This window comes from Lygodium microphyllum, chromosome 8 (genome assembly GCF_053477565.2).
Source record: "Lygodium microphyllum isolate KBCC chromosome 8, Lygodium_microphyllum_v1.1.10, whole genome shotgun sequence".
NCBI classification, from domain to species: Eukaryota; Viridiplantae; Streptophyta; class Polypodiopsida; order Schizaeales; family Lygodiaceae; genus Lygodium; species Lygodium microphyllum.
The window spans coordinates 159,533,222-159,677,400 of record NC_141142.1 but is presented as its reverse complement, the minus strand read 5'-3'; the positions used below and the strand labels follow the sequence as shown (position 1 = coordinate 159,677,400).

General features: G+C 42.0%; 1 pseudogene; it reads right to left on the bottom strand.

Annotated features, from left to right (window-relative positions):
- Window positions 1-96,634: 96,634 nt before the first annotated feature.
- Window positions 96,635-98,682, bottom strand: LOC148033064 (serine carboxypeptidase-like 42 pseudogene; annotated as a pseudogene).
- Between the last annotated feature and the right edge of the window lie 45,497 nt (window positions 98,683-144,179).

Here is a 144,179-nt window from a genome sequence, read left to right as displayed (position 1 = left end):
TTATAGGAAAAGGGTGCTTGATGAATATTACTAGGAAACACCATTAATTGTGATTGGGGGTGAGGACTCTAGTGGTCACCACTACATTGTAATCATGATGATTGGTTTCTTTTTTAGGTGCCTTTCCTACGTTGCTTTCATTGTTAATTTTGATGGCACTAAGGTCAATGGGAAGTGGAAAGAGGTAGAGAGAAAATGTGCAACTGACTTTAAGAGACATGTCTAACTTTAGGCAAGTTTGAACTCCCTAGGTATGTCTTGAATTGACAAGCCTTCAGTAAATATGGGGAAATTGAGAGAGGGCTCGGAGTTTAGGGATAAAGCTAGTTGGCCAAGGCCATCAAGCATACCCAACTTGAGGACCCCTATATGTGATGCCTTGGTCATGGGTGCTGATTTATTTTTTTTTCTTTTTCTTTTGGAATAATTATATAAGTGACATGCAACATGACTCTAACACTTACAAAAGTGAATGAAAACATTACAGATTAGGAGACTGATTGTGGTGGTGATTCTAGCTCTACATGTTGTTTATGTATTGAAGTGCATCTATTGAGTGTGACATAGGATGATTGAAGCACAAGCCTTGATGCTAGGGCAAACACTACTATTGAACAACCATAATGATTGATGAATGTTGGAGTTGTGGAGGAGTAGTTCAAGCATCCCCCAAAGGAAGTAGAGAACTTTGAGATAGAGGTAAAATTACATTTTGATTAACAAAGTTAGGGCCTCAATGTTGATGGTTCCTTGTTCCTTGTATGCCCTTAAGGCTCTTATGTGCCCTTGTATCTTCAATATTGTTGTGTGTCGAGCCTTTCTTATGATTTGTTGTTTGTTGTGATCTTCTTAAGCTCGAGCTTTTATTGTGTTTCACTTGTTTTTATCATTCATTCACTTTATAGATTTTGAGAGCACGTGCAAATGATCCTTACATTAAAAAATTAAAATTGAAAATTAGATTTTTAAAAATGACTCACTAATACCATAATAGCTTGTTAATGGCTTATTTTATGGATTGCTCCCCCTATATAAAAATCGTTGCAATGCCTTCGAGTGTTGCATGATAGGGTTCTTATTGTGTGCATGGGCTCTATATAGAATTTTTATTTATATACAATACTTTGCAAGCTAATTGGTTAGTATAATTGATGGGTTATAGTACACCGTCACTTAGCTATGGAAAATCCCATTTGTAAAATTCAAGTGATATTCTTATTGTGTACATGGGATTCTATATAGAATATTTATTTATATACAAGAGTTTATAGGTAATTAGTTATTTATGTAAAACTAACATGTTATAGTACACTATCACTTAGCTATGGAAAAAACCATTTCAAAAAGTCAAGATTATATTGGAATTTAATGTAAGCATCAAGCAATTGTGGACATTTTCGAAGAATATTATAAAAGCAATAGTGTCAAAACTACTACATTTCCATGGCCTAATCAACTTGCAACATGCAATTCTTCCTCCCGTGAGGAGTTTATTTAATAGAGGGTAAAACTTGGACTAGTTCAAGTAGTTCAATATTACATAGATTTGTTGAGCTTCCAGAGGGAAGTGGAAGCTACATACATTAGATCATTCTTAGAATCCCATATGGCCCATCTTTCCTTAGCAAGTGGCATTAGTTGAGATTCACATTTTTGCTACGAAAGCTCGCAAGGTAAACCATTCTTTGTCAAGCTCGCTTTGTCCTAGCACTTTTAGTTCTAGCACTCATAACTGTATTGAAATATCAGAGTGAGAGCATGAGAGTGTGCACAAGAGGGAGAGAGAGAGCTCAAGTACAAGAAGAAGATCTTGCTTAATGAGTTGTTCACAAGTACAATTAGTACACTCTCCTCTCGCTCTCTTTGAGAGTGACCTTTAGGCTATTTAAATAGCCTCTAGATGGCTAGGGTTAGGGCTTTTTCCCCTACCCTCTAGTTCATTCACATCGAGCTACCCTTATCCACCCTTGCATACATCGGGTTCACATCTCTCAACACCCCCCCAATGCCAGAGTGGCATTGGACTACAAGACATGTTAATGCCCTCAAACAAAGTAAGATGCCTTTATAAATTAGGCTACAAGAGTGCTCATAGGTAGAGGATTTATAGATTTAAAAAATTCGATCATCAGGTAGGTTGGAGACAAAGTTGGCATCCAATGCTTTTGGTACTTTAGGGATGGTAGGACATTTACTAGTAATATGCCTTGTCTTCTTGCATTTGTTGCACTTCATTTTGTCATGATATTTTTTCCAATGGTTGCTGACAAGATGCCCCTTTTTGTTTGTAGAAGGAGCATTGAGTGGATACAGTATGAACCAAGACTTGGTCACGCGCTGTTGAAGTGAATGCTTGACTAGTGCTACCTTTTTTCTTATTTCTTTTCTCCTCATCTAAACAAGATTGGATGGTTCTTTCCACAGTTGGATTAGGGATATTTGTAAGAGTAGTTACAAGTGTTGGAAATACCTTCTTTACAAACTTTAAGAGAATTGCAATGGCATCTTCATCATGAATTGGAGCTTGAACTAAGGATAGCTATGCCATGAGCCCCTTCATGTGAGAAATGAACTTACCCAGGTCTTCTCCTTGTTTATACTCCAAGCTAAAAAATTCTATATGAAGGAAAATTTTAGAGTTCTTTCCTTTAGCGCCATAAAGCTTTTCAAGCTCATCCCATTTCTCCTTGGCAGTGGAGAGTTGGTCAATGTGATGGATTAGTGATTCTTCTAGATGAAGCATTATCATGGCTTAGGCTCTTTCATCATCTTCTACAAAAAGTGGGTTTGATGGATCAATAGCCTTGGTCCCTTTGATGAAGGGCCAGTGAGATTGAGCGCACAAATTGGGTCTCATGCATAGTGATCATGCTGAAAAAGAATGGAAAAATCAAAGTGTGCATCAATTAGAAGAAGGTAAATGCTGCCACGAAGAGAGACAATTATCCATTGCCATACATTGAGCACATGCTCAAAAGAGTGGCCGGTAAAGAAGCCTACAGTTTCTTGGATGGCTTCTCAGGATACAATTAGGTGCAAGTGGATCTTGATGATAGGCATAAGATTGCATTCGCAACGGAGTGGGGCATCTTTGCTTACATAGTCATGCCCTTTGGGTTGACTTATGCACTAGCTACTTTCCAAAGGCTCATGTGTACCATCTTCAAAGACATGCTTAGGAAGGAGTTAGAGGTTTTCGTAGATGATTTGTGTGTTCACTCTGCATGGCAATAACACTTAGATAAGCTTAGAGCAGTTTTTGAACGATATCAGTCATATAGTCTCTCACTGAACCCCTTGAAGTGCCAGTTCTGGATAAAGTATGGATGCATCCTAGGGCATGTGGTTTCAAAGAATGGCATTGCCATAGACTTCTCAAAAGTTAGGGTTATTATCGATCTTCCACCCCCATCTGATTACAAAGGAGTTTGATGCTTCCTAGGCCACACGGGATACTATTGACACTTTGGTGTTGAACTATGCATTGATTGCTAGGCCTCTATACAAATTGCTGATTATATTCAAGTGGATGGAGGAATGCCAATGTGCATATGAGGAATTGAAAAAGGCTCTAACCACATTGCACCAATTCTACAAGCCCTAGATTGGACGATCACCTTCCATGTCCACATTGACGCTTTAAAATTTGCTGTGGGAGCTGTGTTGTGTGAGCCTAGTGAACACAATCTAGACTATCTAGTGAGCTTTGCTAGTAGACAACTCATAGATACAGAAATGAATTACTCAACAATGGAAAGAGAGGGCTTAGCCATGGTATTTACTGTAAAGAAAATTTGATATTATCTTCTGGCCATGCCTTTTACCTTCTTTGTTGACTATCCAACATTGCTTTATCTTGTTAATAAACCTTGCGCTACAGAATGCATTACTCGATGGTTACTTTTGCTTTTAGAATTTGACTTCTCCGTGGTGGTATGCAAGGGTAAGCAACACTATATGGCTGATCATATGTCCTGCATACCCATAGGAGGGGCCACTGGACAGGGCATCCTGGAAGAATTGCCAAATGCGCATATGTTTCACATGTCTAGTGCGAGAGATTTATTTAGAGTTGATTTGACACCATATTGGGTAGATGACATAGCCCAAGTGCTCGAGCATGGCACAAACTCCTTGATCGACTCATCAAGAAGGTCTGACTTGGGTGACTCATCCTTAAAATCCAACCATACTAGTTGATAGTAGGCCAACTTTATAGATTGGGGCAAGACAGGTTGCTATGAAGATGCGTGCATGAACATGAAATGCATGATGTATTGGCAGAGAGGCACACGGTGGGATTGCAGGAGGACACTTCAGCGGAGACACGACAGCTAGCAAGGAGCTATAGTCTCAAGTGTGGTGATCTATCCTCTTCCGCGATGCAATACGATTTGTAAAACACTACGATGAGTGCCAACAAACCAAGTCCCGATCCATAAGGATCAAATGGAGCTAGCCCCTATAATTGCAAGACAACATTTCAAGAAATGGGGAATTGACTTCATTGGGCCAATTAGTCCTACGACACAATATTCACAAGACAAATACATCATCATTGCCATGGATTATCTCATGAAGTGGACTGAAGCATGAGCAACTTGCAAGAATGATGCTAGGACCACTGCCAAGTTCTTATGGGAGCAGGTGATCTCATGCCCATCAAACTAGTGAGTGACCAAGGCACGCACTTCATTAATGAAGTGATCGCTCACCTCATGTGTGCCTTCCTAATCATCCATCAAAAGCCTTCACCTTACTATCCTTAGGTGAATGGCCATGCCGAGTCTACAAATAAAATCCTAGTGAACATCTTGACCCAAGTAGTCTCTACTTCACGCAGTGACTGGGATAATAAGTCGATGGCAACCTTGTGGGCCTACCTCATAGCCTATAAAATGGCTGTAGGATAGAGTCCCTTTAAGTTGACCTATGGGACTAAAGCAATTCTACCCGTAGAGTTCTTCATTCCTAGCCAGAGTCGCTCTTCAAGAAAGATGAGATGGGAAGAAGGCATGTACATAGTTCTTCATTCCTAGCTAGAGTAACTCTTCAAGAAAGATGAGATGGGAAGAAGGCACGGGCAGAGTGCTTAATTGAGCTCGAACGCCTATCAAAAACTCAACTCCTAGCCACCCATGCACTGTGCTCTTGTACTCAGCCAAAGGAGATAAACAAAAGATGAAGTTTAGAGGGCTAGGGCCTTTCGAAGTCCGCACCATTAGTAGAATCAGTAACATGGAACTCGAAGCCCTAGAGGGAGAAGGCATAGACTTCTTCAATGGCAGTTGCATCAAGAAGTACTAACCCCCCCCCCCCCCCCCCCCAACACACACACACCCACCCACCCATTACATGAATCTCCGATGTTACAGTCTCCTATCAACATACGAGTGGCCATGATTATGGAGATTGAAGATGAGGATGATGAAACAATAGAACCAACTTACCTAGCATAACTATCACTGCCAAGCACACGACCACCCTCAATGCACTGATCGATGAGGGAGCTGACTTTAATGTCATAACTCATGAGCATTGGACCCAAATTGGCAAACTGCAGTTATAGCCCATTAATGCCAAACTTAGCCCATTTGGGGGCCATTCATATGCACTCTTAGGAAAGTGCAAAGTAGCAATCTCTATCGAGTCTATGAGTATACCAATGATCTTAATGTGTTGCCAAACACTAGAGATGTAGGTACAATAGTATTGTTAGGATGCAAGTTTAAGAGGCAAACTCATTGCAATGTCGACTACGAGTCTCGGTGTATTCACCTTGCCATAGGTAACGTGCATATAGTCACTGCTTTCAACAAGGGCTGTGTGACTCCTTCAAAGTCTACAAAGCCACCGGTAGAGAAATCCATTGTCAAGTCCAAGGAGGGTGGTCATAGCCCATCACAACCTGCCAAACCTCAAGATGGTAAATCACGGGAGTCAAAGCTGAGGCCTACAGACCAAAGCTTCAATGGATCCCTAAATGTTAAGGCCCGCCAAGCAGGCTCCCACAACCCCGCAAGACTAAGAACTCACACTCGAAACCTAGAAGGCCAAGACGACGCTACCAACCTCACAAAATGGTCGAGTCACGACGATGGGTCTCCAAAATCTTATTGCAATCTCAAGGCTATTACAAGGGTAATGCGTGGATATGGGTACCTAAGGCCAAGATGCCTAGGGACACTACTTGAAAATTACCCTCAGACTTGACCACCCAAAGCATCAAGGCAAACGAGGCACACATACCACACGAGACTCAGGCTACGAAACCCATAGCACCTCAAAAGCCTAGGCCACCAGAGCCTAATCTGAAGTTATCAACAAAAAACTGTAGCCCGCTGCTCACAAGCTGCCTCAACCTAATCCCACTTGCACCCTTAAGGCCTTAGACGATGCAACTAGTAGTGCGACACCCGTGGCTCGAACCAAGCCTACTAAACAAGAGGCCCAAGCCACAATCTCAAGAGCAACCCAAGCTACAAGAATCACCTGCTGAACTATCTAGTTCGGTCAGCCTTAAATGCTCTTATGAGCGGAGATCCATTCTAACCTTGGCCATAGGCTTGGTGGAGAATACAAGGGATGACTTGGTTGCTTGCCTTAGACCCATGGATGGTACCTTTATGGTACTTGCTACTAAAAGCTATGACAGGCTAGATTTAGGTCTTTTGGATGAGCTTATAGTGACAGAAGTGCATACACTCCCCTGTTCTTGGAAAGAATCAAAATTTGTATTCATTAAGGCTTCCAAAGCAGAGAAGGAGCATGAAACCAATGCCTCATCACATCCTATCACGAGAGCATTTTCCTTGCCATGGATAGAGAAGTAGAGGAGTTAAAAACAACTTGCTAGCACCGACTTCTCTTTCTTGAGGGAATGGTATGCTTTTTGACTTCAATGGGAGCTAGAGGGCTACCAAATCATGACTAATGCTGAGCAATGATGTGCCATCAAACCTTCGGAGTATGACCTCACTATGTAGCTCCAACCTCCTATAGTGTGTTGACCACCATTCGTAGCCGACCCCTAAAAGAGCACCTCCTAACCCAGCAATATCTAGATCGAGTTCTCATTGAGAAGAAGTTACAAATCTCCAGTCGAGTAAACTCCGGTGACGTTCTCACAAATGTTCTCACCTACATCACTCAAGTCAGCATCTATCCTTTTGACATGGACCACTATGCTTAATTAGAATATAATTCGAATTTCTATACTTGGCTCATGTGGAAGTAAATCCCCAAACACATGCATTGAAGGCCCTTGACCTCTCGACCTCTGAATCTTAGGAAGGATTCTTCTCATTCCAAAGGGGGAGGGGGAAAGGTGAAGTAAAAGTAAGGTGAAATCAACAGGTGGAATGAAGAGCTGAAGTCAAACATATAAGGGGGAATGAAACACGCAAGGAAAAATTAAAGTCCCAATCAATGCCCGAAATAGATGAAAATCAACTTGTGATTAAGGAAGAGTGTCGTAAAATTTTGGGAAATGAATAGAATAGCTCGAAGGAAAATTCTCATTTTATGCTTAAGCATGTCTTCTTTCCATAAAAGCATGATCAACTCCTGTTTATCTTTTGGCAAGAAAGTGTCTTAAAAATGCTAATGGTGAACCATGGTTTTATGATAGGAGCTGAAGATGACAGTACAATAGGATTGCGCCCACCGTCTTCCATTCACGGATGAGGAAAGAGCAAAGTATGGCCTCTTCCTCGAAAATCACGCTTACAACTAGCTGAAGTTCCGAAGCATCCATAACATTGCAGAGGTGGTGGCTAAGAAGGAGGTTGCAAAAAGGGTAATGGAGCAATGCAACCTAGACAAGTACATCGAGAAGTTCGAATAGGATCCGGACCATGCCAAGTTTGTGGACTTCTTGAGGACCTACAACCCTAGATAGGGAATGTGGAATGGTTGACTGTGAGGAGGGGAGAAGGATCGAAGCAGATTCAAATTCAGCGCTTAGTAAGACCTTGGTGGAGAAGGTGCTATGGGTCTAGAACCCACGGTGGAAAGGAGATAGAAGTAGGATGTATATGCCATGCTAAACATGAGGAAGGAGCAAGTCTTGAGACAAAGGACAACATAAGCATTTGGGACATCCCTGACCCTGAAATTAGAATGCAGGCAAAAGTCATCCATTCCCTCTTCTCCAACCAATGATTCAACTCCCTCATGCATAGAATTTGTTTGCCCATGTTGGAGAGCTTAGCAGATCATGCACTAGATGAAATAGGCTGGAATGGCTACTCTACAGAAAACCATTGATCAATCCACTAAGGCAGTAGCCATGGGAAGCAGCTGATTGCTTGGGAATCCCTGGCATCAAAGGGAGTTGAGAGGAAGAAACCATTCATTGGGTATGGGGGAATCTTGACCACCCTCATCCAGAAAGCAGTAAAGGAGGCACAAAATGCAGAGGAAGGAGCCGATCAAACACTGGAAGGTCACCTCCCCATCGAGAACGAGAACAGTCAAGTGAGAGAACACTTAGTGATGAGGAGGGAGCACCAAAAGGCCAGTCCAACAAAAGAAAAACAAAAATGCCCAATAAAAATAGAAGAATCGAAAAGCACAGAGGAGGAAAGGCGAAGAAAGGTGGAAGAAGAAGACTTGGCACAAGTTGTGCACATGTCCATTGAGCAGCAATGTAGGTATGAGGAGTTGGCACAACGATGAGCCTGCCAAGGTAGAACATGGCCGAGGACCAGGCCAAGTACCAAACAACTTGCCTCCACCCATTCCAAAGGGAAAAGGCAAGGCCACACTCCACTTGATCCCACACACCATCTTGCCGGCCACCCCAACCACGATTGACGCCAGCAACCTCATGGCATGGGTGTAGTTCTTGGTCGATAAAGCACATGCCCCAATGCCCAACTCTAGTGTAGGGACTCCAATGATAGGAATAAAAAGACCGAAAGTGGTGGATGCCAAATCCCGATAGGGTCCCAAGCAACAAAGGGTTGAGGCCACCACCACCATGGGGCTGTAGAGCCCACTGATCAGGACGAGCATATTAGGAGCTTTATGCTCAATTGGAAACGGCCAAGGAGGAGAAGAGAGCCGTAGTGGAAAAGCTAGAAGCTGAAAGAGAAATGTCGGCTACCTTCCAACTAGAAAAAACACGCTAAGTGGCCATGCAAAAAAAAGAGATCAAGGAGCTAAAAGAAAAACTAAGGGCCAAGGAAGATGAGGAGGAACAATGGCAAAAAAAACTAGAAGAAGAGAACCAGGAGCTAGTTGGAATGCAAAGGGAGTACAAGCTTTTGGTTGTACAATAGGCGCAGAGCTCGAAACGTAGATTAGAAAGGTCCAAGAGGGCATGGAAGAGCTTGTGGCACTAGAGACAGAGAGAGCACATGAACAAGAGGAATGAGAAAGAGAGAGGGAAGAATCGGAGTATAGGGTGCAAAGGGAAAGAGAGGAACAAGGGGGACTAGAAAGAGAAATCGAGTGACTAACAAAGGAGAAAGAAGAAATTGCACAGAAATGGAAGGGACAGGAGTTGATGATAGTAGCCCTGTCACAAAGGCAAAGTGAGGGCTTGGAAGAGATGAAAAAAAGGGCAAAAAAATGGGAGGCCAAAAGTGAGAAGAAAGTGAAGGACCTAGCAAGTCATTTGGCCCTTGTGGAAGGAAGCAGAATACTAGCAGAAAGCAGGGCATGCCATTCTAGAGGCCCAGCAACATGCCTTCCTTAGCACAATCTTGGACATCACACTTTCTGAAGAGAAGGAGGTAGTCGATGCACTTAAAAGAAAATTGGAAATAGCTCGCAAGATGATAAAACAAGGATCGTGCTCCCAAATCCAGGGCACAAGCCTCAATCTATCTGACTTAGCAAGATCAGTGAGAAAATATGTTGAGAGCGGGCTTGACGTTGGAGGAGGTTGACACATTGGGACTCCAAGAAGAACAACAATAGGAAGCAGTAGTAGGACAGGGCACAACAAGATGAGGAGTGGGTTCCACCACCTCCCTCACCACGGCCAAAACCCTCTCAAGAGCAAGATGCCACGATAGAAAGGAAAGCAGAGGCTAAAAAGAAAACTGTTAGAATGCTTGACCAAGCACGCAAAAGGGCAAAAGCGCAAGCGCCTGTAGTCCCAGAGCCCCCATCCCACCAAAGAAAGACTACTCACCCATGAACTAGAACACGGAGCTATCAGTATGGGAGCAATGGGAGAATTGCTGCCAGCCCTTTGATTTCACCTTCCGATACCCACCGGTAGACTAGAGAAAAGTGCTATCCATTGAAGTGGTAATGGAAGCAATCGCCATGGGAAAAAGGATTGGTGATCAATGGCTTGCCAAAAGAGAGAAGAATCCAATGACTTGGGGGATGGAATCTCTAGATTATTAGGAAAACAAGGTTGAGGAGGTACCCCACATGGTGAAAGGCTATGAATCCCAACCTAAATGGAGGAGAAGAGTCTGGAATGGCAAAATGGATGCATGGATATCGTTGTGTGGCTCCCTTCCCTTTAAGTGAAATGATCCAACCTATCTACCATATCCTCAAAGTGTAGGAGTAGATTTTGACCCTAACATCCATGGTCGATACGAGTTCCCGAAGATCTACAACATCAACTCCACAAAGCTTAAGGAAGCACTCACTTTCTCAGAACAAGATCTATGGGACTCCATGGCTCACTTCTTGATGGAATTCTCCTCTTGCCCCTGGACCCTGCCTTTGTAACAACATGTTACAATATTAGATTACTTAGGACACTCCTCTGAAAACCCCCCACACCAGCAGAGTACCATCTTCCGCTGTTCTTTTTTGACATTAATACAGGAATAGATAGTTGCACCATGACTCGGCTGATGCTGCGTGCTGCTTTGCTCCTGTCATTTGCATGGCCCTCCTTGAGGACATGAACGACAACCATTTTATTATTTGTAGCCATTCATTTTTGTTCACCACTCCTCTGCATGTTTAGATAGGCCAAAAATGGTACATGCTAAGTAGAAACTTTCTCAGTAAATCATTGAAGCCCCCTACCTCCCCATCTCACAGTCAAGAGCCAGAGGAATAGATGCTCTATTTTGTACTATTGTCATGACCGTGTAATCCAAAAAAAAAAAGGGCACCTCACGAGCAAGTAGTTAGGTCACCCCGCTTCCCTAGCCACAAGCATTGCACTTAGGGGTTCCCAAGCTAGGCGCATTTGGTGACTTTAATCAGCTGGATCTGTCCCTTACCCCCTAGCCCCTTCTAATTCCCCACATGCTCACTTAGGGCACATCAAGGGTAGGACACACCTAGGGAGGTTACACTCTAGACTTGTCTCGTAAGCTGCACCCACCGCACCTCCCTTCTACACAAACTAGGTCCTCAAGTGTGGGACAACGCCCCAGGCTTGCCTGTGGTTTCAACCTAACTCCTAGTTTCACTAGTACGAGCACAATGCACCACATGATAAGGTAGAAACACCCCTAGGTAGTGCACCTTCTTTTCTTTTCAAGCACAAACAAAGGCTGCAACCCATCAACTTTTGGAGGCCCCATCATCCATGCAGGACATTCTTGGCCCCCACTATCTCAACTAGTTAATCAACTTTCCCCTAAAACCAATCCCCATGAGACCTATGATCATTGACTTGCATGACTGTCCTTTTTAATCACAGAATCTTCATCAACTCAAAACTGCTAGTGTCATGGAACTTGCAAATGCCTAGGAGGGGGGTAATGTTACATGATATATCACCATGCAACACATATGATGCAGAGAAAAACCAAGGAAGCCCCTATCAAAAAGTGAATGAAGAAGCTCATTCTGCTCAGGTAGGAATAATGGAAGAGAAAAGCTCAGAAGGAACGATGGAGGGAACTTGATATTCTAATGAGGTGCTCTCAAGGATTAAGGAAAGTAATAGATATTCTGGCAAGGCTCTCTCAAGGATGAGGGAGAACTTCCGAAGGCTCTCGCAAGGAAAGTGTGAGGTGCAATGTAATTCATTTGATGAGGAATGCATGTTTCCTCCTGTGCAGGTGGTGAACTCTAAATGGACATAAGTGAAGGGATAATGCAACTTGAAAAGAATAGGGAAAAGCCATGTTCTGCTTGTGTCATTACGACCTTAGATGGCGAGAGGAGGATTTGTCCAACACGATATTCAATTTCAAAGGATAGATCCACTCAAGGTCAGTGTTAGCCACCCCAACTACATCTTCAATTTCAAGGGCCTGTCCATCCAATACTATCCCTTGTAGGGACTTGTATACAAACTCGAAAAAGCCATCTAGCTATACCCATCCCACCTTCCAACTACTAGCCACCATTAGTGCCATGAGATTGACACTAGGCTAGGAGGGGGGTAATGTTAAACTCAGCATTAAAAGAAAGTAAAGTAATGTTAACCCAACACAAGAAGAAAGTGAAAAAAGTAGAAAAGCACAAGTCGAGATCTAAAAGAGGTGGCACAGGAGAAAATCAAATACAACGAAGAAGCAAGAACTAAAATGGTCGAAAGTGCGAGGGCGACCCCAAAAGGTAAGTCAAAGGAAAAATCACATTCTTAAATGCAAGGCACCCCTAAAACTTTTTGTAAAAGAGCGCTAAGCCCCCTCTTGTGCAAATTGGAAAGGTAGATGGGCGGTAGAAAGGAAGCTAGGAAGATAGGAGGACAGTGGGGCTGATCATGTAAAAAATGGGATAAGGGGATAACCGCCCAAAAAGGATTTAAGGTTTTGTATATGAAGTTGAAAAGTGAATGAAGAGCTCATTCTTTGGTATGTGGCAAAAGTGGACTGATCTTCTTCTCTTCTTCCATTCTCTTTGCTTGCTCATGCATGCTGAGGGAGGGAGTGTGATTGAGTGAGGGAGTAAGTGTGTGAGGGTGAGGGATCTTGGAGGTGAAGCTCTCCATCATCTCCTCTCTTCTTCTTCTCTTCTCTCTTCTCGTGTGTGGCTATGGAGGATGGAGCTTGGAGGTGGAGGCTTGAGGATACTTGAGCTTCCATCACGAATTGTGGAGCTACCGGAGTGCTTGAGGGAGGAGGCAACTCATTTGGCATCATGGTAAGCTCACTACACCTCGGTAGGATTGAAGGCACATCGGATAGGTGAGAGATAGCCATATGTGCCAACTTGAAATGCTTGAAGGAATAAGCGGTCCATGGGTCTTGACGGTTGAGTGTGAGCTCCCTCTACAATTTTATACTTTATTAGTACGTGCCATGGATGAAAGTCTTTTCCATCAAACTTATGGATTTGAGGTCTAACATCGGCATAAGCCATGGCCATGATAGGAAGGTCTTGCCGATTAATCTAGGCAATGATAATGTCTAGTCCTTTACACAAAGGGCAATAAGTGCAAACCAAATGACGGAAATGATCAATGTGTTCATAGATGCCACATAGTCTCACAATTATGTAGATTTAAAACTACAAGGATGAGAAAGGTTGAAAGTTGTACATATGGAGTGCTTCAAAATAAAACTTTGGTGGTCCTTTCTTTTGGACAACCCCTTGTTTAGGTTTGATTGTCTTCTTGGGCTTTAATGAAGAGAACTTTGATTGAACTTCTGGCTCCTCCCAATCTTGTGGTCTTGTAGATGAGTATTTTGTTGAACAAGGTCGATCAAGAACTTCCATACTTGTAGAAGAGTCCAAGGAACTTTGAATTACATTCATATTTCTGCTTTATCATAAAATAATAGTAAATAATCTCACTCACCTCAAGGTTGAGACCACTTGAGATGATAAGTATCCATCTTGACAAGCTTAGTTATGCCCACCAAATGAAGAATAATCATTGAAATGAAGATCACTGATCATTAACTGACTATAGAGGTAGTGACTCATTGATTAAAATCACTGTTAATGATAGCAAAAGGTGAAAAAAGTAAGAAAGTCGAGCTTTCAAGCTTGTGGCTATGGCCTCTAGCAAGATACCCAATTAGGGTTTTGCCATGTGTGAGAAGTAGGGATGGAATTTTGCCAAACCCTCTTAGGTGGAGGTAGCTCACTTGGGGGGCTAACAAAGCCCTATGGTGGCTCAAGGGATTGTGCCCTCTGTTGGTTGTGCTACTGGGCTAAATAGGTCGTTCAGAAATCTATGTCATTTTTGGGAAACACGCAATGCTATCTTTCTTGTTGACCAATGTTAGTGTTTAATGCATTGTGTTGAAGGACCTTGGGCTGGGGATGAAGTCTCCAGAAGAAATCATGAGCTAACATAGCCTCCTTTGCTCACACCAGCTCCTCCAAGGTCAGGGGGTCAAGCTGTGGCTTTGGAGGTCAAGGGATAAGATGAAGAACATGAAGGCTCATGTGCACTTAGTGAGAAATGAAGTTGAGGGAAGCTTGTTGGCTCTCATACCATGTTGAAATATTAGAGTGAGAGCATGAGAGTGTGCATAAGAGGGAGAGAGAGAGATCTCAAGTATGAGAAGAAGATATTGCTTAATGAGTTGTTCACAAGTACAATTGGTACACTCTCCTCCCTTTGAGAGTGACCTTTAGGCTATTTAAATAGCCTCTGGATGGCTAGGGTTAGGGTTTCCCCCTGCCCTCCAGTTCATTCACACCTAGCTACCCTTATCCACCCTTACGTACATTGGGTTCACATGCCTATCTCTCAACAAACCCTCCATGCTTTTTTCACAAATTTCAATATGGAATGAAGAAATCAAGGGACGCTCTTCTACACTGGCTTTAGATAAACATTATTCACAACAATTGTTTGTGACTAACACACACAGATGTGTTCTTGCAAATTCGCTAGAGGTTTTGGACAAGAAGAGTACTTCTTAGTAGCAAGAGAAAGTTTTATGGTTATTAGCATTTGTATCCTATTTTGTTGAGGCATTAGGAGTTGGTTGCTTGGGAGAGTTGAGTGTTTTAGCCATGGGGGGAGGGGGACATAACTATTTGGGTCCCATGTTGGATTTGGAGGTAGTAGCAACAATTTCCACTTAGTGGTCGAGGAAAGTTCTTCATTTGGATATTGGGATCGAGTGGAGGCATTTTGAGGCTCAATTCGCAAGCATGAAAGTGCAAATTAGTGATCTCAGAAAGGTAAAAGAGACTACAATAATGAATTGGGAAAATAGGCAGTGTTTGAAGGAATCATCCAAGGGTACCATGAGCCACCTATAGGATGCTAAAGTGCAACAAGTAGAGTATGAGCTTCTAGAGTGGCTATGTGTGAGGAGCTTAAGAGAGACAAAGCTGAAGCCATAGTAGCAATGCAAGATCTTCAACAACATACATGGAATTCTTAGTTGAGTTTAAAAACCAAGTGTAAGAACTCAAAACTCAAATTAAGGAAAAGGATTCAAACCTTCAAGAAAACAACTTTAAGCTTTGAGAGAAAGGTGTAGCACTCAAGGTCAGACGAAAGATAACCAAACAAAGCATTTGCATGCACACGACTGGTGGGAAACAATATATGCAAGGTTGCAAGAAATGATTATTGCTAGCTTAACAAGGGTTGTTGGCCAAGTAGAAAGTGAAGCATAGAGATTATATAAAATGGCACTGATGAAGCTCTCCAATGATCTAGACAAATCACTACATTGTGAGAACGAGCATAGGGTACACTTAGAAATCTATAAATTTGTCATGGCCAAGCAATAGAAACTTAGGGAAGCAACATTGTTGGGTCGCACTCCACATGTAAATGATCTTGAAGACCTTAAGGCCCAATTAGAATTGATCTCAAATACCTTGAAAAAAATGGAGCAGATCAAAGAGATCAACCTAATGTAGGAGAAACTAAGGAATACTTACTCACCACATGAGGTTGAAGGGATATGAGGAGCATGAATTGAAGGTTGTACATCTTTTGCAACCCAACACATCCCTGTCAATCTCTCCCATCACCTTCAAGCCACACCCATAGTCATGATACCCCCTATTGATATGCCAAATTTGACACAAGGGAATCAAAAGAGCACTCAATGGAAGAAGAGAAAGACCCAGAGTAGAAGGAGGCATACATAGTTATGATACAAACCTTAAGAGTTCAGTTTGTAGAAGGTGACAAAGCATCCTGTCCCTCTTGAGCTCCTATCAGACAAAGATGAAGAGAATCTAGAGGAAACTGTGTAGAGGTACTAAGAGAAGAAAGAATTTAGTACTACAATAGTTTTTTATTTTAAAGTGAATAAAGAAATCACATTCAGGACATTGCTTCCCATACCCATAGTATGACTACTTATGCAAGTAGTTGAAAACATCACAATGAGATGGTTAGACCCCTTGGATATCACAATCTATTGGAATTCCTACCAAAGCAGAAGGAAGTTGAAGCCTGGAGAAGCATGGTGAGGTCTACAAGAGTGGTGATATCCTATCTTGGAGAATAATAAGAGGATGTGGGAATCCTTTTGTTACTTGCGAGAAGAAGCACATGCAGATTTATTGTATTACCTTTACCTATGATGGCATGGCAAGGAGTACCAAGAGAATGAACATGATATATACAAATTTTTGAAGATTCATAGCATAAGAGCTATCGACACTTACAAAACTTATATGTTTCGATCCACAATCCTAGTGCTCTCTTTTGGCCATTTTATAAAAGAGTTCACCAACATTACCTTGAACCCTCCATCACCACCTATAACTATCTTTAGCTCCTTGTCAAGCTATTACAAAACAACTAGTGACACCCTATAAAGACAGGCTCCTATCACTATTATTTGATATAAATGTAGGTATCAATCAAGTGTGGTGATGGTTCAACTTCATCTTCAAGCTATACTACTTCCCACATACTACGTACAATTGATTGGAAATGGTGGATAGTAAGTTCATTGTGTGCAGGCACTCCTTGTATCTAAAGTCATCATTACAACTAGACAAATCAATCAAGGAGTATCTTCTCAGCAAAGGATGCCTTCAATGTAAACTCAAGGCACTTCCTAATAAAATAATGTGTCTACACTCATGTCATCACATGTATTTAGATTATTTATTGTATCTAATAAAAGAAAAAGGCAAATAAAAAAGTGTGTTGCACATTCATGGCACCTAGGATAACCCCTTATTCCACTCCCACACATCATAATCTCAGGGCACATCAATGTTGAGATGTAGAACTCTATGTGAGCTGACATCCAGTATGCGCCTTAGTGATGTGGTAGGATCTTACTCAATGGCATGTTAGGTGACCAACATGAGGATACACCAATGATTCTATAGCTTGACTATAACCAAGTAGTGCACCCTTGCTTATGGCATGTTTATTGTGCCACCTCTTCTTTCCTTAGTAGGCTTACACTTATTAGTGATTGCATGTACATACATTGTGGCACTTTTGTATTAGTCTTTTATCATGTTATAGACTTAGTTCTTTTGTGTGGAAGAAAAAGAAAGAAGAAGAAGAAGGAGATTTTAGCCCTATCTCTCTGTGTGCTCAAGTCTCCATTGCTTTTCTGTGTATGCTCTTGGTCTCTTCATCTCTCTTCCCTCTTGTTTGTTTTCATGGTATCACAATTGTCCCACACGGTTGATGAAGCTGGATTGAAGGTTGAGGTGAAGATGTTGGAGCACAAAAGCAAGCAAGGGGCAAGAAGCTCTTCCATCTTGATTGACTTGCCTTGAGTTATACCCAAAGGAGGCTCTTAAGGTTGGCAAGGATGCAGTCTCCAATTGCAATGAAACTTCGTGAGTGTGATGGATTGGTCTTGTGGCTCAAATGATGTGCTACCTTCTACTCATGGAGCAGTCATGATACTTGGAGTGTTAGGTTGAGTTGGTCTAGGGGAAGTTGTTGGTATTGGTTTTGGACGATAGACGCATTGAGGTTCTATGGATTTGGTGCTTTTGGAGTCAATTGATTTCTCATTCTTAGCTAGCTTACCATTGTGTGGAGATGGACTAGAGGGCCTAGATCGAGGATCACGTTGTCGTATTGCTGCGCATTCGAGGTGTGAAAACCACCCAAAAGTTGTGTGTGGGATTTGATACTTTGTACATATTTAGTTGTTGTGTTTATACTTTTGTTCTACGTGGAAGAGGGTTTGGAGTAAGAAGAATTAATCAATAATGCTCTGGTTGACATGTATGTCAAATGTGGAAGTTTAAACGAAGCGCATAAAATCTTCAAGGGCTTGCTGGAAAGAAATTAAGTGTCATGGAATGCTTTAATGACAGGATATATTCAAAATGGGTTCAGTCTCACTGCCTTGGATCTCTTTAGGGACATGCAACAGGAGGGTTCCAACTAGAGCTACTTTTCTATGCACCTTAAAAGCTTGTGGCACAGAAAGAGATTTAGAAACAGGGCATAACATACATTCTGAGATAACTAGGAGAGGACTTGAGAAAGAGCTATACATGGGGAGTACAATGGTGGACATGTATGGGAAATGCTACTCTCTTACAGAAGCAATCCAAGTGTTTGATGGGCTGCCAGTTCAGAACATAGTCTCATGGACTGCACTTATTACAGGATACATCCAACATGGACACGGCAAGGAAGCACTGAACTGTTTTGAACGGATGTAAGGAGAGGGTCTCTCTCCTGATGTTGTCACCTTTGCTTGTGTTCTGAAAACCTGTGGTAGTATAGGAGCTGCTGACAAGGGGAAAGTTATACATGCTAAGATCATTTGAGAGGGGCTATTGGAAAATGATGTTTTGCTTGATGCTGCACTGCTGGACTGCACCAAGATGTCTACTCATGATAAGTTTGTAACCCTTCAGCTAAAGAAGCTCCACTGAATGTACATACATCACAGCCTGTAAAATGACATCTCCCACATACAAAATCAAATCCTTCTCATCAGGGATCTGCAAATGCCTCGTAAGATACATGAAAGACAACAACTGTACTTCATGCGAAATCAGCTCATCAACAAATCTGTCAAAGATAGACTTTAGCAAATCTACAGACCACAAATTTTGCCACCATCCTTTGGAGGTTCTAAATCCACATTGCTCAAAGAGATATACAAGGCAAAACGCTGCTGATTATACTTGATCCAAAAAGATGGTGGGGGTGACACTAGTCAACATAACTAGTAAAATCATCCTGCACACAATTCATACGTTGTTGAAGGTGTTCTACCTTAGCAAAAAAACCATTATACAACTTTACCTTCTGCTGTAACTGGTCAAGCTCCTCGTTGGAAGAAGCGTCAATTGACCCCCCCTATCCCCCCCCCCCCCCCCCCCCCCCCCTAGAATGGTTTGGCTGAGCAGATGAATAGAACCATCCAGGAGTGTGTATGCAGTATGCTCAACCATGCAGGCCTACCACAGAGCTTTTGGGTTGAGGCAATTAGTATAGCTGGGCATGTCATAAACAGATCACCCTCTAGTGGTTTGAATTTCTAGGTTGCAGAGGAGATATGGACTGGAAAACCTCCCTCTTATGCGCATCTCCATGTCTTTGGATGTGAGGCATTTTGCCATGTGCCTAGGGACAAGAGAAGTAAGCTGGATCCCAAGAGTGTCAAATGCATTTTCCTTGGTTATGGGGATGCAAGCGAGATGGGTTACCATCTTTGGGATCCGCAAGCGCGGAAAGTCATCCGCAGTCATGATGTAGTCTTACATGAAGACAAAATGCATAGGTAGCCTGAGAGAGTTATTGAGATTCGCAGGGTCATATTTCAGGAGGAGTTGGGAGCTCCCGCACAGCCAATTGGACAGCCTATAGCTGCAGCAGATGCTCATGGTCAAGGTGTTGGACAGAGTAGCTGGGCAGGCAGCAGAGCCTGAGACGGTCTACTAGAGACAGACGTCCACCTGATAGATTTCATCCCTCGATGCATTATGTCTTGGTTACAGATGCATGAGAGCCTTTCACCTATGATGAGGCTATGCGCAGGGGTGACAGTCACTCCTGGGAGAGGGCTATGCAGTCTGAGATAAACTCCCTACATAAGAATGACACTTGGGATTTTGTTTCCTTGCCTACGGGCAAGAAGGCTTTGCCATGCAAGTGGGTGTACAAGCTAAAAAGTACCCCTGGACACCCCAAGCCAGCATACAAGGCTAGATTGCTAGTAAAGGGTTTTAAGCAGGAGCATGGTGTGGACTTTGACGAGGTCTTTTCTCTTGTGGTTAAGATGACCACCCTACGCTTAGTCTTGGCTTTGGTTGCTCAGCTTGACTTATTTATACCAAATGGATGTCAAGATGGATTTCTTACATGGGGACTTGCATGATGAGATTTATATGGAGTAGCCTAAGGGCTTTAAGAACCTGGCAGGCAGTACCTAGTGTGCAAATTGAAGAAAAGTCTTTATGGCTTGAAACGATGCCTAGGGAGTGGTATCATAAGTTTGATTCCTTTATGTAGTCACAGGGCTATAGTTAGAGTGCTATGGATCTGTGTCTTTACACGAAGAAAGCCCGTGATAGTTCTTTATTGATTTTGGTACTCTATGTGTATGATATGCTGAAAGTAGGGAAAGCTCATGATGAGCTAGATGCTCTTAAGGCTCAGCTTTAGAAGAGCTTTGAGATGAAAGATCTGGGATAGGCCGCTCACATACTTGGTATGCGCATTAGACTCGACAGGCATCAGGGACTCCTCTACTTGTCACAGAGGAAGTACATTCATAAAGTCCTTGAGCGCTTCCGCATGCAAGACATAAAGCCCATTGGCTGTCCATTGCCTTCTTATGTGAAGGTATCACAGGCTGATTGTCCATAGACAGATGAGCAAAGGGCCGAGATGGCCAAGATTCCCTATGCATCCGTAGTGGGCAGTCTTATGTATTCCATGATAGCCACTCGTCCAGATATTACCTTTGAAGTTGGTGTTGTGATACGCTACATGGCTACACCTGGCAAGAAGCATTGGGATGCCGTGAATGGTATCATGAGGTACCTGAAGGGCACTGCAGATATGTGCATATGCTATGGTAGCCAGGATATAGGAGTCGTGGGGTACACTGACTCTGATTATGCAGGACATGCAGATAGTAGAAAGTCCACTTCCGGCTATGTATTCACCTATGTTGGAGGTGCTGTTTCTTGGATGTCCAGGGTGTAGAAATGCACGACCCTTTCTACTACAGAGGCCGAGTATGTTGCAGCCACCACTGAGGCTTGAAAGGAGGCCATTTGGTTGGGTCGTTTAGTTGCTGACCTTGGTATTGATGCTACCCCTACACTGCATTCGGATTCTATGAGTGCTATTCAATTAGCCAAGAATCCGGTCTTCCATGCGAAGACGAAACACATTAAGGTGAGGTATCATTTCATATGTGGGGTCGTTGAGGACAAGTTTGTTGATCTTGTTAAGATCTCAATTAACTAGAATCCTGCAGATCTGCTCATGAAAAGCCTCTCTACAGAGCGCTTTGCCTTTCTTAGGAGGTTGATGGGCGTGGGATGAGATGACGTCTTTCCTCATCCTGTTGTACATGTGTACATGCTGTACTGCCTTTTTTTTTTTCACTCCTCACTAGGGCAGATTCGCCTTTAAGTGGGAGGTTGTTGGGGGTAAAGGCGCCTCTGCCTAGCCGCCCGTGTATTACTACACTGACAATCACCGCCACTGCACACTACAGGTGGCGAGCGCCCGTCACCGTTACTTTATTCTTTATTCTTTTAGTGACAGTTTGAATAAAGGAAGGCCCAGTCACACATTGTGACTGTTGGAGTTTCCATTTCTAGTCTCTCCCTTTCTTGCTCTTGCTCTCCCGCCATAGCTCTCGAGTCCAACCTTCGATCCATCGCTCCCTTTCAGTTCTTTGGTCCTTGCACCATTGTTTCCACCAAAGATGGGGCATCTCCTGTGAGTTTTAGTTTGGCGATCATGGCTTGATTTGACGGTGCAGTCTCTGCAATAGTAAAATAGTCTTCCATAGATTCTATCCATGTTTTTGCTTTAGTTGGAATGTCCCTTCCTTTACCATAAATGTGCATGCTCTGATACCAACTGTAACGTGTTGCCCAAGCTTTCCTTGGCAGTATGTTCTTAGTAGCCCATCAAGAGATGTCCTAGGAAGCACCATCCGGGATTTTGATAAAACCCTCGGAGTTTTCTAACTAGGCTCACTTGAGTCTATCCTGCAGTGGAAGTTTTGGCTGCTCCCACAAGGATCGACTTGAGTTTTTTCGGTCAAATCAATTACTAGCAGCTATTTAGTATTAGCAAATTCTAAAGTGATGCGAGTCACACTTTCTAGTTTCTAATGGTCCATCAAATGCGATTTTTATTCCTTCTTAGGAAATCTCTCAGTTTACCAAGACCACCCAGCCATAGGTCTGATTTGTCGGGGTCCATCCTCCTGCTTCCCTCGAGAGAGTAGTTTTAGTTACCTAATTACCTACCACTTTAGGTTCAACATATAAAAATAGCTTCTTTGAGTTATCTCATGATATAGATTTGTTACACACCTTTAATTGACGACATAAAAACAACGTTAAGCAATTCCTTCTTAATAGTTTCTTAAAAAAAAACCTTTTACAAATATTTTATTGTTCCAAGGTATTATTCTCTCCAAGTTTCGTTTCCCAACTAGTATTGGAACTTCCAAACACAGTCTGGAAATCGAAGGGTAGTTGGCAGTTCATAAGAGCCTAAGGAGTTTATGACCAAACCCCCTTGGTATCCTCATCTTCTCTTGTCGACTAGAGCTCCTTATGACAAGACCTTTCACATCATGATTGGTCTAAACTCACTAATGCAAAATAAAAAAAGAAAATCCCCTTGGAGTAGGTTTTATTCACACTGGGTCTAGCGCTATCAAGAACAATGCCTCAGTCGGCATTCTGTGTTCATTCGAATACTGCATTAGTCAGCGATCTATACTCAGTCATCCATCTTTTAGCCTCATGATTTTAGGAAAGATCGATACCTAGCTTACAATCATAAACATCTTATGTCCAATGCATTACACATAAACTTTTTTTAACAAGTTTATTTCCAAGACAAATCTTTTCTTTCCAAAAATAATAACATTGAGGCAAAAGAACGTAAGTGGAAAAATGATTTCAAGGCAATTCAGCATAAGTGACAATATAACTTCGAGACAATTTAGCATAAGTGGCAAAACAACTTCGAGACAATTCAAGATAAGTGGCAATATCTTCCAATACTCTTCTTAGACTTCCTTTTCCTTAGGGACTAGTTTGGATTGATTTTAAGCAATAATTTCATACTTGAGGATAACTAACTTGGATTTTTGTGGGTCTTTGCCATCAATAAAAGTAAATCTTGATTAGTTTAATTACGAATAGTATCATTTGGCAATTGCATCTTAAGGTCTCTTATATACCGAGGATTAGCGTTCATGATTGAGAGATTTCATTTTATCAACACAAAAATCAGAAATATTAAATCTTTTAGGGACACAGTACCTTCCTTCTACTCACTTAGGTTCATCTTGTAGTACAGACTCAAGTTATCCCTTGGAATTCGCAGTTAAGAATTCCTTAAAGAAATTATATGTATGAATCGAATGGATAAAGGCCTACTAGCTATTTTTATTTAAGAAAAATAGTACCTAGGGATCCATGATGGGTGCTTGGTTGATGGTATTTGTGGCTTCATTTGTAAATTTCGTACTCCATTTCATTTGTAGTAATTGTGTCTATAGTGTTATTGGCAGCTCTTGTCTCCACGACCTTCATAGCCTTCTTCTTCAGGGCCATGGTCCTTAATCATGAGATTGCAAAAAAAAGGGGAATTCGGAGAAGGAGCTTGGGGATAATTAGATAAAATTTTGATTGACTAGGGAGGGAGAAGCAATCACCAGGAATTTTGAGAAATTGAGGAGTCTTGATTCCACAGGGGGAATAGGATAGAAGGGATGGAGGAATTAAATTCGAGAGCTTGTGGAGTATCCTCCTTGTCTTCTTGACAAGGAATTCCTATGCTCATGCTTTTCTTGTCCTACTCCCTCTTGCTCTATACTCCTGAGAAGGACCTCTCCCCTCTTTCTCAGACTACTCTCAATGGCTCCCCATGCATCTTATTTATAGCTAAATTCGAGAAGAAGAGTTGTAGCTAAGAAGAAGAGCTCTTTATGGAGGGGATCTTGGCAAAATCAACAATTTGAAGCTTCCAAGATGCAATATGATGCTCAGACCACAAATCTGATGGTTCCATTGGCTCCGAAAGGGAGGTAAAATGCGAGGATGCCTGATTAGAATTCTTGTAGATCACTCCTTCTTCTCCCTGTTCGGAGTGATGTTTGCTACATGTAAACTACGATTACGACGCGCACAATTTTGCCAATCCTTCTTTTTGCATAAAATCTTTAAAACTGGCTAAAAAAGCAACTTGCCTTTTTTGCATGACACCCTGTTCTAGAAGTTTTCATAGCTTTTTAGAATATTTACAATAAATAATATCTAATATAAAAAATATGCTAGTTTTGTCCAAAAATCTAGTATTTTTGGACTATGCATACTATCGACACTGACATTAATGACTAATATGGCTCATAACTCTCACTCACGCGGTAAATTCCGTGATGATGAGTTGCTATAGTCCTTGGTCAATCCGAAAAAATGTCGGGTTAAGATCCTTGGGTCTTTTTGCTGGAGATCTTCTCTATTTAATGATTTTAGAGTTCTTCAAGTCTATTTTACGAGAACTCAAGAAGATTTTAAATCAAAGTCGGGATATCACCCTGCTGAAGATGTGGGACTGCTCCTTAGTCTCCCAAACCAAGGGCTAACTATAGATGTAGTACCAAATGATGTTTCTAGTTCACTAAGGCTCCGTGATTCTTGCTTTTCTTTCTACACATAACTATCAAGATCATCATCATCATCAATCGCATCACCACTAGATACTTACCAAAATGCTCATATCATAAACTCACTCTCAACTCACATGTGATAGGGTTATAACAATGATACCCTCTTTGCTCTAAAGACTATCTAATAAAAATACATTTTTCAACCTTTGAATCAAGCTTCTTTTGCAACTCATCTAGCATATGAACATATACAATACAACCAATGTTGAGAGTGAAAAAAGACTGAATTTTTGATTGATTTTTGTTGTTTTTGAGGTCTGAGTGGTTGATTTTTGATGGATTTTGAGTGATGTTTGGTTGTTTTTGGAAGTGTTTGAGAGTAATTTGGATGATATTGATTATGTTTTGGAAGCTTATGATGATTCTTAGTGGAAATATGAAGCTCTGTGATGTTCTGATAGTTTCTGTTGAGGTTCCGATTGGTTCTGATACCTTCTGTTTAGCTTCTGTTTTGTTCAGATTGTATTCTCTATATGAAGCCTGGATTGATGATTGATGAAGGTTGAGGTATTTTGAAAGCTTATTGAATAGTTTTTGATAGTTTGGAATGATTTTAGTATGAGTTATGAGAATCTACTGTTCTCTGATGACCTTATATAACCCTCTGTAGACCTTCTGTAGAGCCTCTGTCTCTACTTTGTCTCTACTCTGTTCGTGTCCTCTTCTGTTCTGTAGATCTTCTGTAAGTGTTCTATAGAATGTATGTGTGAATTTGGGAATTTTTTCTAACTTTTGAAAAGGATGAATCTAAGTTAAAAAGAGCTAAAACAAACGAAAAAAGCAACTGGTGAAGACTGAAGAGCAAACTGGAGTGATAGTGGCAATAGTGAGCTATGAAGAGACACTATAGTGGCTTTAGTACCCTTTCATACATCCCATACCTCTTGGGAGGTGCATCCACGACCTAAGAAGGATTATTAAGTGCCATTATTGAGTATTGTAGAGAAGAGATGATGTACTATTGAGAGAGAGAGAGAGAGAGAGAGAGAGAGAGAGAGAGAGAGAGAGAGAGAGAGAGAGAGAGAGAGAGAGAGAGAGAGAGAGAGAGAGAGAGAGAGAGAGAGAGAGAGAGAGAGAGAGCCGATTCTATCAAAACAATGTATCTTACTATGAGAGATTGAGAGAGAAAAATATGAAGACAATGAAGACGAATACTATGTGATTGATTCCATTCAAAATTGGTGTATTCCTTTGTGTTTCTTGTTTGTTATGATGGATTCTGTGAAGATGTTGAAGATTATGGTTGATCCTATCAAATTCGTGGGAGATATCTACTATGATGTTGCATGAAGATTTGTTGTTTTCCTTGTTTTGGTCATCAAAAGAATGAAATAAAAGCTTGTTGATGTTACAATATAGATTTTATTGCAGTAGAAATCCATTTTTCTTGGTGTTCCTCTCGAGGCTCCATGTTTTTGGTGAGTAGTCGGGCAATCTTGCCATCAACAAGCATCAGAAGAGGCTGAAAATGAAGGAAATGGCATTACCAAGAAGAGGAGAATTTAATAATCCTTGCAAAGTTCCTTCTTCCATTGAAGAGTTGGAGATTCTTATTGCCAAAGCCACTTTCTACAAGAATTTCATCCCACAATGATGGAAACAAATTACCATCATGATGCAAGCTCTATGTGGTGGACTATTTCCTATTCCTGTTGAAGTAACAGAGACATGCATCTTGGTGGCAATTTGGGAACAAACTGAAGGGTAGAAATAGAGAGAATGACTATCCATGGAAGATTTGGCATTCATTGAGAAGTTTCCAGACATCATCAAGTGGGAGATCATGAAGAAGCTTCAGGAGTCGTGGTTAGTGGAGATTCACGAAAACAAGAAATAAAAAAGTTGGAATTTGTTTATGGATGCTCAACAGCAAGATACGTGGGATGCTTGGTGTTCTGACTGTTTGTCCAATTAGCAACCCACTGGAAGTTGGTGGATAGAGTGTTCTTTACAACATACACCATTGAAACACTCAGAAGCTTGCATTTTTATAATGATAGCACAACAATGATCCTAAGAAGAATAAGTTTTGATACTTTCAGAACGGAATATCTCCCCCTATGTAGTGGTTTGAAAGCTGAATTCAGAGATGTTGAAAAGAAGGAAGTAGAAGAAACATTGGCCAGAGAGAGATTGAAGCCCCTCTGATTCTATTATGTTGAGTATAGACCAACTGACTTGAGCCAACCCCCTGATGAATGACGCAATCAAGAGACAAGCACTAAAACAAGTCGAGAGATACGTGAGAAGATAGAAGGCAAGAATCAAGGCTGAGAATGAGCTTGCAGTAGAAACTTCCTTTGATGCCTTAAAAACACTCTTTAAAGAAGTCCCCATGGCAACTCAAAGTCCCCTTCCTAGTCAGATTTGCCCTGGAAATATTGATGACAAGCCAACAAATATAGTCCCATTGCCAACTTTTAAGGGAGAGTACAATGAAGACCCCGATCTTCATGTAGGAGAGTTTATGGTAGCATATGTGGCTAACAATGCCAGAACCCCCGAGCATTAGTTAGTAATCTTCCCCTCCACTTTCAAGGGCGTGTCATTTCAATGGTATGAGAGACAAGCAGTAGGAACTTTTGGCATATCGGACGACTTGAAGTTGGCCTTCCTCACTAAATTCAGGCATAAAGGTTTTGAAGAGCGGATGCTAGAGGAGTTCATGAACCTAAGTCAATCCTTTAGAGAAAGAGTAGAAGCTTATGTCTCGCCAATGGAATCCATTCAAAAGAGATGGATCAATCATCATTTGGATGAAGGCATCCAGAAAGGAGTGTTTCTTAGAGGCCTACAACCAAAAGTTCGCAAGTTTGTGGAATTGAGAAGACCATCCAATCTGCAAGCTGCAGTAGAAGGTGCAAGACTATATGATGAAGTTGAAGCAAGGCTGTCAGTGACTCCAGGAAGAGGAGTCTTACCTCCTCTCATGCTAGGAATGGTATACCCACCAAATGTAGTCCCAAGGACAATTCCCTACCCCTATCTCCAGATGTAAATAGTGCTGTAGTACAGTGCACCTAATCCACAATGGTCACTGTAGACGATAGTGTCTCAAATGATGGTTCAATCACAACAACAGTGGCCTCAAATAGTTCCTCTAGTGGTGATTCAACAAGAATGAAACCCTACCAACTAGAATCAACAACCCCAAGTCTCAACAGGAGCTTTGAATCAGAACCAGAATAGAAGACTCTCTGGATCAACTCAACTTGTATATGCAATAATTACAGAAGCTTCCCAAAACCCTACTTTCAAGAGGTGAAAATCTGAAGGACTACTTATCCAACTCAGTCGCAAGTATCAAGAAAGAGCTTATGGATGTGATTACAGAGCAGCTGCAGACGTTGATGGTGGATACTAATAATACATCCACTCATGTGGGAGCTGGGAGAGATGTGATGCATTCTAATACATGGTGCGAAAAGTGCCATCAAGTGGGACATTTAGGCATTGAATGTACCCGAAAACCAACCATTCATGGAGCCTTCTGTTTCTATTGTTTGAGGAAGAACCATACAGAGGATATCTGCTCTTTGAAAGAGATGCATGAACAAAGATAGAAAGATGAAAATGCAAGATTCAACTTGCTAGAATCCAAAATGACAACGCAGGACATTGGACCAAAGCCAAGAGAGTTTGGTCCTAATTTTGGTCCAAGGAGGTTTCCTCTCAAAGTTATAGAGGACGACAATCTAGCGAGGTCAGAGATCAGAGGTGGAATGTTACAGATGTGGAGAAAAGGGTTATATCTCACCAAATTATCCAAACCTTAGAAAATATGTGGATTACAAGCCCTTATGCAGTCGATGCAAAGGAGAAAGCCACACTGCAAAGGATTGTCCAAGTCCAAGGCCAATGCCACTGATAGCCAGTAGAAGGCACAAGAGCCTGCCTCTAATTTGGTAGAGTTGGAAGTTGCCGCTATCACACGCGCTAAGAAGAGGAACCAGTTGTCCAGAAAGAGAACATCTCCCTTGCCAAGACTATGAAGTTCAACCTGCCAATAGAGAGACAGAGCAGTACATGACAGAACAGTGCAGTACAAAGCACTGCAGTGCCACAGAGAGTCACAGAGACAGTCCCAGAAACATGACCAGAGGTCCAGGAGATAGACGATACAGAAGCACCTCCAGAAACAGAGGAAGTGTCAATGCTACCATTGCTAGAAGAAAAATTAAAGATGAAAATGGGTGTAGCCCCATTCCCTAGCAGGCTGGAGAAGTCTGTGGATCCTATCAAAGAGTATGATTTGGTTAAAGACCTAGACACCTTTGAATCAAACCTAACCTTCCAACAGTTGCTGATGCGATCTCCCAGTTGCCGAAAGAGATTCAAAAGCAACTTGACAAGACGTGGCCTAAGGATTGCTCCCCCAACAACAACAAAGTCCAACAGAGCCTCAGAACCTGCGAAGGAAGTGGATGTGGCTAACACCTTCCTAGATCTTGGAACTCCAGAGATTAGTGTATTGATAGAAGGATACTTTATTTCAAATGCATTGATTGATGGAGGCTCATCAGTAAACATAATGACGGTTGTGACAATGAAGGATCTAGGTTTGCAAGGAAATCAACCTATACAGTGGCTTATCAGATTGGCAGACCAAAGCAGAATTAAACTGTTGGGCATCCTCCTATACGTAAAAATAACCCTTGCAAGAAGAGACTATTGGCTGACATATTTGATGGTCAAATCAAATTCCTATGGGACCTCATACCCTCTGTTGTTGGGAAGACCTTGACTTTTTGAAGTAAGAGCCACGATGGACTAGTTCAAAGGAACCCTAACCCTAGGGAAAGGACCCCATAAAGTGGTGTTGAAATTGTATGGATTGCAAAAAAGAAATGGATCCATATCCATTGAAGTCATAACTGACTCCTCCAATGAAGTAACAAATGGTACATCAGGAGACGAAGAGGCCGTTAAATAGATCTTTCCTGAGAAGACAGAGGCACAGTCCCTAACAGTGGGCATTGTAAGCCAACTACTGAAGGAAGCAAAGTCTTTTTCCATGGGAGAATATCTCCTGCCTCAACTTGAATTGAATTTTGAAATCACCTCTGACAACGAGACAAAAGCATCGATGTATTGTTCTCCCTGTTACATGGCAGCTGCAGAGATAGAGCTAGAGACAGAGGCAGAAATAGAAGCAGACATAGAGGCGGAGGATCTGTTCTTCTCTTACAGAGCCTCTACAGAAGCAGAGACAGAGCCTCCATATGAAGAGGATGAAAATGATGAGGAAGAAAATGAAGCAGGTTATGAAAGTGCAGTTGAAGAAGTTCCTCTGATAGCGGACGATCTTGTCAATGTCCCTACAGAGACCTCAGAGGCCAAAGATATCAGGGTGTTGAATGGAATGACCATGGTTCCATTTGGGTTGACTAATGGACCACAAAGTATGCAGAATCTGCATAAGCAATGGATCAAAGGTATAAAAATTAAGTTCACGAGTGGTTCTTGTCGCGCTGACCAGTCATTCTCAAGAAAAGAGGATGATGATGCCCCTTGTCAACAGAAGCCAAAGCCATTAGAGCCACGACTTATAGAAGGTCCGTACTATGTGACATTCCTGGACGCATCCTCTAAAGATGAATCCCTAAGTCCAGAAGAAATCACCACTCACACAAAAACAAACAAAGCTCTGATACCCTTCCAGCAATCTCAAGAAACAAATGAGTCATCTATTCAGAAGGAGGACACTAGTTCTAGTGGAACATCAGACGATGATACTACTCCCTTGAAGGAGTCAGACCTTTATCTAGGAGCAATCCGTGGGACATTTATCCGCAAAGTGGAAGGTGAAAGGCAAGTGACGTTCTTGGATACTGACGGTACCGAATGCCACCTAAAAGTGGGTCTCAATCTTCAAGAAGATGAACTAGTGGTCCTGGGAGATCTACTGAAGGAGAACTTAGACGTGTTTGCTTGGTCGTATAAAGATCTAAAGGGGATTGATCCCATAGTATGCCAACATCACATTGACCTAGAGCCTGATGCCAAACCTGTAAGGCAAAGACAATGGCGTATGAATCCTATTATTCTGCTCTAGTGAAGGCTGCATTATTGAAGCTTCTTGAAGTCGAGTTCATTTATCCCATGCCTAACAGAAAATGGGTTTCGCCCATTGTGCTAGTACCCAAGAAGAACATGAAACTTCAAATATGTGTGGACTTTCATAAGTTGAACTCGAAGATGAAGAAGGATCATTTCCCTATCCCTTTCACAGAACAACTGTTGGACACAGTGGCAAGCCATGAGCTCTATTCCCTCTTGGATGGATTCAGTGGATATAACCAAGTCCAAATTGCAGAAGAGGACCAATCCAAAACAACCTTCACCACAGAATGGGGGACCTATGCCTATAGAGTGATACTATTTGGGCTTTGTAATACTCCTACCACCTTCCAATGAGTAATGATGAATGCCTTTCAGAATCATCTGCATTGAGGCGTATCTTGATGACTTCTGTGTCTATAGCTTAATACGTGAGCATTGGGGACAACTAGAGCAATGCTTTTGAGAGTATGGGATTTCTCTCAACCTCGACAAATGTGTCTTTGGCATCTCATTAGGATTTCTTTTGGGCCATATTGTCTTTGCACACGGGATTGCAATAGACCCGGTGAAGATTGCCGCCTTGATAGCACCAACAAACCTCAAACAATTGAGAGGGTTTCTTGGTCATGTGGGCTACTATAGAAGATTTATTGTACATTTTGCAGCCAACGCATCCCCTCTGCACAAGATCCTAAGGAAAGATGTGGATTTCCTTTGGGATGATGATTGAGAAGAAGCCTTTGATACCCTAAAATAGTGCCTCATCCAAGCACTATCTTGCAGCCTCCTGACAGGAGGAAGGAGTTCCATGTGCACACATATTCATTAGTTGAAGGGCTAGGTTCTGTCCTATGTCAAAAGAGCCCCTCTAAATTAGATCAACCAATCTATTATGCAAGTCGAAAAGTAACTGATCGAGAGCGGAACTACACAGTGACAGAGCTTGAGTGTTTAGCAATGGTGTTTGCACTAGAGAAGTTTCGACACTATCTACTATCAACACAATTCAAGTTCTACGTGGATCATGAAGCCCTGTCCTTCCTGATGAACAAAGCAGATGTCAAAGGAAGACTGATGCGATGGTTGCTCTTGTTTGAGGAGTTTGATTTTGAAGTGGTCACTAAGCCTGGCCGTTCCCATGTCCTAGCCGATCATCTATCATGAATCCCTCAAATTATAGAAGAGGAATAGGATGATCCAGACCTTCCTGATGCTTCCTTATTTCTAGTCGACACAGTTAATCCATGGTATGCAGACATAGCCAACCTCCTGGCAACTCAACAGTATCCTCTTGGCATCTCAAGCCATGAGAAGAAGAAGCTTCTGTTAGAATTAGCCCCCTACACCTTGCTAGGCGGTGCACTGTACAAGAAAGGCAAAGATGAAGTGTTGCGAAGATGTATTGTAGGAGTCAAAATCAGCATAGTATTGAAAGCGTGCCATGACGAACCATGTGGTGGACACTTCCCAGGAGAAGCAACAGCCAGGAAGGATCTATTAGCGGGATACTGGTGGTCGACCATCCACAAGGATGCATATGATTACTGTAAGAGATGGGATGCTTGCCAACGAATGGGAGAACCCACCAAACCAAGTGCCATGCCACTGCAACCTATTCTTCTCCTAAAGCCGTTCGAGAAGTGGGGGATTGATTTTGTGGGTCCCATTGATCCACCTACCAAACGGAAGCAGAATAGATACATCATGGTATGCACGGATTATGTCACAAAGTGGGGTGAAGCTAACGCTCTGAAGCGGAACGATGGTAACAATGTAGCCCTGTTCATGTACGAGAATATTATCACCCGTTTTGGCAGTCCCCTCGAGTTGATAAGTGACAGAGGTACTTATTTTCTTAACAAAATCTTGGAAGAGCTTATAGAGCTGTATAAGATCCGCCATTGCAAGTCCACTCCTTACTACCCTGGAGCCAACGGCCAAGTTGAAGTCACCAACCGCATCCTCTGCTTGATCTTGACAAGAACGGTTGCCGCACGTCATCATGACTGGGACGATCGACTTGCAGAGGCCCTCTAGGCATACAAAACCTCCTATAAGGCAGCTACAGGACAGACCCCTTTCTAGCTAGTGTATGGTACAGAAGCCGTCTTCCCTACTGAACTGGAATTGCACTCTTTGCGAGTGGTAGTTAAAGAACGCTTGGGAGATGATGAGTCATGGCAATGCTGCCTCCTGCACTTGGAATGTTTAGATGAGATTTGGTGGTTGGCTCTGCAGTGTATGGAAACCACTCAAGCCCGATGTAAGGCTTACTATGACAGCTTCATCAAGCACAAGGAGTTCAAAGAAGGTGATCTTGTCATGGCCTATGATTCGCGATTTGGCAAGTTTCCTGGCAAGCTTCAACAACGGTGGATGGGCCCATACAAGGTACTTGCTGTCAATCCTAATGGCTCTGTCCAAGTGCAGACCGTTGATGCCTCTAATGATCCCTTCTTGATTAATGGCTATCGCCTGAAGAAGTACTTCTCTCCTCGGGGATCTTGACAATCACAGTCAGCCCATCCTTTTCCCCATTGGTGTGGCACTGCAATTCTTCTGATGCTACTTCTGATAGTCATTATTTTGCCACTCCTGAAGAGGTGCATGCAACCCTCTATCTCCTCTGGCCCACCTCTTGCCCCTGATCTCTTATCCTCTATTTTTAATCAGCTGCGGTGGAGAGGATGGTCTGACAAATGGTGTTTCTACCATTTTTCTTCTAAAAGAAAGAAAAAAGAAAAAAAGAAAAAGGAAGAAATTCCCTGTCATAGCAGGCCTCATTCCAAGAAAAGGTGGAAACACCCTTGGGTGGGATGCTAACTATGGAAAAGGTGGTAACACCCCACAGTTTAGGATAGTTGATTCATCAGCAGAACCTTTCTGCAAGCAATTTGAAGCCACCTCCTTTGGTGCGCTGTCTCTCTGCAATATCAGTCCATCTGCCCTCCTTAATAGATGACCTTTCATACAGATCATTGAAGTACTAGACGTGTCAGCTACCTCCTTGGGTATGCATCATCTTTAACACTCTAGTGACAACAACAGCCAACATGATCTTCATCACCAACCCCTTGAGTGATGCGAGCTTTCATCCTAACAGGATGGGGACGTGAGTATGGACTGCCCTCTGTATCTATCAAAAGAGTGTGAGACAAAGGGTGGGGTGAGTGACGAGTCTTTCCATTCAAATCAAATGAGAGGCGAGATGTGTGAATGGAGTGTTGTACGCATGGGTTGGGCCTCTCAACGCACAACACATGATCTGTTCATGTGCACTGCACCATAAGGCTTCTTGGCCTTCCTTCTTGCACTGTATGCTGGCATAGGGTGGGATGCACTGTTGCACCATCAAATGTGCACAAGGCATACAACCTCTTCATAAGTGAATGTGAGGATTACATCAATGGGTTTCAAGAATGGGCTGCTCTCTGTATCTTTCAATAGAGTGTGAGACAGAGGGTGGGCTGAGTGTGACTAGTGTTTCTCCTCAATCAATTCTGAGAGGTGAGATTGAGGGACGTTACGACAATTGGAGAGAGGTACGTTTCTATTTCCCTATGCACACACGAGACGGGTTTGTGCCATCAGCATAGGACATGTCACCCTGTTCTGTGCATTGCACTACAAGGCTCCATGGTCTTTTTGCTTGCACCTATGCCAGATGGGTGGAACACACGAATGCACTATCAATTGTGCACACTAGCATACTCCCTCCCAATCACTTTCCTCTTGTTCAATTCTAAACTGGCCGTGAGTTATGGGATTTTATGCTTATTCATTGAGCGATGTGCGTCATGGGGTGAACGACTGTTCTATCATCCTCTTGAGTGCCCGTGAGCTGAGAGTTTTATTCTTTGTCATCGACACTTGAATCTATGGACTTTATTGACAAAGCTACCTCCCTGGGTGGTGTTGCATGGTCTCTGCCATGTTGGACGTGTTCTGTGGTGTGTCTTAACATTAACAATGACGGTTCCCTTTAACTATCTACGAAATGGGCCAAGTGTTCCTAACCCTAATTTTTTGTTTGCAAGTGTATGTTATGTCTTAAGTGTGGGGACGTTAGCGTCCAGTCGGTTGACAAGTCCATGACCGTGTCGATCAATCTACCCTAACCGGTAAGTCTTAGTGTGGGGACACGTCCCTATGCGTCTGATGTGCATACCCCCTACATATGTCATGACCCAATAATGCGTGTCTACCCCGTACTAGTTCTGTTCTGATGGGGTCCCTTCCTCACCCACCCACCCTCCTACCCCTTGTCGTCGAGGCCATTTCCCTTGTGGTTACTTTTATTGTGCAATTTTTTCATTTTCTACATGAATATCCCTTACGTTCACCAAGCTTTTGATCCAACCTTATAGACCAGTTCGTCCCTTTGAATGACACACTTTTCCTTTTTACATCCCCCTGTTCCGGTTTTCCGTTTTTGTGTTATTCTTTTTGAAGCTTTTCCCTCACAATTGGATGTATTTCTATGCGAACGCGTCGTTATCGCTTCAGAACAGTGATCTAACATACCATCCCTGTACTATGCTTTCCTTGGGATATTTTTTTGCTTTTAATCACCTGTCATCTCAACGTACGGTTTGTTCGTAATTAATTTTTGTTTGATTTCGTGCATTTTTTGCGTATATTTTTGACATTTTTCCATGTGAACCTATCCTATTCTCATCAGAATGTAATTCTGATTGGATTGCCTTGTCCGACCGCCTTTTTTGCACCATTCTCTTTTTTCCTCCGCCCTATTTTGACCTCTCAATTTTTTGTTATTAATTTTTATTGGTGTTATCGAGCTCCATTTTATTGTTTTTTCCATGTGAACGCCTCTTAACCCCATCCGAATTGCAATTTGATATGCCAGCCTTGAAGCTTCTGTATTCCTAACATTTTTTCTTTTTTTCGCCCTCCCTTCCGGTGCACGGATCATTTGCTATTAATTTTTGAATTCCGTTTCGGATATAATTTTTGGGTTTTTTCCATACGAATGGGGTTTCTTTTGCTTGGCATTATGTTATGATGTGATAGGCTTGTCAGGCACAAATTTTTGCACATTTTTCATTGTTCCCTCACTTCGTTCCGGCTACTGGATTTTTCGCTATTCATTCCTGTATGCGTTTTGGAGTTTGATTTTCACATTTCTCGTATGCAAACCCCTCCTTATTCCCTTGGGCATGCATTTTATTATGCCAGCCCCATGAATCCCCTTCCCTCGGACATTTTTTCTTTTTACTACCTTTCGTTTTGATGACTAGATCTTTTTCTATTAATTTTTGTATCTCATATTGGGATCGATTTTTGGGTTTTTTCCACAGTCAAAACTGTGTTCTGACATGATAGGCCTATGCGATATTAATTTTCTCGCAATTTTCCTTTTTCCCATGTTTCATTTCGGCGAATGGATTCTTTGATATTAATTGTCGTATGGGTTTTTGCACCTATTTTTTGCATTTTTTCCATGGGAACACCTTGATTTGATCTCGGACACCTCGTTGTACTTTTTCACAGTCTCCCCCTCACCTTCTGGTCCAATTTTCCTTTTTATGACCTTGCATTCTGAAGAATGGTTTGTGTGTTATTAATTTTTCTTTGTTTTGCCATGTTTTCGAGTGCTTTGCACGTGTTTTTGAATTTACGCGCCTTGTGACGCCTCGTTCTCTTTGCGCCCTTTCGTTCGGACGTCTTGGCTGTTTTCAGTCCTGTCACTGCAAATTTTTTTTACCCCCGTGCATATGTGTATATGCATAGGACGGGGGTGCACTCCCCCGTTTTCGGGCTTTTCTTTTATTATCATTTCTTTTTAAAAAAATCAACAAATAAAAAGAAGAAGAAAAAGAAGAAAAAAACAACACCATGCCAAAACTACGATAATTTAAAAAAACCACAAAAACAAATAAAACAATAAAAAAAAACAACCAACACAATTAACAAAACCACAAAACAACCAAAACCCAATTAAAAAAAAAAAACAACATAACACCAAATAATAACAATCAAAATTTTAAAAAAAACCCAATCCACACGAAAACAAAACCAAAAACACACAAACACAAACAAAAACAACGCATCAACGAAAAAAAAAACCAACACCTTTCACAACTATAAAAAAACAAAAACAAAAAAATAATCATCTAACAAATTAACAAAAGAAAACCAACAAAAATACCCACAAATAAAAATAAAAATCAAAACACACCACACCACCACCCCACCTTCACAACATTAACACTAACATTTAATCCATAAAAAAATTTGAAAAAAAAAAAGTTGGCCTTCTTCTTCTTCTTCTTCTTTCTCTGCACCGCGCCCCCTCCTCGTCGCATCGCGCCCTCCTTCTCCCTTCTCGCCTTCTCCTCCCTTCTCGCCTGCACCCCACCCCCTCCTCGTCATGTTGCGCCCTCCTCCTCCCTCCTCGCTTGCGACTGCCCTCCCGCCCCCTCCTCGTCGCGCTTTCTCTGTGACCGCCCTCCCTCTCTTCGTGCCTCCTCCCCTCCTCCTTGCGTCGCCTGCCCATCGCCGCCTTCCCTTCGCACCTCCTCCCCTCCTCATCTCCGCTTCCTCCCCCCCACCGTCTCCACCTTCTCCACCCCCTTCTAAGCCCCCCCTCCTACCCCCCTTCTAAGCCCCCATCATGTACCCCTCCTTAGCCCCCCCCAACTCCCCTTCTCCCCTAGTGGGCTCATAGTCCCCGTTCCCACCCCGCTCTGTTCAAGGGGCCTTACGCGCGCACCACCGGGTCGTCGCTTGTGGGCGCAGAGGCGTTATCGAGTGTTCGTGTGCTACTTCGCGAGCGTTCACGCGCGAGGACATGCGTTCGGCCTTGTCCGTGCGGTGGTGCGTGCTCAGCCGGTTTCATGCAGCTATTCACATGCAGCCTCGAGTACCTATTTTTAATTTCAAAACTCTATTAAAAACCTGAGAAAACACTTAAAAACCTAAAAACTTCTAAAAAAAGCATAAAAATTCAATTAAAAAAATAGCTAAAAATATTAAAAATCCTTCAAAATCCATTGAAAATTGAATAAAATTCATTAAAAAATTAATAAAAATAAAAATAATTTCAAAAAATTCCACCAACTCATCTGAATATTTCTAGAATGTTCCATATGCTGAAAATGCTTTGTCAAATGGTCCAACTATTATTTTAAGATAAAAATGCTAAATTCAATACTTAAGTTAATAGAAAAATCATTTTCAATTTCAAAAATAAATTGAGAATTATCGGATAAATTTGAAAACATTGTTGAAACTTGATGGTCTAGTTTTCACTCGTGGTGGACTGCTGAAATCTCACGATAAAAATTTATAATATATTCATGTGTCTCATTTATCCCATTTTAATCATATTAAAAAAAAAAACATCGGATATCACCTCTAAAATATATAAAAAACCTAACAACACAATCAACAAAACAAATTGTGCACATCAAACAAATATACATCCACTAACCTTGCCTTGACGTGTCACATCATTTTCAGTTCGTGGGTTTTCATTTTTGGACTGCTGACTTGCATCTTTGGATTGAGACTTGCATCTTTGGATTGCTAACTTATATCAATGAATATGCATTTAGAGACCCGAGTCTGGGTATCGAAGTCAAGGATTCGTTAAAAGCATTGTTTCATATTAATAAATTGTAACTAACAATTAAAAAATGAACCATCGTTTTCTTATTAAGGTTTATAACCTAATAAAATTTCAACCATTGTTAATAATTTATTAACCCTTCACTAAAATCATTCTCCTCACTGCACTTTTTTCTCTTTTTAATAAATGCACTTCGTGGTTTTGGCACGTGCAAATTTTCAAGCTATCATTGCTTAACGAAGTTCTGGTTATGTCTTGAGAGGGTTATTGAGGTATTATGGTTTGATTGTATGATACGATTACGGGTGCGGTCTGTAGTTTTCTTTTCTTCCTGATACGCGGTCTCGGGTGCATGTTTGTTGCATCGCATAAAGCTTTCGGTTGCATATGTGTAGGGGTCAAGCCAAATTTTTTCTAAGATGTGGATTGTCTGGGATGGTTAGTCAGTTATTCATGTATGTGTGTGCTTATTCTGGTCGATTTCTTTTTGATAGATATTCTGTTGTTTTGCAGGCATTCACTGTGATTGTCTGTGTATGTGTATATTCCATCTAATTTGCGCCTCAAGCTCCTCCTCTTGTTCAGTATGTCCCATTAATCAATAGGGATTATTCTTCCCTACTGACTTTTGAGCCTATTGCGAAAGTTGGCGTTGCATCTTTTGTGGCTGCTCCACTCCCTCTGATTCTAGATAATCCAGCCCTTTGTGATGAGTTTCTCATGTCATACAGTAAGAAATCGGGCTTGGTTTGTGGTACTTCTATGGTCCTGACATCTAGAGGGTTAGGGAAGGCTTTGTCTCTTCCTTACAAAGGAGAACCCTTTGTCACAGCTAGACAGTTATTCTCAAATGAAGAGATCCTCAAGCTGTTAGAGAAGCAGACTAAAGAGGTCCTCGATGTCAAGAAGGTGATTAACACTTTAGGAGTGTCTTTCTCAATGATAACTGATCCTCTCTGGAAGCTAGTCTGCCAATTTCTCCAGGACAGGTTCATGCCTGCTAAGACACCATCTCACTATTTGTCCAAGGAGCTCTTCACAGCCTCCAGGATGGTTTTAAAAGGGGTTGCCATTGACTAGAGTACTTACCTTCATAGGAAGATGGACCAGCATTTTGTCAAGGTGACTAGAGGGAATGTTACCAATGTAACCTATGGTTCATATTTATATGCTTTCTTGACATATTCAGGCCTTAAGAAGGGTGTTTTACCTTCTCCTTCATCTGATCCAATCCTCCCCCTCCACCTTTAGAAGATTCAGAACCCATTGACATAGAGGATATTGACTCCCCTCCTTTGTTGGTCATTCAATGGAAGCGCTTGAAGCGTGTAGCAGAGACAATTCCACCAGTCATTCCTTTAGTGTCAGTTCTTGCTACCTCTAGAAGTGACCTCCCTATCTACCTCACATGCAACAACTTATTTAGGGCACATCGAGAGGGTTCTTTGGATATATTAGTTCCTTCGCTGAACAGCTTAGTGACAGGGGATGCCATTCATTTCCTTTGTAACAACATCCAGAGTTCTATTGAACTCTTAGTGACAGCTTGTGTTCAATATTTATATCCTTCTTTCTATGAAGAATTGATGCAATCTAAAGACCAGATGCATAAGGCAACCACAGAGTTAGCCTCTATTAAAGACACTCTTTCCGATCTATTTAAGAAGATGGAGCAGCATACACAAATGATTGAGACCCAGAGAGAAGAAATATCTTCTTTGAAAACTTAGTTAGTAGAAGCTCAGTCAGAGGTCACTAGAGTTTCGGACGGAAAGAGAAAATGTCCAAAGAATCTCGAGAGTTTAAAACTCTTCTGGATACGAAACTGTAAGCTTTGTAGACTGCTCACAATATAGTGGAATCCCAAGCTTCCCAGATTAAACAATTAAAGGACCAACTGGCGGAGTCACGGTCCATCCCTCCAAGTCCCAGTGTCTCTATGATTCCTTCTATATCTCAACAGGACTTGGCAGCTCTTTGCAGATAGGCCACATTATGTTCGTTGTTTCAAGCTAAAGTGGAAAGATTGTAGTCCAAGATGGATTTATTATGGTCTACATTTGAGTAATTTCAGGAGTATGTTCCTCGCAACCATTCCTTTTTTGTCCACTATCAGTTTGCAGAAGTTGGCCTTCTATATTAAGCTCTCAACGATGGATCTCCCTCTTCTAGAGGATGGTTGGAGTGGATTCTGGTCTTCTGATTTGTTGACAGAAGTTGTTTGTATGGTCTTTGAAGATTCTGTGACTTTGGATACCATGTTGCTATCTCATATGTATCTACGAGATGATTTGTTAATTCCAGATGATGTAGATCTGGCTTGGTATGTAGGGGATGTGGTCTTGCAAGCTACCTTATATGTCAACCATTTGGAGTTGAGGATAGATGAAATATTCCAGTACTATTATTTTAAAGTGGCTACTTGCCCTGAAACTTTATGGCATTCAATGATTGATTCTATAGTCCTGAACCAATGATAGAATACAGCCTTTACTCATGTGCAGAACACTAACCAACTGAGGGTGGATCTTTTAGCTTTAGGACTTTCGCCCCAAATCGAATGGTGTATCTATTCCCATCTACATCGTCCTCGCCAACAGCCCATCCAATGCCGATAGGACTACTATCAACAGTTGTTGAGATATTTGCAATCACACCTATTGTAGTCTCTTTGTATGAGGTAATTCTGGGCTTAGTGTGTCAGTCTCATTGGTCCACTCATAGCCTAGATTGTGACATCTTGACTTTGATTTAAAATCTTTACGACTTCTCACAAAATGGACATGAAGAACTCTAAAATCATTAAATAGAGAAGATCTCGAGCAAAAAGACCCGAGGATCATAACTCGATATTTTCCTGAATTGACAAGGACTATAACCACTTGCGTCACGGAATTTACTGCGTGAACGAGAGTTATGAGCCATATTAGTCATTAGTGTTAGTGTCCATAGTATGGATGGTCCAAAAATACTAGATTTTTGGACAAAACTAGCATCTTTTTTATATTTTAGATATTATTTATTATAAATAATCTAAAAAGCTATGAAAAATTATAGAACAAGGTGTCATGTAAAAAAATAAAGTAAAAATTTTAGCAAGTTTTGGAGATTTTATGTAAAAACAAGGATTGGCAAAATCGCCCGCATCATGATCGTAGTTTACAAGTAGCAAACAATACTCTGAAAGGCGAGAAGAAGGAGAGATCTAGAAGATTTCTAGTTAGGTGTTCTGGGGTTTTACCTCCCTTTCAGAGTCAACGAAACCATCAGATTTGTGATTTGAGTATCAAATTGCATCTTGGAAGCTTCAGATTATTGCTGATTTTGCCAAGATCCCCTCCATAAAGAGCTCTTCTTCTTAGCCACAACCCTTCTTCTCTAATTTAGCTATAAATAAGAGGCATGAGGAGTAGATGAGAGAGGTTCGAGCAAGAGGGGAGAGGCCCTTATCAGGAGTATAGAGCAAGAGAAAGGAAAAGAGAGGGATGTAGAAGGATACCCCTCCCCGCCCCTCTGCCCTCGAGAGGCTACGAGAGGGAGCTAGAGAGGGAGAGAATTGAAAAGAGAGAGAGAGAGAAAAAGAAGATACCGAGAGGTTACGAGAGAGGGAATTAAAGAGGAGGCTAGAGACGAAACGAATTAACTCAACCTCCCCCTGTCTCGGTTTTCAACTCGGCAAGCTGCTTCCACACTCTCACATCCTGAATTCATTCCACCTTCTCTATCTCTCGAACCCACTTACGAACAATGGCTCGAAAGTAACGAGGCAAAAAGACCATGAAATCCATCGCAACCGGTCAAAGAATGCGTATTGTCAGAGATATGAGAATGCCCTAAGTTGCCAGAATTGCCACTACCAACAACAAAACATCAAGTATGGCAAAACGCAAGCACAAGCAAAGAAGAAATTTCCAATGATATCATGCCAAACTAGGTTTTTCACAATTGAGAAATAGGCTATTATTTTCATATTGCCACAAAATAATAAGGTTTTTCCAAAATTAAGTACATAAAATATTAGCTTTTGCATTTACACTTACATGAGATGTCAGTTTCATCTAGAGAGTATATTAATACATGCACAAAAATTGTTAACTACTACTTATGATTTGTAGATAGATTAATCGAGATTATAATTCATAGAATCATGATGGAAATAGTTATAAGAGGTTATTGCACAAAATGAGTAAAGGACGTTATGCGCACTAGAGATTAGTAAAATAACTCATAATATTTATTGTCAAATGCGACAATGGTTAGGAGTTGATTAATGCTTAAAAAGTGAAAGTTGATTAGGATTTGATTAATGGTTAGGAGTTGATTAATGCTTAAAAAGTGAAAGTTTATTTAAAGAATCTTGTAAATCATCTCGTTAAATTATTGGCGCAATATTTTTCTAAGTACCAAATCTAAGGAAATTCGCTTATGTTGGGTAAGTTAGCCCTAAATGGGAAATTCATGTCTTGCTTAACAACCTTGAAGATTTGTACTCAACACTTATTTATGGGAAGAAGAATCCTCGTTAGAATATAAGGTTACCTTGGGTTAAGGATCGACCTTGGCTACATGAAGGTATGAACTGAACGATGGTGTGATTGCCATTGTTTGAAAGGATTGTTTGTATTTGCTAGAATCTAGATCTCTGATTAAAAACATTGACAAACATGATAAAAGGAAAGATCACACTAGGCTACCCCCAAGCTAGCTATACAAGACCCTACTCCAAGGGGGTCATGATTATCACTTCGAGAGGCTTAGACTAGCTCTGTAGCTAAAAGGTCTGTCCGTAGGGATAGTCTCGAGTAGTAGAAAATGTGGATGCCAAGGGGGGATGTGGCCGTAAATTTCACATTACTCCTAGAATTTGACGAGCCCCTCTATGACCTAGGATGGGATCATGGAACCCTATTACTAGTTACAAGGAAGGAATCTTGGTGGACAAAATACCCTTGTGGAATTCTGTATACCTTTCGCAGGATCTGGAAGATGGAAATTGTAATAAACTTCAAATATGATAAAGTAATTTGTTTTTTATTCAAGGGTTGTTTGAATTGTATGCGTGTCCGTGAAATAAATTACGTGAAGGAACCTGTGATTTAACGAACTAATTAAGAAAGGTGGTTGTATATGTTTCAATAAATGTGATGTGGGTAATTAAAAAACTAAAGATGATATCATCATCAAAGGAAAGCGGGATGGCATGGCCCTCGATGGGTTTGCCTAACGATAGGGCGGTCTCGGTTAGTTGGGAGATTTTCTAAATCGGCGATAGAAATAGGAAGACGATAAATCGACCAACTAATCATTAGGTAGAACCAACTTGCATTGTTTTAGGGAGCCAAAATGGGATTTTCTAAATCGGTGATAGAAATAGAAAGACGATAAATCGACCAACTAATCATTAGGTAGAACCGACTTGCATTGTTTTAGGGAGCCAGAATGGGATTTTGCCTTATGGGCAAGAGGGTTGACGTTTTGCACTCCCCTTCGTCTCCCACTCTCTCTAAACCAAGTGCAATGGCAAGTCCACTTTAGTTCGAGTAATCTTATAGGAGATCCATTTGATTTTAGGAACCTAAAAATTCAAGTCGCTCCTAGTGGGTTCGGCCGAAACTCTTCCATTGAGATGTAGATTGAGTAGGGCCTAAGTGGCAAACCTCGTGATACTCCAAGGGAGCATTGGGCCCCACACTTCTTTGTTTCATTACTTCTTGCATCGAAAGAGCACAAGAGCATTTGACTCCTATATCTATGAAGGTTAAGGAATCAAGTATTTAAATATGGAGCATTGAGTTTCTTGTATTGTACAAAAATGAAAAGGTTTACTTCAACATGGGTTTATGTAGTCAACATCTAACTTTACGATGATTTTTTTTTTGTGATTAAATATATTGTTATTATTCAACTGGTAGAAAATTTATTGGTGGGTGAGTGAGGGAGGTTAAGACAATGACTTTATAGTGGGGTAATACATTAAGCATCTCACTTTTCTTTATTTTCTCATATTTACGTACAAGTTCTCTAGGAATAATTTAGATTTTTAAATGTTTGGACTAAAGACATTGTAAGAACATTTATCAAGGTATCTTGGAGGATACCCTATGAGATGAATGCAAAGAAGATCATGTTTTTGGAAAAGCAAGAAGCAATGTGAATCTTTGAATAAGGGTATAAGATGTACACAGTATAATGTAATTGTCGTTTACCATATGCCTCCTATGGTTTAATTTGAAATATTTAGGACCCCAAAATTTTTATTGAGTATGGAAAATGATATACAATTTCTTGGAAATAAACAATGCTAATAGAGAAAAGTTTGCAACTGGAACATGGAAGGAAGTCAAAGTTTCAAGATGAAGCCATGTTGTCATCAAAGAGTCCATGAATGGAGGTTATCTTCTTATCATACTTGTAATGCTTTGGTAGATTCTAGATAATTGTCCATCATTTTCATTATGTAGTCAAATCATTTTATTTAAAGCCATAGAGCATGTTTAATTGCATTAGTTATTTTCCATTATTCTCTCCTTTATCTCTCTAAATTCCCCATTGATTGTCCATTGAAGCAAATTTTTTGGATTGTTAGCTTTCTCAACTCCTCTATAATGTCTTGTATGATGGAAATGACATAAAAGAGCTCAATAATCAAATTTCTCAATTTTCAAAGCTTTCCAAAATGATACACTATCATATTCTTTGTAATGGATGCAACTGTATATAATGCATTATAAAATAGTACTTATGAAAGTACTATAAGCATATGATTGAACTAGTTAAGTTGAACATTAGGAGAAATATGGACTCTCTTTTTCCCCCCTTAAGGAGTGAATAAAGAAATATAGGCCTAACCAATGAGAGAGCTGGGATTCCAGATTCATGTAACATGAATCTTCTAGCTATATCTTGGCCCAAATCTTCCCTTAGCAATAAAATAAGGGAAAATGTGGGGAATACAATGTTGACACTTCCTGGAAGTTTGTGACTCGAATTTTTATTTTCTTATTTTTTTAATGTTTGACTTTTCATTTCTCCCCTTTTCAATTTCCACCTCTTTCTTAGGCGGATCTCAAATTTATCATATCTCTTTCCCCGCTTCTTCTTTCATGACGAAATCTTATAGCCTCAATGTTGCTTGCCCTATTTGTAACCCTGTGAAATTTCATTTCCTCTATACAAACACAGAGTGAGTTTCACATGTTTTATGAGAGCCGAGCTTGTTCTACCAAAGCCCTAAGATTTTCTTCACAAAACTTTATAAGTATATTGTTCTCTGCCATGGATGTTCTATGGTAAAGTTTTATCTCATTTGGATAAAACTTGTGCAAGTTATTGTCAAGATTGTGGGAGAGAAGGAAGGAGTCTCACTTATAGCTTTCTTGCTTGCATAATGGGGGAATACACACAAAGGTGGAGGCTGAAAACAGTTTTCCTCTTCTTAGTTTGTGTAAGCCAAAAGAACTCTAGTACAAGGAAATAGAAGAACCCTATATATGGGTCTCAAACCAAACTCAACTAACTAAGGTGGCATACTAACTGAGCCACGAACTAGAGTAGACAAGGATAGCTATCATGTAGTTATTATTCATGGACGATGTACCAACCACATCTGCAATTGACAAGTCGGTGACATAAATGCACAACGGTCACCCTGGCATATCACGAGTGGAGCTCGATATCTCAACACTCCCCCTCGAGCTCAATCCCAATTCCTGCACACCAAGTAGGTCTCTGAACTTGCCCAGCTTCTCTGCGCCCAATGCCTTCGTGAATATGTCAGCTACCTGATCCTCTGTGCTGATATAAGCTAGATCAATAAGACCTAGTAAAACCCTCTCCCGCACATAGTGATAATGCACCTCAATGTGCTTTGTTCTAGCATGATATACTGGGTTATTTGCCAAGTGTATACTGCTCATGTTGTCACAATAAATGACAACTGGCCCATCTGTAGACTGATGCATATCATAAAGTAGCTTATGCAACCATGCTACCTCACATGCAGCCATTGCTGCGCCCCTGTACTCAGCCTCTATGCTCGACAAGGCAACTGTAGGCTGTTTCTTGCTGCTCCAAGTGACTGCAGCACTCCCAAAAGAGAACACATATCCACTGGTAGATCGTCTATCAGAAATGCTACCAGCCCAATCAGCATTAGTGTATCCATGCAACTATATCTGAACCCCAGTCTCATAAAATAGTTCATACTGCAATGTGGACTTCACATACTTGAGTATGCGTCTAGCCGCATCCAAATGCGGTTTCCTTGGAGCCTGCATAAATTGACTTACCAATCCAACAGCATAGCTCAAATCTGGCCTGGTAATAGTCATATAAATCAAGCTTCCTACTATACGTCTGTACATAGTAGGGTCTTCCAGAAGCTCACCTGCATCTATGCTCAGCTTTACATTCTGCTCCAAAGGAACTGAAATAGGCTTACAGCCTGTCATCCCATATTTGGACAGCATGTCCAATCCATACTGCCTCTGCAAGAGCTGTACCCCACTTGGCGATCTAATCACCTTAATGCCCAAGAAATAACACAGCTCTCCCAAATCCTTCATCTCAAACTTCTGCTTCAATAGCATTTTCACATGAAGGATATCTTCATCACTGTCACCTGTCATAATCAAATCATCAACATAAATGACAAGTAGTATAATACCTTTCTCTGTTTTTCTCACATAAAGTGAGAAATCTGCCTTGGAAATCTGAAAGCCAATAGTGACAAGATACTATCCTATCTTGTCAGACCATGCTCTAGGTGCTTGCTTCAAGCCATACAAGGCTTTCTTCAACCTGCAAACAAACTCAGGATGAACAGCATGCACATAACCTGGTGGCTGCTCCATATAGACCTCTTCTTGCAAATCACCATGCAAGAAGTCATTCTTTACATCTATCTGATGTAAAGACCATTCCTTTGATGCAGCCATAGCAATGACTGCTCTTACGGTTGCCATCCTTGCAACCGGACTGAATGTTTCTTCATAGTCAATGCCATATGTTTGTGCATATCCCTTGACTACTAATCTTGCCTTGTATCTGTTCACAGAACCATCTGCATTGTGCTTCACCTTATAAACCCACTTACAGCCAATTGCATTTTTACCTTTAGGCAAAGATACCAACTCCCATGTAGCATTTGCTTCCAAGGCATCTATTTCTTCATCCATGACTTTCTTCCATTTTTCTTTTCCCATGGCTTGCTCAAAAGAAGTGGGTTCTGGTTCCTGTATCACTTTGACCATATATGCATAGTGAATGGCTGTAAATCCATCATATTTCAACCTATCCACAGGATACCTAGCTCTGGTAGACCTGCGCAAAGTAGGTTCACTCCCAGTTGCTCTCAAAACATCCTTGGTTTTCCTTACTTCAGGTGTAACAATAGAAGGAATACCCAACTCATCATCAATGCTCTGTTCTGAGCCACTGGATTCACCATCCACATACGAGTGACCTGCATTCACATCAAACATGGGCTGATCTACCTTCTCTTTTCCTTTTCGTGATACATGCATACCACTATCTGCATTGCTTTGAGAAGATTCTCCTGATCTCAATCTGCATGTCCATGGTGAAGAATATGAACCACTGCTAGAGGACGCTCCAGGTCCACTGATATCGTGTGACTGCTGCTGTGAATTCTGTGCAGCATTACCATTTTGTGCATCTACATTATCAATCACATTTACTGGTTTATACCAGCTACTCATCTCATTAAAAACAACATCTCTGCTCACTGTAAACTTATGAGTAGAAGGGTTATAGCATCTATACCCTTTTTGCTGCAGAGAGTAACCAATAAAGATGCACTTCTCAGCTTTTGGATCCAACTTGGATCTCAACTCATCTGGCACATGTACATAGGCAATGCAACAAAAAATTTTCAAATGAGAAATATCTGGTTTTCTACCAGTATACCTCTCCTCTGGAGTCATCCCATGTATTGCTGCAGTGGGAGTCCTGTTCATTATATAGACTGCTGTAGCAACTACTTCAGCCCAATAAAAATCTGGCAGGTCTTTTTCGTTGAGCATGGCACGAGATACCTCTCCAATATGCATGTTTTTCCTTTCTGTAATTCCATTTTGTTGTGGGGTATGACTACATGAATGTTGTTGCTTTATGCCATGCTCCTGCAAGAACCTTGCAAACTCATTTGAGAGGTACTCTCCCCCTCCATCTGACCTTAGGCATTTTATTTGCAGGCATGTTTCTTTTTCAACCATAGCTTTAAGAGTTTTGAAATGCCCAAAAATTTCACTTTTCTTTTTCATAAAATACACCCAAACTTTTCTGCTATAGTCATCAATAAAAGTGACAAAATAATGACAGCCTCCAAGAGATGTAGCTTTAGTAGTCCACACATCAGAGTGGATTAATTCCAATGGCTTCTCACTCTCTTGAACATGTCTAGGAAATGGTTTCCTTGCCTGTTTTCCAAATTGGCAGGCTTCACATACCTTATGCATTTTTGCAACCTTGAATTTAGGCAATCCTGCAACAATATTTTGGGCCTGCATTGATTTAAGTCACTGTACATTAACATGACCAATGTGTTTATGCCAGATATCAACATCTGCAACTACACTGGTCCCATGTGCAAACATTGCTGCACTCAATTCAGACATGTCTGCATCCAACGTAAACATTCTGCCCTTCTTCTTTCCTTTTGCTATCAAGCGACCTTTATTTTTCATATCCTCAACAAAGCATCCATGAGGATTAAATCTGACCTGCAAGCCCTGCTCAACCATTTGACCAACAGAAACTAGATTCTTTGTGATATTCGGGACATGAAATACATCGGACATGTATTTCTTTTTCCCATCCTGCATAGACAAAGGAAATTTTCCAATCTGCACAATAGGATGTGCAGTATCATCACCAATCTCCACAAATCTTGGTTTTTCCATTTTCCTTGCATCCTCCATCCATTCTGCATGACCTGTCATGTGGTTTGATACACCTGAGTCAACATACCACACATCGTTGCTTTCTTCTGCACTTGTCACAGAATTGTTCATGTGCTGCACCATAAACAAATGCTCATTTCCGTCATCACCCTGTCTACTAGAAGATGCATAATTCCCTTGTTGCAATTTCCCATTCATGATGTCATTCTGCTTTTTATAGCAGTCTTTAGCCATATGACCCATTTTACCACAGTAGTAGCATTCAACATTGCTGTTTGCATTTTGGCCTCTTTGCCATCTACCACAACCTCTTTGGCTCCCTCTGCCTCTAGAGTTACCACGTCCTCCTCCATAGGACTGGTTTTCTTGAGTTTGCTGCATATTCTGATTTCTACCACGGCCTCCAAATCGGCCTCCTCTACCTCTACCTCTACCTCTTCCAGCATTTGAGTAGAAGACAGTTTCTTTTGAAGTTCCTCCTGAAGAAGATGCACCACCATTTCTTTGCTCCTCAGAAATTAGAAGAGCAATCAACTCCTTAAAATCAGGAAATCTTTCACGAACTGAAATGGATGTTCGAAACTGTGCATAATCCTTTCCTAGACCATTCAAGGTCACAGAAACTAAATCATCATCTTCCACTGGCGACCCAATGGAAGCAAGTGCATCTGCAATCTTCTTCACCTTCATGTGGTAGTCATTGATGCTCATACCTTCTCTTTGAGCTGCATTTTCCTGGCTTGCGTATTTGTGCTATACATTTTTGACAAAGTATCCCAATGCTCCTTTGCCGTACTTGCATCTTGAATATGCACAGTCATAGAGTTTGAAATGCTGATAGACAGCCAGTACATAACTTTCTTGGCTCTCTCATGCCATGTTTTAAATGCATGCATTTGCTGTTGATTGGGAACATCAGGAAGAATTGGTTCTTCTTCATTTCTTGCAATAAATTCCCAATATCCTTTTCCCATAAGGAAATTTGTCATTCTAAACTTTCATGCTTGGAAGTTGTTCTTGTCAAGCTTTTCAGTGACAATCTGTGAGAGAGAATCAGACGCCATTACAGAACACTGCAAAAAATTCTGTCACTGCAAAGAATACAACTTCAGCCTCACAAGGGCTAATCTGCAAAACTGACGAAAGTGGTATTTGACCACACAGTCACTTTCTAGTGACGATTTTGCATCAACAGGCAACAAGGATGATTCTGTAACTCCCAATGTCTTTGCACACAAGCATACGATGCAATTTCTGTGGTAACTTTTCATCGACTTGTAGAACAGTGGTCGCACAGCATAAAACTGGGCCTTTTCCTGAGTGCGTGCAGAAAACTTCCGCCTCCAAAACAGGCCCCGAAATGGCCTCAAATAAAAAAAACAGGGTCGCCAAGGGATAAAGGCCTCTCCCGCAGCATATACTGCCCTCTTGCTTCACCGCGAAGGGCGTCTCAACCTGAGACAATGCACTCTTGCAATTTTCGGCTGTGCTACCTGCAGAGATCTGCTCCCAAAACAGAAAATGAAAGCAACACTGCTCCTCTTACCAGAACACCGCGAGCTTGGCTTGCTTTCTTGAGCTCCTTACCATGAACAAGGCTCTGATACCATGTCAAGATTGTGGGAGAGAAGGAAGGAGTCTCACTTGTAGCTTTCTTGCTTGCACAATGGGGGAATACACACAAAGGTGGAGGCTGAAAACAGTTTTCCTCTTCTTAGTTTGTGTAAGCCAAAAGAACTCTAGTACAAGGAAATAGAAGAACCCTATATATGGGTCTCAAACCAAACTCAACTAACTAAGGTGGCATACTAACTGAGCCACGAACTAGAGTAGATAAGGATAGCTATCATGTAGCTATTATTCATGGACGGTGTACCAACCGCATCTGCAACTGACAAGTCGGTGACATAAATGCACAACGGTCACCCTGGCATATCACGAGTGGAGCTCGATATCTCAACAGTTATGTGCATTCTCTAACATGTAATTTCCTTTGTTTTGGTACTCTAGGAGTCTCTTATAGTCAAGAACAATGATCTTTTGAACACTCAACTTCTTCTTCAACATCTTATGGTTTCTCTGTAAACAAAGTTACAGGTATGTTGTCTTGTTTTTTTGCTGCTCCATGGTTAAATTTTATCTAGTTTGGACAAAATGTATCCAAGCTATATGCATACGGAGTTTTCCTTTGTTTTTTAACTCCTAGAATCTTTGAGGATGGAGAACAATGATTTTTTAAAACTCAACTTCTTCAACATCTTTGGGCTTCTTTGCAAAGAGAGCCACAGGTATATTATCACTTTTTTCTGTTGCTCCATGGTTAAGTTTCAACTCATTTGGACAAAGTCTATGTAAGCTATATATATGCTTTGAGTTGATATTTCTTTTGTTTTTGTACTCTAGCAATTTATCGGTGAAGGAACAATGGTCTTGTTATAAGTCAACTTCTTGTTCAATATCTCTGGCTTCTTTATGAAAAGAATTGCAGGTACAATGTTTTTTATAAAATTGCTCCATTTAAATTTCATTTCATTTGGAGAGAACATTTACAAATTATACACACGTTGATATGTAACTTTTGTATAATTAATGTCCAATGAGCCCCTCTGCAACTTCTATTTCAAGTTAGATAATAGAAAGGTTAGGATTTGTAGTGAGCAATCCATGATATGTAAACAATGTGCTTCTCCACATATCCTTGAGATAGTAGAATCCTTGTAAATTTTTTTATATAAAGAACGAATATAAACTTTTTTTAAACTTTCAAGTACTTTCAATTTAGATAATATTAGTTTACTATAATCCAAGCGTGCAATAATACATACTACAATTAGTCAATCATGTTGGTTAAAATCATAATTAAATTGCAGGATGGAGTTCTATAATCTATGCAATATTGTCTTTGCATAATGATATATTATAGCTCATCTCTTTTACTTATTTCTTAAAATCAAATATTAAATTGGATCTAAGGGATTTTGAAGGTTTTTCAGATTTCTTTTCTTAAAATTTTTAAATATTTTATGTAGTTGGACTTGCATATACTCAGCGATCCAAGTATATTCGAGGATATAATAATGTAGAATGAAGCATTTGTCTGTATAAGTAATTTTAATGGTTACTTTAAAGTATTGAAATAAAGAAACTAAGGTAAGAGTTTTAATTTGAAACTTTAGTGTTTAAAAAAAACATTTATTTAAAAACCCTAGATACATAAAGGCTATAACTCCAAACTCATTTTCACTTTCATTCTCTACTTACCTACACTTGTGCTCTCCTCCCTTCTCTCTTTGTGTGCCATGGCTACCACTCCCGCCTTCGCCGCATGGATTAGCTCCACATGCTATGCACACATAAGAGACCAGATATACCCTAGGTTTTGTGCGACCTTGAGTCTAGAGAGCTCACTTTCCGCCGTAGACCCTAGCTCTAGTATACTAGTATCGTTTTGTGATGCGACAAACCCTCTCACTTGCTCTATTCCGAACTCTGCTCTCAGATGGGTCCCCATAGATTTCCTATATAGTTTACGTGCTGGATCAAGCCATGCAAAGGTAATAAATCGAGCCCTCATGCATGTGGGGCAGTATCTCCATGCTAGAGTAGTGCCCACCTCATCTTAGGACCACGCCACGATGGATCTCATCGAGTGCGATGCAGCATTTGCCATATATGTTTTGTGCACTAAGGTGCAAGAGGAGAGTGAGGGAGACATCAACACACTCTCTCGGTAGCTAGAGTATTTCGAGAGGGATCTTGAAGAGATCACACTCGATCCGAGAGTAGAGGTAGCACAAAGCTTAGCCATTGTGCACCCACCTCCTTGCCGTATTGAGATGCCGACAAGTGATGAGCAACCCCTCGCTTCTCTCCATGCTATCATCATCGAAGGGGTGGAATATTTACTTATGTAGGATGTACTAGAAATTTTGGAGCTAAGGGAAGAAGAGCTATATTGTATCATGGTGCGTGATGCACCTGATGATTTTATAGATTTTGATATACAAGATACGCTAGCACAAGTTGATGAGGTGGCTCGATATGATGGCATGCGTGTCAATGACATCTCTTCCATTGTGAGCATCCAAGAGCAGATTGAGAATGCATCGCTACAATATGAGATCTTACATGAGAATTTCAAGCAGTTGCAAGAAAGCATTTTTGGACCTCGACCTGACTACATAGTACCTTTCCAAGAGAGAGATGAGGGTGGTCCAAATGTAGGAGCAGATTTGGATGCTCCATTACAACAACAGATAGATGATGCAGACAAGGTAATGTTATCGGGTTAATGTTATCAAATTTGCATCAAAATCTATTAGTAGGGCCTCTAAGGCATTAAGAGTATGCACATCAAATTTTGCCAGGATCGGGCCCCCAGAGCTGCCCTGGCCGGAGGCTCGCATCTGGGGGTCTGAAGCCTCTAGCCAGGGCAGATCTGGGGGCTTGATCCTGGTAAAATTTGATGTGCATATCCCTTAGGGCATCTGAAGTGTGCATATCAAATTTTGTAGGGATCGAGCCCCTAGAGCTGCCTTGGCCGGAGGCTCGTGTATGGGGGACCTGAATCTGTAGGCCTAGGCAGCCATGGGGGCCTGATCCCGGTAAAATTTGATGTGCACACTCCCAATTGTCCTAGGAGCCCTACTGGTAAATTTTGACGCAAATCCAATGTATATATCTTTACCACACTCCATGCATAGTGAGTTTGACATAGTGAGTCTGATACTGAACTTGTGTGATGCAGGACATTGTCTATATAGATGAATTTTCATCTATCTAGTAGCCAAGGAAGGGTGCAGGACTTAGCATTGAAGGAGTATATTGGCCAGCTTGTGAGTGACATTTTTGTATTCCATAAGACATGCTCTCTGGCTTTTTTTGAGTTCTTCTTGAAGTTGAGGGCACTAATAAAGGCTGGGCCCTTTAAGACCATCCCAACGAACTCTAGCTTGGAGAAAGTAGTGTTACTTCGACGTTCGAAGCTCCTCTACTTATTCTCTAGTACTAGGTATGGGCCACTTTTTTCCATGGTGGCCCGTGGCATGTTTACTGGTGTTGAAGACCCCAATGTCATTAGGCAGGAACTACTAGGGAAAAATGTGTTGCTGCCTATGATCAAGAATAGCTCTGACCATGGGGAGTCTAGCTCAAAGAAGCCTAGGAGAGAGTAGATGTACATAGTGCCAAATGATATTTCATCACCAATGTAATGTAATTTGTAATCTTCTCTTGAAGTAATGAAAACTGATATTTGTTGGATTTGTGTGAAATGTAGTTTGTCATACGCATCATTTATTATTGTTTTTTACTTGAATATTACGTTTATTTATTAGATTTATATGCAACACAATTCGTATCCTAAATTTAATATGTAGTGCTTTATCGAGTGCATGCACAATATGTATTCATTCGAATGCATGTAACGATAACTCAAAGATATAAATAAAACAAATAACAAGCGAATAAATAAAAATAAGATGCACCAAAAAAATTGTATTCATATTCATAACATTTTACATGGGATCCATTACAACCAAGGTTTTACAAAATCTCTTTGAAAGCTATATTCCGTATATGTTTTGGTAGTACACCCTGATCATTGTTGATCTTTGCTAGGACTATCCTTCCATCACTGGAAGAACCTCACTATCCGCAAATCCCTATCGGTGACGGTGACTCTCCTTGCATGTACTACTGCATAGACCGAGTCTCCGAACAAGTCGATGACGTAAGCTTCGGCAGCTTCCTGTAGTGCAAGGAGGGCTTGGGCAGTCCAACGATTGGGTTGTTGCAAGCGTGTTCCATCTGGGAAGTGCCTCCTGCTGTTATTAATGAGTATGCCATCCATAATCTCACGCACTAGGTTTTGGAATGGAGCCTTTGGTATTAGGAGGTGTGTGGTCTTCTGGTAATAGCAGATCTCACGAAAAGCCACTGTGCTTGGCTTCCATCGACACTTGCGATGCTGGAGTGGTGATAGTGGTGGTGATGGAGTTGGGGGAGGTGGCCTCTACATAGGATTTCGAGGGGGGTGTCTTCGGGCTGCTTGCTTGGTGCATGCCATGTCTTCTAGGAGAGAAAACCCAAAACTCAAAAGTGAAATGCATAAAATGAGGTAAAACTTTAAACTTATAGCAGAACTTTCAAAAACCCCTTAAATCTGAATTAATGTATCCAGGCTTTGGAAAAATATGACCAGTGATCCGATTGACGTGAAATTTTACATGTGGACTCCTCTAGGGTACATCAACTACCAATCTCTAGGACACCTGTCTGAAGGCTCGTGTTTGGGGCCCTGAATTCAGGGCCCCAGACGCCCACCTTCGGACAGGTGTCTTAGAGACTTTTGATGGGGCTAATTTTTAAATATCCATGAGTTTTTACGATGCCCGGCATGTGGGTGAAGTTTCACTAGATTTTGATTTATAAAATTGACAGTTCAATCATTTTTTGAAAATTCATTAACTGGATTATACTTTACTGATAACAGAAAAACTCACCACCGCACCGAGTGTACGCAACTGCATACTAAATGTGTTCTCAACCAAACTACGTGAAATATTAGAAACTTAAGAATTCACAAAAAATAAGTCATGGTTCAAATGGAATATCGCATATAGGGTATAGTGTTGCCAAATTGCTAAATACAGTAAAGATATAGTGCATCGACCCATATACAACTAATCACTGATGTGTGCGTGATTGCACATTGAATTTATCCTTAACAAAACTACTTTCAAAATTAGAAACTTGAAAATATGCACAATGCAAATCATGGTAAAATAGAATAACAAATATCAGATTTGGCATTACGAAACCATGAAATACATGGTAGATAGTGCATTGCACGAAGTACAACTAGAGCTAGGCAAAATTTAGCTCCATTTTGTAGACCACTACTATCATATACTTGAAGGTCTACTGGAAAGATAAACCAAAACTAAGCTCCTTACAATCTACAACCAAGCCCGAGCTAAAAACATAGATCCAATTACAAGGTAGCTTCTCAAAGCATATTGTTGACATTAAGATTAAATGCATCCTTGTTGTTGTGGATCCTATGAACAAGAACCATATCTATGGGCTTAATAGTGATACGTCGGGCATGAATGGCTAAAACTTGAGAATCACCCATTAGATCAATCAAGTAACTTTTAACTGCTTCTTGGAGAGCAAGCAAGGCTTGGCTTGACTATCGCCCCACATTCCTTGCCTGGTTCCTTGAAAAGAACTTGTGATGATGCCCTAATTGCAGATCTTGTAGTATTTCTCACACCAACCTAGAGAATGGTGCCTTAAGAATAATCAAGTTGGCGCTCTTCTGGAATTTCCTTAGGAATAATCAAGTTGGCACTCTTCTGGAATTTCCTTATCTCATGTAGCACAGCTGTGCCTGGTCTCATCTTCACTTCTTATGTGTTGGAGGACGTGTATTACCAGTTGGAATAGTAGTGGGAGGTAGAGCAACTGGAGCATGTGGACCACCATTTCTAGACAATGGCAAACCATCATTATTGACCACACTAGGGCCACCATTGTTGGACATAGTAGCACCACCATTATTAGTTGCAGTAGGGCCACTGTTGTTGGCCACCAAGGGACCTTTGTCACTCACAGTACGCTCACTAGATTCAAAAGAGTGTTGAGCTCTTGCTCTTGTAGACAGCTTCTTCATAGGAAGCTTGGAACTTGCCTCCATGGTTGTGATAATGAAGGATAGAAAGGTGGAGGGTAGAGTGAAGAGTAATGGGAAAAAATGAAAGGAGAGACTTGACTTAAGTACGAAACTTTTAAACTTACTGTAGTGTAAATGAACTAAAAAATTAAAAAACATAGTTCGAAATTGACTTTGAAAAACATAGTGACAAACCTTCAAAATTTTAAACAAAATTTGCAAGACATCTCATGTTAAAGATAGGAGTATTGATGTGTCATATCCTGGGTACCTATGCTCTCTCATGGACTCTAAATGCATCAAAAGTATTATCTTTATCTAGGTCTCCATTTCTTGCCATCTCTCTCTTGGGTTGCCAACCATTCTGCGTGGCGTTGTCTAGCTGTGCTATTTTCATATCTTGCTTTTCTCACTTCATATATTGCCCTACTTATAAATTTTGCTTGAGAGGTTTTGTACTTCTTTTCTTTTTCCTTGTATCGTATCTCTAGTCTTTTATACCACCATTGTAATAATTGCCTCATAGAATTTGAAACATTGATGCCACCTCCATGATTAGTTGCCTTTTGAAAAGCACAACGAGCTTACCAATGAGATCGTTCCATGCCTTGAGTTGACCATACTACCAAACTTCCTTGATCTGCAAAGTATGGACCATGTGCTTCAAGTATATGATGCACAAGAAGAGATATTAGAAACACAAAATAATATCAAATGATGATATTTTTTTGTAATGGTGACAATACTGACCATGTAGTGTGTTATACTATTTGTAGGTCATGCCTCCACTATGGACTTATGAAATTTAGCAACTGTCTCTTTAAATGTATTGGCATCACCATCCCTAAACCTCAACTTTGTAAGAGAGCTGCTAATCTATCTATGTGTATCCACACTTCTCCCTTAGCAATCCTTGTTCGTCCCCCATTGCTCCAATCTGGAACAAGAAGCTGCAACTTTTCCATGCTTCATACTTCTCTGGTTGTTTTACAAGTATACTGCCGTCCTCATCTCGATGTGGAGATATAAATTTCCTAGCCTTGGGTCCACCAAAGCATGGTTTATAAGGGATATTTCCACTCTTTCCTGATTTTTTCTCGTCCTTTTTTATTTCTACTTGGCCCCTATGCAATCCAACTTTAGAGAGGACTTGTTCTACCTTCTTGCATGTAGCATCAGCTTCTGACACAGGCTGCATCTTGTATGCAAGGCATATATATTCATATAATAGCTTCTCAATTATTCTAACTGTTGAGGGTAAAGGCGCCTCTGCATAGCCGCCCGTGTATTACTATGCTAATAGTCACCGCCACTGCACAAAGCAGGCGGCGGACGCCTGCTGTCACTTTATTTTTTATTCTTTTAGTGAAAGTTTGAATAAAGGAAGGCCCGGTCACACATTGTGACTGTTGGAGTTCCCATTTCTAGTCTCTCTCTTTCTTGCTCTTGCTCTCCCGCCATAGCTCTCGAGTCCAACCTTCGATCCATCGCTTCCTTTCAACTGGTATCAGAGCTTTGCTTTCCGACTCTTGAGCTTGGTTCGTGGCATTCTCAACATCCCATCAACTCCCTATTGCATTGGGTCTCCTTCTCAGTAGCCATATCCGACTCCTTCGAGCTCTCGTCACTCCCTGGCTTTCCGAGCACCTTCCCAGCATTGTTGGGCACCTTTAGGGCTAAGAATATTGATGATGATGATTACATCCTAGCAGCTTCTTCTAGTGCTTCACAGATGACAGAGATACACTTTATGTATGCACAGAGTTGGCTCTTGGACTTAGGTGCGTCCTTTCATGTGACACCTTGCCGAGAGTGGTTTCATTCATACCGTACTGTTTGGGGTTCTATGCGCTTGGGTGATGACAACTCTCTTGATATTGTGGAAATTGGTGATGTTAGACTGCAGTTTCCTTCTGGCAGCAGTTTTGTTATGCAGGATGTACGTCATGTACCTGCTTTGACACACAGTCTCATGTCAGCTGGACAGCTTGATGACGTAGAATATCATGTATGTTTTGGAGACTTTGCATGGAAGATCACTCGTGGCAGACTTGTGATTGCGAGAGGTGCCAAGGCTGGCAGTCTCTACCCCTTGATTGTATCAGCTTCTTCCCTTGATCATGTTTTGTCTGTGGGTTCTATCCCACATGTATCTCTTTGGCATGCCCGTTTGGGCCATATGTCTTTGAAGGGAATGAAAATGTTTTTGGTTTGCAGTACTTACCGCCCCTTGATTATGCATGTTTTGATTCATGTGAGCATTGTCTTTATGGCAGACAGACTAGGTCTACGAATAAGAAGTCTGGTAGGCCACGCAAAAGTGAGCCCTTGGCATTGGTACATTTGGATGTCTGTGGGCCCATGCCTTGTCAGTCTATGGGTGGTGCAAAGTATTTTGTTACGTTCATAGATGATTTTTCACGGAAAGTTTGGGCTTATCCCATTAAGCTAAAATCCGATGTCTTGGCTGTGTTTCAGAGATGGCTTGCATTGGTTGAGAACCAGTATGGGTATAGGCTAAAATTCTTAAGGACAGATAATGGGGGTGAGCATGTCTCACATGCTTTTGAGCAGTTATGTAATGAGAGGGGTATTAAGCATCAATTGACCCCCCCTACATCCCCCCCAGAATGGTTTGGTTGAGCAGATGAATAGAACCATCTAGGATCGTGTACGCAGTATGCTCAGCCATGCAGGCCTATCACAGAGCTTTTGAGTTGAGGCAATTAGTAGAGTTGTGCATGTCATAAACAGATCACCCTCTAGTGGTTTGAATTTCTAGGTTGCAGAGGAGATATGGACTGGAAAACCTCCCTCTTATGCGCATCTCCATGTCTATGGATGTGAGGCATTTTTCCATGTGCCCGGGGACAAGAGAAGTAAGCTGGATCCCAAGAGTGTCAAATGCATTTTCCTTGGTTATGGGGATGCAGGCGAGATGGGTTACCATCTCTGGGATCCACAGGCACGGAAAGTCATCCGCAGTCATGATGTAGTCTTCCATGAAGACAAAATGCATAGGTAGCTTGAGAGAGTTATTGAGATCCGCAAGGTCATATTTCAGGAGGAGTCGAGAGCTCCCGCATAGCCAGTTGGACAGCCTACAGCTGCAGCAGATGCTCATGGTCAAGGTGTTGGACAGAGCAGCTAGGCAGGCAGCAGAGCCTGCTGTGAGACGGTCTACTAGAGACAGACATCCACTTGATAGATTTCAGCCCCTCGATGCATTATGTCTTGGTTACAGATGCAGGAGAGCCTTTCACCTATGACGAGGCTATGCGCAGGGGTGATAGTCACTCCTGGGAGAGGGCTATGCAGTTTGAGATAGACTCTCTACATAAGAATGACACTTGGGATTTTGTTTCCTTGCCTATGGGCAAGAAGGCTTTGCCATGCAAGTGGGTGTACAAGCTAAAAAGGACCCCTGGACACCTCAAGCCGGCATACAAGGCTAGATTGGTAGCAAAGGGTTTTAAGCAGGAGCATAGTGTGGACTTTGACGAGGTCCTTTCTCCTGCGGTTAAGATGACCACCCTGCGCTTAGTCTTGGCTTTGGTTGCTCAGCTTGACTTGGATTTATACCTGATGGATGTCAAGATGGATTTCTTACATGGGGACTTGCATTATGAGATTTATATGGAGCAGCCTAAGGGCTTTGCAGAACCTGGCAGGCAGCACCTATTGTGCAAATTGAAGAAAAGTCTTTATGGCTTGAAACATGCACCTAGGGACTGGTATCATAAGTTTGATGCCTTTATGCAGTCACAGGGCTACAACCGGAGTGCTATGGATCCGTGTCTTTACACAAAGAAAGCCCGTGATGATTCTTTATTGATTTTGGTACTCTATGTGGATGATATGGTGATAGTAACAGGGAAAGCTCATGATGAGCTAGATGCTCTTAAGGCTCAGCTCAAGAAGAGCTTTGAGATGAAAGATCTGGGATAGGCCACTCATATACTTGGTATGTGCATTAGACGCGACAAGCATCAGGGACTCCTATACTTGTCACAGAGGGAGCACATTCATAAAGTCCTTGAGCGCTTCCGCATGCATGACGTAAAGCCTATTGGCTATCCATTGCCTTCTTATGTGAAGGTATCACAGGCTGATTGTCCGCAGACAGATGAGCAGAGGGCCAAGATGGCCAAGATTCCCTATGCATCTGCAGTGGGTAGTCTTATGTATGCCATGATAACCACTCGTTCAGATATTGCCTTTGCAGTTGGTGTTGTGGTACGCTATATGGCTACACCTGGCAAGAAGCATTGGGATGCTGTGATGAAGGGTATCATGAGGTACTTGAAGGGCACTATAGATATGTGCATATGCTATGGCAGCCAGGATATAGGAGTCGTGGGGTACACTGACTCTGATTATGCAGGACATGCAGATAGTAGGAAGTCCACTTCCGGATATGTATTCACCTATGCTGGAGGTGCTATTTCTTGGATGTCCAGGGTGCATAATTGCACGGCCCTTTCTACTACAGAGGCTGAGTTTGTTGCAACCACTAAGGCTTGCAAGGAGGCCATTTGGTTGGGTCATTTAGTTGCTGATCTTGCTATTGATGTTATCCCTACACTGCATTTGGATTCTATGAGTGCTATTCAGTTAGCCAAGAATTTGGTCTTCCATGCAAAGACGAAACACATTGAGGTGAGGTATCATTTCATACGTGGGGTCGTTGAGGACAAGTCTGTTGATCTTGTCAAGATCTCAACTGACCATAATCCTGCAGATCTGCTCAAGAAAAGCCTCTCTACAGAGGGCTTTGCCTTCCTCAAGAGGTTGATGGGCGTGGGATGAGATGATGTCTCTCCTCATCATGTTGTATATGTGTACATGTTGTAATGTCTTCTTTCTTTTTCTTTTCACTCCTCACTAGGGCAGATTCGCCTTTAAATGGGAGGTTGTTGGGGGTAAAGGCGCCTCTGCCTAGACATTCGTGTATTACTACACTAACAGTCACTGCCATTGCACACTGCAGGTGGCGGGTGCCCGTCACCGTCACTTTATTCTTTATTCTTTTAGTGACAGTTTGAATAAAGGAAGGTCCGGTCACACATTGTGACTGTTGGAGTTCCCATTTCTAGTCTCTCCCTTTCTTGCTCTTGCTCTCCTACCATAGCTCTCGAGTCCAACCTTCAATCCGTCGCTCCCTTTCACTAACCGAACAATGCAATGTGCAAAAGTGAACCCTTCTTAGTGGTATTTCCAAAATAGGTCGCTAGTTTGGATCCACTGAAACTAGCATTCCATTTCTCATGACTTTTTGATCACGTGTTGGAGCACCTTGTTGTCCTGCCTTGGCAAGCCATTCTTTCTTTCCATCTTTCCCTTTTTTCCTAGTTTGCATGCAGTATATGCACGGAAATTTTTCATTTGCTGCACTTGATAAACCAAACATACACTTCAATGTTTTTAAATCACCTACAAGATGCCATTCAACTTGATAGTCCCCAAACCCCTCGATGTGTAAAATTGCTCCATTATTTTGCTGTTGAATAACACTAGGTATATTAGTGAGGTTTAAAAAAACTTTAAGTACTTCATGGTCCTCCTTTGGTACTTCAAATGCTGCAAGCCACCATATTTCATTCTCTAACTGTACACTGAAGTATAAAGGATGGTTTTCATCGATGTTGGGATCCAATGCTCAATTCATAAGTGTTATACTCACACGTTCAAGTTTTTGCCCCTTAATAATCTCACTCTCATCAAGTTTGAGGACAAACTTAAACTTGCCTCTACATTCTTCCATAGACATATTGTAGAACTTGAGCATAGCAATTTGAACTCTACATATATCCAATACAAAGTTGTTGGATGCATTCAATACAAATGTAACTTCTTTTGAAACCATACTTCAATATATGTGTATTTTCCAGATGCGTTGGCTCACCAATTAGTTCTAAAACTTTCTCATTTCATTGTTTTCAAGCCTTCTTCACGTGAAATGGTTTTGGCAGATGCATTACTCGCTTAGTTTTGAAGACTTGCTTAAATCATGTATCCAATTTTTGATAGAGGATACTATATGACTTAGAACTCATTCCCACCTTGTCACATAACCCCTGAGCATCTGTAGCAGTAAACAAGTTCCTCACATCCCTAAGATGTTCACTTGCAACACCATCTACAATGTCCCTGAATTTACGATTTTCCAATGCATTTTTGACCATATCCTTGCTTAGGACTTTGTCAATAGTATCATTCTCTGCATGAGGAAACATATTTCTCATTGTAGCAGAGCATATATCCGTCTATGATATTGTCCACTTTCTTTGGTTAATTGGTGAATTGGTTTAACTAATTGGATGCGCCGACATGCTTCTTTGGTTTTTAAAGTGGGCCCAATCTCCAAAGTTTTTGTGAACTTCCTCTTTATGTTTCGATTCTCCTTCTCTAAGTCCACAACTTTAGACTGTAACTCCATATTTTGCACGTTTGTAGCCTGCATAGCATCTTCAATGACAAACATTGCTTGTTGTAGGCTATGGTTCTCCCTATCCTTCTCAGCCAATAATCTATCCTTTTCTATCAAAGACTGTATATTTGTCAAGGCTTGATGAACCCTTGCTAATCCTTATGTGACAAGTCTGCATGTGTATCCATATAGTCCTTCATTGCCTTCACAAACGAACTTTACAAATGATGTAAGCCCTTCAAATTGTGGTGGTCTTTGAGTGATTGGATCAGGTGGATAAATGCACCCATCAACCCAAAGGTCCACGTTTTTTCCCCCTGCATTTCTTTCTTGTTGCATCCTGTATCTTATTGCATCATCCCTTTCTGCAGTTCTTTTGAACATTGGTGCATATTCATCCTCCAATTGAAAGTGAATATATCTCTTTCTCTTGGTACGTCCTGTACTTGCATCCTATAAAGAAAAATATATGCCAATTATAACATTACACAATTACACCCCTTTGATTAATAGTAAGCTAAGGAGTTGATGCCAATTTTCTAATCAATAGCAAGAATGTCTAAATATCTGGGAGCAGCAGGTCAGCATCAATCTAGTAGCATACAACTAATTCTAGATTGGCTCAAATCACACAATTACACCTCTTTGATTCACTATATCTATGTTCTTTTTTACCCAGTTGGATCTTGTCTCTTTCTCTTGATTTCAGTCATGGTAAACCTTAATCAACCCCTAATCTGCCTATAATCTTAGCTTTTAATCTACCTCTAATCAGCATCCAATCTTATCTTTAGTTCTATCCAAAATATTCTCTCTCTCTCTCTCTCTCTCTCTCTCTCAAGAAGAATTGATCAAATATATATTAAACACATTTATACAGAAGCTTGGCTAGTGGAGAACAATAACATAATCTTATCTTCTACCCTAATTTACTCTTTGTCACTCTATCACTTATTTTCCTAGTTCATCTCACACAATCCTCTCTCTTCTCCCCTCCCTTCTCCCTTCTCCCTTCTCTCTCTCTCTCTCTCTCTCTCTCTCTCTCTCTCTCTCTCTCTCTCTCTCTCTCTCTCTCTCTCTACGAATTGACACTTAAGGATTAAACAACAACTATGAAGAATAATAACATCACAGAGATTAAAAAAATAAAGATACCTCCATTATCACTTGATTGCTTGCAGTATAGAGTGTTGAAGAGGAAGATATCTTATAGCACAGTACTGAAGAGGGAGATTGCTTGTAGCAGGGTAGAGAGTGTTGTAGATAGAGATTATTTGATTTCAGCAAATGCTATCAAAACCACTCCTAAGATTGCTTGTAGCAAGGTAGAGAGTGTTGTAGGTAGTACCGAGTATTGCTTCAGAAGAATTCGTATACAAGAAACCATATTCTAGAGGGAAGGAGAAGAGTACACAAAATTTTGGACAAAACTAGAGCTTTGAGAGGGAATGAAGAAATTCCCAGAAATGGGCATATACTTGTCCAAAAACAATAAAAATTTACAAGGAAACTCTTGAGTCAGAAAGGTGTCTGTGGGTAAAAAATAATCTTAAAATATGATGTGTACGTCATTTTATATTGTTTTTTTACTTCCGCCCTTTTAAGAAGCAAAAATGAGAATGATTCTAATATATTTTCATGTTGAAAAGTCATGATGGCATTAAATAGTCGTATATTAATGATTGGCTCCATTTTTACAAAAAATAGAATTGTAATTTTTAAGTTATGGGGATTTTGAGAAAAAGTGACCTTATCCTACAGTTTGAGAATAAAATAATAGGTGAAATCTATTGAAAATACAAATACGAGATTTGCTTGATTGTAGAAGATATCTTATTCTAATATTATTTTGGAATCTCTTTTTAGAGAGAGAGAGAGAGAGAGGTGAGAGAAACCCCTTAAGGGGAAAAAAAGAGAGTCCATATTTCTCCTAATGAAAGACAAAGTACCATGTAATGCATGATGTGTTGATCTTTTTGAGCACTATGTCTAAGCACTAATCATTGACCTTTTGAACTCTCATAGTGCTAGTTGGAAATCATGATTGGCATACCTATTCCACACTTTTAAGTCATAATACCTAAAATTTGTATCCAAAAACTTCCACTTACATGATCCTAATTCATTGTTTCCTTCATGGTCTAGAACCACTTTATTAGTGCACTTCTATATGTTGCATTTGCCACTTCGAGTGAATTGTATTATTTGATGATTAAGATTATTATCCAATGTTGGACATCCTTTGACCTTCTCCATCATGTCCAATCTTCCCATTTCAATTGTGTAAAGATAATTCATTTTCTAGTGCATAGATTTTGCATAGATTATCTAGTATGTTCTTGAAATTTGAGCTTTCCAGGTACAAATTTGGTTTCTTGTTTCAATTCCTTTTAGGAAGCATTATTGCATTACACATCCAATATATACAGTGCTCTTAGAATTGGTGTCCTTTGAAATGTTGACATATATAACAAAAAAGGCTAAGATTCCTCCAAATACATCATAAAGTTTTTATATCTATTGTGAAATGCATCTCCTTTATGTTTTCCAAAGCCTTCAAGCTCTAAGATTATTTAGTTCTTCAATAAAAATTGAGGTTTAGCATGTGGTCCTCTAAAGATCACTATAATAGTTATAATACTTGCTAAGGTTTATGTGTATTGAATCTTGACATTTTGACATTGTCATTGCATACAAAGCATACCAATGTTAGATATGCTCAATGCCCAACCCTCAAAATTGTGTGAGTGCCATGTCTTGACTTGTATGTCAAAGGAGGCCTATGTAACTGGATACAAAAAATATGACTTTTGTGGGTCTAACCTTGGGGTTATATAAAAAAGTTAAACTGATAGAAAATTAAAGCACACTATATCAAGTTGAGGGATGTGAGATTTATGAAGGACTCATCCCCCTAACATGGGTCAAAGGGAAATATCCTAGCCTAATAGTAAATATAAAATTCCCTAGAATTTTTCCATTTTAACTAATGAAGTTTCATAATATGGTAAGTCAAATAGGCTAACTTGACCACCTTTGTAGGTTATAAAAGAAATATCCCTTCAAAGCCATTGTGATCTATCTTTCACCTTTTGTTAGAGTTCTTCTAACTAGTCTTAAGCTCTTCTCTTATCATCTATCTACCCTCGAAGCTTCACAATGGAAGTGCATTGGTGAAAAAAGCTATATTTGTATCATTTTTAAAAATTAATAAATTTTATTTTTCTCTTATTTTTTGTGCACTCTTTATTCCTTGCTTAGTATTTTATGCTGCATTATGTAATTTTTATATGGTATAAGAGTCCAAGGGACTCTAAGGATGGGACATATATTTGAGAGATTAAGAGAAATATGTTATCACTTGCTTCCATAACTAATCTTGGCTATGAAGTGAGATTCACCAAGATAGGAGCCAAACTTCTTGACAATGTTGGTAAAGCTATTAGAAAAGGAGAAAAAAGAAAAATAACATATATAAGCAAAGTTCTCTTGTTGGACATAAGTAAACTTTAGCATAAAAGATTTGTTCGTATTGGATTTGCAATGGTAAAGGAGATGCATATGCAAGGTATGGTTGCTTAGCTACTTGTAGGCTCAAGTGAAGGAACCATGTCAAGCTTGTAAGATGGGCAAGAAACAGAGAGAGGCATTAATAGAGAAAAGCTCTTTCCACCTTTGAATCACAAGGGTGATTTCTCTAAAAAGTTAAGTGGTCCCTTCCCAAGAACATCTCATGGCATGACATTTTAAAGGGAGTTGGAGGGATCTTTATATCAAAAATTACTTTTTAGGTGCCCAAAATGCACACACATGCCACATGGCAAGGAGGATGACACATTAAATATTATATACTATAAGAATTAGAATTTACTTGTCCACTAGTCATTAAAGATAATAATTGTCTTGATGTCGTGCACAACAATAGAACCCACGACGTCTCTTTTAGAGGCCTAGGTTCTTATCACTAGGGTAAAGAGACAATTGTGGTAGAACACATGGACTACAACATAAATATTTTAAAAAAAATCTCTTTTATGTTATTTTGGTTGAAAGCAATCTCTTGTTTAGTAGAAAACAACCATTATTCTCATCATACCTTGTAAACCCACCATGTTGACTAATTAGAAAAAGTAATCCTTCAACTAATCAACTTCTTAAGAAGCCCTTTTTAAATCCATATCCCCCTAATGAAAAGTGTGTTTGCTTTGAAGGGAGGCATGCTATTAGGACATGTTATTTCAAGAGTTGGAATTGTTGTTGACTCACAAAAGGTGACAGAAGTAATGCAGATGAAAGTTCCAAGCTCTTCATCAACTGTTTTGAGGTTTCTTGGGTAGGTACGTTGTGCACACCACCCCCTCTCCTATTGGTCCTCTTTAAATATCTCTTGCTTGGAAAGGAGATCAACTCCTAATCTGCCAAAAATGGAGAACTAAGATACAATTGACTTGTGTGCAAAACATCCACAAGACAAAAAGGTTCCAAATCAACATTTGCCACCTAGAAAGCTACTCCTCATTATCATCCAAACGTTTTACCATATTGACCGTCTCGGCCACCATTAGTTGGAATATTGTTAATAGGGGAGAAATCTTGGTTAATGAAAATTAAAGCTTATGACGGCTATGGCAAATGATAGCTAATTATCTCGATCCCAATTATGACTTACCTGAGTAGCCTATTGCAATGAGGGCCATGGCATGAGGTAATAATCTTTTCTCACCTACTCCATGCTAAGAACCAGTAGGGAAACCAAGAAAGGAATGTTAGTAAATTCAATAAGGATGAGCCAAAGAATTTTGAGTTGCTGCACTCTGTATTGTGATTATCCATTCAAACAAAAAATGGGGTTGGCTTCTAGTCCATCATCCCAAAATCCTTATAGGTTGCCATCGTGATAATATTCACTCTTGATACACTATTTAGGAGGAAATCATTAATGACCTGGACTTTATATTAGATAGACATTATGAGAATGGTCAGATGAGACAGAGGTCCGGGGGGAACTAGATCCTGCTACACTTTCTGATTCTCCTTAGAGATAAATTCTACAATCATAGGTGCTACCTTTTGCACTAGTTGCACAAGGCAATCTAGTTAAATCATTCTAAAAGTATGATCTTTAAATGATAGAACCAAATTTAAAAGGTGACCCAAAGGAATTATTATTGAGAATGGCAGACACTGCAAGTCTGCAAGCAAGTAACACCATACTAGCTCTAGATTGCAGGGTCACCAAATTTTTGGACATTGAAAAATTTCCCAAGTCGAGCTAATAGTTGAGCCTCAAAATAGGAACGGGTTGTGGATCTTGCATCACAATCAACTCTATTGCAAACCATCTTGCAACTTGATGGCATACTTCCTCATGTTTTGCCCTAGAAGGACACATGAATTTGTCCAATTTGGTAGAGCAAGTTACCACATTCACTACTAGCTCTAAATATCTTCAATTTCTACTGTGCTCATAGAAGACATGGATCTTTTATCCTATTCTTTCTGTTTTTGTGAGCATCATAGGCTCGGGCATTAAGACATTTCACCTGCCATTCACCTTCTTGCATACAAAAGAAGCATTGTCTTCTAGAGGGACAAGAAACAACACCCCAACCATCTCAACCTTAACCATGTCCTCATCCTCCATGATCCATGCTAGGAGACATATAATCTTACTAAGTATAGCATACTTCTAGTGCATACACTACCAATGGTCTCGAAGCACTCCAATTGTAGGAAAATTTTATCCAGCGCTTGCCATCCCCTTGTGTGTGCCATCAAACTACGGGGATTGTACCAACAGATCTCCAAAGTATGGGTAGAAGTATTGCAAATCCTACACCAATGTTGATTTAAGCAATGATCAACCATTAAGTGACCCAAACTATTACATCTAGTATACCAAAGGATTTTTATTATAGATTTGTAAGTGCCCTCTAAGGATTTGTAATCCTTATCCTTCTTCTAGGACTATTTGAACTTCTTTCCTCCTTCCTCCTCAAAGCCCTCCTCATCACTACTACTCTCTCCCTCAAAGTCGAAATTGAATCCGAGTTGCTACCCTCCAAATTATGACTTTTGTGAGCGAAATTGCTAGACTTTTTTCCCTTAACTTTCTTATACTTTGAATAACCAAATTTCCCCCCAAGGCTTGCTAAACATAATGATTCAAAATACTTGCCACCAAATATTTCATGGCCAAAGCTATACAATATCACACTCTGGACCTCGAACAAACATGGAATCGAGAATTTCTCCCATTGTCTTACTATTCGTAGTGGTAACTCTACCCAACAGCACCCAAAACTGAGCAATGTAATCCTAAACATTGAAATCCCCTTGCTTTAGAGTCCATAAATGATCCACCTTCTATCAATCCTACTAAAATCGCTTTGTGATTTTTGCCACATCATAAGTAGGCCACCCTCGCTCCTTTGCCAGCCAATCCACCGCCTTTTGCATGCATGATTCAAACACCTCTTTCTGATGGACCAAATCATTTTGATTAGGAAAATTGATGTCATAGGCCACCTCAAACTATCATATAAAGGCATCCCAATCCTAGCATGCTAAACCATTGAATTTGGGAGAACAAACCTTGAGTACCATTGTGAAAGATGGAATGACAAGTAAGGCTACTATGAGAGGAGGGATAGAAGCAATATCAAGTAAGACTACTATGAGGAGGGCATTGACTAGTTAACTTTAATTGTATCTGAGGGTGATTTGGGGAAACTAGTGGAGATCCCCGGGATGGAGGGAGTAACCACAATTATGGAGGGCATGCTAACACAAGAATTCCATCCTTGTCTAGCTCCTCATCACTCTAGGAGAGGTAAATAAGCTATAAACCTCTTAAGTGTGAGCCCATCTTCGCTCACACTATGAATGCCACCTAACCACAAGAGGTGGGGGGGTATCACTAGACCTTGAGAATGAATGTGCATATAAACTCATGATGGAGGGAAGGATAATCATGGTCACCAAGTGTGATCGTGAACATCTCACAACTTTCGTAGTTGGCCTTTTCACCACTCGACCTTTGGCTCGTGAATCGAGTAGTGCCCTCTTGGGGTAATCCGCGGTGCGATCTTGGAGATGATCCACCCGTGCAAAATATCCTTCCTTAATTAATTCAATTAAGAATCAAGCATAAGCAAGGCAATCAAGCCTAATATCATATTCTAGGAAAACATTTCTTTATTCCCATGGCAACTTGTCATTACAGACCCCTGCCGTGCATTTGCCATCAATACAAGCCTTGGAATATTTATCCAAATCACAATGCAACAATCAGTTGATTGAAAGAAAAACATTTAGGGTGTTGTTTAATCAACCAGCAAAACTAATTGTATTTTTCCCAACCAATACAAGAATAGACGTGATAATAATTCCATCACTTATTCGCTCTCCCCCTTGGGATCAAAGAGTGATTCTATGCAAAATTTTCTTAATACTTATATGCACAATTCTTAATGTCATTCTTTTTACGATTATGCTATTCATAAACCCTGACTGATTGCTCTATCAACGAATAAGCCATACACAACTAAGTGCAATTAACTTCCCTTGATACATGCATTTTGCAAACTCCATCTTTCAAATATGTGAGAACAGGCTTATCCCTTCCCATGACCTATTCTCGTATATCATAGCATGGGCCTTATGTATCTCATACGAGAATCAAAGCAAGCATCTATCAATTTAGAAATACATTAATTACGATTGGAACTGCAGTTGGATTGAGAGTAATGCCTTCGCCCAAAGCTTCGTTGCTGGTTGTAGGATTGCCATCCACATGCGACATTCTTCACTTGGAGGCCATCGTCCACAAGTAGACTCAAGAGATTAAGAAGTTAGAATAGATTCGAGATGGGAGAGTGTAGGAGAAGATGGCTAAGTCGAGAATCAAAATAGAGGGAATTGAGCTAACTCTCTTCCTTGCAGCCTCTCAAGGTGACTCTTCTCTCTGTCACACACACACACACACACACACACACACACACACAATCTCTTGGAGGGGTATCCTTCTCTCTACCTCTCTCTCATAGCCTCTCGGGGTCTCCTTATGTTCCCTTGTGCCACCCCATGCCTCATATTTATAATGAATGAGAGAAGAGGGGATGAGGATGAGAACAAGAGTTCTTGGTGGAGGGACTCTTGGAAAATTCAGTGATTTGATGCTTAACTCATAAATCTGATGGTTCCATTGATTCCAAAAGGGGGGTAAAACTCCTAGACACTTGATTGGAAAGCTTTTAGATCACTCCTTCTTTCTCTCCCTATTCGAAGTGCTATCTAGTGCCTGTAGACTGCGATCGCAGCGTGCATGATTTTGCCAATCACTCTCTTTATATTTTTTCTTTTTATAAAATCTCCAAAACTAACTAAAAGATCACTTGTCTTTTTTTAAAAAATGACATCCAGTTCTATCTTTTTAGGATAATAACTAAAATATGCTAGCTTAAAAAAAAACCCAAAAATCTAATATTTTTGGACCATCCATACTATACATATTAACACTAGTGATTAATATGGCTCATAACTCTTGTTCACATTGTAACTTCTGTGAAGGGTGGCTATGGTCCTTGTTAATCCGAGGAAAATATCAGATTTACGACTCTCAATTTTTCTAAACAAAATATTTTTAATTAAATAAAAATCCTTAATTATTAACATTAGTTAGTTTTTTACTTGAGTTAGTCTTTAGTTAGTAATCTTACTAACTTATTAATTGACTAACTAACTTTCAAACTAACCAACTAACTTTTATCATGTGGAAATATTACACTTGATGCAAGATCGAGCAACCTCAATTCCTCTTCATCAAGCTCCATCCTCCATAGCCGTGCGAGAGAAGAGAAGAGAAGAAGATGAAGAGAGGAGATGGAGAGCTTCTTCTTCTCGATCCCTCACTCTCACACACTCACTCCCTCACTCTCTCACACTCCCTCACTCCCTCACTCAAGCACACATAAGAAGGCAAGAAGAAGAAGAAGATTTTTGCCACACACCAAGAATGAGAGTTTTCAATAACTTTTTGGCTTATATACATGCCCTCTTTCCCTTGGACAGTCATCCCCTTTTTACATGGCCGCTAGGCCCTTTTTCCCTTTGCCCTAACTTCCTAGCTTAGTCCTACTGCCCATCCATGGTTACAAATTGCGTAGGAGGGAGCTTGCCGCTCTTTTATAAAGATTTTGGTTGCGCCTTTATATTTAGAGGTGGGCCTTTTTGCTTTTGGATCTTTTGCAGCTTCCATGGTTGCGCCTTGGACTCCTACTAGTTGTTCCCATGTTTTTGGATTTTTTACGGGTCCATTCCCTTGTGAGGTGCCTTTTCCTTTTTTTCACCTTGCACTTTTTCTCTTGATGCCTCTTTTTCCATATTCTTTACTCTACAGTAAACATTACCCCCTCCTAGCCGAGTGCCAGTCCCATGGCACTGTTGGGTGGTGAGTTGGATAGTAGTGATGGGGTAGCCAGGTGGCTTTTTGAGTTTGTATACAAGCCCTGGTTGAGGATGTGTTGGAGAGATTCATGCCTAAAATTAAAGATGGTGTTAGAGCGAGTCACTCCAGGGAGTTGGGTTGTGGTGGAGGTCTGCCTTTGAAATTGATGATGGTATTAAGGCAAACTCCTGTCTTAAGGTTGGCCATGGGTGGTTGGCCATGGATGGTTGGATCTACCGTTGATTAAAAATGGAGTTGGGTGGATCCCCTTTGGAGAAGCCAAAGATGGTGGACCTGTCCTCAAGGTTGAAGATGTTGTTGGATGGATTTTCCTCATTATGCTCTCTCTTTGATGCGGCACGATCTTAACTTGCAAGACAAAGTTGCACACTTCCTAAAGGGTGTGTCTACCTTACTGTGTAGTGCATGGTGCACGTGCTTGTGGAACTGGTAGATGGGTCCCTCAATGGTGTTCCACACTTGAGGACCCAGTTCTTGCATGGTTGTAAGTGCAATGTGTCGCTTAGAGAGACATGTCTTTGAAATGTCTTGCTCTTGATGTGCCCTAAGTATGTGCTGTGGGGGATGGGGCTAGGTATAAAACCCTAGGTGCAGTGATTGTGGCACTCAAGATGTTTTTGGAGGATCCAATGATTCCACTTTTTCTTTCTTTGTCTTTGTCTTTTTCTTTTTCTCTTCCTTTCTTTTTCTTTTTCCTTTTTCTTTTTTCTTTCTTTTTTCTCTTTTTTTGAGTAGATGATTATAGCCGGCATTTTGATGCAAGGGGTGCTCTTAGGCTCTACCTTGATCTTTGTAGGACGATTTGCGAGGTGGTCTTAGGGACTTAGTCAAAAAGGCATGGCTTTGCAAGTATTCCTTGATACTAGCCTTTACATTAAGATGTGTGGTTGACAAGAAAGGATGATTGCACCTCGTAAAGTAGCTATTGCTCATGTCCTCAAGGTTCTTCATACAAAAACAGGGAAGCATGGTTGCCCTCATCATGAGCCTAGCCATAGCTCAACTATCTATTCCTGAGTTAATGTCCACAAAGAGTGGGGGAAAGTGGGCTTCCTCAGCTACTGGCTTTTTCTTAAGTAAAAACCTAATGGTCCTAAGGTAGTTATAAATGCAAGATCTAGACACGAAGAGAAATCCTTAAGGAAGCAGTTGATGGATGGACGCAAGTCCCCTGCTTTGAAAGTCATGCATCCCTTGGCAGTCTCTATGTTGACATTGTAGATCTTTGGAAAGTCATATCTTCCATGCACATTCCTATCATAATCTACTCCATATCTGCGCGGGTAAGGCATGTAGATAGGATCATTTCGTTCCTCAGGTAGCATGCCACTGAAGGCCATCCATGTATCAAAATCGGTATCCCAAATCCTCCTCTGCCACTTTGGCTGTGCCTCGTAGCCTCGGACGGACTTAGGGAACTGATACACCATGTCCTACCAATAAACCATGGGCTCTTTCTCTCATTGCATGATTACGATACTTTGCTCCTTGACCCATCGGTTCACTAGGGTGTTGCCTAGGCTAATGATCCTTTCCACCACATTCAAAGGTAGGACTTGTTCCAAGGCTCGTAGGTGGAGGAAGGAGAACTTGAAGGGTCAAGATTGGAGTTCTTGCTATTGCTAGATGGTTAGCTCCTCCTGCAGCCAGTTGACGGGATGGTGATCCTCGTGTAGTGGCATGGGCTCATTAGGAAGCTGCTCTGGCCATGCTTGCACTCTTTGTTGGGCTTGTTCCACAAGTTCCTGTATTCTTCTTCTGGCAGCAGTGATGCGTTCAGGGACTTGGGCACCCTTTGGCTCTTCTGGGGGTAGGTTAGGCAAGGGTGGATTGGGCTCTTTGGTTTGCGGTTCTTCTTTAAATTTCTCGATGTCTTGTTCCATCATGGGTTGATTGGGGGTGGATGGAGCTGCTCTTGTTCTTTGAATCCAAGTTCGTTGAGCTCATCAGTGGAGAGGCCGGCTTGTCATAAGTAGCTGTGTTACTGCTCCTTAGTTATGCTTGTGCCAGTTGGGAGTGTGTGTTCTTGCAGGCCATACCTTAAGGCTGTGGTTGTCAACTCCAACTTCCTTTTCATTCTCTTCACCGAATCCTCCCCTTCAACTTTTGTGACATGAAGCATTGTGCTAAAAAAGGCTTGCCTTTGAGTGCATGAGCACACTTCTGTAGCTTCTGCCCTAGATTTAGTGAGCACTCTCTCACATTCCGCCACTACCAGACACTCTGTCAATCCTCACACTCTTTTAAAATTGTGCCTCTCCCATTGCTGTGCTTTCTCTTCCAGATCTTTCTTGCCATTTTCCATCTCCTGAGATAGCATCATTACTACATGTTGCTACTCATTCCACACTTCCAGCATTTAGGTTTTCTCTTTGTCTCGGTGGTTCAGCTGCTCTTTTGCTATCCTTGTACCTTGCTCAACCATTGTGAACTACTGGTGGGCTTCTGCGAGCCTTTTTGATAGATCTTTAGTAATTTGCGTGTGGCTTTCTAGCTCCGCTAAGGTGCTATATTCTTTCGGTCATGGCCATGGCTATTAGTGCCTCCACCTCTTTCCATGTTGTCTTGCAGGCTTCTGGTAGCTTTGTTTATGGCCTCTCCCTTCTCTTTTTCCACAACTTCTATTTCCCTCTCTAGTCTCCCTTGCTTCTCCATTGCTAACCACAACCAAAATACCATGGCATCTTCCTATTCTTAGTGTTGTTTTTCTGATGCCTGGTTGATTTCCTTATGGTTCTCCCATAGTTCTGCATTCATTTCCTGCAGGCGTGCCATTCATTGCTAGAGCTCAACATATTGTTGAATGAGCAACTTGTGGCCCCGCTGCTCGACGACTAGGTCTTGGGCTTCATCTTCTAGCCTCTGCCTTAAGTGTTCCTTCTTCTCTCGAGCCTCCTTTTCCTTGGCACTAAGTTGGTCTTTCATGTTTCGAATTTCTTTCTGATGTTCTGCGGCTTGCCGTGTCATCTCTAGCCTTGGTGCCGTAGACACTTCTCTTTCGGCCTCTAGTTCTACAGCCACGGCCTTCTTCTCTTCCTTAGCCTTCTCCAGCTGGGCTAGGAGTTCAACTAAATATGCATCATAATCCGCAACTAGGGGCATTGTAGGCGATGCTGTGGTGGTGGACACTTCCAACCTTTGCCTTTTTGGGTCTTGCCTAGACTCTATGTCTGCTGTAGCTGGCCTTTTGACTCCTGCTTTTGGTACCATCTCCTGTACTTTTGTGACTAAGAATGGTGTCCATGGCATGCTCTGGCTCTTGTGTTGTGGAGATGGTGGTGGCAATTTGAGGTGTGAGAGTTGAAGGGAGGGGGTGCAGCGGGGCTTTGCCCTTTCCTACAACAATTGTGGGGTTGCTTTAGCACTACCACTTGGTTCACCTTCGTGCCATTGGCTCAAGGTGGCCATTTCTTTGGCATCATGGGTCTCCTCTATAAACCTGTGCATGGCCTTGGCCATGCCTTCATCCTTCTTTCTTCTCAGCTCATCAGCCTCTTCTTTTGCTCTTTTTTTTCTCTCCTCCTCAGCTCTATGTGATTCTTCTCTCGCCCTCTTCATTTCTTCCTCCTCTTTCCTCCTTTGTTCTTCTTCGACACTTTTGGTGGGCTCTTTTTAGTTCAGCCCATCTCCTCCCTCCTTTATTGCTGGGGTTTTGTGGCCTTCTTCTTCCCCTATGCCCTGGCCTCCTTTTGGGTAGTCTGCACTTCCTGCTCTCCCTAGTCATTGTTGATGGTTCTCTTGGTGGATTGTTCTATGTCAGGGCATGGCAATTGATGGGGTGTCTCTCCTACCTCCTCTTTGACTGCTTCTGCCTCCTTTATTACTTCTTGGATGATTGCTGTCAAGACCCCGTCGAATCTGATTGTAGAGGCCTTAGAGGCAAGCTTCTTACATGCTGATCTAGCCATTGAGACTGGGAATTCCCCTCCTATTGGTGCAATTGAGTTCTTGATGGTTTTCAAGACTACCCATTCTAGTCCACTTCTTCAGGGGACCTTGCGGCTATGCTCTCTAGTAGTGGCACACCAATCCTATTCATCAATGTGTTGTACCTTTGTCCCAAGAAGAGAGCATGGGCCATCTTTGCTTGCATTCTTACTTCTGGATTTGGGATGTCTACCAGACTTATCTCATCCACCGTGTGCATATCATGCTTGTTCACTCCCAGCATGACATATACATCTCTCTGAGGGCATCTTTCTTTCTTGATGGCCAAGCCTAGGGCCTTCTCAATCATTGCAGCGCTTAGTGGTATCTCCACTTGACATTCTTCTTCTCCTTTCCCGACAGTTATTGTGCCGCAGTTCCTTGTATCATCGAAGCTCCTCACGAATTTTGTGCACATGCCGTAGTCCACCATTTACCCTACTTTCTCCATGTACTTTCGGAGGGCACACTTGTCCACCAATTGATTTACAACTGACTCTTCCAGTTTAGCTTCGTCCAAGTTTAGCGTGTGCTTGAAGGTGAATTGATTGAAGCCCTTTGTCTCGACACTCAAGCGATACCTAGTTTGCTCTTCTTCTGTGAAAGGGAGCTTGCCACCTTTACCTTGGCGTGCCATTTTGGATACCTATCATTTACCATAGTCCAACATTAGTATTCCTCTTTTTGGTACAGCAGGAAATTGATTTTCCTTCCATGAAGAGAATAAACAAGCTGAATTAGAGACAAGAAATTTTCTAACAACAACCTATTCACTCCAAAACAATTTTGACATTTTCTTTCCAACACTGTTTTTATTCTTTCCTGCTTTTAACTCTGATTAAGGATTTTTGTTGCCTTCTTGCCTATGTTTCCTTAATCATCTTACCCCCTCCCCCCTCCGGAAATGATGAGAATCCTTCCTAGGATTGAACATGGGAGAGGCAAGGGCATTTGAGCACAGTATGGTACTATCTACTTTGGCATAAGGCAATTGTAGAAATCAGGGTTGTATTCCAAGTGGCCATGATGATCAAGATTACGAGGGCTAACACATACTTGGGTAATGTAAGTTAGGATATCAGTTAGAAAATCACCCAAGTTAATGCGGCTATCCACATGTAGATCCTCTTCCATAAGGATGCGATCAATATAAGGGTGGGCCAAGACCCTGAAAGAGGTTGGTGCTATGTAAGTTGGGTCATACTCGGTTGTTTTAATTGCACATAGTTGCTCAGAGAATTAGTCATTACTTGGCAACCTTGTTTCTCCCATTGGAGGCATAGGTTACACCATTTTTGTAAGAACAATGAGTCAGAGTCAGGAAGGCGAGTGAGTTCCTCAAGCTCAACAGGTGACACATGCATTTGGGGCTTGCAGTATGATGTTATTAGCCGTTTGATGAGCATGTTCTCTTTCAAAATTTCACCATTATCAATCAACTCCTTTGCAACCTTGGGGAATTTTATGGTCATGATTTCGTATTCTTCCCACCAAGTGTAAGATAAGGAACGAACATCAGGGGCAAGGGGTTCATCAAGCAGGCTGAGGTCAAGTCTTTCATAGCTCCTAGTGAATGTGGTAAAGGTGTTATCCAAGAGCTTGATGCAAGTCACCAAGTCATCTCCCGTATTCTCAGCAAGGTCCTTGGAAACCAATAGAAATGAATGTCACTTGTAGGAAGGCCTAAGACCTACTGGTGGTTGGGGTGGAATTGAGCTAGACAATGATGGTTCGAGGGGTAGAGAACTAGATAGTGGTGTATCTAAGGGTAACTCCATAGTCTAATCCATGTGTCTAGTGCTGCTTTGGGGCACTAAGGGTGGCTCTAGTGGCATAGATGGTGTGTTGCCTTTCTCTTGTGCAGCCATACTGGGGTGCCAAGCTCTTTGGGCTTAGATGATTGCAGGGTATCAAGTTGCTGTTTTGGTTGATATATTGGTTGGGGTTTGATGACCAAAGCCGCCTAGGTTCTGTGGGTCTTGCAGCTTGAGTTTCGTGGGTTGTCACTACCTTAGATGGAGTGTGACTACTTGGGGGTGGGGTGGCAAGCGATGGCCGTGGTTGGGCTATGCTTCTAGGATTTCCCTTCTTGGGCACCCATATCTAGGTGTTGCATTCATAGTATCCTTGGACTCACAACCGTTTTTTTACAGGCATTGCATCAGGGGCATTGGTATGTTATGTGTCACCACTCTAGGATCCACTCCTTTGAGCTTTTCTAAGGACCAGACGAACATGTCCATTGTCCACGTACTCTTGAAAGAGCACAATGAGATTGGCCTCTTCCCCCTCAGTCAGGTCGTTAGCTATAAACACAGGTCAAGGCTTCTCACCTTCCCCTGACCAAGTTGACTTCCTTGACCTTGTTGGGTACCTCGATCGATTCCTTTGTCTGTCCTTTTCTTTTTGCCCCCAACAGGATCACTACCCTGCACCTTTCTTAAACTTCGTGAAATGTTTTGGTAGGTCCTACTATTTCTTTTGATATTTTGCCTCCAATTCCTTTGTCCATCCTCTCCTTTCTTCCTTCAATCGTCTACACCTCAGGTGGACTGGCAGGTCCCCCTTGGTGCGTTTGGTCCTAGGAGGTCAGGGTATTTCTGGGTCACTCTCCGTATTGACCTCCGATTTGGAATTAAACTCGCAATTCTCACTAGAGGAGACAATCTCCCCTGGTGGTCGTATCTTAGTGGGTGAGTCCATCCTAAGTAAGGGTGCTACTGGTGGTTGGGCTACCCCTACGTGTTCATAATCTAGTGCCCCCACATGCTCCAACCAAGAGCGATTGCACTCCATCCGCATGACTCCTCTCTCAATCCTATAAGCATTCCTTCTCTAGGGCTTGGAGTCTAGTCTGATTTGCTCTATCACCTTTCCCTTAGTGTCATACTCTAGGGTGTCTACTTCTTCCTCGCTTTCCTCACTAATGGAATGGAAGTCATCGTACTCATCATCGAAATCGGCTCCTCTTGGCTACTTGTCATCCCCCAGACTCTCTGGTCCTTCATTGGTGACTAAGGCCCAATTGTAGAGTAAGTTCAAATCATGCACCTTAGTTCATTTCCACTTAGGCTCATCCAATAGATCTCTAAGGGGCTTGAGATTAGCACGGGATTGCTGGTCAATCTACCTGTTAGGTATTCTAGGATCTTGTGAAGTTCCAACCTATTTCTAGGGATATAGAAAGAGATAGGCCTTGGTTGGTTGCTTGAGCTCTTGGCCATCATGCAGAGTGGCACCGTGGGCTCGTTCTTTGGCACGCTTGCAATTTTTCTAGCTTGTTTGTATGTCTCCTCTTCATCTAAGAATGGGAGATCGATGGTTGCTAGGACATGCATCCAATCCCACTCATCCTCAGGGCAAGGGATGCACTTCGTTAATGTCTCGTAGGATTTCTTTATTGGCACATAATCCTTGAGCATAGCAGAGATGGCATCTAGGTTGGTGGGGGTCGTCTTCCAAGTGTCCCCATCTTGACCCTCACTACTTCCATTCGATTTTTTAAGAATATTAGACTATTGCCCCAGTCTTCGACAAGTCAAGTATCCTAGGTCGGCCTAGCAGAATGTCATAGTCCACTCCCTTCATGACGATGAAGTTCACAGAGAACTAGACACCCACAATATTCATTGGATAATTCTTCAAGACTCAAAATGGCTTGACTTTCATCTCGTTAGCTAGAGTGATGTTGAACCTAGCAGTTGTGACAAGCAGGTTTCCCCAAGCCTGGAGCACAATATGGATCAACAAACTTACTCCTACCCTAGTATCTATGATTCCCTTCCATGTTATGTCTCCTAGGGCTAGGATAGGCAAGATTGTGTGCATCTCAGTGCCTTCCTAGAAGACATTGATGTGTAATGACTTTGGCATTGAGTGCAGCGTCAAGCTAGGTACCTGCATGACTATGTCATGATCCTACAAGTCAGTGGTTGGTAGCATGCTCCATTGGTTCTTCCACCCAATGTTTCAACTTGTGCCATAGCGTGGGGTGTTGCCTGAACAGGTCTCCTGAACTCAGAGTCACTAGGGTGGTCACTAATGTCATGAGGAGGTTGCTGGTTGCTTACATCTCTCCTAGGTTTGTGCTTCTTGGCCATTGGTCTTGACTGACTGGCCGGCCCATAGCATCTAAACTTGGCCTAGATGGCACTGCATGTGGCATGGGTGCATCTCTCAACCTTGGTCGTGTAGGTGAGACTGGTGTGCTCACACTAGAGAAATCCTCGATCTCATCCTCTAAGATAGGCCCAGTGTCCTTGAGGTCCTCTTGGGCTTCCTTTACCTACTCCTTGACTTTGGCTATTGCCTTGAGTTGGTGCCTAGGGTGAGGATACTCCCCTACTTTGGCACTCCCTTTCTCTTTCGTCTTTGGAGCAGTGGTCTCTACCTCTACATCCATGACCTTCTTGCTAGTCACTAGCATTATCGCATCCTCAGTCTTAAGTGTGACCTTTGCATCAATATTTTTCTTCCTTTCCTTTAGCTCTTCTTTCCTATTGCGGCTACGTCTAAGTTGCTAGGCCTAGCCAATGGTATGCCTCGTTGCTTTTTGTTTGTGCTTTGGTCATGACATGCAACGGGATGGGTGTATCCTCAATGTCGAATGTCTCAACTCTGAATAGCCCCAACGGGATGGGTGTATCCTCACTGTTGAGTGTCTCGACTCTGAATAGCCCCAAAGGCACTGATAGCATGATTGCCGAATGAGCTAGAGGATGGCTTCCTTCTAGGGCAATTAGTGAAGAGATGAGTGATGCCACACTCAACACGTTTGAGGTCAGCTTTTTCCCTATTCACTTGTTTTCTCTCTGGACAACATGATGAGATATGGCTTGGGTGACCACAAGTCCAACACAAGATTAGATCTTGGGTTGGCCCTGCGAATCCTCTGCCCCTACCTCTACCTAACTCCATCACCAGTACTGGTCGATAGTCCATCATGACTGGATTTCCCTCTTTTTTGTATGAGATGTAAGGGTTCACATAGGCTTCGTCTTCGTTAGGCTCCTCCACGTAATGGATTGGAGTCGGTGGATGGGTTACGTAGGGTCTTGGTGGCTGGATATGGCTGTCAGGTTGATCTCCATCCTAGGAATCGTTGGTTTCATGTCATTTGGTGCTAGGAGCGCCAGCTAGGCTCCTCTTTCAAATAAATTTGGTGGCCTATTCCCTAGGTACGATGGATTGTACAAACCGCGATATAGTGGACATTTCTCGAAAATACAAATTCTCCCAAGTTCCAAGACAAAAAATTGGCTGAAAAGGTGACCCTAACATAAATTAAAGATGAGGGACAATTAATGTCTGAGCTCTTTAATGAATTCAAGATTCTCTCATTAATCACATCTGAGCAACCAAATTTGGTATCTTCATTCTTTCAAAATCTCAACTAATTAACAACTTAATAATTTTCTTACAGATGCCTTTTTTGAAGCGTTTTTGTCCCTAATGCAATGATTGTTTATAAGAAAAAGATACTAGAAACTCTATAACACACGTGCTAATGCAAGTTTCAAATCAAAGTAACAAAGTGTCTATTGATAAAGCTTTTAGGAGGGTAGAAAATGTGAAAAGTATAGGTAATATGCACTTGATCATTTGAAACCAGGATAGTAGCAACTCTCGATTACTACACGTTCAACACCTATAGGTTACAAAAGTAACAACTCTTGATTACTAAATGTTCAACACCTATAGGTTTCAAAGTTAAATGTCTTCAATAGCAAGCATTGCAATAGTAGTAGCCTATTAGCCATTGCTCAACCTTGCACCAAGAACTACCACGTCTCAACTTCTTCCAATGCAATTGTGGATCCACAACAATAATAGCTCTTAACATCTACCAAAGCCATTAGTACAAGGAAGGAAGCCAAGAATGATGAGATCAAACCCACAAATTAACCAAATCATGAGTGTATTAGGCAAAAAGTCATTTATTTTAATAGATATGCCCAACTAAATAATATGAACCTCCTTTTGGACATAAACTTGACTAAGATATATGATCAATCGCTAAATTGATAAAGGCTCATCAAGTAGTACACCTACTCCCTTGCTTTAAACAAGTTGATGCAATGATATCATGCTCACATGAAATTATGAATTGATGGAGATGGAAGCCTTAGAGAAGAAATATTCACAACTTGGAAAACTTCTCCTTCTCACATGGAAAGGACATGATCATATTTATAGCAAAGAGATTACCATTACTCTGGAGATTAGAAAAAACCTACCATAGCTAAGTATATCGATCTCAACACTTCTTACTATACCTTGTTGATGGAACTCATGGAAGAGAATATTTAGGAGTTTGAGTGAAAAGCACAACTAAAAGTATGGCTCTTTCTCTCTAAGATACTTGCAAACATCTTGCTTCCAGAGAGAGAGAGAGAGAGAGAGAGAGAGAGAGAGAGAGAGAGAGAGAGAGAGAGAGAGAGAGAGAGAGAGAGAGAGAGAGAGAGAGAGAGAGAGAGAGAGAGAGAGAGAGAGAGAGAGAGAGAGAGAGAGAGAGAGAGAGAGAGAGAGAGAGAGAGAGAGAGAGAGAGAGAGAGAGAGAGAGAGAGAGAGAGAGAGAGTATAAGTTACTTTTTTGTTTACTTTAATGGATTGTTTAGCTTACACTCCACTTAAGCTTTATTGAAGCTCGATTTGTTGCTGGAGTTAGTCCTTGCTCATCCTCTAGGTTTAAACTATAATCAGTAAAATGTCCAATGGGTTTTTTAATCATCAAATATTGGTAACACTTGTTAGGACCTAAAATGGGCCCGATAGTGACTCTCTCACTCTCTAAGCTCATTATCGAACCTCACATAACCAAATGCCACGGCCTTGTGGCCAAAGCTACTAACAATAAGCTAGAAGACCTATTTTGACATTAAAACACTATGTTTTTGTAGTCCACTACCTACCTAATTGCCTAGCCTAAACTCCAAGTTGGAGTATGCAATGTAAGTTGTCTAGTACATCATGTATACGTAACACAAGCTCTTCCTTGGTGGCTGAGTTTTGTGGCCTCTATAATGACCGCCATGGGGAGAGACTCTTAGAAGTCTTGTTCTTAGTCATGCGTGCAATCTTGTAGTAAGTCCCATGGTTGTAAGTTTGCATTGACTAGTCATCATTAGGAGGAGTATGGATTCCAAAAGGGCCCATTACCTTGAGAGTTAATGACTTTCCTAATGACAAGAGATTTGAGGTGGACCAATGGGATAGGGGGTGGTGTGTATAATTTATTCACTCCCTTTTCCCCCTTGTCCCTACCACTTATAGGCTTGTCCCCCTATGTCCCCTTTCCCCCCCTTTTATCACCCCATATCAGGTGGGTCCCGCTAAGTATCAAAAAAGATAACCCAAAATTTGAAACCCCTCTCTCCCCTACCCTAAGAATCTCTTCTTTTGATATGCATAGTAAAAAATGACACTCCACTCTTTCTCACCTCAAATACCTTATGACCCATGAACCTCAATATCTTGGATGTACCTCATACACTTAGTCAAGGAAAGACAATTTCCATGCTTCGATATGTACAAAAGAATGCTTGAATACATGATGTGAATGGAATGTACTCAAGAATCTTTGATTAGAAAAACCATGTGCAAGTGCAACAAACATTCTTTCTAGTTTTTTCGATGTGTTTTATTTATATGTTGCAGTTTTGCTCCACAAACTCAAGGGCATTGAGTCTTTCTAACTCATGCTATCCTCGAGTATATAAATATCACAAGAATGACTTCCTCATGATAGGAAATAAAAGTCATTAGTTTTTAGTAAGATTTATTAGATGTGTAACTCGTTGGTTCATTTAAATTTTAATGAACAGTACTAGGGTCATCCCCGTGCTATCGAAATGCTTATTTTAGGCATAAAATTCTTAGTTTTTTAAATTTCTAAAATTGTACATGAAATGTTTATGTAGATTTACTTGATGACACTCTTATTATTCCCCACATTATTTGTATTTTTGATATATTTATATTTTTTATAATTTAACCTATTTATTCATTAAAAATAAAAAGTTAACGAATTGAAAATTTGATGTGCTCAAAATTAAGAGTTAACCTCCTTTTTCTCCCTCTAAAGTAAAATTTCATTTCAAGATCATTTACTATGAAAATGAACACACACGATTTCTGCAAGGAGAGAGAAAGATTGAAATTTCAACTTTTGAAATCCTTCATCTCATTGCATAAAATTCATACAAGTCAAAGCCTTTGATGAGTAGGCTCCATTTATGTAATCAAGTGCTTCAATCGTTTGAGAATCGGGGAGAGAGTACCCACATAATGATGTGCATGATGCAGTTCATCTTTTGCATTCTCTCTCCATGTTTTTTTTCTCTATTTTGGCTTCTAAAGGCTATTTGTTTTTGTATGGCTTGCAGTCGTTATTTCAAGCCAGATTGTGTCTGAAGTCCCCTAAAAACTAGGAATGCAAAGCTTATAGGATGATCTTGTATCCCATACATATGTCAAGGAGAAGACTCGGGTTCGATTCTTGCTATCTGCCTCCTTTGGATACAATCTACTTACAGCAAAGTCTCGTATCCAGAGACAAGGAAGGGCGTGGTAAACCACGACATGCTTTGGGGAGGCCTTTTCAAACTAGGAACTCCAGCCATGGCACCAAAAATGAGATATAAAGTGCCTATATCTTTATGGTTTATGGAAAACAGCCATCTCATAACAAAACGGTTCATTCCTGCAAAAGTGTTTTTCTTATATTTGGATATGTACCCCTTTCCCCCTCAAACTAAGGTCATTTTACATGCATTTGATATCCAAACATACAAAATTTATGCAAATATCATGGCTAGACCCTTTCTTGCTACTCGAAAACTTGACTTTGCACTTTGCTTCACCTTTGGCTTTAAGATGTCACATGCTTTGCACCTCAATCACCTTGCAAAATGGACTATATGTTAGACTTTTTTAAAACATTTTTGGCCTTTAAATCTTCAAAAACTACTCGCACCTCTTATAAAAATAACTTGAATTTTGCTCTTAAAATTACCATTGATTGGTGACCACGGGATAGGGCAACCTAGCCTGGTTAAATCCATGGACATGATCTGCCAAAACAATACAAAACATACAAGCACACTTGGTAGGCCAAGAGACAACTAGAGAACATAGAAAATATTAAGCATTCAGTCCCACAAACCATGGATAGGATGGCCAAGAGACAACTAAAGAACATATAAAAGATTAAACATTCAATCCCACAGGAGAGTGATTTAGAGAGATGCACAGTCTAGAGTCGCCATGCTATATGGAGACAAGGGATGATACAGCTCACCCCATTACTCATGTTGAAAATGTTAATTTGAGTATTTAGGTTTATAAAACTAAGTACTTGGCCGATGTGTTGCATGTATTAAATATTACAAAGAACCGAGATTGCATGTTCAATTCACATCTGATGGTTGTTATGTAGAAGGTCTTAAAAATGATTGCAACAAGTTGATTGCAAAAGAAAAATATGCTAGCAAATTGTTTACACTTGAATTAAGTCTACATGAAATGTATGCGACCATGTTTGTATAAGGTTCATATATTGTAGTTGATATTAGAATTCGACATTAAAGAGTTGGTTATGTGAATGTGAAATGACTAGAAGGCATGTAGTCAAAATAGATTGTGAATAGTTTGCCCAAGTATAGAGTTAATGAAATACATAAAGTATGTGAAGTATTTTAATTTGAAAAGCAAGCAAGACATTCATTTCCACATAAAAAGCATGTATACAAGAAGCCACTTGAATTGATATATTATGTTATGTGGATCCTATAAAGATTGCAACCTTGAGTGGTTGTTAGTATTAGATTTCCTTAATTGATAATCATACTCGCAAAGCATGGTTTACTTCATGCATGAGAAAAGTGAGGTGTTCACTCACTTTAAAAGCTTTAAGGCTTTCGTTGAGAAGGAGACAAGATTGTATATTAAATGTCTAAGGTCATATGGAGGAAGAGAATAAATCTGCAATGAGTTTTCTGTTTTTTTATAGAAAAATGGTATATCGAGATAATATACATATAGATATACTCCATAGCACAGTAGAGTTATTGAGCAAAAAAATAGCCATGTTGTGGAGGTGGCTCGTGCATTGATGTCATAAAGAAACTTGTCTCATTACTATTGGGTTAAAGTAGTTGCTAATGATGTATAGGGGAGTTACAATAAAAAGTTGATGTGGAGGATCTCGTTATGTGGATAAGAATCATTCAAATTATGTACAAGCTTCATATGGCCTTGTATAGACTGAGGATATCACTATGGACCGAAAGATTATGGGTAGCCTTATATATTTGATGATCACTAGACTAGACCTAAACTACACAATTGGTTTGGAGAGTTAGTTTATACAGTCTCCATGAAAGCCACACTTGGATGCAGTATAGTGTACATCACACTATGTCAAGTTCACATTGGATTATGCCTTATTCTATGGTGCAGGCATACAATTGGACTTGTGTGGTCACACAGATGTAGATTGGACTCATAATATTTCAAACAAGAGATCTATCAGTGGTTTATACTTTTCTTTGGTAGTGCTAATGTTACTTGGAGCAGCCAGAAATAGTTGACAATTGTGTTGTCTGGTATAGAGGTAGAGTACAAAGACACTATAATTGCAACATGTGAGGTAGCTTGGTTACACAAGCTACTTGGTGATTTGGGGATGCATCACTATAAGAAGATTATCATCTACTATTTTAACCTTAGTAGCATTCAATTAGCTAGGAATCCAATGTATCATGCACACACTAAACACATAGAAGTCCATTATCATTTCATTTAGGAGTGGATTTTATAGGTGATATTGACTTGGTTTATGTCAACATAGAGGATCAAGGTGCTGACATTTTCACCAAGGCCTTGGCAACAACAACTGAGAATCATTAACACTTTAGGACTATGCTTCGAGTTCATGAGCTCATGCTAATGTTGAGAGGGAGTATTGAGATATCAAGCTCTATATGAGTTGGCATCCATCTACTACATGCCTTGGTCATGTGGCAAGATATTATTCACTGGTATGTTAGGTGATTGACATGAGGATACACCAATGATTCTATAATAGGGCTACATCTACATAGTCCATCCTTAGTTTTGGCACATTTATTGTGCTACCTCTTCTTTTCTTAGTGGATTCATACTTAGTAACTGTATATACATACATTGTGGTACTTTCATATTAGTCTTTTATCATGTTGTAGACTTAGTTCTTTTGTGTGGAAATATAAGAAAAAAATAGTAGATTTTTGCCCTATCTCTCTATGTGTGCTCAAGCCTTCATTGCTTTTGTATGTGTGCTCTTAGTTTCTTTACCTCTCTTCTCTCTTGTTTGTTTTCAATCAGGATCTAAAATAGGCTTGATAGTTGCTCTCTCACTCTCTAGGCTCACTATAGGACCCTAACACAACCAACTCACACTTCCTTGTGGCCATCAGCGCAATGGGAAATAAGCTAGAATATCTCTCTTAACAATAAAATGCTACATTTTTTAAGTCTACTTCCTACCTAATTAATTGGCCCAAACTCCAAGCTAGAGTGCCCAACATAAGATGTCTAGTACACCACATATGATAGGTCCTCCCTAGCAGCTGAGTGTTGTGGCCTCTAATATACAAGCATATTTCACCAATTAGGGATTTGATATAGTGACGCTCATCTTATTTCACAAACCATTACACTTACTTCACTCTTCCTTACCTCAAATCCCTTATGGTCCATAAATCTCAACAACTTTCGATATACCTTATACACTCAATCAAGAAAAGACATGCATGGTTGTATGTAAAAGAATACTTGAATGCATGATGTAAATGAAATGTGCTCAAGAATATTTAATGAGAAAAACCAAGTGTAAGTGGAGCAAACATTCTTTCCATTTTTTTCCATGTGTTTTATCTATATGTTGTAGCCTTGCTTTGCAAACTCAAGGGCATTGAGTCTTCCTAACATATACTATCCTCAAGCATATAAACAATACAAGAAAGACTTTCTCATTATATGAAATAAAAATCATTAGTTCTTAGAAATATTTATGTATGACTCATTGGTTCATTTAGATTGCAATGAATGGCACTAGGGCTCCCTATGCTATTACAACATTTATTTTATACATAAAAACCTTAGTTTTTGTGATTTTTGAAATTGTAGATGAAATACTATTGTAGATTCTAAAATTTTATGATATTTTTAGTATTTTATACTTATCAATATTTTAAATAATATTTAATATTTTCTCTTTATTTTTATATGTTTATTCATAAAAAATAAAAAATAAAAAATAGTAAACAAAAAATTTCAAGCATTGAAAATTAAGAGTTAATCCTCATTTTTCTCTCTCTAATTTTTTTTTCATTTCACCATCATTTACTATGAAAATCAACACACTTACTCATAGACCACTTCCACCTTGTAACAGACATGTTGCTTCATAAGAGAATCAAGGTCGGGGAGGCTTCTTGCAAGTTGCTAATACCCTTGGAAAACTCCCTTGTGCTTTAGCAACATGTTTCAATCATTCTTCATGACCCATTTATCTCTCACACTTGCATGCCCCTTCTCCCTCTCTCTCATAAGAATAAGCATTTTGCATATATATAGAGAGAGAGAAAGACTAGATTTTTGCAAGGAGAGAGAAATATTAAATTTTTACATTTTAAAATCCCTCATCTCACCACGTGAAATTTACATTTTACCTTTTTGCAAGGAGAGAGAATGATTAAAATTTTATATTTTGAAATCCTTCATCTCACCACGTGAAATTGATATAGGATTGAAGCCCTTGATGATGAGTAGGGTCCATTTTTATAATCAAATACTTCAATGGGATGAGAATTTGGGAGAGAAGATCCACATAATGAGACACATGATGGCATTCATCTTCATGTATTCTGTGTGTGTGTGTGTGTCCTTTTTCCTTTTTTGGCTTTTCAAGGCTATATCTTTTGATATGTGGATATGCAACCCTTCAAAATTGGTAACTTATTAACCATATATTAGTTTTTCACTGTTTTTTCCTCAAACTAAGGATATTTTGCATGCATTTGATATCTAAATACATAGATTTTATGCAAATATCATAGCTAGAAACTTTCTTACAGCCTACAAGCTTGACTTTGTGCTTTACTTTATCTTTGGCTTTAAGTTATCACATGCTTTGCACCTTGCAAAATGGACTAGATGTGGGGCTTCTATCTACATTTTTGGGCTTCAAATCTTTAAAAACTACTCTTGCCTCTTATAAAATGACTTGAATTTTTCTTTTAAGATCGCCTCTCAATACTCTTGTAAGGTATAAAGTATCCTTTGGTCTCAATAACTAGTCAAGTTGACTTTTGATGTCTTGTCTAGGAACTTTTCTATTCATAGTCCTCTACCATAGGTTTTAGATCAAACATCAAAATGTGGGATGCCAACTCCTCCTAGTCTTAGTGAAATCTAAGTGCTTATTTCAGCCCATAGAGTGCCTTCTTTGGCCTACACATATATGTGGGATGCTCTAAATCCTCATAACCTGTTGGTTGCTCCATCACCATACAAGCAAGCATTCTTCACATCCATTTGCTATAATTGCCATCCTAGTAAATGGACTCAATGTCTCCTCATATCTATGCCATATATTTGTGTATAACATTTTGTAACCAACTTGGTCTTATACCTACTAATAGAACAATTTGCATTGTGCTTTATTTTATAGATCCACTTATAGCTAATAGCTTTCTTACCTTTGGGCAATGGTACTAGATTCCAAGTATTGTTGGCCTTTAATGCAGCCATCTTCTCATCCATTGCTACATCCCAATGAGCATGGCCAATAACCTCATCAAAATAAGTGGGCTCAATATCCTCAACTACCTTTATATAATTGCGAGCTGCATAACCCTCAAACTCAAATATTCTAATAGGATATCTTATCTTGCTAAACTTGCATATAATGTCACTCAATGAATTCTTCACATTACCATGTGCTCTCTGTAAGCCTAATGTCTTTATTGAAGGAATACAATGCTCCTCATCCAAGTTTTTTGAGCCATTAGAGTCTCCATCAAGAACAACATGACTAGTAGATGCATTATTTTACTGTCTGGCACTTTCTTCTTTTCTTTATCATTACCTACAACCTCAAGGAAGTTACTATATGTATATCCTCTACATCACGTGCGTTCAAGGCCTATGTATAAATATCCTTATCTGTGAAATTTTATTGAATAAAATGTAACTCTTTTCAATTCAATTTGTAAATAGCCCCTTTATATTAAACCCTTCTATATGTAAAAATTTTATAAAAATAACATTTAAAAATACTTTATTTTGAACCCATGTGACACACACATATATTCATGAGTAACTTACCCGAGCCTGTAACACTAGTAGATGCACTTGAAGACATATGGTTGTTTCTTATCTCCCAGTGACTATAGATATACTATTAGATGACGTCTTTGGTTTACTTATCTCCCAATGACTATAGACCTACTATTAGATGATGTCTTAGTCTACTAAAAGTCTATGATTTTTACTTTTGTGTTTGCACATGACTATTTTGATTATTATCATCCAATGCATCTCTACTAGATATATATCAACTACTCATCTCATAAAAAATAACATCTCTACTTACTTGAAACTACCTCGTAACATGGTTATAATAACGATACTCTTTCTACTCAGTAGATATCCAATAAAAATATATATTTTTAGCCTCGGAACCCAATTTCTTCCTTAACTCATTAGGCACATGAACATATATCATACATTCAAACACTTTCAAGTGTGATATATTAGATTTTTTATATCTAAAATATTTCTCATGAGTCATAGCATGAACTACTATAGCACCTGTAGAAGATCTATTTATAATGCAAATAGTAGTATGAATAGTCTCAAATTAAAAATGATTGGGTATATTTTTTTAAATCATCAATGTCAATATAACTTCTGTAATATGTCTATTTTTACTTTATGCAACCTTAATTTATTGTGGAGTATATCTTAATGTAAATTGTTGCTTTATCCCATGAGATCTCAAAAATTTATTGAACTCATTAGAGATGTATTCTCCCCCTCCATTTGACATAAAGTCCTTAACTTTTAAGCCTATTTCTATTTCAATAATAGCCTTGAAAGTTTTGAAGTGCTTAAACACTTTTCTCTTTTCCTTCCATAAAATATACCTAGAGTTTTTGAAAGCAATCGTCAATGAAAGTGACAAAATACTTACTACATCAAGAAGATATACATTATAGGTAGACCCCAAGAAATTTATATGTATCATATCAAGTATATTCTTGCTTATATCTCTGTCATACAAAAACAGTTGCCTTGTTTGGTTCCCAAACTAATATACTTTACAGACTTTATGTAATTCTATAACTTTGAATATAGATAAATCTATAACCAATCATTTCAATTTTATCGACTTTAGCCTTTGTAGATTTATATGTCTAAAGCATTTATACTATATTTCAATATTTACAACCATGTATTTGTCTTTAATATACATAGCAATGTTTATAGCAAGAATTCTAACATCCAAAGTAAATATGTAGCCAATTCTGCTTTCTCTCGCACAACCAACTTGTACTTGTCAAAATCTTCAACAAAATATTCATTTGTATTAAATCTAATATGTAGCCCCCCTTGCTCTACCATTTGATCAACAGACACTAAATTTTTTATGATGGATGGCACAGATAAAACATCCAGTAAACACTTTATCTAATCATCATGCAAGGACAAATAACAAATTTTAGTATGTAAAATCAAATAATACAAATCTTCACTCGTCTCCATATAATATGGACTTAGCAAATCTCGCATCTATCTAAACCATTCAACATGATTGATTATATGATTAGATGTACTAGAATCAACATACCATATATAATTACATGTCCCATTTTCTGTAATAACATTCATCATATGCCAAAATAATAAATAAACACACATTTTTATCATCATTCTCTTGAAGATGATGCACAATTTCCTTGCTTTAACTTACAACTACCAATGTCATCCTTCTTATTAAAACAATGAGTTGCAATATGACTTATTCTTCCATAATAATGACAAACAATATCAAAATTATTAGAATATCTATTCTTCCATTCACCTCTTCCTTTAAAGTTTTCTCTACCTCTATAATTACCATGGCTTTTCAAAATCTACATATCACCAAATTGTTAATTGAACCTGTTTTGTTAGTTACCACTGGTATTACCCATACCACAATCTCTTAAAGAGGAACTGTCATGTCTTCTTGAAGTTGAAAACTTGGACTTGTTCACCACTCCTTTTAGATAATTCACCCTACATATTGGCATCTTTAGTGATCATGAGAGAGACTAAATGGTTAAAATTTAAAAATAACTTCCATGCATACATAAAAATAACAAAGGATTTTCATGTCTTCTCATTATTAAGGCCACCCAAAGTAGATTAAATCAAATTATCATCATTAGGCATTGCATCAATAGCTGCTAAGGTATCTAAAATGCTACTTACTTTAAAACATACTTATTTAGAGATATCTTCTCTTTCTCCAAAGTATCTAACTCTTACTCGAGTTGAATCTTTCATGCCTTTGTATCAAATATATTCTTGAAGGTTATTCAAGCTGTATGTGAACTTTTTGTATTTCTACTATTTCCTAGCATAGTGTTATCAATCACTATAGATAGCTCATACATCACATTTTTGTCTTTTGCATTCCATTCTTTCCATGCCTTTAATTCTTCTATAGTCGTAGGATCACTTAGCTTTTTTTTATTTTCTTCACCCAAAACAAACTTGAAGTTGCACTTTCCAATAAGTTCCTCATACGAAATTTCTATGACATATAATTGTTCTTATTTAGCTTCTCAATAATTGGATTTCCATTGTTCTCAACCATGACGTAAGTAAGTACCAAATAGCAAGAAAAACATCCATAACCGTTCATAAAAAGTACATAGCAATAAACCAAGCAACATTTTTCACTGAATGCTCAATAAAACATAACAATTTGTAACTTGTTTGTAGATAAACCTTACGTTTGTGTTTTGACAATCACCTAAGAACTTAAAGATTTGAAATTTGTAACATGTGTACCAGAGAACAATTGACATGGCCAAAATTATAGTATATCCTAAAACTGTTGTCTATAACCCTAGAGAGCTAAAATGGGGTCCAAAATGACCTCTGATGGCTAAAAACACAACAGGAAGGCCTTAAAGGGCTTATTCGTAGAATGCATACTATTATGCTTTCTCACTAAATCTCACAGTAGTTTGAGATTTTTTTTGGCCATGCTTCATGTGTCTCCACAAGCATCATCCAAGAGAGAAAGAATGAGAGAGCTTCTTATTATCGATTGCTTATTTGCTTAAGTCCTTACTCCTATCTCACTTTACCCTTCAAAACTAGCATCTCTTAGTGGCATTGCTCTAATATCATGTCACAAATAGCATGGTGGGGAGACTTGCTTGAGCTATTGCATCAAATACACACAATACACTCAAGAATACAAGAAAAGAGATGTCAACCAAAATATATTCTTTCAGGTTTTTCATCCTTCCTCACACAATACAATGTACACAAAGTAAAGATAAGATACAATATAAAGAAAAGTGGCCTATTAAGTCAAACAGTGCATATTGACTATATTAATTGACTGATGTTATAACTATGTCAACTATAGATAGGTGTAACTAATAAATATAATAAGTGATCAATCAATGGCCATGTGAGAATCATAATGACCATCAATGTGCTAATTTTTGACATACAAACTTATCTAAGTAGGCGGTCCATCATTAACATTCGCACGTGTTGAGTTTGCTATCTTAACATAATAAAAGCAAGAGAGTGAAATTCACGACGAGTCTACCTTATGGATAGGTTGTCTCCACGAGTCGAAAGGCACTAAAATTAGGCAAAGGTCATCTTAGATCTCGATCAATACCATTTTAGGGGGGATCAGAGTTGAATTTATACCCTATGGGTAGAGGGTGAACATGCATTACTTCCACTCATTTTTTACTCGCTATAAACCAAGTGTAGAATTGATATGCTTCAACTGTTTAAGTTGACTTGCAATGGCGAGTGGAGTTGATACTAGGTGAACTCATAGTTGACCTTAGTCTAGTATAGGAACCCAGGTCGATTCTTATGGACTATGGCCAAAATGTTCTGTTGTGAATTGGAATCAAGCAAACCTAGGTGACAAACTTCATGTTATTGTGAGGAGTACTACACGGTGTCACGTAGGATTATCTATTGATGGGGTGTCACTTAGGATTATCTCTTGATGGGCCACTAAAATCGTGTTATTGAGGGATTTTCATTAGGGCATGTTACAAGATGGTTAGTATTAAGTAAGACTTAGATTTGATATTAGACATGAAGATATCATAGAGCATCTTTTATCATTTCCATGAAAATCACATCTTATTAGTCAAAAAGTGAAACAATGCCTTTTCTAAAAATAGTAGCTATGTCTAGAAGCCCTATTCCTGATTATTATAACTCTCTTAGAGGATTGAAATTATGCACACATGTTCAAGTTCCAAAAATACATCTATAATTGTAACAAGAACACACCCCACAACCATTCTAACATTTGATGTAGTATTCATCTTGTTTTATGAATATTTGCATTGTGATTTATGGTTATTTTTAGTTATTGGCTACATGCATGTGTTAGTTTCTTGCATAATTTCTATCTTATCCACCGAATCCTCATCACTAAATTACACAAGGAATTGGCATGCCATTATGAAGCAATTATCTCAATAAAAAACTAAAATGTAACTCGTTATTTGATCCTCTTATGAACTTTTTAAAAATATATTGTGCATATTGAATAAGTAATTTATTATACCATTCACCATTCATTGTGCTAATTAGTGCATACTTTGAGGTAAGCATCTTGCTTTACCAACATTAAGCATGTGGCATTTGGTAATGAATTTTGTGAGCAAAATAGCTATTGATGTATGTGCTAAGGTCAACGTTAGAAAATGCTCACATCTAAAAGAAAGAAAATACATATACTCAAAGACAAGTGTATCCATTGACATGCTTGAAAAGTGAGAGCATGAACTTGACTACGTTCTAGAGTTGGCTATGTTTCACAAAAGCCCCTCTCAAAATTGTGTGATATTTCAAAATACATTCCGAAAAATACGTACTTTTGGTTATACTTTTTCACAACTATAAATGAACATTGATTCCAATTCCAAATTCCTCATCAATGTGATACCAGAATATGTACACACAACTCATCTCATTGATTCCAAGTTCAAATTTCTCATCAATGTAAGATGAATCTGCACACACAACTCATGTGTAAAACCTAGCATAGTATCTACTAAGCATATAATTACATGATCATGCCATTTTAAAAATTAAAAAGCCAATTTCAAACAAATAGAAATATGAGGCAAACGCCTACATATAATCTCTCTCTCTCTCTCTCTCTCTCTCTCTCTCTCTCAAGCCCCTATGGGTCCCAATGCCTTAGGTTGGCCACACACACACACACACACACTCTCTCTCTCTCTCTCTCTCTCTCCACATCATGGTGGGTAGATGTAGTGATTCGTGGGGAACAACCATGTACGAGAGAGAGAGAGGGAGACTCATAAGGGAGTATTTAAAAAAAAGAAGACGAATGTTTATTGAGTTCCATTCACATTAGATCTTCAAATTTATCAATTCGGACTAGGTACAAATTACACATAAACCTCTAAAACATGGATCAATGTCACCATTTATACTTCCAACTATTCTAGAAATCTACTTTAGTGTATTTTAATGAGATTTAAATACAGAGAGGAGGATGCAAGCACAAATATAACACTTATTGTTTATTGAATAAAATATATCATGTCACATAAAGGAAATGAACTCTTGAAAAGGCAAGTGTTAGACCCATCTAAGTAGGTGTGGATCACTTTGTACTCATGAATTGAGAGAGAGAGAGAGAGAAAGAGAGAGAGAAGGAGGGAGGGAGGGACTCGGGAGCCTGCGTGAGAGTAGCGCGGAGCGATAATGAACTAATTGTGTCTGGTAACGCCCACACATAAGCGTCCATACATCCTTCTTTACGTGCATGTGAATTGTCGAAAGCCATTCACGCATCACGTACACACAGCTAGACACTCTCACCCACCCGCAGGACAAATGGTACTTGAATATTTTTGTCCGACATTAAATAGACTCGAAGAAGAAGGTCCACACGCCGAGTCCATATTGACGATAGCCTGTGGTGCCATATAAATCAGCACGTGATAACGATGTCAATGCTTGGAAGGTAAATTGGGCTGTGCGGTGGAAGGTGATTCGGGCTCTTTGGTAGGCAAGGAAGTGCCTGACAGGAAGCTTCGAAAGTAGGCGAGAGCTCGAGCAGGCTGGGTCATGGGCACCATGTGACCTGCTCCTCTGACGGTGGCGAAAGTGAGGTTGCGGCCATACTCGATGGCCCAGCCACCTACCTGACCATCCACGAACCAGGCCTTGTATGGACGCGTGACCGCAAGGTGCAGGCTCCGGGCGAGGCGGTCCACATTGGTGCGGGTGCCGGAGAGGGGGATGACGGAGTCCAGGTCTCCGCTGTAGACCCAGAGGCGGACGCCATGCCGGAGGATCTCCTGGAGGTAGGGCTGCATGTAGCTGGGGCGATAGTCATCGGTGTAGTTGAGGGGTGACCGGCTGCACAGGCTCCAGGCGTAGGGCACGCGTGTGACGTTGGCGTGGAGGGCCCGCTGCACTTGCGGTAGGTTGAGGTAGAACTCCGTCTCGGTGTCGGAGCAGACGTCGACCCCGAGGCTGACGTGCCGGCGAAGGCGGCGGTGGAGGCGGAGCTGCTGCTGGGCCGCTGCGGAGTAGCAGACGTCCAGGGCGATGTCGTAGTTGTCGACGAAGCCGCCGACGGAGCGGGCGGCGTCCTCGAGGGAGCGGATGCAGGCCAAGCTGACCGGGGCGGAGGAGTCGTCCGAGAAGTTGCAGCGGGCAGAGATGGCGGCGAAGGTGGTGTCGGCGATGAGGCCGTGGGACCACCAGAAGGAGAAGGTGGCAGCGGTGTCGGTGAAGTCGTCGAGGAGGGGGTTGCCGACGGCGACGCCCTGGAGGTTGATGACCTGGTCGGCACCCTCGCTCTCCACGTGGCTTGTGCGGTTGTTGTGCGCCAGGATCAGCGTTGCCAGCTGCGGCACGTAGTGCCCCGCGTAGCTCTCCCCCGTCAAATATAACGGCCGCGCCGCGTACTCCGGGAACTTGCGGAACCACCCCAGCATAAACCTCAGGTTGTCCTCCGCCGTCAGGCGGTCGTTCGTCCTCAAGTCCGCCGTCGTGTTGCTGTACGAGAAGCCCACCCCCGCCGGCGACTCCAGGAACAGCATGTTGGCGGCCTTGTTCCATGAGAACGGGTTGGCCTCCAGGCCCCGGGCGTTGGCGCTGGGACGGAACGGCCCCAGCTCCTGGAAGGCCCCGTTGCCGAGAGACGAGCAGCCGGGGCCCCCGTTAAGCCACAGCACCAGCGGCTTCTCCTCTTGGAGGTCCTGCGCCTCCGCCAGGTAGTAGAAGAGGGCTCTCCCCTTCCCCTCGTCCACCGTCACGTACCCCGCGTACTGCCTGAATCCCACCCTCGGCTGCCCCGGCAGCTTCCTCACAAGCTCCTCCCTCGGCCCTGCCCGCGCCCCCTGCGCCAGCAGCACCAGCAGCAGCAGCACCACCATACTGTTCACCACCATCTTCAATGCCGGTGGCAGTGCTGTTTGCCTGTGCAGCTCTCTCTCTCTCTCTCTCTCTCTCTCTCTCTCTCTCTCTCTCTCTCTCAGAAGTCCGCCAGCTTTTTCTTCTTTCAATTCCTTCCCTTGTAAGTTGTCGTCCCTTCCAGTCATTTAATAAAGAGAACTGTGTACCGAACTAAGGCTATCAAAGCAAAATCGCTTTGTCTGCTTTCTTTTCTAGCCGCTTTTTGCCTTTCCGTTGGCTTTGCAACAGTTTTACTGATTTGTTTTAGCGAAGGCGGCGATCACTCGAGTCTGGAAGCACTCGATGAAAGAATGTAGCGAGCGTCACAGATTGTATCGGCGATACGAGGCGTAACCCCCCTCAACCCACGTAGGAGTACCAATCCGAATCATCCAAGACATTGACAATCATATCATTGGTCTTATTTTACAGACATGAACAGATAGAGTAATGACTAAGAACCAGGGCACATCTACGTAAAATCTACTTCCACAAGTCCATGTAGTTGAGTTTAGTAAGGCATGGATGGTTTATTTAACTCCTCCCTACCCATGTGTCAGCACCTTTGAGAGTTCATGGAATACCTCCAATTTCCAAAAATAGTGGTTCTTCATGAACTATCTCCATGAACTAGCTAGAGTTAAAACACACGGTAGTCGTTTAATGGTAAATGTTATGTTCTCTCTCCTCAAGTCTCCTTTCCCTCACCCCTCTCTCTCTTCTAAAGGGCTATCTCTCTCCTCATGATGTCTCTCTCTCCTAGTTAGTGGAGGCGAGGCCTACATAAAGTTTGCAATTGTGTAGTTGCTATACTTTAAATTCAATTTGTACACGCCCAAGTCAATGGTCTTGCGTGTTGTGCAACTATATCCCTACTATCCAACTGGCCTAGCATGGATGAGGTATTCTCTCGCCTTATGGATTACTAGATTCCAAGTGAGTGTTATACTTGAGCCCTACAAATCACATTTATTTTTGGCTTCCCAAAGGGACTGTAGGGTTATGTTATGAGTTGTACTAAGACCTAGCTCCTTTGTTTTATCTTGACCCTCAAATGTACTTGCTATCTTTAGTTGCAGGGTTCAATGCATTAAGAACAATGTAGAATATACCTAATAATGAGTTTGAAGGCATGCCCTTTGATTCCTTCCTAAGCCAACTTTAACGATTTTGAGAATTTCTTGCATCTGTTGTATTCCTCAAAAGGCATAATTCTAGTAGGGGCCATCCAAAAGCCAACTTTGAAGAAACCTTTTCTAACTAGGAATCTTCCTCTTCTCCCCAAAGTTACAACAAGTGGAGGTCTTGCGGGTTGACCAATAAACATTCTCCTCTCTGTCTATCAAAGTATTTTGTAATTCCCAATCAATATCATCCAATAGTTCGGGCCAATCATGTATGAGGTTGATACACTTTTTCCTATTAGCTTTTTCCTAAGTTTCTCAAGCACCCATTTTGTCCAAATTCACTTGCTCCAATATCTATGGGAAAATCTACATATCTGAACATGCTATCCCTCCTAGTAATCCATCCCTTCCATTGCACATTTGACAAATCCCCCTTAGTCACACCAATCAAAGATAATTTTCCAGGCTGATTATGAATCCGAGTGCTTGCTCATATAGTTATTTCTAGGAACTTCAAGAATTTCTTCAAGTTCTCACTTTTAACTTTCAATATCAAAAGTAAATATTCGTTGAAACCTTATTCAGCCAAGTGCCTACTCATGTATTTTACTCCTTCCAATTCCATGTTCCTAGAAAGCTTATCTATTAAGCAAAACAATGTATGTGTAGCTACTACAAATAATAGAGTGTTTAGAGGTCACCCTCTACCTCACCCTTCTCTTAATTTGCAATGGCTCAAGGAGAGTGCCATTATTGACCCTCACATGAACAAGGTGGAAAATCCATAAAATCTAAAGCAGAAAACAAGGCTAAGGAAAAGTGGAATGGATGACGAAGGCATGCCAAGAAAAATCGAGAAACACAAGAAGTGTGAAAAAGTCCTAAATCAAGGAGAGGCACACAAGAAAAAATGCAAGTCAATACTTTTGTAAAAGAGCGCAAGGCGCACCATGATTTATTTTAAGAGCGCGGCTCTGACCCATGTAAATTGTAAAGGTAAATGGGTGCTAGGGAGGAAGCTAGGAAGATAGAAGGACAATGGAAAAAAGGCCGGCCATATAAAAAGGGGATGATCGCCCAAGGGAAAGAGGGTTTTGTATATAAAGTTCAAAAAGTTAATGAGAGCTCATTCTTTGGTGTTTTGCAAAGTGGACTCTTCTTTTTTCATCTCTTCCTCTCTTCTCTTGCTTGCTTGTGAGTGCTTGAGGGAGAGAGTGTGAGTGAGTGGTGAGTGTGTGTGTGAGTGAGAGATCTTGGAGGCGAAGCTCTCCTCCATCTCCTCTCTTCTTCTTCTCTTCTCTTCTCTCGTTTTGCGCATAGCTATAGAGGATGGAGCTTGGAGAAATAGGCTTGATGATGCTTGAGCTTGCATCACGAATTGTGGAGCTATTTGAGTGCTTGAGAGAGGAAGCAACTCAATTGGGTATCAAGGTAAGCTCACTACACTTGTAGAGAGGGATAGCGCATCGGCTATGTGAGAGGTAGCCATTAGTGCTCTCTTGAAATGCTTGAACAATAAGTAGTTCGTGGGTCTTGGCGGTTGAGCTTGTACTTGCATCTACATTTTGGTTCTGGCCGTGACAAAGGATTCAAGCTTGAGCGCTTGCATGCTTCAAATCAAGCATTGAAGTAAGGATTTCATCCTCGAACCGAAGCTTGAGATAGATAAGAGGTTTTGGGTCTTTAATCCATGCTAGAAGTAAGTATTTTTTATTTTGGATGGTTAGTTGAGTAGGAGAAATCTGTTTAGTACTTTTACTTTCGATTCTTGTTGCATTTAGAGTAGGTTAAGGTTAGGAAATCAGTTGGAAAAGTGTAGGGTTTGTTGTTGTAAAACATGCCAAAACAGAGCACAGATCTGTGAAAAAACGGAAAGGAGTGCTGAAGGGGGTTGAGGTCATCAAGTGAAGGGGCAAGGATAACAAGAACCTTGTGAAACAAGGGTTTAATAGCCAGGAGACGAAGAGGGAGCTCATTTGAAACCCTAGTTGTTTGAGAGTGAGAGTGAGAGTGAGTGAGCTCCATTGTGAGGATCTACTTCAATCACATCATTGACAAGTTTGTTGCCCACTACAGGTATACTCACACCTTCTTCTTCATGCATAGGTAGAATCTGGAGGTACTTGGCTAGTGTGGAGGCCACCATTACTTGGCACGATGAATTTGTTATCAACTCGAAAACAAAATGCATCACATTCGGCCCTTCTGAATTACGTTGATTCTGGGAGGAGTCCCAGAATCGACTCTTAGCCCACTGGACTTGGACTCTCAAAAACTCACCCTCGGTCCACTCCCATTCGGCCATTTGGCCAAATTGACTTGGACTTGTGGAAATTTGGCCCTCAGCCCTCTCGACTCGGATGCCCATCACTTGGCCCATTTGAATCAGTCACTCGGCCTGTGACTTGTACTCGGCTTGTTCAAATCAGTCACTTGGCCTTTGTGGCCCCCGTCCAAATTAGTCACGGCCCAACTTGTACTTGGCCCGTTTGAATCAGTCACTCGGTCCCTGCAATTCGAAACTATTGGGTCGAGTCTGATTTTTCCATATTTCTTGAAAATTGGGCCAAACCACCTACATATCAGCTGTCCGAACATTCGAAGACTATATAGATGCTCAAGAAGCCTCTCTGACACAAGGAACAAAGGGATTAGCGAGACTCGGACATAGAGGTGACACTAGTCGGCCATCTAGCGATCCAGCCTGGCAGCAACATCGATTGTAGTCTTAAAGCACTAACAAATCATGACTGAGCGAGCAGAGGGAATGGCAAAGAACCCTATAAACCAGCGGGAACGACCAACATACAAGCCTATCACGAGGCTAAACTCACGATGAGAGTGCTAGAGTCATCTAGGCACTTGTCTTCTCACTCACTCTTAATTCCAACCCTCAAAGCACAATTAAGAAAAGCTAAAAGCATGATTTCACACAGTGCACATAAAAGAGCATACACACACACACATGTATAGAGTGAGGGTAAGTTGAGGACTAGTTGTAATTAACAAGGAACACACCCGGACTTAAGAACTTGAACCCCACCACTAAGAGAAGACCTAAAGATATAGAAGGGAGATCAAATCCCCAAAAGTAGGACCAAGGGGAGAACACAGCCAAAAATCTAAACGCAACAAGGACGGATCATACTGTGGAAGTGGATCTGCTTAGCCTTATCAACTTGATCGACAACTTGGCAGAACATGAAGCCTTGGACGTGGAAGAGGGTAGCTCAGGCTGTAGGAGCAATGAGGAGCTTCACCTAGGAGACTTTCATGAGGCTGCCCAGTAGTTAGTGAATAAATATGATGCTCAAACCCGGCTAGAGTATCACGGTAGACCTATAGAGGACATCATAGCAGATCTCGAGGAGGAGAGGAATCTGGCACATAGGGCTCTGCAAGGCCTAGCTGTGTACAACTAGGATCAGTAAACTAGGAACTTGTGCTAGAGCTTAGAAATATGAGAGATTCAAAGAGTGCTAGCCCTAGCAAGTAGAAATCAGTCAGAAAGCGAGAGAGTGCTAGAAGGAGACCTCATGTTGAGCGAGCTCTTGACAAAGCAGCTGCTAGATAACGCGGCCACCACAGAACAAAGTGCTATAGCATTGGCAGCATCGCTGTTGGCAGGGTTGGAAGTTAACCAAGGCTCTAAGAGCTAATAAAAAATCCCCGTGGTAGCAAAGTAGTTGGACAAATTCTAAGCAACCGAGGACCATACAGCTTTGTGGAGTAGTTTGAGCAGGTTTACAAGGTCAACAGCCTCACTGATCCTACTCAACTCTCCCAAGCCTTCGGACTGTGCTTAGGCGACAAGGGTTGGACCTGCTATACAAGTCTAGGTGTTGCAGAGTGTGCCAATTTCAATGGCTTGAAAAATCTCTTCATTAAGAGATTTTTTGAACCTGGGTACTCTGATAACTTGCTAGTGCGACTCATGAACATCAAGCATAGAGAGAAAGAGGACATTCGAGATTATGTAACCCAAGTGAGGAGCCTCTTCAAGAGAATCCCAATGGGCGAGAGACCAACCGAGAGAGTGGTATCCATGGTATTCATCAGCGGTATACAAAGTGAAGATCTCTATGAAGCCTTGGCCGGCAACTCGAGCCTGTAGTGAGACGCGCTAGAAAGGGTCTTTGAGAGGAAGCTATTAGAGTGGACGACCCGCTCAACGAAAGAAGCTCTAGAGGCTTGAATTGAGAAGATTCCAGTACCAAGGGTTTCAAGAGGGCCTCAATGCTGAGTGAGAGAGTAGGCCCAAGTGTGTAGGACAAAGGGAAGGGCACTAACTCGAGCTAGTAGAGATTAGGATGGACATAACCAAATAACAGGAGATAATGAGACGACCAATGCGCCCACATGTCCAATGTGTGCATTGTGGTGGATACCACTTGCCAGTTCAGTGTCAGGACCCTAGGTCATGACCTTGCGCTAATTGTGGTAGGTTCAACCATGACACCATGTAGTGTCGATTACCTTGGAGACTCCCATAACCGCAGCCTTATGGTCAACCCTACCTTGTGAACAGGTCACTGAATTTCTTTGGAAGGGGAGTCCCATTGGCTCTCCCCGCATCTAATGATGCTAAGCCACCCATCCCTAGGATGGAAATAAATCCTACATGTATCCCTAAACCACCTGGACCCTATGTGACCCACCCACCGATTGATACTCCAGTCCACTATGTGGAGGAGCCTTATCTAAACCCATACGTGTCGTATGATGAGGACAGCAATGCATTCCTTATGGACTACCGACCAGTTCTTGTGATGGCATTAAGGAGGGGGAGAGGTAGAGGCATAGGAGCATAAACCCAAGATCCAATTGTGTGTTGGAGTTGCGGTCACCCAAGACACATTTCTTCGCGCTCCCCCGAGACGGAGCAAGCAAATAGAGATAAGGCTGACCTAAGATGCGTTGAATGTGGAATCACTCATCTCTTTGTCAATTGTCCTAGGCAGAGACCATCGTCTAGTTCGGGAAACAAACGATCAGTTTCGTTGGGGTTGTTCAACGTCAAGATACTCAATGGGGAGGCCACTCCTATCCCATTGCATGTCATGACCCGTGTGCCGACAAAGCAAGCCGACATATCATTGCCAGGGCCTAGCAACCTTGGCACAACCTTAGTTGGAAAGAAGAGTCGAAAATGAAGGAGGAAAAGGCCAGTGTCACAAGAAAGGGGATTGTAGACACAGGGGCAAGAGTGAGTGTGCTAAGCCATGCAATACTCTAGACCTGGGGTAACCCATCGGTCGAGACTGCTAAGTTCAACGTCACGTTGGTTAACGAAATAAAGGTGAAACCGTTCGGAGTGTTGAAAAATTAGCCAGTGAAGATTGTAGGAATCCAATTCTTGGTTTACTTCATAGTCATGAAGGGAGTGGACTACAACATCGTGCTAGGCTGACCCTGGATGCGCAACACGAGTCATAGAAGACTGGGGCAACAGTCGCATCTTCTTAGGCAATCGAATAGAGGCTGTAAGAGTAGAGATGGACAATTGGAAGACTATGCCAGTTGACCTAGATGCCATCTCCACCATGCTGAAGGGCGACGGACAGCAGACTAGGGGATCTTATGGGGTCTTTACCAAGTATATCCCATGCCTTGAGAATAAGCGAGACTGGATGCATGTTCTTGCTACCATCAATCTGCTGTTCTCAAAAACTAAGGAGTACGAACACGCTATCAAGGCAACTGGTAAGCTCAAGGACACACCTTCACTGCCAATCTGCATGACAATTGGAAGACTACGCCACTTGACCTAGATGCCATCTCCACCATGCTGAAGGGCGACCGACAGCAGACTAGGGGATCTTATGGGGTCCTTACCAAGTATATCCCATACCTTGAGGATAAGCGAGACTGGATGCATGTTCTTGCTACCATCAATCTGCTATTCTCAAAAACTAAGGAGTACAAACATGCTATCAAGGCAACTGGTAAGCTCAAGGACACACCTTCACTGCCAATCTGCATGACGACCGGGAGCCTACATGGAAGACTCAATATTGTTGCATTCCGAGTTCTAAACAATAGACAATAGCTCCTGGAGATTCTAGGGTACTTGGTCGACAAGTCGGCTGGCAATCCATCACAACGAATCTTAAGCCACTCCAAGACCTCTTGGACGAGCCTGAATGGCGATGGTCCAAGATACACGATTTAAACTTGAGATACAATTGGGCTCTAATCCTTGACCAGCAAGAAGACATATGTCAGAATTTGGAAAATGATCAACTGGACAAAGACATCTTTGATGAACGAATATAAGGACTGATATTCCTTCAATGAGATGAGAGCGAAAGGAAAATTGATACTCTAGAGTATGACATTGGGGGGCATATAATCAAACAAATATGAGTAGACCCTAGACCACGGAAGCAGAGTGCACTTAGAGTAGAGAAAGGAGTCAGATGCAAGGACTGCAATCAAACTTGGTTGGAGAACATGGGTGCAATCGACTATGAACAGGAAAGCCTAGCCCAGTTGAGTGACGCACCATTGCTGCGAACGGACTCACCTTCTAAGCTTATGGCCACTGAGAGAGAGCCCCTCTTCTAGCGAAGATGGAGAGTTCGATTCCAAATCGGAAGTCAACTCAAATAGTGACCTTGAAATACCTCAATCTCCCAAGGTTAGATGCACTAAGGGGGACCTACCGGTCCACCTACGCCGCCGACGATTAAGGGAGGAACGACCGATGCTGAGCAAAGTAATGCAAACAGAAGAACATCGAAACCCACAAGACCTGCCAAAATGATTCACAAAGTTTAAAAAGGGAGATCGGGTGGTGATCTTGCTGGGAGCCAAACGACAGGGGCAAGCAAGCGAACCAATCGAGGGACCTGCCAAGGTTAAGGAGGTCAATTTAGCAAAGGAGAGGGAGACCCCACGACCTGTCTTTATAGCCGATGACTTGGCTGAGCAAGATGAAGCGAGTCTCATTCCTCTCTTGTGAGAGTATACAAACATCTTTGCTTGGTCCCTAGAAGAGCTCAAAGGGGTAGACCCGAGTGTGGTGACTCACAACATACCCATGACACCTGACGCAACACCGATCAAACAACGACCATATCCCATGAATCCAAAGCACGCCCATGCTATCAAGGAAGAAATCGACAAGCTAATGAGAGCATGATTCATCTACGAAATTGAGCATATGGACTAGGTTTCCCCCATAGTTATCATATTAAAGAAGAATGGAAAGATTAGAGTGTGTATCAATTACAAGAAGCTAAACGCAGCTACAAAGAGAGATAATTATCCATTGCCATACACCAAGCACATGCTCGAGAGAGTGGCAGGAAAATGTTGAGATATTTGCAATCACACCTATTGTAGCCCTTTTGTATGAGACAGTTTTGGGCTTAGGACATGCAGGCAGACTGAATCCCACATGCACAGAAAGGAAAACTGCTACCCATCCAACAATTATAAAGCATTGTACTTGACTATCACTTTTACACACATATGATGAATGCAATATCATGATGCTTTACCATTTCAGTTAGTGTCTTGGTCATTGTCAGTCTTATACACAAGATTGTGTTTATGAGTCCAAGTCTCAATCTCAGAACCTAATTCACTTGTGTAACAGATCAAGTCTTGTCTATGTCATCATGAGCTTAATCTTTATCTTCAATCCACCATAGCCACTGCCATGCTTTAGATCTTGTGTCTTTTCTCTTGGTATTAGAGCTTAACTGAGCATGGCACTACCTCTCCGGTCTCTTCTCGCCTCTAGTCATCTCTGCCCAGCTCACATCCAGCTCAGGACTTCATTTTCAACTTCATTTTCATCTTGCACTGCTTTTGGCAGCCATAGCCAGAGCCTACACCCACTTGTCTTAGAGTTCCCAAATCTCTCATTCTAGGAAAAATCTCTTTGAGCCTTCTTTTGTAGACCTCTTCCTAACCTGAAGAAACTTCATCCTGGCACTAGCAACCCCGACATTATGCACTCTACGGCTCAACATTTTAAAAATTGCACTTTGCTGCCTGTTTTCTGCCCCATTATAGTCATACATCTCGTGTTGATTCTATTGGCCACGATTGATCTTGGAACCATAAGGCTTCAAAATCCCACTATCTAAGCCACCTTCCCTTCCAATATCTCGTTAAATGATTGCTTCTACAACCTGCGCAAACTTAAAAAAAATAGTCATTTGTCACAACCCTAAATAGGGACTCCATAGCCTTTGAGCTTCAAGCTCATAAACCAATTCTTTTTCTCACTCCCACCACTGGGATCACCCTATTGACATCCTGATTCACTAATTTAGTTAGTGCCACACATCAAGGAGGGGAAGTTCTTGGAGATTTTTGGAAGATTTGTGAAGATTGGAAGACCAAGCATTCAACATCAAGCTCAAGCTCTTCTCCCACTTCATTTCTCTCACTCCTCTTGACTCAACAAAGCTGTTGCCACCCTGATCTAAGTTCCTACTCAGTTCCCAAAAAAGCATCACTCCAAATCAGCAAGAGAAATCAAACATCAAGCAACAACAACATCAAGAATCAAGCTAGTATCTTTTGATACTACATAGTGGGATTTGACACTGCCATCACTTGTGCTTGTTAGCACATTTAAGAATCAACTCACTACTGGTCTCATCTCACTCATTTGATGCCAATGACAATCATGAAGATTTTTAAGCGGATGCTTCTCATGAAGAGTAGCATTACTCTTGTTGCTTATTTCAACTACATGGAGGACTTGTTTATTCCACTTGCAAGGATGGCTGGATTTACTTGTTTTAAAGAGCAATCGATGAATTTATTTGAAGATTTTGAAAACATCCCAGCCATCTTGGACGTCATGATTGTTAGAAATGCGAGATCTAGAGCATGGCAAAGACGGAAGCTATGGAGGATGGAAGATAAAGATACTACTCATGTTGACATTGACAAAGAAGACAACTGTTACACAAGTGAATTAGGTTTCAAGATTGAGACTTGAACTCATAAACACAATCTTGTGTAGGACTGACAATGACACAATGACTTGACAGAAAGAGACAAGTACTATTGCATTATCTTCATATGAAAGTGATAGTCAAGTACATCATTATATAGGATTGCTTGGTAGCACATTTCATCCACTATGCATATGGGATTCTGTCTCTCTTCCTAGAATAAACTGCATCTTCCTAACCTAGCTGTTCCATACAAAGGGGCATACACAAGGTGTGATTGACAGATTCTCAACACCCCTCCTCAATCACAACCTAAAAGTACAAAGTGTGTAGAGGCTTTAGTGAGAGCAGTACCTGCAAAGTGTGGGCATACCACAAACATGGCAAAACACCAGAGGCTGTCGCAGAAAAGGCTAAGTGTGGGTACCATAAACATGGTGAACATCCAGAGGCTGTAACAGGGGCCTCACAAAGTGTACAGAGGCTGTAGTACAAGGCTACATGAGGAGTTTACAAAGCTTATGAAAGGAACATTAAGGCAGGTACAATGGTTTTAAAACAGAAAATGAGAGACAAGGACCGATAAGCCCTTGTGGTCTTTTTCAGCATATGCTATTTCTTTGTCAGCATCATGGAAAATCTTCTTATCTTTCTTCTCTTCTTCATGATCTTCTTGGTCTGCTCCTTTATTGACTTTGCTTGTAGCATTTTTGAGTTTGCTCTTCCAGTTGTCCCCCTCAAGCAAAGTGGTAGACATGTCTTCAGAATCTTCAAATGGATTCATTGATTTCTCTTTGGTGTAGGTAGCTCCATTTCCTTCTGCAAGTAGAGTAAGAACATCTTCTATGTCATGTAAATAAGCAACACAAGTCATGTTACTCTTCATGAAGTGTATCCACATAGAAATCTTCCTGATTTTCATTGATATGACCAAGAATCAGCTTCAAATCTGAGATAAATCAGTAAGAGTGTTGTACTCAAGTGTATCAAAGGATACAAGAAGAATAGTGTTAAATAACACTTGATAAGTATCAATAGATACTGTTCTTGATGAGCCTGATGTTGATGTTGGATCTTCTTGAACCTTCTTCTTGTTGATTTTGATGTTTTGATTTCTTGCTGAAGACTGAGTTTTGGAGTAGATCAGAGTAGCAAAACCTTCAGTTGATTGAAAAGCTACTGTCACTCAAGTCTATGAGAGGTCTTCAAATCTTCAATGGTCTTTAAGTGCTTCAATGCTTCAGAGATCTCCCCTCCTTGATTTGATGGACAAATGTTGTTGGAGACTAATCAAATCAGTGAATCAAAGTGGCAGGGTTTAGCTTGACTCAAGCTAGTGAGGAAAGTCAAGTGAAATGAAAGCTTGAGACAAAATAGCTATGGAGTCCCACAGTTAGGGTTTTCAGCTTGACTGGTAGCATGGCAAAGACGGAAGCTATGGAGGATGGAAGATAAAGATACTACTCATGTTGACATTGACAAAGAAGACAACTGTTACACAAGTGAATTAGGTTTCAAGATTGAGACTTGAACTCATAAACACAATCTTGTGTAGGACTGACAATGACACAGTGACTTGACAGAAAGAGACAAGTACTATTGCATTATCTTCATATGAAAGTGATAGTCAAGTACATCATTATATAGGATTGCTTGGTAGCACATTTCATCCACTGTGCATATGGGATTCTGTCTCTCTTCCTAGAATAAACTGCATCTTCCTAACCTAGCTGTTCCATACAAAGGGGCATACACAAGGTGTGATTGACAGATTCTCAACAATGATACCTTTCTTGAGGGGGACATGAAGACTAATGCAAGCAAAGAAGACCAAGAAAAAGAGGACCGTGAAGAAAAGGACCAAAAAAACAATGCAAGCAAAGCGGTGAAGAAGAAGAAGATCAATCATGAAGGCACTAAAGCTACAAGCAAAGTGAAGAACAAGTACAAGATCAAAAAGAGCAAGCTGGAATACATCAAGAAGGACAAGAAGATCTATAATGCCAAAAGAAATGTTGAAAAATGCAAGGGCCTGCCGATCCTTGACCCAATTTTTTACTAGACTTTTTTCAGCCTTGTATTGCCTACCCCTAATGCTTCTGACATAAGTTTGTAAACTCCTCATGTAACCTTGTACAACAGCCTATGTACACTTTGTGAGGCCCCTGTTACAACATTTGGATGTCCATCATGTTTGTGATACCCACACTTAGCCTTTTTTGCAACAGCCTCTTGTATTCTGCCATGTTTATGGTGTGCTCACACTTTGCAGGTGTTGCTTTCACTAAAGCCTCTATATACTTTGTACTTTTTGGTTGTGATTGGGGAGGGGTGTTGAGATATTTGCAATCACATCTACTATAGCCTCCTTGTATGAGGCAGTTTTGGGCTTAGGACATGCAGGCAAACTAAATCCCATATGCACAAAAAGGGAAATTGCTACCCATCAAACAACTATAAAGTATTGTACTTGACTACTACTTTTACACACATATGATGAATGCAATATCATGATGCATTACCATTTCAGTTAGTCACTTTGTCATTGTCAATCTTATACACAAGCTTGTGTTTATGAGTCCAAGTCTCAATCTTGGAACCTAATTCACTTGTGTAACAAATCAAGTCTCATCTATGTCATCATGAGCTTAATCTTTATCTTCCATCCACCATAGCCACTACCATGCTCTAGATCCTGTGTCTTTCCTCACAAAGAGGCCTACAGTTTTTTGGACGGTTTCTTTGGATACAATCAAGTGCAAGTGCATCCTAACAATAGGTAAGACCGCATTCGCCACTCAATGGGGAGTCTTTGCCTACATAGTCATGCCTTTTGGATTGACTAATGTGCCAGCCATTTTCCAATGACTAATGTGTACAATATTCAAAGACATGATGAGGAAGGAGTTAGAACCCTTTGTGGATGACTTATGTGTTCACTCTACTTGGTGAGAACACTTAGATAGGGTCTTTGAACGATGTCGGCTATACAGTCTCTTGAACTCCTTGAAGTGCCAGTTTTGGGTGAAGCATGGATGTATCCTAGGACACATGGTGTCAAAGAATGGCATTGCCACAAATTCCTCGAAGATCAAGGTCATTGTCGATCTTCCACCCCCAAGTGATTACAAGGGTGTTCAGTGCTTTTTAGGACATACAGGGTATTATCGACAGTTTGTGTTAAACTATGCATTGATTGCTAGACCTCTATACAAGTTGTTGATTATATTCGAATGGACTGAGGAATGCCAACGCACGTATGAGGAACTAAAAAAGGCTCTAACCACAACATCGATACCACGAGCCCTAGATTGGACACTCACGTTTCACATGCACATCGACACTTAGAAATTTTCCATAGGAGCTGTGTTGTGCCAACCTGGTGAACACAACCTAGACTTTCTGATGAGCTTTGTTAGCAGACAACTCACTAAGACTGAAATGAATTACTCGACAACAGAGAGAGAGGGCTTGGCCATGGTGTTTGCCATAAAGAAATCTTGACATTATCTTCTGACTATGCCTTTTACTTTCTTTGTTGACCATCAAGCCTTGTTGTATCTAGTTAACAAATCAAGCCCTACAAGATACATTGCTAGATGGCTTCTTTTGCTTTTGGAGTTTGATTTCTCCATAATGGTGCGTAAAGGGAAACAACATTACATGGTTAACCATCTGTCTCACATCCCTATGGGAGAAGTGGCTGGACAAGGCATTGTGAACGAACTATCAGATGTGCATCTATTCCATTTATCCAATGAAAAAGATTTGTTCAAAGCTTACATGATGCCATATTGGACAGATGACATAGTTCAAGTGCTTGAACATGGACTTTCGGAACGACTGATAGAAAAGGCTCGACTCAGGTGGCTCATCCTGAAAATCCAACCATATCAGTTAATAGCTGGCCAACTTTACAAACTAGGGCAAGACGGGTTACTGCGCAGATACATGTGTGAGCACGAGATACATGACGTGCTGACAAAGCACACAATAGAATTGCAAGAGGACATTTCAACAGAGACGCGATAGCCCGCAAGGTGTTGCAGTCCCAGCTGTGGTGGCCCATCCTCTTCTAAGATGTGGCACGATCTATGAAGCACTATGATGAGTGCCAAAGGACTAAAGTTCCGATTTGTAAGGATCACATGGAGCTAATTCCAATTATCGCATGACAACCCATCAAGAAATAGGGGATTGACTTCATTGGACCCATTAGTTCTACAGCACAGTATTGACAAGCCAAATACATCATTGCAGCTACCAATTATCTGACAAAATGGGCAGAAGCGCGAGCTATGAGAAAGAATGATGCTTGGACTACTACTAAGTTTGTATGGGAGCAAGTGATCTCACGATTCAGTTGCCCCATCGAACTAGTTAGCGACCAAGGCACACACTTCATCAAACGAAGTTATAGCTCACCTTCTATCCTCCTTCCTAATCATCCATCGAAAATCCTCACCTTATTACCCACATGCAAACGTTCAAGCCAAATCAACAAATAAAGTCCTAGTAAACGTGACCAAGTCATCTCTACTTCATGCAGTGATTGGAATAACAAGCTGATGTGGCGGCCTTGTGGGCCTACCGCACAACTTACAAGACGCGACTGTAGGATAGACCCCCTTTAGATTTACATATGATACAAAGGCAATCCTTCCCCTAGAATTCTTCATACCAAGCCTCAGGATAGCCTTTCAAGAAAGATGGAATGGTGCGTGATTGATAAAGAAGTATTTCCCTCCCACGCACCTATTGCATGAGCCCCCAATACTAGCACCCCCTATCCACGTACGAGTAACCACTATCACACTGAGGTGGATGGTAAGGATGAGGAAGTAGTACCACCAGCTTACCTATGCATGATGGTCACTACTAAATACACATGTACCATCAATGCATTGATTGATGAAGGATTTGATTTTAATATATTGACTTATGACCATTGGATGACCCAAATTGGCAAACCGCAATTGCAATCCACTAATGCTAATCTCACCCCTTATGGAGGCCAACTCTACATGCTATTAGGAAAGTGCAAGGTTGTAGTTTTTGTTGAGTCTAAAAGCATGCCAATAATCTTCTATGTGTTGCCCAACACTAAGAATGCATGCATGGAATTGCTATTACGACGAAATTTCAAGAAGCAAGCTCACTACAATGTCGACTATGAGTCACACTGTATCCACCTAGTTGTGGGCAACATTCACATTGTTACAACTTTTAGCAAGGGCGGTGTGACTCTTTCCAAGACCTTGAAGCCACTGGTAGAAGAACACACCGTCAAGACTATGGAGGGGGGTCATGGCTCGTCGCAACCCACCAAGCCTTAACACCAACAATCCACTAGAAGCAATGCCAAAGCCCACGATCCCCAGTTCAAATGGGTACCTAAACATGGAGCGCCGCCTAGGAATAGCAATCCACGGTCTCGCAAAGCTAATGATCCTCACCTAAAACATAGGATGCCAAGATGACACTATAAACATCGATGTACGATCAATCCCAAAGGCTTATTGCAAGCGCAAGGCTACTATGCCGATAGCACCTGGATTTGGCTTACTAAAACCAAAGCAACCAAAGGCCTTACACAAATGCCACCCTCAAGCTTGGCCACACAAAACATCATGCCAGAGACACTCACAACACAAGAGAATCAGGCTGCTAAGTCCATAGAACCTCCAAAGCCTAGCTTAGTAGGGCCTGAACCTATCTATCGCCCAAAATCACAGCCTGCTACTAACAAAATGCCAAGTTCTAGCATTGATGATACCCCTTAGATCTCAAATGCATCTAGTAGTACGACAACTGCAACTACCACCAAACCCATAGAACGTGAGGCCAAGATCCAACCCAAAGAGCAAACGAAGCTGCGAGCATTAGCTGATGTTGAACTCTCTAGTCCTGTCAAGCCTCAACCACCCACCACCGGCCTTTGACCCTCTTATCAGCGACGATCAATTCTAACCTTGGCCGCAGACTTAGCTGAAAATACGAGGGACGACTTGGTTGCTAGCCTCCGATGCTTGGACACTACTTTCATGACCTTGCTAAAAGCTATGATCAACTAGACTTAGGCCACTTGGAAGAACCTATAGCAACAGAAGTACGAACACTCCCTTGTTCTTGGGAGGAGTCGGAATTTGTATTCGTTAAGACTTTAGAAGGAGCTCAAGAGTTAATTGCAACCCAGATATCCCAGGAGCAAGCAATCAAGCAGTGTCTCATTTTGTCGTATAGCAAGAATACAATCATGGCCACAAACCAAGAAATCAAGAAGTTGAAATAGCTTACCGATTATGACTCCTCCTTCTTGCGAAAATGGAACACTTTATGCCTGCAATGGGAGCGAGAGGGATGCCAAATAATGACCAACACTAAACAATGATCCGGAATCAAGGCATCTGAATATGATCCCAACCTATATCGCTCCAATTTCCTATAGGGTGTTGACTTCCATTCCTAACTGACCCCTGGAAGAACACATTAAGGGACATCCTTATTTAGATTGCCACCTCACTTAGGAGGTGCATGTCACTAGTTGAGTGAACTCTGGTGACTTCTTGCTTGATGTCCTTACTTACATTACGCACGTAGGCATCTGCCCTTTTGACATGGATAGCTATGCTAATTTTGAGTATAATTCAAATTTCTACGCTTGGCTCATGTGAAGGTAAAGCACTAAGATTATGTGTTGAATGCACTTCATCCTCTAACTCTTTAATCCTAGAAGTATTCTTCTCAATTCAAAGAGGGGGGAGGTAAGGTAAATCAAACCAAACACATAAGAAAAAACATAAAGAAAGATCGCACATGAGGGACCTCAATGGTAGGATGAAGCAACTTGTGACTGAGGAATTGGCAATAAAATTTGAAAGCAATAGACTTAGACTGCTTGGAGGAAAACCATTTGCACTAATGGTAAACCATGGCTTATGACAGGAGCTAAAAATGTCACAGCAAGATCGAGCCCATCACCTACCCTTCATGGAAGAGGAAAGAGCAAAGTACATCCTCTCCCTTGAAAATTAGACGTACAACCAGCTGAGGTTTAAGAGCATCCACAACATTGAAGGGGTAGTGACTAGCAAGGAAGCCATCAGGAGGATCGTGGATCAATGCAACCTCGCCATATATATCAAAAAGACACTAGGTGAATGGAATTCCTGAGGATGTATGACCCAGATAAGGAAAGTGGAACAATGTCCTTGGCAAGCAGAGAAGGAATCAAAAGCAAGTGCAGGTCCTGCTCAACAAGGCCTTAGTGGAGAAGATGTTGGGATTAGTGTGGGAGCTTTCGCTCAACCGCCAAGACCCACGGACCGCTTATTGCTTCAAGCGTTTCAAGCGAGCTCTAATGGCTATCTCTCACCTAGCCAATGCACCGTTGATCCTATGAGTGTAGTGAGCTTACCTTGATGCCGATACGAGTTGTCTCCTCTCTCGCACATCCCGATAGCTCCAAGATCCTAGATGCGAACTCAAGCATCCTCAAGCCTCCTCCATCTCCAAGCTCCATCCTCCATAGCCGCGCACGCGAGAAAAGAGAAGAGAAGAGAAAAAGAGAAGAGGAGATGGTGAAGAGCTTCACCCTCTTGATCCCTCACTCACACACACACACTCCCTCACACTCTCACACTCCCTCTCTCAAGAGCACACACAAGCAAGAAGAAGAGGAGAAGAGAAGAAGAAGAGAGCTCTTGTTAGCCACACACCAAAGAATGAGCTCTCATTCACTTTTTGAACTTTATATATACAAACCCTAAAATCCCATGGGCACCCATCCCTTTTTTATATGACCGGCCCTTGTGGCAAGGTCTTTTTTCAATTTCCCTCTTCTAGCCTTATGCCTCTAGCCTACACCCGTCTAATATTTTACAATTGGCACAGGAGGGAGCCTGGCGTTCTTTTACAAGATATTTCCAAGTTTTTTGAGGCACCCTTCATTTAAAATTGTGATTTTTGCCCTGGCTTAGCTTTGAAGGTCGCCTGCGTGTCTTTGCTATTTTTTCATGTTTTTTTTGCTTTTTCCTTTCTTTTTTCGCCATCTCGACTTGGGGTTAACATTACTCCTCTCCTAGACGGATGCCAGTCCCATGGCACTTCTGTGTTGTTGTAGGTTGGCAGGCATTTGGCCAAGTGGTGCACTGGTGAGGGCCACTTGGAGACAGGTGCATGTGGAAGCTATGAATTTTTTGTCCGAGGAGCCAAATGGGTATTGCGTGGTTGACGAGGCCTCCAAGTCGGTGGTTTGTTGCTTTTTGTGATGTTTGAAAGGAGAAGGTGCAGTGCTGTTCCTAAGGGGAGTGCTTACCTCATCGTGTTAGTGCATTGTACTCGTGCTAGTGGGATGGGGAGGTGGGTCTAACCGCAAGCGAGCCTGGGTGATGTCCCACACTTAAGGATCCCATTTGTGCCAAGGGAGGTGCGGTGCAAGTGGCTTAGGGTGAGAGGTCTAACCATAGGCGAATGTTACCTCCCTAGGTATGTCCTGCATGCCCTTGATGTGTCCTAAGCGTAAAGTGGCAGAGCAAAAGGGCTAGGGGGTTGGGAGTGGAGCCGGCCGATCGAAGCCACCGGGCACGCCTAACTTGAGAACCCTTAGGTGCAGTGATCATGCTTTATGCGGTGATAAGTGCTGCTGCAAGTGGGCTATGTTGTCCAAACCGTGGAGAGTGTTTTTCGTGCTTTTCCTTTCATGCTGGTCTCTTTTTTTTTCTTCTTCTTTTTTTTTTTTGGAAGTTACAGTAGTGGAATGACAACCAGGGCCTAATTTTCATCATCTGAATGAGGAGGGAAAGGGGGTCGGATGGATTTGCTCAAAAATTGGTAGCTTTTCATGTATCCTTTCATATTCATGCGTACGTGGAGAGAGGTGGTGAAGAGGAAAGGGTGATTGCACCTAGTAAACTAGCTATCATTCATGTCTTCTAGGAGGGCTAGAAAAAAGAAAGGGAGTAGGCTAGCTCTCATCATTAGGTGTGCCATAGCGTAGCTATCAATAGCATTGGGGTCAAAAAAGAGGGGGGGCAAGCCATTCTCTTGTGGTGTCGAATCTTGCTTGAGTAATAACTTAAGAAGCCTAAGGTAATTACATGTAGTTATAAAGGCGAGATCTGGACAGGAGGAGAAGTCTGCGAGAAAGCACGTCATGGAGCCACTTAGGCTTCCTGAATCAAAAAGGAGGGCATGCTCGAAGGAGGTGGCATTGAAGTTGTAGATGATGGGGAAGTCATACCGCCCGTAGAGGGTAGCAACAAAATCCATGCCTATCCTACGAGGATACGTCATGAATGTGGGGTCGTTCCTCTTGTAGGGGAGGGTGTTGCAAAACACCATCCAGGCGAGCATGTTAATATCGCATACTCGCCTTCTCCAGAGAGGTTGGCAGTTGTAGCCCCTTACAGTGTGTGGTACCTCAAACACCTTGTCTTGCCAAAATTCTGATTCCTCCGTGCCCCACAGAGTGGGGGTCTTTGCCCTATCTTCCAGCCATTTTTGGCCCAGCCGGTTGCCAGCCGCGATCACCTCCTCCATTACCTTAATTGGAAGGACCCTTCTCAGGTTGTTAAGCATGAGGAAACTGAAAGTAAAAGGGTCCTTTTCGTTTTCCTAATGTTCCCAAATTACCAGCTCCGCGTGGAATTGCATTGGGGGGTCATCGGGGCATGGTGGAAGAGATGCGGATGGCCGCACGACTGGTTTGGCTTACAACTGCCTTCTGGTTTCTTCCACTAATTTTCTCCATTGCTCCTTGAGCATGGTTTGTCTGTCCGAGGGTGGGTTGAGTTGTTGTTCCTGATCGTGCGGCGAGGGGGGTTGTGGGATTATTTCTTTGCTGGTTCTTCTTATGACAAATTCAATGTCAATGTCCTCCCCCTGCCGGTCATCTAGCTGCGCTCCTTCCTCAAAGCCGAGTGCATCCATCTCCTGGGGGGTTAGGCTGGCCAGTAGTAGGTACTTTCATTGTTCTTCTAAGCCCAGCCTAACCTCCACAAGTTGGGGTGGCATCTATAGCCCCGCATGCAGGGCTCTGTGTGCGATGCTCAGTTTCTTCTGCACCACCTCCAACAACTCCTTTCCCTTCGGCCAGGTTGTGTCCAGTAATGTGTTGAGGAAGGCCCATTGCTGGGCAATGAAGGCTATCTGGGCGGCGTCCGCTTTGCTTTCTGCCAAGATTTTTTCTTTTTCCACCAAAGCGAGGCGTCGTGCCAATGCCTTCACCCATTTCTCATTCTGTATAGCCCATTCCTCGGCCCTTTTGTTCATTCCTTCCATACTCTCCCCCTGCTTTTGTGCTAGGGTTACGAGCTTCTGCTCCTGGGCTCTGAGTTCTTTGCTCATATTCTCGTGCTCTTTTCTTCTGAGGTGTAGTTGATCGATCATGGACTCGATCTCTTTTCGTTGTTTCTCTTTTCGTTGTTGCTCCCTCTCTTGTCTTCTCTCCTCTTCTTTGGCGTTTAGTTCCTCCATCATTTGCTCAATGGTGGCGGTTTTTGCCTCCAGTTTCCCATGTTGCATTAGGAGGAGCTTATATTCCCGCTACATTTGCACAAGTTCTTGGTTTTCGTCCTCAAGCCGTTGTTTGTAGCTTTCTTCCATGTCTTCTTTTGCTTTCAATTCTTGCTTGAGGTCAAATATTTGACGTTGCTGCATGGCTATGATGCGGGTTTTCTCCAGTTGGAAGGCGGCCACTAACTCTTTCTCTACCACCAACTTAGTCTCACCGCCATTCTCTTTTCCTCCTTCGCCCTCTCCAATTGGGAGAACAACTCGGCGACATATTCGTCATAACTTGTTGGTGGCGTCATTGTTGCATGGGTGGGGGTGGTTGAGGCCTCCACACAAGGACGCTTCTGGTCCTGCCTCGATTCTGCATCCGCCGGGTGGCCTTTTTGGCCCCGTGGTCATGGTTTTTGTGCTCTTCCCTTGGGCCATTTCTTTCATGATGAAGTATTGCATCTAGGCCACAAAGTTGGAAACTTCCATGCTGGTGGGGATGCTAGGGGTGAGCATAGTGGATTCAGTGGAGGGTGCCATGAGGGTGGGGATAGGATGGAGAGGTGCTTTGCCTTTGCCTTCCAGGACTGCGGACGGCATGGCTTCTGGTGCCTGCGCGCTAGAGCTAGGCCCTTCTTCCCTCAGCTGGTTCCAGGCTCCTGGATCATCCGCCCTGCATTGTTGCTCAATGGACCGGCGTGTGGCCTCGGCCAAGTCCTCCTCTTCCTTTCTTCCTAATTCCTCTTCTTCCTCCGCATCTCTTCTTTGCCTTTCTCTTTCGGCCTTTTTGTATTTTTCCTCTAGTTTCTCTTTTTCTTCCTGCTCCTCTCTTCTTCTCCTTTCAACTTCTTGCTTTGATGCCTTTTTAGCCCGCTTGACTTGCTCTGTTGTTTCTTTTTCTTCGTGCTTCCTCTTCCTCTCTCTCTCCTTGGCCTCCCTGAGGGATTGTCCTTTTGCTTTTTCCAAATCTTCATTCTCCATCCTGCGGCCTTCATCCGGTTTCTTTTTCTTCTACGTTGCCTTCTTCTTGGTTTCCTTGACCTGGTTTTTGCTTGATTGCCCTTCTTGCCCCTGTCCTTCCTTATTGGTCTCAATCTTGTCGCTGGACCTCTCTTGGTACTAATGAGGGGGTGACCTGTCAAGCGTTTCTCCTTCCCCCTCTTTTGCATCCTTCGTCTCTTTCACAACCTCCTAGATGAGACTGTTAAGATGCTTCCATAGGTGATGAACAAGGCCTTGGAGGAGGCCTTCTTTCCTTCTGTGGCCTTAGACATTGGAGACTCTCCTCCTGCACGCATGCTTTCTAAAGCCAATGCTTTAGTCGCCAGGTCGATGGTTTTGCGCACATAGCCGTTCCAATCGACTTCATGCAGAGTATGAGCTGCCACATTCTCCAGTACTGGCACACTGATTCGGTGCATCAACGCGTTGTAGCACTGGCTAGAAAAGAGTGTGTGTATTAGTTTTGCCTGCAATCTGGTTTCTGCATAGGGGATATCTTGGATGCTAATGCCATCGTTTGTCAGCACGTCCTCCTTTCTCATCCCCAACATAGCGTACACATCTCTCTTCTGCTTCTTTTCCATTTTTGATTCTAGTCCCAGTGTCTTTTTCACCAAGGTGAGAGTTAAGCGAACCAACACTTGCTTGGCATCCTGTCCCCTTCCTATTGTGATGGTGCCGCATTCGTTGTCGGGGTCGTAAGACCTGAGAAATTCCACGCAACTTGTGTGGTCGGGTTCTTGTGCAAATCTTTTGAGGTACTTGGTGAAGTTGCAGTTTTCAATGACTCTCCTGGCCACCTCTTCCTTGGCCACTAATCCTTCTATATTATGAATAGTTCGGAATTTTAGTTGGTTGTAGGTGTGGCTCTCCAGGGTGATGCTGTACTGCGCTCTCTCCTCTTCCGTGAATGGAAGCCGGTGAACACGGTCTTGTTGCGACATTTTTCGTTCCTGTCATAAACCGAAATTTTCATTAGTGCTTTCCACATGGTAATTTGTTGATTGCTGAAAAAGAGAAACTCTATGCTTTTTGAATGACATCATTAAGAACCACTATAGATTTTCATTTTCAGCCTTTGACTTTTTGCCCTTTACTTCAAAGTTTCCATGCCCTTTTTCCTACCCCATCCACTTTTCATAATATATGTTTATTTGTTTCACTAATTTTGATTTGATTCGCTTGATTTGATTCACATCACCCCCTCCCCTTCCAGCTTGAGAAGAATCCTTCCTAGGATTTAGGGTCAGAAGGGCAAGGGCATTTGGCATGGTGGCATAGGAGTTACTTCTGAAGGAGCCAATCATAGAACTAGGGTTTGTATTCTAAGTGAGCTTCACAGTCCAGATCAGAGGGTTGAATCCCCACTTGCGTGATGTATGTGAGAATATCTATTAGGAAGTCACCAAAGTTGACACGGCTAGCAATGTGTAACTCTTCCTCAGTCAACAACCGGTCGAGGTAGGGGTGTCCTTTGATGTGTTCTTTCATGGGTTGGCCCCTAAGAGTGGTTAACACTCTATACGAGGTTGGAGCGACATATGTGGGGTCGTATTCCACTGTTTTGATAGAGCGGCGTTGTGCTCAGCGTTGGTCATTCTGCACCACCCTTCGACTTCCCATTGCAGCCTAATAGTGTACCAATGCCTCAAGAACGGGGAGTCAGTATCAGTGAGCTTTGATAACACTGTGATTTCTTGATCAATGATAGCAGAAGTTGTTCACTGATCGTATGACATGATGAGGCGCTATTTGATGGCTTGGTCCTTGGAGATCTCGCTGTTGAGCAATTCAGCAGCGGAGCGAGAAGCGTTTGCGAATGCGAATTCAAAGGTCTCCCAAGAGCATGGCATGGCTTGAACTTCAGTTGCAAAGGGTTCCTCCAATAGTCCTAAGTCCAAGCGGTCATAGCTTAGTGCTAGCGACATGAAGGTGGTGTCCAGTCATTTAATGCATTCCACCATGTAATCCCTGGTGTCCTTAGCGAGGTCGACGGCCAGCGCTAAAAAGGATTTACATTCATAGGAGGGCGTAAGGCCGACGAGTAGTCGAGGTTTGCTAGAACTAGAGTCGATGACAACAAAGAGTTACAGTTAAGAGTGTGCTTGATTCTGTGGTTCAGTTGCTTAGATTATGGGTGGATTAGGAGCAGCCATGACGGATGGACTACTGCATTCAGGGTGGATTTGGGGAGTTGGGTTGACTTGGTCAGGTGATGACTCATGTGATGGAGTCTGTTGTTTGGGCCGATAGGCTTGTGTGACTTTGTTGGGTTTAGGCGTGGATGAGTCGAATGGCTGTGGTTTTGGAGAGCACTGCGGCGAATGGTTTGGAAGGTTTATGGGACTTGGGTTGATCAAGCTTGAGGGCGGTGTATGATTAGTGCCTTTGGCCATGTAGGCCTTAGGGATCCACACCCAAGTGTTGCCCACATAGTAGCCTTGCGCATGCAAGAGGGTTTTAGGGACCCATCTTTGCTTGAGCATGCACGGCGCTTGCTATGACTACGTCCTGGCTGCCTAGATTTAGGGTTTTTGGTTTTATGAGGATAGGAGTGTCGATTCCTAGGCGGCGGTTGCGGCTGCTTACGCTGCCATTGAAATCTAGGCTGTTGGACCTTAGGTTTTGCTATTGTGGGCTGTGATTCATGAAATCTAGGAGGTGGCGGTTGTGCACTACGCCCCTCCTGGGAGTTGGCTACGGATATTTCTACCGGTGGCGTTGCGGACAGTGATGAGGTCGCGCAGCCCTTGCTGAAGGCTGTGACAATGCGAACGTTGCCTATTGTAAGGTGGATGTGCTGCGACTCATAATCAACATTGCAGTGAGTCTACTTTTTGAAAGTTCGTCCCAATAGCGACTCCATACCTGTGTTTTTAGCATTTGGCAACACGTAAAAAATCATTGGGATAATCTCAGACTCGATAGAAACGGTGTGGGCCCCATATGGGCTTAATTTTGCATTAGTGGGTTGAAGTGGCGGTCTGCCAAGTTGACTCCAATGATCGTGAGTTAAGACATTGAAGTCTGCTCCTCGTCGATCAAAGCGTTAAAAGCGCATGTTTGTTTTACAGTGACCGTGATATGGAGGTACGCGGGCTCTACGACTTCCTCATCCTCATCATCAATCTCAGTGATTGTGGCCACTCGTATCTTGATAGGCGGTTCTAACATCGGGGGCTCGTGCAAAGGATGGGTGGGAGGGTAGTACTTCTTGACACGACTGCCATTGAAGAAGCCTATGCCCTCACCGTCTAAGGTCTCGAGCTCGACATTGACTGTGCGACTGATCGCACGAACTTTGAAAGGTCCAAGACCTCTAAATTTCATTTTCTGCTTATGCCCCTTAACTAAGTAGAGAAGCACTAAGTCGCCCTGTTCAAAGTTGCACTGCTTGACATGCTTGTCAAACCAACTTTTGCGTCGGGCCTTCTCACATATAAGTGTGTGGGTGGCTAGAAGGCGAGTCTCTGAGAGGCACTTGAGTCCGACCAGGCGTTGCATCCATGCCTCCTTCCCTTCCCATCGTTCTTGAAGTGCTATTCTCATGCTAGGAACGAAGAATTCTAATGGTAGAACCGCTTCAGTTCCATAGGTCAACCTGAAGAGGGTTTGACCTAACAGCCGTTTTATAAGCTATGCGGTAAGCCCATAGAGCTACCATCAGCTTGTTGTCCCAGTCGCTGCGTGAGGTTGAGACCACCTTGGTCAGGACATTGATAAGGATCTTGTTTGTGGATTCTGCCTGACCGTTTGCCTAAGGGTAGTATGGCGAGGATTTGCGATGGATGATGAGAAAGGTGGACAGGAGATGCACTATCACTTCGTTGATGAAGTGCGTGCCTTGGTCACTGACCAGTTCAATGGGGCAGCCGAATCGTGAGATCACCTGCTCCCATAAGAACTTGGCAGTCATCCTAACGTCGTTTTTTTGTGTCACTCTTGTCTCTGCCCATTTCATGAGGTAGTCTATGGCCACAATGATGTACTCAGCCTATGAATACTGGGCCACAAGACTAATGGGTCCTATAAAGTCAATTCCCCATTTTTCGAAGGGTTGTCGTGCGATAACTTGGGCCAACTCCATCTGATCCTTGCGAATCGAGACTTTTGTCCGTTGACACTCGTCACAATGCTTGACGAATCGCATTGCATCGCAGAAAAGCATGGGCCACCACAGTTGAGATTGCAACACTTTTTGTGCTATCGTGTCTCCACTAAGGTGTCCTCCAGCAATACAGTTGTGCGCCTCTGAGAGCACACCGTGCATCTCATGTTCGCATATGCATCTGCACAGCAATCCGTTTTACCCCAGCCTATAGAGTTGGCCTGCGACGATCAGCTAATAGGGCTGGATCTTAAGGATTAATCGCCTAAGTCGGGGGTTTTTTCTATCGGTCGATCAGGCAGTCCGTGTTCAAGCACTTGGACTATGGCATCTGCCCAATATGGCATTAGATCAGCCTTGAATAAATCTCTCTCACTGGACAGGTTAAAGAGATGGGCGTCGGGTAATTCGTCAACAATGCCTTGTCCACCAGCTTCTCCCGTGGGAATGCGCGACATATGGTCAGCCATGTAGTGCTTTTTTTCTTTTCGTACAACCACAGAGAAGTCGAATTCCAAGAGTAGAAGGAGCCACCGAGCTATGAGTCCTGTAGCGCAAGGTTTGTTTACTAGATAGAGCAGGGTTTGATGGTCCACAAAAAAGGTAAAAGGTGTGGCCAATAGATAGTGCCGAAATTTCTTCACAGCAAACACCATAGCTAATCCTTCTCTTTCTGTCGTCAAGTAGTTCATTTCTGTCTCACTGAGTTGTCTGCTAGCAAAGCTCACTAGATAGTCTAAGTTGTGTTCGCCAAGTTGGCACAACACTGCCCCCACAGCAAACTTAGAAGCGTCGATATACACGTGGAAAGTAATGGTCCCCAATCTGGGGCTCGTAGAATTGGTGCTGTGGTTAGAGCCTTTTTCAACTCTTCATATGCTCATTAGCATGCCTCGGTCCATTCGAAGACGATCAGCAGCTTGTACAAAGGTCTGGCGATCAAAGCATAGTTCAGTACAAACCGCTGATAGTACCCCGTATGGCCTAGGAAGAATTGAACTCCCTTGTAGTTGATTGGGGGTGGAAGGTCAACGATAACCCTAACTTTCAAAAAGTCAGTGGCAATGCCGTTTTGCGACACCACATACCCTAAGATGCATCCATGCTTTACCCAAAACTCGCACTTTAAGGGATTCAAGGAGAGACGATATAAGCGACACCGTCAAAGACTACGTGGAGTTTGTCTAAGTGTTCGATCCAGGTTGAGTGAACACAGAGGTCGTCGACAAAGATTTCCAACTCCTTGCGAAGCATGTCTTTAAAGATGGCGCACATGAGGCGTTGGAAGGTGGCAGAGGCATTCGTCAACCCGAAGGGCATGACTATGTAAGCAAAGATGCCCCACTCAGTGGCGAAGGCAGTCTTGTACCTGTCCGCCGGAGGATGCACTTGCACCTGGTTATACCCTGAGAAGTCATCCAGAAAACTGTAGGCTTCCTTACCCGCCACTCTCTCAAGCATGTGCTCGGTGTACGGCAATGGATAGTTGTCCCTCTTAGTAGTAGCGTTCACCTTCTTGTAATTGACGCACACTCCGATTTTTCCATTCTTCTTCATCACGATGACTATGGGCGATGCCCAGTCTATGTGTTCAATTTCGTAAATGAATCCCGCTCTCATGAGCTTATTAATCTCCTCTTTGACAACATGAGCGTGTTTTGGATTCATAGGGTACAGTCGCTGCTTGACCAACGTAGCGTCTGGCATCATGGGTATGTTGTGAGTCACGACACTCGGATCTACCCCCTTAAGCTCTTCTAAGGACCAAGCGAGCATGTCTATGTACTCTCGCAAGAGAGCGACAAGACTTGTTTCTTCTTCCTCAGTCAAGTCATCGACAATGAAGACTGGTCGGGGTGTTTCCCCTTCCTGGGCTAGGTTCATCTCCTTGACCTTGGCCGGTCCCTCGATTGGTTCGCTCATTTTCCCTTGACGCTTGGCATCTAACAAAACTACTACCCTATCCCCTTTTTTGAATTTCGTAAATCGTTTAGGGAGGTCCTGTGGTTTTCGTTGTTCTTCCATTTGTGTATCCCTGGGTTGTTTTGCCTTTTTCTACCTTAATCGTATGTGCCTCAGGTGGATGGGTAGGTCCCCCTTGGTGCGTCTGGTCGTGGGCGACCTAGGGATTTCTGGATCACTATCCGAACTAATCTTCGACTCAAAGTTGAGCTCGCCGCCGTCACTAGAAGAGGTGGTCTCTCCTGGTGGGCACAGTTCTAACAGTGACTCTGTCCTAAGCACTGATGTCGTTCCTGGTTAGGCTAGGCCTGCTTGCTCAAGATCTATGGCCCCTACGTGTTCCAACCAGGCACGATCACATTCCATGCGCATGAATCCTCGCTCTATCCTAAAGATACTCTTTTTCTGCGGCTTGGAGTCTACTCGTATTTGCTCTATTTCTTGCCCTTCAGTGTCGTACTCCATGGTGTCTACCTCACCCTCACTTTCATCACTGAAGGATTGGCAGTCTTCGTATTCGTTGTTAGAATCCTCTCCGTCAGACTGCTCGTCGTCTCCTAGGGCTTGGCATATCTCTTGTCGTTGATTAGGAACTAGAGCCCAGTTATACATTAGGTTTAAGTCATGCACTCTGATCCATTGCCACTTGGATTCATCTAAGAGATCTTGGAGCGGTTTGAAGTTTGCAGCTAGATTGCCAGCTAGCTTGTCCGTTAAGTATTCCAGTATCTCCTGGAGTTCCCTTTTGTTGGTTGGGGCTTGGAAGTTGATAGGCTTAGGTTTCCCATGAAGGGTTCCTGCCATCATGCGGACTGGTACGGAGGGTGTGTCATTAGACTTGCCAATTGATCTGATGGCTTGCTCATACGCCTCGTGATCAGAGAACGGCATGTCGATTATAGCGAGGACATGCATCTAGTCCCGCTCGACCTCTAGGCATGGGATATACTTGGTCAAGGGCCCATAGGACTTCTTGACCTGGGTGTTACCCTTAAGCATAGCAGAGATGGAATCTAAGTTGACTGGTGAGATCTTCCAAGTGTCCATCTCTATTCTCACGGCGTCTGTTCTATTGCCAAGGAAGATCAAGCCGTTACCCCAATCTTCGATGACTCTAGCATTGCGCATCCAGGGTCGGCCTAATAGGATATCACCCATTCCTTCACTTTTTCTATGACCTCTAACTACCGCTTCGGATGCGGGTATTCCCCTACCTTAGCACTTCCCTTTTCGGCCTTCTTAGGGGTTGAAGTCTCTGTCTTTGCGTTAGAGACCTTTCAAGCAGGTAGAGTTGTAGCACTCGCCGTTTTTAGTGCGATTTTAGCTTCCGGACCTCTTCTTCTTCCGCCTGTGACTTTTCTTCCCTATTGAAGCTGCGTCAAGGTTGCTAGGTCCTGGCATTGATATGCCGGCCTGCTTTGTCTGGGCACGGGTCATGACCCGCAATGAGATAGAAGTGGCCTCCCCATCGAGGTTCTCAACACCAAACAGCCCCAATGGGACGGATGGTACGTTGGCTAAACTAGAAGATGGCTTTCGCTTTGGGCAATCGATGAAGAGATGACTAATTCCGCACTCAGCACACCCTTGGTCAGCCTTGCCTCTATTTTGCTGCTCTCTTTCAGGGAAGCATGATGAGACATGCCCTGGGTGACCACAAGTCCAACAGGTGATTGGATCCTGCATCTGCCCTCCTAGGCCTCTACCTCTTCCTCTTCCTAACACCATCACTGGCGATAATCCATGAGGACATCGTTGCTCTCATCGTCCTGTGAGACGTAAGAGCATATTTAAGCTTTTTCCTCATTTGGTTCTTCCACGTAGTGGACTGAAGCATCGCTCGGTGGATGGGTCACGTAAGGACCAGGTGGTCTGGGTATGCTAGTAGGGTTTATGTCCACCCTAGGAACATTTGGCTTAATGTCGTTAGGCACAGGAAGGGCTAATGGGGCTCCCCTTCCAAAGAATGGCTATGGCATGTTCGCTAAGTAGGGTTGCGAGTACGGAAGTCTTCTTGGTAATCTACAATGCGTGATGTCATGACCGAACCTACCATAGTTAGCACAAGGTCTTGACCTAGGGTCTTGACACTCAGCTGGTCAATGGTTTCCGCCACAGTACACGCATTGGACGTGTGGGCGCATTGGTCATCTAGACATTTCCTGCAACCTGGCTAACTCCATCTTTATATCAGCCAAGTCTGTCTCGGTGGCCTTTCCCTTATCTTGGGATGATGGGACTGATCGCTCACTAGAGGCTGACGCTCTCTCTGAGCTTCACAAGTTAGTCTCTTCTAGGTTCGAGCTCCTGGAGCTCCATTCCTTCAGCTGATCATCGACTCTGATGGCTTTCCCAAACACTCTAGCTAGCGCATCTCACTGCAAGCTCAAACTGCCTGCTAAAGCCTTATATAACTCCTCATCTCAAATGCCGCTGATGAATACAGTTGAAACTGCTCTTTCAGTCCGTCACTCACCCATAGGGATTCTCTTGAAGAGACTCCTCACGTGGGTTACGTAGTCGCGAATGTCCTCCTCTTTCTGCTTGACGTTCATCAAACGTACTAGTAGATTATCGGAGTATCCAGGCTCAGAAAATCTCTTAATGAAGAGATCCTTGAGGCCACTGAAGTTGGCTCGTTCTGCGGCATCTAGGCTTGTATACCAAGTCCTTCCCTTATCACCTAAGCAGAGCCCGAACGCTTGAGAGCATTGAGTCAGGTCGTTGAGGCCGTATGGATCGTCGTGGGGTTTGTATTTGTCGAGTTGCTTGGCAACGATAGGGATTTTAGACTGGCTCTTTGAGCCTTGGTTCGCTCCTAATCCTGCGAGCAGCAATGTCGCTAGTGCCGCGGCACTTTGCTCCGCTATCGTATTATCTAGCAGCCACTTCATGAGAAGCTTGCTCAACGTCAAGTCTCCTTCTAGGGCTCTCTTGTGATCTGTTCAGTTTCTTCCTGCTAAGTTCAGCACTCACTGTACCTCACGCAACTCCGTGCTTTGCCTTTGGCTCCTAGCCTGCTGGTCCCTATTGTACTCGACTATGCTTTGCAAAGCCTTGCGGGCTAGTTTCCTCTCTTCTTCTAGGTCTGCGATGATAGCATCTGCCGTCCTGCCGCAGTGCTCGTACCGAGCGTGTGCATCGTAGTAGCTGCTGACCAACTGCTAAATAGCCTCCGGGAAGACGTTCAAGTCGAGTTTCTCATTAGACCTATGGTCTGAGCCTTCTTCTACCATAGTCGTGTTGTCGTGCTCTGCTAAGCTGTTGATCAACTTGAGTAGATTTGTCAAATCCACGTTGTTGACACCACCTGCTTGGTCCTACTTCGCACATTGATGGTTTGCCTATGTCTTGGGTCCTCTCCTACTGGTGGGTTCCTTGAGTGGTTTATCTGAGTGAGTTCCTTCAGTTATTGAATACAATCCTCAATTTATGGCCACTCAGTGTACGTGTTGCTCCTCATGCAGTTGTGCTCAATCAGGCTTTCAATTTCTTTAAGTGCATTCAAGTGCGGAAACTCAAGGTGAGTGTAACAAACAATCTCAAAGCGTCTTATGCACTCTCGCTTTGTTTCGGACTTGATAGGCTTATTGGTCAATTTTTTGGCCGCCTTGACAGGGTTCAGGGTCTTTCTAGCGTGTTGCCTCGTTTGTTCTTGGCCAATCGGGTTTTAATTGCTCAGCACTTTGCGTCTAGGTCTCTGGGTCTCACTGTTGCCTACTTCAAGCTGCCAAGCAGCTGCTCCCTATGATTCTGTCTATTCCATGTGCCAGAATCAAGTTCTGAGTGTCAGAAGGACTTTCGACAGGTTGCGCTGCTCAGCTCTAGCTGGATCAAGTCAAATTTCTGAGAACTTGATAAAAATTTTCACTTGGTCCAGCTGATATGAATTGCAGGGTCCGAGTGGGTCACTCGGACGGCGGGCCGAGGTACATGGGCCAAGAGCCGAATTCGGGACTCGGATAGTGTAGACTCGAACAGGCCGAGGCGCAGACTCAAACGAAGTCACTCGAACAGCTTGGCTCAGACGGGCCGAGTGGTCAATTTGAACGAAGGCACTCGTACGAGCCGAGGCACTTGGGCCGAGGGTTGAATATGACACGTGGCCGAGGGCCGAATCCTATGGCTCGGACGGTTTGGCTCGGACGGGCCGAGGGCCGAATGGTTCGAATGGTCGACTCAGACGAGCCGAGTAGGTCTAGGCTGAGTGGGCCAAATGAAAGAGGGCCAAGGGCCGATTCTGGGACTCGGTCCCGAAGCGACCGCTCAGACGGGCTGAATGCAACGCGACGTCGACAAGCGAGAGATTGATTTCGCTCGATTCTTGGGATTTAATCAATTGTAGCAAGCATAAACCTCTAGATCCTATCTAGGGGAATAGGGGAAGGGATTCGTATACCTGAATAGAGCGGTAGGCTCGTTGATGGTGCGATCAGATCGAATTGTGCAATGGCTCTCTCTCTTCAGGGATGTATGACTGATATGGATGAGAGATCATTTGGCCGTTTTCTGGGAGAGGCATGGCACATCAGAGAGCAAAGCACACAACGGGTCCCACTCAGAGAGGGCCCACCCAGACGACTATTACATAGTTCTTTCAGACAGACAGAGTGAGAGCTCCGTCGACAGCAGACTGAGATCCGACGACACTCGACACATTGGATCTCAGATCTCCAGTTTGCTCTTTCTCCACCACCGATGTACCACATCCTGCATCCAGGAGGGATCACCTGCTATTAGCGGCTTCGACGACTGCTACTACATCCCAGGATAGTATATCTCCCTGCATCTGTTACATATACACATCACACCACTTTATCACAGCCGACAGTTGTTCCCCTATCACATCCGACATTTGTTCCCCTTTTGTAGCCATTATCTGGAGTACCAGAGCTACATACGCACATACACATATACGACACTTATCACACTCACAGCACCGTATTTTCAGTTTCAAGTTTTTAGCATTTCATTCAGCACTTTTATTTTGGATAGCTGGACCTCATCAGTTGTATCACAGTTTGTCTCATAGGCCAGTTTTGGTCTTTAGAAGACGTTAATATAACTTTCTCTCTCTCTCTCTCTCTCTCTCTCTCTCTCTCTCTCTCTCTCTCTCTCTCTCTCTCTCTCTCTCTCTCTCTCTCCACAGATTTCAGGATATGGACAGAGATCACATTGCATACAGAGCATATATGACATCTCAGGAGATGGCTCGAGCGGGGGATACCACATCATGGTATGCACAGACTAGAGCTTGGTTTGACAGACATGGGCTGGACATTGATAGACTCCCACCTCTTCCATATGATACTCAGGCTCCCACTTACACCCTCTCTCTCTCTGAGAGGAACAGAGTCATCAAACAGGAGATATGGCATATTTATATACAGAGGACATGGGTCAGCCCTGCACAGCCACTGCCATCGAAGATGGCACATTATTATACACAGTTCTTAAGCATATCAGAGCAGGGATTCATAGAGATTCCGAGATATATGCAGATCTATATGCCACATCGATTGAGAGTTCTTATTGAACAGCTCAGGGTATCATCACATCAGCTTATGATTGAGAGTGGCAGAGCCAGTGGCATCCCACGGGAGGAGAGAATATGCCCCCTTTGCAGATCAGAGGTGGAGAGTGAGGAGCATTTTGTTCTCAGATGCCCGGCATACTCAGAGTTGAGATCTAGATACACATTGAGCAGCTCACTTCAGGGATGTATGACTGATATGGATAAGAGATCATTTGGCCGTTTTCTGGGAGAGACATGGCACATCAGAGAGCAGAGCACACAGCGGGTCCCAGTCAGAGAGGGGCCCACCCAGACAACTATTACACAGTTCTTTCAGACAGACAGAGTGAGAGCTACATCGACAGCAGATTGAGATCCGACGACACTCGACACATTGGATCTCAGATCTCCAGTTTGCTCTTTCTCCACCGCCGATGTACCACATCCTGCATCCAGGAGGGATCACCTGCTATTAGCAACTTCGACGACTGCTACTACATCCCAGGATAGTATATCTCCATGCATCTGTTACATATACACATCGCACCACTTTATCACAGCCGACAATTGTTCCCCTATCACAGCCGACATTTGTTCCCCTTTTGTAGCCATTATCTGGAGTACCAGAGCTACATACGCACATACACATACACGACACTTATCACACTCACAGTACCGTATTTTCAGTTTCGAGTTTTTAGCTTTTCATTCAGCACTTTTATTTTGGATAGCTGGACCTCATCAGTTGTATCACAGTTTGTCTCATAGGCCAGTTTTGGTCTTTAGAAGATGTTAATATAACTTTCTCTCTCTCTCTCTCTCTCTCTCTCTCTCTCTCTCTCTCTCTCTCTCTCTCTATCTATCTCTCTCTCTCTCTCTCTCTCTCTCTCTCTCTCTCTCTCTCTCTCTCTCTCTCTCTCTCTCTCTCTCTCTCTCTCTCTCTCTCTCTCTCTCTCTCTCTCTCTCTCTCTCTCTCTCTCTGTGAAATGGTCACAAATGAGTTCTACCTTGGCCTCTTGGCTCTTATACCCCTTTCCGAGTATGGTGTTGATGCCCCCGATCACTCACTTGCCAATCTTAGGCATCACAAGCAAGCCTTTTACTATTTTTTGTACAATTTTTTCACTGCTTTGCAACAGTAGACCCTACCCTTCTCCAGTGCGATTTCCTAATCCTAACCTGCGCTAAATGCAACAAGAATCGAAAGCAAAAAATTGAAATAACTTCTCCATGTTTTCCAATCATCAAACAAACAAAATATCCCAAAATACTTGCTTGTTTTGAAGATCAAGAATACCCAAACTTCCTACCTATCTCAAGCTCCATTTCGGGGATGAATCCCTTACTTCGATGCTTGATATGAGGCGCGCAAGTGCTCAAGCTTGAATCCGTTGGTCCCGACAATGGAACCAAAATGTGGGAGCTTTCGCTCAACCACCAAGACCCACGGACCGCTTATTGCTTCAAGCGTTTCAAGCGAGCTCTAATGGCTATCTCTCACCTAGCCAACGCGTCGTCGATCCTATGAGTGTAGTGAGCTTACCTTGATGCCGATATGAGTTGCCTCCTCTCTCGCACACCCCAATAGCTCCACGATCCTAGATGCGAGCTCAAGCATCCTCAAGCCTCCTCCATCTCCAAGCTCCATCCTCCATAGCCGCGCACGCGAGAAAAGAGAAGAGAAGAGAAAAAGAGAAGAGGAGATGGTGAAGAGCTTCACCCTCTTGATCCCTCACTCACACACACTCACTCCCTCACACTCTCACACTCCCTCTTGTCAAGAATCGCGTGGTGGAGGGGGTTGCTCAAGATGCTGCGCCGAACACACACAGAATGCACAAGGAGAAGCTCACTCAAGAGACAAGAAGAGAGATGGAGGCCAAAACGTTTTCTTGCTGATTTTTTCTTCTTCTTCACACTTTTCACAATGTACACAAAGTATAGATAAGATACAAGATAAAAGGAAAGTGGCCTACTAAGTCAAACAATGCATAACCGACTACACTAGTCGACTGGCACTATAACTATGCCAGTTGTAAATAGGTGTAACAACCTGAATATAATAAGTAATGAGTCAGTGGCCATGTGAGAGTCATAATGACCACCGACGTGCTAAGTGTAGACGTGTGGACCCATCTAACCAGGCGGTCCATCATCGATGTCCACATGTGTTGAGCTTGTCATCTCAACACTCCCCCTCAAGCTCAACTGTATCTCTGCAACTCCAAGTAAGCTTCGAAACTTTTGAAGCTTCTTTGTACCCAATGCCTTCGTGAAGATGTCAGCTATCTGATCCTGTGTGCTGACATACACCAAGTCAATCTCACCTGCTAGTACCTTCTCTCTCACAAAGTGGTAGTGTACCTCAATATGTTTTGTCCTGGCATGGAACACAGGGTTCCTAGCCAACTGTATACTGCTCATATTGTCACAATAAATGACAACTGGACCTTTCACCTGCACATCCAAATCAGCCAATAACTTTTGCAGCCATACTACCTCACATGCTGCAACAGCAGCACCTCTATACTCAGCCTCTGTACTCGACAAAGCAACTGTAGATTGCTTTTTGCTGCTCCAAGCAACTGCTGCACTACCAAGAGAGAACATGTATCCACTGGTAGATCTTCTATCAGACATACTACCAGCCCAATCTGCATCTGTGTATCCAAACACATGTACATCTGTACCTGCCTCATATAAAAGTCCATAATGTAATGTGGACTTCACATATCTCAATATGCGTCTGACTGCATCCAAGTGTGGCTTTCTAGGTACTTGCATAAATTGACTCACAAGACCAACAGCGTAGCTCAAGTCTGGCCTTGTAATGGTCATGTAGATCAAACTCCCCACTATCCTCCTGAACATAGTAGGGTCTTCTATCTCATCCCCAACATCAGCACTCAACTTTACATTCTGCTCCAACAGGACTGAAAGTGGTTTGCATGCTGTCATACCATACTTGGACAACATATCCAAGCCATACTGTCTTTGGGACAGCCATATACCATCATCACATCTGATCACCTCAATGCCAAGGAAGTACCTTAGCTCTCCTAGATCCTTCATCTCAAACTTCATCTTCAAACAACCCTTGACTTCAGCAATCCCACTATCACTATCACCTGTAATAATCAAGTCATCCACATAGATGACTATGATGACCAAACCTACATCTCCTTTTCTCACATAAAGTGAGTGATCAGCATCAGAAACATAAAAACCAATATTGACAAGATACTCTCTAATCTTGTCAGACCATGCTCTAGGTGCTTGCTTGAGCCCATAGAGTGCCTTCTTCAACCTGCACACATACGTGGGATGCTCTAAATCTTCATAACCTGCTGGCTGATCCATATACACTTATTCTTGCAAATCACCATGCAAGAAGGCATTCTTTACATCCATTCGCTGCAACCTCCAACCTTTGGCTGCTGCCAAAGCAATCACACATCTGACAGTTGCTATCCTAGCAACTGGACTAAAGGTTTCATCGTAATATATACCATATGTTTGAGCATAGCCTTTTGCAACCAGCCTAGCTTTGTACCTGCTAATAGAACCATCTGCATTGTGCTTAATCTTATAAACCCATTTACATCCAATAGATTTCTTTCCCTTTGGCAATGGTACTAGATCCCAAGTCTTATTGGCCTCTAATGCAGCCATCTCCTCATCCATTGCTGCATCCCAATGAGCATGACCAACAGCCTCCTCAAAACATGTAGGCTCAACATCCTCAACTAGTTTCACCATATAAGCATAATGGTGAGCTGCATAACCTTCAAAACCAAATCTTTTAACAGGGTATCTCACCCTACTAGACCTGCGTACCACTGGATCACTCAATGGAGTCTTTGCATCAGCGCGTGCTCTCTGCACACCTGGAGTCCTCACTGAAGGAATGCCAAGCTCATCATCTAAGCTCTCTGAGCCACTGGAGTCTCCATCAAGAACTGCATCAATGCCTTCTGACACTTTATTCTTTCCTTTGTCTTTACCTGTAGTGCTACTAGATGCACCCGAAGATGTAGAGGTACTCCTTAGTCTCCCAGACCAAGGACTACCAGATGATGTCTCTGGTCCACTAAGAGTCCGTGATTCTTGCCTTTCAGCCTGCACATGAGTGTCATGATCATCATCAACATCCAATGCATCACCACTAGATGCATACCTACTGCTCATTTCATCAAAGATGACATCCCTGCTCACTCTGAACTTACATGTGACAGGGTTGTAACAGCGATACCCTTTCTGCTCTAAAGAGTATCCAATAAAGACACACTTTTCAGCCTTTGGATCCAGTTTCTTCCGTAACTCATCTGGCATATGAACATACGCAATGCAGCCAAATACTTTCAAGTGTGAAACATCAGGCTTCTTACCTGTAAAACATTCTTCGGGGGTCATACCATGAACTGCAGCTGTGGAAGTTCTGTTCATAATATAAACAGCAATATGAACAGCCTCAGACCAAAAATGCTTAGGCATATTCTTTTCAGCCATCAAGGCGCGTGCAACTTCTGCAATATGTCTGTTTTTCCTTTCTGCAACCCCATTTTGTTGTGGGGTATACCTGCATGTGAACTGTCTCTTTATCCCATGAGACCTCAGAAAATTACTGAACTCATTTGAGAGGTACTCTCCCCCTCCATCTGACCTCAGGCACTTTACTTTCAAGCATGTTTCTCTTTCAACTACAGCCTTGAAAGTTCTAAAGTGCTCAAACGCTTCACTCTTTTCCTTCATAAAATATACCCACAGATTTCTAGAACAATCATCAATGAATGTGACAAAGTATGAACTGCCTCCAAGAGATACATTTTGTGTAGGTCCCCAAATGTCTGTATGTACAACATCAAGAATATTTCTTCTTACATCTCTATCATGTGAAAAAGGTTGCCTTGCATGCTTACCAAACTGACATGCTTCACATACCTTCTGAAATTCTGCAACTCTAAATGTAGGCAAACCTGTAACCAACCCTTTGGACTGCATTAGTTTCAGCCTTTGTACATTTGCATGTCCAATGCGTTTGTGCCAAATTTCAATGTCTGCAACAACACCTTTTCCTTTGGCATACATAGCAGCATTCATAGTAGGAATTCCAGCATCTAGAGTGAACATACGTCCAACTCTACTTCCCTTTGCTACCAACCTGCACTTGTCATTGAAATCTTCTACAAAGCAGCCCTTTGCATTAAATCTGACTTGCAGCCCTTGCTCTACCATTTGACCGACTGACACCAAATTCTTTGTAATAGATGGCACATGTAATACATCTGAAAGACTCTTTGTCTTACCATCATGCAAGGACAAGGAAACTTTTCCAATGTGTGAAATTGGGTGGCATGAGTCATCACCCGTCTGCACATAACCTGCATTCTGCAAATCCTGCATCTCTCCAAACCATTCTGCATGGCTGGTCATATGATTGGATGCACCTGAATCGGCATACCAAACATCTTCATGTGTTCCCTTTCCTGTAACAGCATTCAGCATATGTTGCATAACAAACAGACGTTCATTTTTGTCTTCATTCTGTCGTGAAGACGATGCATAGTTTCCTTGCTGCAACTTACCACTCCGAATATCATCTTTCTTGGCATAACATTGGGCTTCATATTTATGACCTGTTTTGCCACAGTAGTGGCACACAATACCAGAGTTGTTAGAACCTCTGTTCTGCCATCCACCTCTTCCTCTAAAGCTCCCCCCGCCTCTAAAGTTACCACGACCTCCTGAAACCTGCATATCGCCAAATTGCTGATTCAGTATGTTTTGTTGGTTGTCACTACCACGTCCTATACCACGGCCTCTTGAAGAGAACCTGCCACGTCCCCTTCCTGAACTGGAGTAGAAAGCCTGGACCTGTTCACCACTTCTTTCAGATATCTCACTCTGCATGTTGATCTCTTCAGTGATCATAAGGGAGACCAACTCATCGAAATCTGGAAATGGCTTTCTGACATATATGGAAGTTACAAAAGACTTCCAAGCATTTTCATTGTTAAGTCCACCCAAGGTAGACGACACCAAATCATCATCATCGGACATTGCATCAATCGCTGCCAATGCATCTGCAATGCTTCTTACCTTCAGTGCATACTCATTGATAGACATATTCCCTTTCTTTAATGTATTCAACTCTTGCTTGAGTTGAATCTTCCGTGCCTTTGTATTTACAGAAAACATACTTTCAAGTATGGTCCAAGCTGCATATGCATTCTCTGCATTTCTAATGTGTCCCAATATATTATTGTCAATTACTGCAGACAACCAATACATGACCTTCTTGTCTTTTGCATTCCATTCCTTTCGTGCCTTTATCTCTTCTGCAGTTGGAGGGTCACTCACCTCCGGCTCCTTTTCTTCACCTGAAACGAACTCGTAGAGGCCTTTTCCAATAAGAAAGTTCGTGACACGGAACTTCCATGAAGGGTAGTTGTTCTTGTCGAGCTTCTCAATGATGGGGCTTCCACTGTTTTCTGCAATTATCACAAGAATAATACCAAACAGCAACCAAATCTTCTGCAATCCTCGACCTGTAGTGCACAACAATACACTAGACAGCCTTTTTCACTGTCTGCTCAACAATACATGCAATCTGCAACCTGTTTGCACATAAACCTCATGTTTACTCACTGGTAAACACCTTTAATCTTACAGATCTGAAATCTGTAACCTGCGCACCCACTGTCGGTTGATACAGCTGAAGTCACAGCGTACCCTGAAACTGCTGTTCGCAACCTTGCGGCTCAAAAATGGGCTCTGAAATGGCCTCAAATGCCCAAAACAACTGCGGATAAGCCCTTTAAGGGCTTCTCTGCAAAATATACAGCACTCTTTGCGCACACCAAATCTCACTGCAATCTGAGATTTTTGCTCTGCTCTGCTTCCGGTGCCTCCACAGGCACTATCCAAGAGAAAGAGTGGAAGGATGGGAGAGCTTCTTACCCGTGGCTTGCTTGCTCGAACCTTGCTTCTTCTCCTTTGCTTCAACCTTCGAAATCAGCCTCTCTCAGTGGTGCGGCTCTGATACCATGTCAAGAATCGCATGGTGGAGGGGGTTGCTCAAGATGTTGCGCCGAACACACACAGAATGCACAAGGAGAAGCTCACTCAAGAGACAAGAAGAGAGATGGAGGCCAAAACGTTTTCTTGCTGATTTTTTCTTCTTCTTCACACTCTTCACAATGTACACAAAGTATAGATAAGATACAAGATAAAAGGAAAGTGGCCTACTAAGTCAAACAATGCATAACCGACTACACTAGTCGACTGGCACTATAACTATGCCAGCTGTAAATAGGTGTAACAACCTGAATATAATAAGTAATGAGTCAGTGGCCATGTGAGAGTCATAATGACCACCGACGTGCTAAGTGTAGACGTGTGGACCCATCTAACCAGGCAGTCCATCATCAATGTCCACATGTGTTGAGCTTGTCATCTCAACACCTCTCTCAATAGCACACACAAGCAAGAAGAAGAGGAGAAGAGAAGAAGAAGAGAGCTCTTGTTAGCCACACACCAAAGAATGAGCTCTCATTCACTTTTTGAACTTTATATATACAAACCCTAAAATCCCATGGGCACCCATCCCTTTTTTACATGATCGGCCCTTGTGGCAATGTCTTTTTTCTATTTCCCTATTCTATCCTTATGCCTCTAGCCTACACCTGTCTCATATTTTACAATTGGCACAGGAGGGAGCCTGGCACTCTTTTATAAGAGTTTTTCAAGTTTTTTGAGGCGCCCTTCATTTAAAATTGCGCTTTTTGCCCCGGCTTAGCTTTGAAGGTCGCATGCGTGTCTTTGCTCTTTTTCCATGTTTTTTTTGGTTCTTCCTTCCTTTTTCTATCATCTTGACTTGGGCTTAACAATTAGAATTAAAGGTGGAGAAGAGGCATAAAAGACATGTCTATGCCATGCTAGGGATGAAGAAGAAAAGTATCTTAATGAATTATGGCATAAGTATCCATGACATTCCTGACACGGCGGTCAGATTGCAAACCAAGGTGATCCACGCCCTCTTCTCCAGCGTAAGATACAATTTGCTCATGCATAGGATCAGTGTGCCCATGCTGGAGAGCGTGGCGGCTCATTCGTTGCATGAAGTGGATTGGAACGACTATGTCAAGAAACCATAGACCAATTAGTCAAGACACTCAGCCTTGGAAGTAGACCAATGGGTGGAGAATCCCCAACATTAAAGGAAACTAACAGGAAGAAGCCCTCAACCAAGGCCTCATTCATAGGGTATGGAGGGGTCTTGACTGCCCTTATCCGAGAGGCAATAAAAGAGGTGCAAGACAGAGAAGAGGGATCAAATGAAACGCCTGAGAGGTCACCTCCTCGTCATGACAAAGAACAATCAAGTGAGAGGACTGTTAGTGAAGAAGAGGGAAAGCAAGAAGCTCAATCTAGTAAGAGGAAGGTGAAGACGCCTAAAAAGAAGACGACAAAGAAGAAGCAGGAGGAAGAGAGAAAGAAAAAAGAGAAAGCGGACCTACTAAAAGCCAAGGTTGAGTCAAAAAGAGCCAAGGAAGAGAGGAGGAGAAAAGCTGGTGAATAGAAGGAGGAGTTGAGAAGGAAAGAAGAGGAGGACTTGGCACAAGCTGTGCACATGTCCATAGAATAAAAGTGCAGGTAGGAGGAACTAGCAGCAATGAGCCTGCCTAGGTAGGATGGGAACCAGTGCCCAAGCCTCCTAAGACTTACCTCCACCCATCCTAGAAGGAAAGGGCAAGGCCGCACTCTACCTAACCCCATCTACCCTCTTGCCCAATACTGCGACCATCCCAGCAACGCTAGACACCCCAACCATAGTGAACACCAGCAACCTCATGACATGGGTGCAATTCTTGGTCAACAAGGCATATATCCCAATGTCCACCTTCAGTGCACGGACCCTAATGACACTAGTGAAAAGTCCAGCAACTGTAGATGCTGAATCTCAATAGGGGCCCAAGGGACCAAGAATAAATACTACCACCACAAGAAGCGGTAGCACGCTAACCAGGATGAGCATGTCAGGGAGCTCTATGCTCAGTTGGAAAGGGCAAAAGAGGAGAAGAGAGCATCCCTCTCACCACAACCAGAGCCCCCTCAAGAAAAAGATGCCACAGTGGAAAGGAAGGCAGAAGTGAAAAACAAGAGGGCCAGAATGTTAGATCAAGCACACAAAAGAGCTCAAGCACAACCGCTTGCAGTTCCACAGCTGCCCATCGCACTAGAAAGTGACTGCTTACCCATGAACTGGAATACAAAGCTGTCGGTGTGGGAGCAGTGGAAAAATCACCGTCAACCCTTGGACTTCACCTTTCAATATCCAATAGGCTTGAGCAAAGTGCTATCCAAGTAGTAACGAAAGTAATCACCATGAAAGAAGGCTTGGTGAAAGATGGCTCGCTGAAAGAGAGAAAAAGGCACCAGCTTGAGGGATAAAATCCCTAGATTACTAGGAAAACAACGTTGAGGAGGTACCCTATACGATGAAAGGCTACAAATCCCAACCTAAGTGGAGGAGGAGAGTCTGGAATGGCGACGTGGATGCATGGATGTCGTTTTGTGGCTCCCTACCCTTCGAACGGAATGACCTGGCCTATCTACCATATCCTTGAAGGGTAGGAGTAGATTTTAACCCCGACGTCCATTGCCAATATTCGAAGATCTACAACGTCGATGCCACAAAACCAAAGGAGCCACTTGCCTTCTCAGAACAAGATCTATGGGACTCCATGGCCCATTTCCTAATGGAATTCTCCTAATGCCCAAACCTCATCTTTGTAACAACATGTACACTGAGAAATAGGCAAATGATGTATGCTCCAGGAAGAGCTGTACTGAATCCCATATGCACAGTGAGGAGAGTGGAACAACCCAACTTCTATAAAGCATTGCACTTGACTATCACTTTCATATGAATGACAATGCCGTGACGCTTTGTACTTTCGATTAAGTGTCTTGTCGCTATCAATCCCACACAAGATTGTGTTTATGAGTCCAAGCTTCCATCTTGGAACCTAATTCACTTGTGTAACAGTTTGTCTCAACTTGTCCATGTCATCATGAGTTTGGTCTTCATCTTTCATCTGCCATAGCTTTTGTCATGCTCTAGATCCGCAACTTTTAACATGGTGTCAGAGCGCAGCTGAGCTTGGCACAGCTCCATTTTTCTCTCACCTAGCTTAGCTTGAGATCAGTCCAGCTTAGGACAAGTCCAGGACCTCATCTTCCACTCCTTCTCCACTTGATCTTATGGCAGCCATAGCCAAAGCTTCAAAGTTTGACATTTTTCATTGTTTCTTCTCCCTAAAGTTATCAATGGTGATTTTAATAATTGAGAAACACTCTTTGAAGTTCATTACAATTCTAGAAGTGCATGAGGAAGCTCAGAAGTCATCCACAAAGTTCATGAGAGAAAGCAGATAAAGTACCAACTAGTATCTATTAATACTCAACTAGTGTCAATTTGACACTCATCTTCTTGTGTCTCTTGACACATTAAAATACAACTCTTTTGCTAGTTAATTGAAGCTTATCAACATGGTAGAGCTTGAGCAAATAGCTAAACTCAATGGTGAAGGTTTTCATGCATGGAAGGAGAAGACCATGTATCACCTTATGCGAAAGGACTTGTGGGACCTATTTGAAAATGATGCATATAGCAAGAAGGAAGATGATGAAGATGGGTTGGTTGAAGAAGAACCAAAGAATAGGAGAAGATGAATAACAAGGCACTAGGCATCATTGCCTAGGAACTAAGTGATGATGTGCTACATCATCTCTTTGGCATTAGAGATGCTAGAACTGCTTGGGAGGAACTTGACAGGATGTTTGGTATCCAAGCAAAGAATTCAAAGGTAAAATTACTCATGCAATTTTATAAACTAGATATCAAAGATAGTGCTTCTATGACCACATTAACAAGTTCAAGAGCCTAAAAACCCAGCTTGTAACTCTTAAGAAGAATATCGATGAAGATGAAGCAATAGTCGTACTCCTTGCAAGTGTAAATAAGAATCCATATGAGAATCTTGTGTCCACCTTAAGTAATGTTCCTAGTCTCTCACTCAAAGACATTGAGCACTCATTGCTTGATGGAGAAAGCAAATTTCAAAGTAAAGATGTAAAAGAGACCAGCTCAAGGGAAAATCTCCTATACACCAAAGGAGCTACTGGACCCAAAGGAAGAGGTCGAGGATTAACACTAACAACAAAAGTCGGATGACATGTCATTATTGTGGTAAGACTGGCCATATATGCCAGTGAATGTTCCCACAAGAGAAGAGCACAACACATGCAGAATGACCACCACCAAAACCAATTCATGAATGAAGGAGAAGAAGAAGATGCTTCCGCTACTATCAACAACTCTGATAGATTGTTCTAAAGATTTTGTTCTCATAGTGAATCTACTTATGTAACAAACCCTACCAAGATGTAAAGTTTCAAGCCTTAACTTGACTAGGCTGCTAAAGAGCTAGTCTCCTGGTCCATGTTTACATGCAGGGGGGGCAAAACCCAGCAAGGGTAGGAACTCATAATTTGAGGGGGGGTGTTGAGAAATAGACAAATGATGTATACTCCAGGAAGACCTCTATTGAATCCCATATGCACAGTGAGGAGAGTGGAACAACCCAACTTCTATAAAGCATTGTACTTAACTATCACTTTCATATGAATGCATACAATGTCATGATGCTTTGTACTTTCAATTAAGTGTCTTGTTGCTATCAGTCCCACACAAGATTGTGTTTATGAGTCCAAGCTTCCATCTTGCAACCTAATTCACTTGTGTAATAGTTTGTCTCTACTTGACCATGTCATCATGAGTTTGCTCTTCATCTTTCATTCGCCATAGCTTTTGTCGTACTCTAGATCCGTATCTTTTAACAATGTAATTATATTAGATTACTTAGGGCTCTCCTCAAGCAACCCCTGCACTAGCAGAGTACCATCTTTCATTGCTCTTTTTAGATGGGTGTGCCATGACTCAGCTAATGCTACATGTTGCTTTACTCCCATCCTTTTGCATGGCCCTTCTTGAGGATATGAATGACAACCAATTCACCAAATGTAGCCATCCATTCTTGCCCACCACACCTCTCCACGTTAGAACAGGCCAAAAAGAGTATATGCTAATTAGGCACTTCCTTTGTAAATCATTAAAGTCCCCCAAACTCCCCATCCCACGTCCATGAACCCAAAAAATGAATCTGTTATCTTGTACTACTTCACCAAATTCAAGAAACCATTTATTCAAGAAGAAGAAGAAGAAGAAGAAGAAAGAAAAGACAAGAAAAATAAAAAATATATCACACGTAGCCACCACAAGTTGCATATCGATCACAGTCATTGCATCTAGGGGTTCTCAAGTTAGGTGCGTTCGGTAGCCCTGGTCGACGGCCGGCTCTGTCCCTAACTCCCTAGCCTCATTTTAATTCCCCCCTTCACACTTAGGGCACATCAAGGGCAGGACACACTTAGAGAGGTAATACTCACCTATGG